Source organism: Aptenodytes patagonicus, chromosome 4 (assembly GCF_965638725.1).
Source record: "Aptenodytes patagonicus chromosome 4, bAptPat1.pri.cur, whole genome shotgun sequence".
Lineage (NCBI taxonomy): Eukaryota > Metazoa > Chordata > Aves > Sphenisciformes > Spheniscidae > Aptenodytes > Aptenodytes patagonicus.
Window position 1 is genome coordinate 41,853,353 of NC_134952.1, and position 144,179 is coordinate 41,997,531.

Sequence of the window (144,179 nt, forward strand, 5' to 3'; positions counted from 1 at the left end):
TCACTGGTAGATGAGATAAAAAGGGACAGCTTTAAGTTTTATTAAAATTCAATGGCCTATTTTAGCACACAACTATGCGGGACTTGCACTTGAATGCTCCGTGAAGTACTGACACCGATTTGATGAAGTAGTATGTTTTGAAACAGAGCAAACTGAGCATAGAGCTTGCCGAGTAATTGACACACTTTGTGGCTCAGCATCAAGACTGGGTTGTCAATGATCCAATAAACCAAATAAGAGAAATTGTTTTCAAGAAAAAAAAAATATCTGTTCTGAAGGCAGTCAGGTAAGTAATTTCCCACACAAAGTTCATATCTGTTCTTTCACCTTCAAAATGCTGAGGAATAATTGAAAATCTTCCAGGATTAAACCCTATTTCTCTCACCCTGACTTTTATACACAATACTGAAGCACAACTCCTTCTGGGCTACTTTTCTATGTAAACAGTTTGCTCTGAAGAATAAAATAATCCTACCTCCACTTCCATATGATTTTTGAACATAAAAATCCACCCCTTTTAAAGCTTTCGCTGGGCAATGCAAGTCACCTCATTTTCCACCATATTCCTGCAGTCCTAACTCCAATTTAATATTTAATTTAAATACTCGAATTATTTTCACTAGCTCACTAATAGTGCCATGTAAGGTATATGATATCTGTCATGCCTGGTGTGTCATGTTTGGCTTGGCTAACAATTTTTAGCCAAGTAAACTCAATGCAGGTTTGTTATCTCTACGTATCTTTGATTGTAAATTCCTCAGGGCAGTGACTGGGACCTCAGCAAGGTACTGAAATCTACTAAACAAACAGCAGTAGTTAACCTGTACAGTAAGTTTCCATGACTTCACTGGTTGCCAAACACTTTTCACTACAATAATTGCCAGTCAACTAGGGAAGTTCCTGAACATTGTATCAGCTTTGGAAGCTGATATAAATTTAAGCAGCATATTGAAACTGTTTGATAACCTAGGTAACATAACACAAATCCTACTGGGCACCAAAACAGTAAACATATTTGCACCAAATCACTGGCTGTTGGGATTAACCAAACATGTTCTTTGTTGGCTCTCTTTCATACACTGGCAAGATATTCTTTCCATCATAACTCAATACACTTATGGAGACATATAACACACAAAACAGCTGTACTGCTAATCAGTAACGTACCTGTGTAAAGCACTAAAAGCCTCAACACTTCCCCGAAACCCGTACAGATTTGGCTGTGCCAACCAGATAAGAATTAGGCCAAAAGGACAAAGATAAACTTGTTAGGCCTCCAAGACTGTAGGATAGGTTTTGTGCGCTGGTACAACATGGCAAGGTAGTCAATACAGATAAACACCATTACATTTTACATGGTGATGATAGATGTTTCCTTCTTACTGAAGCTCCCCTCAATTTTTTCCACTTTCCCATGGCTGCAGTCAAATCAAGTTGTAGGAAGCCTAAGTTTTCACATTCTGGCTTTTCATTACCGCCACACTGACTGTGGAGCAAAACAACTTACAAATGAATTAATGAGATTTTAAAGCACAGCTGAGTATCTGTTACACTGTCAGATTGCATTCTGTAGCAATCATCTGGTTCCCATCCATTCCTCAAAAAAACCCCAAGAAACTTTCTATCACTTCTACTTCAACAACAATTCTACAAACTGAAATCAACAGAAATAATACACTAGAGATTCAATATACTCTTAATGCCCTATTTGGGCAAGGCACACTGACCCTGGTTTGACCTTTATTCTTTTCCAGCTGTGTGTTTGCCTTTTCAGGTACTTGGGAACATGGGTGGGGGGAGCATATTTTAATCAAAGTCAAGAAAATTAATTAACCCACATTTTACACAAAAGATCACTTACCTTAATTGAAAACTCTCAAGCGCTGTGTGCAAAAGCCAGCTGGAGCACATATCAGTGGACAATTTTTATTATACTGATTAGATTATTTATGCTGAATAGAGCGAGATATCACTGGATGCGGTATGCAGAAATTCTTAGATGTCAGAAGAGCTCATTGCTGTAAGGTAACGGCCTTTGTCTCCTTTTTGGGAGAAAGACAAAAATCAGCAAATCCAGTTTAGCTTTGGAAACTTTTCCTATTTATTGATCCCTGACATGTATAGAAGGACACGTATAGAAGAACACGTATAGTTCCACTTCCAAAACACACTCTACAGTCACATATATTCCCTCACTAGTGTTTAATCTCCAGTCTCTTTGCCTCTCCACCTTCCTTGTTTTGAAGTGCTTTCATTATTTCTCTTACAATGATACCATCAGTATAGGCAGAACCAAGTTAATTCCACAAATGTAGTAAAAAACCCAAACAACGTGCATGGAATATTTGTAAATCACAGTTTCTACTATTTAAGAGCATAATTCTGCCTTGCTTCTAAACTGGTAACACGGACAGCAGTTAGTAACAAGGAGAGGATTGAATGCATTATCAGGCCTCTAAGAATTGTATACACACACAGATAAACAGGTATCCAAGGAAAGGACCACAGGTGTATATACATAGAAATTCTGACTATACAATAGTGCACAGAAGTCTGTTTTCAAACATTTGGTGAGTCCAATTCAGACAAAAAGTAGCATTAACTATGGAGTTTGCAAAATTCTATTTTATCCGTCCAATAGCAACATTTTCAAAATACAATATTGCCCATTTTCCTCCTTTGAAAGACATGAAAACACAGTTGCTGACTGCTTATGATTAGTAGAAGTTCCCTCACCATTTTCCAAAGAACTGGGATAATGCAACTACATTTAATTTGCAGCCTTATATTCTCATAATTGTCCTTTTGACTGGAAGAATAATTTCTCTTTTGTGCTCTAAGATACATCAACTTGTTATTAGTATCAAATACACATTGTATTACAGTAATTTATTATTTTGCGATGTAGACAGTGAGCTAGAAAATTTCTTTCAAGTGCCTAAAGATTATATTATCTAAATTTTAATTGGTTATTTCCAAGACTTCAAAATATTCTAAATACAAATGCTTTCAGAGTCCTTCATTTTCCTTTGAATGTTTGCACGAGTTTTGTAGAAATAAAAACACTCAGATCTCACAAACAAACAAGTAGACAAAACTACTGTTCTTTGGCCACAAGAAAACACAGAAAAAAAAAAATCACTTCAAAAGAATAACGAGGATGCAAAGGTTATTTCTTGACCTAAAAATGTACTATTTTATTGAAAAATATATCAATCCAGCAGTCATTCCTCTATATAAAGGGTACCAATATACAGATCTTTATTGCCACAACATGATGCACATCTAAAACATCCATGCAGAAGGAGATAATTCACAGACCCACCTTCAACAAGGCCATGAAACACAGAAATTAGCATATTTTTCTCCCCATTTCCTCTCCTCCCAGTACACATAGGACAAATCCCTTTGTGTCCAGAATGTCCTGTAAGAAACCTGAAACTTTGAGAATGTCAGAGTTTCTCTCAAAAGGGAGTAATTAGACTTCCTCTCCTGAGAAAGAATCAGGGACAGCAGGGGCCGGGGGGGGGGGGGTGGGGTGGTGGTGAAATAAAGTTAATGCAGGATCTGCATTGATATGGCCAATACTTTTTTTGCTTTAAACAAATTAAGAATAGTCTTATGTAATTCTCTGGTATTTGAATTTGCTTACTTTCTCAATGTGGTTCCATAGTGCCTTTTCTTTTCCTGGTAGCTTCAGATAGCCTTTGTGTTTCATGACCTTGCAAAGTTGCATTTGAAGTCCATGTTGCATTACAGACAGACAAACCTCTTCTACATTCAAAGGTGCAAATAATAACTTCTCCACTATTTATACACTTTTTTGAAAGTGAAGATTCACAGTAAGAGGACAATACAGTGTTACATAAAAAGTTTGCAGGTAGATTAATTTTTTATTTAAAAAAACCGGTTATTCCTAATTTTTCCTACTGGACAGACTGAAAAAAAAAAAGTCTGGCAGAACAAACATTAATATCTTATAATATCAAAAAAGGCACATGGGTCTGAAAAATAAAGTCTTTGGATGCCTCTCAGCTCTCTTCAGAACAATACTTGTCTGTATTGTGAAATCCCTTTTTGGGAATTCCTAGATTAAAGAATCTAGCAGATATTCTGTCCAGCTCCTTCTGGAAAGCAGTGCTAACAGCCGTCTCCAGAAAGCCTCCCAGCTATGTTTTCCAGTCCTTTGCAGATGCAGCAGTTGCTCCTGTATAAAACGCGAAGTTCTCAAGGGACATCTGCTGGAGACTCTCTAAAATAGCATGTACAAAAAGCTGTGGTTTTGCCAAAATACAGTTTTGTGATTTTGGTATTCTCCAAGACACACTGCTATAAGAAGTACAGGCTTTCTAGTGTTTCCTAATGAGATTGTACTAGATCTCCATGATTAGGGAGTTTTAAAAATCAGAATATGGATTTGTGGGTGCGCATGAAATTCCACTCCCTGATGGGCCAGACAGCGATCAGTCCTGCTGAATGAAATACACTGTAGCAAAATTCATACTGATACAAACACTTATGAAAGGCACCTTGTTACATTGAGCAGAGGCATTAGTTAAAACCCTCAATTAACTTCTAAGGGAGGGGGGGCACCCACCCCCCAGAAAACTCCAGCCTCATCTGGAAAAAACGTAGGACAATTAAAAGCCAATAATACTTAGGGTAGGGGGCATTTTGTTACTTAACATCAAACCAAAATATTTTTTCCTCATAGAAACTTCTACGCTGTTTTGATGACAAACCTTAGCCCTGATTTTACCTTTGGGCTAAAAGATGCAAACGTTTCTCATCATCTTTGGTGTTCCCTCACCATACGTTATCTAAACGGACACCCCATTGCTCAGAGTGCTTATGGCTTCTAACCACAAAACAAAGGGCAAGAAAGCAGTTATATATATTTTAAATAAATGATACTAAAACCGAGTGGTAATGGAAGTTACTGAAGTTCTGTATCACTCAGGATTTGACTAACTGCAATAATAAAACACTTAGTCAGTAATTATTCTATAGTTATAAATGGCTAGGTTATCACAACGCTGTTTTGTTTTTTGCAGAACAATTTATTTTAGCTCAGAAAAGTTAAAAAATTGCACCTACACTGCCATCTTGTGGAAAGTATCCATTTTGCATCGATTGGACTTCTTTGCTGGATCAAACACCATTTCAAAAGGAAATTTCCTTTTCTTCTAGTATGCTGCTCTTACCTATTAGACATGTAAACATTTTTTTAATAGGAGGACAGTATCAGTTTAACTTGAACTCATTTTCCTACTCTATAACATAAAAAGGATGAGGTAGATCCTGCACCGAACTTGCAGTTTAAAGTGCAACTCAGCTAAAATCAGTAACTGAGAAAAAATCGTACCACGCTGAATGCATCTCAGTGACCAACTTGTTGAATGCTCTCATTTTCCAGAAGCAGCTTTGTAAAATCCCCCTTTCAAACACATCCTCTCCCCTAAAATTTAACCTTTACATGCTCAGCAGCTCCAATAAGGCCCACAGTAACACCTGTACAACATTTCTCGCCCTCAGAGGAGCTGTCACTGAGCAGAATTCATGGCCAGACTGGGACCTGCTAGCTCTGCAGTGAATATGAAGGAAGCACCTGTGTAAGAAGCTCTCCATCACCCTTTACAGGTTAAAACACACTTCCTCCCCACTATAGCCTGTAAGAACCACAACATATGTATTTTTCACTCAGGGCTGAGAAGTAACCATTATTCATTTTCAATTAGTGTTATATCAGGTAGACTCAGTGAAAGGATAAGAACTTGTCTAATTTTCTATTTACCTGAATTTCCTTATATTGAGATTGATAATGTTGAAGAAACCACCCATGAAAGTCAAAAAAGCGAAATACCACAACACGGGGTACAAAGCTTTACAGCAAAACTACAGTTGACATCAAGTCTGAAGTTTTGCAAATGTGCTCTGATACCTCTTTTATGGGCTGTCAGTTTGATATATTTAACAAACATGTCAAGTATTCCACGCTTTCACCTGGACCTACTCTATCTTCACGTTAATCTCCCTAATTCTTCTCCTTTATCCCTCTCTACTACACTTCCACAGGCCACTACGAGTATGAATATATCTTGGTGCACACTACATCCCCCAAATAGCTCTAAGAAAATTCTTTGGCATTCTTGAGGTGATGAAGATTATACAGCATTTTCTTAAGACAGCATTAATTTATTGTCCCCAGCAGGAAGACTACTGAATTCTAAGATCCTGAATGCCACAAAAGAGGCCATTTGGGAATTGTTTGCCCCCAAAACACAAACAAGTCAATCTTTGTCCATCATGTATGGGGCAGAGGAGATTACTGGGCAAAGGGGGGCGGGAGACCAACAGTAGGATGGAACATGTTTTACTTGAGAGAAAACTGCAACAAACAGTGAGACCCTCCTCAATTATGATGAACTACTGAGAAAGAGAGACAACCACTATGCGTACTCCAGACCATAAATGCCAGTTACCGCTGGAAGAGCAAAGAGAAACTAGATGTTGGCAATCCGAGAATTCAAGTATGTAGCATAACAATTAACTGCCATGAAAGAGTATTTTACAAAATGTACTTATAGAGATATTCTCAGAGATAAAGAGACCTTGAAGTCTTAATAAAATTCTGTCCACCTCAGCATGGTAGACTTCAGAATTAGACAGACAGCAACAAATTTTCTGACTGAAAGTAGAACCACAAGCTGTCAAGGCTTTTACAGTCAGAGTTGAACATAAAAATAAAGTTACAATAATCCTTATGACATACAGGACCACATGCCTGGAGAGGGGTTCAATTTCCATACACAAAATGCAGCTATTTTTGATTGCAATCATGCATTTAAAAAACAAAAACAAAACCCCCAAAAAACCCAGGTAATTCTCCATCCGCAAGTGGCTAGTTGGATAGGGAACTTCAATGCATTAATTTCTTTCACAGCTCCTGGGCTAAGCTGGAGTTTGCATTAGCAAGAAGCGCAGTTCTACCAAAAATATGCTGTGTTTTTATCCTGCAAATATAAGATCATCTTCTGCATAGCCTAATAAACCTGCCCGGTTTTGCACGTCTGTTAAAATAGGGAAGTCGACGTGCTTTAAAACAGAGTGAAAAGGTAAAACATCTGCTTCCACAGACAAGTACTATATTAAAGTTTTTAAAAACAGTAAGTACAAAGCTGCTTACATATTTATGATTATAGGAAATAACTCTAAACATTTACTTATGTAAGACGTGAATTAGTCCCTACCCATCCTGGTCTTCTCCCCTCCTGCCTCCTCAGGCTCTTCTTCAAGGACAGCAACAGCACCACCACCACATTCTTGGCCTAATTCAGAAACCCTCATCTCCACCTGCTGCAGTTCCAGTTGCAAGAAACAAGAACAAAATTAATAAGAAAGTTGTATGTAATAGTTTTATTTTTAATAAACAAATATTATTCAATGAATAGTTGTCGTGGTTTAACCTCAGCTGGCAACTAAGCACCACGCAGCCGCTCGCTCACTCCCCCCCGGTGGGATGGGGGAGAGAATCGGAAGGGTAAAAGTGAGAAAACTCATGGGTTGAGATAAAGGCAGTTTAATAGGGAAAGCAAAAGCCACACATGCAAGCAAAGCAAAACAAGGAATTCATTCACTACTTCCCATGGGCAGGCAGGTGTTCAGCCATCTCCAGGAAAGCAGGGCTCCATCACGCGTAACGGTTACTTGGGAAGACAAACGCCATCACTCCAAACGTCCCCCCCTTCCTTCTTCTTCCCCCAGCTTTATATACTGAGCATGACGTCACATGGTATGGAATATCCCTTTGGCCAGTTTCGGTCAGCTGTCCTGGCTGTGCCCCCTCCCAGCTTCTTGTGCACCCCCAGCCTTCTCAGTCAGTAGAGCATGGGAAGCTGAAAAGTCCTTGACTAGTGTAAACACTACCTAGCAACAACTAAAACATCGGTGAGTTATCAACATTGTTCTCACCCTAAATCCAAAACACAGCACTGTACCAGCTACTAGGAAGGAAATTAACTCTATCCCTGCTGAAACCAGGACAGTATCCACCCCTTATTCTATACCATCTACGTCATGCTCAAGTCCCATATTTTCCAGTGCAACCTCATTAACCAACCACCCCGCTTTCCATCCTTTGATATAACACACAGATATCATTCCCTTAGTCTATGGACCACCCTTGTGGAATGTCTGTAAAATGTCCAGAAATGTCCATGAAATATCCATTGAGTTCATTTAGTCCGTGACTTTGGGCTCCATCTGTGATGGTGGTCACTCAGGACAGAAGAGGTGGTGTGTTGCGTGGAGTTACTGGGTACCAAAGCCAGCTCAGGTCAGGTCACTGCTGCACTTGCACTGCTTCTTGTAAGGCTTGTCCTCCACTTGTTCGGGTGGTTCCTGCTATAGTAATTCCTATAACACGCAACTCAAATCATGGGTTACAACAATTTAAAGGTATTTCCATTACAATCTCCACCCCTGGTCCCTTTGGGCCAGGTTATAGGGTTTAACATTGCAATGAACTCCTCCCCTTGCTCCTAGCCTGGCTAGCAACAAGGGGTTTCTGCTATAGTAATTCCTATAACATGCAACTCAAATCATGGGTTACAACAATTTAAAGGTGTTTCCATTACAATCTCCACCCCTGGTCCCTTCAGATTAAACCATAGGGTTTAACATTGCAATAAACTCCTCCCCTTGCCCCTGCTCTGGCTTGGACTTATCCACAGACTGCAGTCCCTTAGGGTAGTACCTGCTCCAAGTGGAGCCTTATCTATGAGCCACAGTCTCTCCAGGGGTACGCCTGCTGCGGCATAGACTTATCCACAGTCACTTTGAGATGCACCTGTTCCAGCACGGCCTTCTCCATGGGCCACAATGTCTTCAGAGATATACCTGCTCCAGCGTGGCCTTACTCGCAGCCACAGTCCCTTCAGAAGTAAACCTGCTGTAGCACAAACGTAACCGCGGCCACAGACGCTTCGAGATGTACCTGCTCTGGCATGGGCTTATCCACGGCCACAGACGCTTTGGGGTGTCCTGCTCCCGCATGGACTCATCCACAGGTCACAGTCCCTTCGACTCGAGTTCACACTGGAGTTCCAGCCTGTCCAGTACAGCAGCACAGAAACAGCAGGGATGCCCTGGCCATCTGCCAGCCCAGGCACATCGCCATTGCGTTATCAAAATGTTCCCAGGCACAGCAGAATACGATGATAAGCAGTACAGCGGTACAGCAAGCAGTGAAAGCAAAAAACAGCCACTAACGAGCATTGGACTCTAATATACAGTAAGGCAAGCAAGCCCCGTGGCAAGCACAGGAGCCTGCCAATTAATAGCTAAACAGCTATAACAGGTATAAATTCGATCTAGCACATTCCAATCAAACCTGTCATTATCTCGAACCCTTCGAGCCCCACGTTGGGCGCCAAAAAGGACTGTCGTGGTTTAACCTCAGCTGGCAACTAAGCACCACGCAGCCGCTCGCTCACTCCCCCCCGGTGGGATGGGGGAGAGAATCGGAAGGGTAAAAGTGAGAAAACTCATGGGTTGAGATAAAGGCAGTTTAATAGGGAAAGCAAAAGCCACACATGCAAGCAAAGCAAAACAAGGAATTCATTCACTACTTCCCATGGGCAGGCAGGTGTTCAGCCATCTCCAGGAAAGCAGGGCTCCATCACGCGTAACGGTTACTTGGGAAGACAAACGCCATCACTCCAAACGTCCCCCCCTTCCTTCTTCTTCCCCCAGCTTTATATACTGAGCATGACGTCACATGGTATGGAATATCCCTTTGGCCAGTTTCGGTCAGCTGTCCTGGCTGTGCCCCCTCCCAGCTTCTTGTGCACCCCCAGCCTTCTCAGTCAGTAGAGCATGGGAAGCTGAAAAGTCCTTGACTAGTGTAAACACTACCTAGCAACAACTAAAACATCGGTGAGTTATCAACATTGTTCTCACCCTAAATCCAAAACACAGCACTGTACCAGCTACTAGGAAGGAAATTAACTCTATCCCTGCTGAAACCAGGACAATAGTACGCCTGATATTCTTCAGCATCTCAAGACCGTGAAGTTATTTTCTCAGAGACCTTTGGGGAATTGTTGTGGTTTAACCCAGCAGGCAGCTAAACACCACACAGCCGTTCACTTACTCCCCCCCCTGCAGTGGGATGGGGGAGAGAATCGGGGGGGGGGGGGGGGGGGGCGGGGGGGGGGGGGAAGTAAAATTTGCGGGTTGAGATAAAGACAGTTTAATAGGACAGAAAAGGAAGGGGGAAAAATAATAATAATAATAATAATAAAAGAATATACAAAATAAGTGATGCACAATGCAATTGCTCACCACCTGCCGACTGATGCCCAGTAGGTTCCTGAGCAGCGGTCACTCCCTCCCCCACCCCCGACCAGCTTTCCCCCAGTTTATGTACTGAGCATGACGGCACATGGTCTAGAATGTCCCTTTGGCCAGTTTGGGTCAGCTGTCCTGGCTGTGCCCCCTCCCAACTTCTCACTGGAAGGGCTTGAGGAGCTGAAAAGTCCTTGACTAGTGTAAGCACTGCTTAGCAACAACTAAAACATCGGTGTGTTATCAACATTGTTCTCATACTAAATCCAAAACACAGCACTGTACCAGCTACTAGGAAGAAAATCAACTCTATCCCAGCCGAAACCAGGACAGGAATGTACTGTTGTCCCAGGTTAGGTTAATAGTCATAACAGTCTGGAATTTTTGGTGCAAGAGAGGAAAGAGAAGGGGAAATAGAGTTTGGGGGAGTTTCAAATGAAGATAGAACAAATCCAGGTAAAAGTGTGAGAAACTCTGAAAACACCTGTTTATTAAATTTCAATAAATGATAACAAACATGAAAATAATTACTTAATAGAAACATTCAATCTTTTCAAACACGTGTACACAAAAATATATACCAACACGTTAACTGTGGCAGATCTAAGACCAAATATACATTCTGTACCTTAATATGCCAGCTATCTCTGTATCTGTCTTGACCAACATATAACATGCTTTAATAGTGTACCTAAATAAGTCTTCAGCAAATCATTTCCACTTCAAACACAGAATTTGGCACAATATCAGCAAGGTTGGCAAAGAGCTAGACACTGCTGTTTCCTGGACATGATACAACATATATTGGATACTTGCCTGTCAAATAACTCTAGCAAGCACATCATGCCTGTATGGACAGACTGGGATACCTCAGGAATTTGCAAAATGTTGTGAGGAGCTAATTTTATTTCTATGATATAAATTAAACAAATATATGTTGTCATATGTGATATTTTCTCATTGCGTTATCACAAAATAAATGACATTTTAAGGCTGTTCCAAAGATTAATGATGAAATTATAAAATATCATGCTAATATTTTTGTCACAGTTCCAGTTTTTAGAAAAATAGGTATCTATCATGGGAGGAAGGACTGGGTTAAAGTGCTCAGAAAACCAAGATCCTCTCGAGTGAAATCTGAGGACAAATAACCAAAATATAAAATGCATTAATTTTAATAAATCTAGAAGGGAACCAACTCAATTCTCAATAAAATTAGACTCGTAATACAGAGATATACATTTAACTATTTGTACCTGGTGACTTATTCGTTGAATTCATTTTCTTTATAAGATATGATTATTTTAGCAGAGCCAAATATGTTTGTGCACATGTGTGTCTGTATTACTGTAGCAATAGATAAACAGATAGATACATAATATATGCACAGAATTAATACTCTTGCCAAACATTTCATATTAGTTCTCAGTACCAACAGACAGATATCTAATCGGAGTAATGGATGTCTGATTTTGTGAAGAGGTATTAACCAGTTTCACATGCTTTAGGGCCATTTGGTCATTTCTTTCAGTGTTGTTGAATACACAGAAATATTTTGGAAGAATTCAGTGTGTTGATGGTAAATATGCTGCAAGGTAATTATCACCTGGCATATCCTGACAGCAGACCAAATATCAACTGTACCTCACCAACTGGGCTGAAAGTAAATTAGAACTATATAATGCTACTGTGAAATGTGTTGCGATGAAAACAACTCAAAGAAAAATAAAACCTGTTCTCAGAATTCAGTTAAACCCAAAGAAATTCTATCTTGCATTTAGCTCAGACGAGTTTGAAGACCTTCAGAATTCATCATATGCTGTAGGTATAAATACATAGTGCTTCTTAATGTATTTGACTGGAAGCATATGCTTGGAATCTTTCAAACCTTAGGGACAGGCATAAACTTAGGTCCAAGCATGAAATATCGGAGGTACTTCACATGCCTAACAAACCGCCAAACCATAGTGCTCTGTTATTTGTTAGGTAAATTCTGCAGATTCTGCAGTTAAAATCACGATACAGCAGAACACCATAAGCATACATTTCCACATGTCTAATTATACGTGAAGTCCCCGACAGCTGCACTTAATCACTTCTCTTGAAAACTGATTCTAAACGAAGACAGGATTTTCCTCCTTACATATCATGAAATTAATTGTTTTCCTGTCTTTTCCAGTACAATAGCTGTTTTTGCTGTTACATCTCCCTGTCTCAGGGAGTATGTATAATTCCACAGAATACTGCAGAAACCATTATATAGGTGTCACACAGGGTGATAGACTAATTTAACACAAATTACCAGCAGTTATTAGGAGAAAGATAATTTGATCTGTAGGTGCGCATACGTTACATGTAAATATGACCGCCTTTCTTAAATGTTAAATTACTTTACCTATTTAACTGCAGATGGAAATACTCCATTCTGTTTAGTGCAATCCAGTATCTCAGCCCTCATTTGCTGATATGAGTAGACTTGCCTCTCGCTTTATAGAATCTATTGGTAAAATTGTTCTATACCTGCTAATGCAAAATATCCTAGATGCTTTGATTTGGAGCTCCCAGGCACTAAAAGGAAATCGGCATCCTGGAAAACTAGAGCAACAGGACAAACGCACCAAAACTGACTCCGTTGTCAATTCTTAATAGTTTTCTAGTTTTCAAATATCAAATTAATGGTGATGTATTGAATAGCAGAAACTATGTTTTCTGGCTTCAACTTAGACTTGTTGACTCTATGTCCGTTTGACTGTAGAGAATTAGAATCAACCAAAGAAATATTTTGAGATGATAGTTTAACTCTCTTGTTGCAATAATACTTTCTACTCACTCAGGTAACATGGTTACCAGGATAACCGAATGAATTGGAATTTATAGAGCAAAGTCATTTCGGCCCTAAATAATGAATCATTTCTAGGACATCTCTAAGGGCTCTGCTGCGCTCCATAAGACTCTCAAGTCTGTCAAATAGCTTGCTTGGCTTTAGAAAATAATGAATATATTTTCAAGGATTGCACTCTTTTGTAGTTGCCTGCAAAAAATTATTTGATGTTAAAAAGTAGGTGAGAAGTTTCATGTTCCTACTTTATATTCTGACAAAGACATTAGAAAATAAAACTGAAATGCTGAAATTATGTGATGAATGCAAGCTGAAGACTAAGCGTCCTTCAAAAATCTTCTTGTTTCTTGCCTTTTTTAGAAGGAAAATAATAATAAAAAAGAAGCTAGAAGTAAAAACAAACAGCACCCTTCAAGGTTTTGACAAAACCACTTCCAATTCAAAGAATGCTTCTCCACCCTCATACTATTTTTTTTTTTTATTCATCATTCATTCATGCAGAGATAATAACAAGGCGGGTTTGCCATGGAAGAAATCTACTCTTAAAAAAATAATTAAAAAAATGAGCGGTTCTATCTAGGTTACTACATTGCCCTTCTTCCAAAGACATATAAGCCAAAAATGAACATCCAAGAATAATGCCACCTGCTATGATAGGTCTTTCTTTTTCCTACTTTTAAAACTACTTCAGGACGTCTTTAATGCTTTCCTTTAATTCAGAACAGAACAGAATTAAGTTGCTGTGCCACAAAGAGCAAACGGTGACAGCTGATTGCAAAGCCATCCCGCAAGACAAGTCCTGACTGCCACGCAGGTGCTCAGCACTGAGGTAGGCTACTCAGAGGCCGGATGAACAAGAGCTTTTGTTATGCAGCCTCAGTGGTCTCAAAACTGCAGCCTGAAACATATGGGTAGCATACCAGCACTGAAAATGGCAGGTCTGCAAATGTGCAGCATCCTCCTGATGGCCATTATTATTCTATAAGCCCAGTTTTCATACATAAAAATCTGAAGATCTATTTTTATTGCCTTAGAGCTGGACATCAGAAATCACTTCAATATTTTAGAGCTATCAACTCCGTATGTCTGAAAAGACCACGGTTCCGTGCTCTGTTCAATAAGGATTTGATACTAGTTCACAATTTCTTTGTATCATTTAAACAACCACCTTTAGGGGATTTTGTGCCCCTTCTCCCCACAGTATACTTGCATAATTTCTCACAGATTCTTGGGAGCCCATAGAAGCTTTATATATGCATATCAAGATGAGAACAACCACTTTCAGGTAAGCAAGAGCGGGATCTATTCTGAAAAGCTATAGACATCAAGACAGCTAAATATTTCTGGGCTGCTTTAGGGCCTTGACTTTGCATTCATTAATACGTGTACCTCAGGGAAATTCCTACTTTCTACATGTTGCTTATATTAGTGGCACAATGGTACAGCCCCCCAATTCCTTCAGTGCTATACTCTTGGACATTGAACAGTTTTTCAGGATGCAGAAATCAGGGACCTTCTTTAAAGGATTTATTTTTAAAGCATTCCACCTAGAAGTCATGATTTTGTTGTGCTCAAGTCCAAAAATATAACTTGAGCCTTCAGATTCTCCTAAATCTGAAATGACTGTGGTGCTTTTCTAAAGAGAAATTGTAGGATTTATTCAGAGAGTCAGTGATTACTCCACAAGATGTTATTGCCACAGACTTAAGTGGTGCAGTGTCAGGCCTTACAAGAGCAGTCATTCCTGTCTTTTCTGTGACTTCTAAATCCAAATTATTTTACTGGCAGTTTTCTCACAAGAGTCTCATTTTGGCACATTACAGAATATTTACAATGTTCAAAGCATTCATTAATGTAGTAATTAGGTATACCCTACAACGTTAATTTATTTAGACACTATTTAAAAGACATAAGATCACAGTATTATGTGCTCAATATATATTTAAACTGTCTATCCAAGACAAAAGTTTTTATAGACTGAAGTAATTATTCTTCTCATATATTATTCTTTATTCTTTCTGCATATGCAAATCTACTTATCGATCTCCTTTTCAGTGCAGCTTGAAACAACACAAAGAGCTGGGAACAGATAAACAAGAACAGACCAAACAGCAATGTTAATTCTGAATCACGATTACCACCCCTGAAACAAGTTCTCCCTGTGCCCCCCACCTTGTTGTTGAATGTGGGTTATAATTCCCACAGGTGGCCAGAAAACCTATCGCACTGAACACCTGCACATCTGTATCCCTGAAAGAAATTACAAACATGCTCACTCTCTCGCTAACGCTCTTCCTTTGAGCCAAGGATATTCCCATGCAATAGCGATACACACATCAAACAAAAAGATTAAATAAAAATAAATAAATAAATCAGTTGAATTAAGGATGGTACAAGAGCTCCGAGACTTTAAAGAAAATCCAACAAACCATTTCCTCAAATAATGGAACTTTTAATTAATATACCCTTAGATACCATTCACTTACTGTGCAATGAATGACCTGCCGTAGACTTCTTTACACATAATAAAAGAAAGAGTTAAACTTGTGAGTATCGGTACTTAAACAACCTTATAAACTTGTGCAAGACTGACATGGCCATAAAAACTCCGTTCGTCGCTAATAAATCACTCCCTTTCTTTATTTTAATAGCACTAGCATAAATCCAAATGATAATAGTTACTGTCTAGATTTCCAGTGATGTAACTGAGGTCAGCACTTGGATCCATATGTTTTAGTGTATGGTTATTGCCATGCATATTTAAAACTTTGGAACCATATAGAACTAATGAGGTTGCAACAAGTTAGGTTCTACTTTTAATTTGTCTGTATGCCCAATACAGAGCACCTGTGCACAAACACAGAAACAGGTCTCTTTATAGCAGAACTAGTCTGAACTTCATATTTAAAGGTATCTATTCAGCAGGGGGAAAGGAAGCGCACAGTATAACAAGAACAGCAGTTTCACAAGCCACCACCAAGCTGACTTTCACCACTGTCCTATTCTGTCTCTGTACAGGCAAGTGATCACTAGGTTGCACGACAAAGAAAGATGTGTGGTTTCAAGAGGTCTCATGGAATAGAAGGTAGCGGACCCTGTAGCTCAGTTCCAGAAAGAAAATGAAACAGTCATAATGAACAAAGATAAATCAATTAAATCAATACTACAAACTACAAAACGCCTTTGAACATGCACCAATGAATTGCAGAAATGCCATTGTTTAATTTAGCTGGGAAAAAAACCTGTGAATATTTGCTGGAGTGCTGCATTTCACTTCATGTGGATAGGGGAAAAGGGACACAGAAAGGGAAGGAGACCAAGGTAGTTTTTCTGTCTCTGGTGGGGAACTGGGGATGCGTTCTCTATGTTGCTGACAGAGACAGTCAGATCACATGTCCTTGAAAAAATTCTAAAAAGATGCTTGTGTCTATAACTTATTTCACTGTCTAGCATCGTACCGGAAAGCACTGTAGGGCATGTAGGCAGAACTTAAAAGGGATTTGTCAATTTAGAATCATAGAACCGTAGAATAGTTTGGGTTGGAAGGGACCTCTAAAGGTCATCTAGTCCAACCCCCTGCCATGGGCAGGGATATCTTCAACTAGATCAGGTTGCTCAGAGCCCCGTCCAACCTCACCTTGAATGTTCCCAGGGATGGGGCATCCACCACCTCTCTGGGCAACCTGTGCCAGTGTTTCACCTCCCTCAGTGTAAAAAATTTCTTCCTTTTATCTAGCCTAAATCTACCCCCCTTTAGTTTAAAGCCATTCCCCCTTGTCCTGTCACAACAGGCCCTGCTAAAAAGTTTTCTGCCATCTTTTTTATAAGCCCCCTTTAAGTACTGATTGGCTGCAAGAAGGTCTCCCCGAAGCCTTCTCCTCTCCAGGCTGAACAACCCCAACTCTCTCAGCCTTTCTTCACAGGAGAGGTGTTCCATCCCCCTGATCATTTTTGTGGCCCTCTTCTGGACCCGCTACAACACATCCATGTCTTTCTTATGCTGAGGGCTCCAGAGCTGGACGCAGGACTCCAGGTGGGGTCTCACCAGAGCAGAGTAGAGGGCCAGAGTCACCTCCCTCGACCTGCTGGCCACACTTCTTTTGATGCAGCCCAGGATACGATTGGCCTTCTGGGCTGCCGAGCACACATTGCTGGCTCATGTCCAGCTTTTCATCCACCAGTACCCCCAAGTCCTTCTCGGCAGGGCTGCTCTCAATCCCTTCATCCCCCAGCCTGGATTGAGACTGGGGGTTGCCCCGACCCAGGTGCAGGACCTTGCACTTGGCCTTGTTAAACCTCATGAGGTTCACACAGGCCCACTTCTTGAGCTTGTCCGGGTCCCTCTGGATGGCATCCCGTCCCTCTGGAGTGTCAACCGCACCACTCAGCTTGGTGTCATCTGCAAACTTGCTGAGGCTGCACTCGATCCCACTGTCTATGTCACTGATGAAGGTATTAAACAGTACCGGTCCCAATACGGACCCCTGCGGGACGCCACTCGTCACCAATCTCCATCTGGACATTGAGCCATTGACCACTACCCTCTGGATATGACCATCTAACCAATTCCTCACCCACCGGACAGTCCACCCATCAAATCCCTTCTTCTCCAGTTTAGAGAGAAGGATGTTGTGGGGGACCGTGTCAAAGGCCTTACAGAGGTCCAGACAGACTACATCTGTAGCCCTTCCCATGTTCACTGATGTCGTCACTCCATCATTGAAGGCCACTAGGTTAGTCAGGCAGGACTTGCCCTTGGTGAAGCCATGCTGGCTGTCTTGAATCACCACCCTGTCCTCCATGTGCCTTAGCATAGCTTCCAGGAGGATCTGTTCCATGATCTTCCCAGGCACAGAGGTGAGACTGACTGGCCTGTAGTTCCCCGGGTCTTCCTTTTTTCCCTTTTTAAAAATGGGGGTTATGTTTCTCCTTTCCCAGTCAGTGGGAACTTCACCGGACTGCCATGACTTCTCAAATAGGATGGATAGTGGCTTAGCAACTTCATCCGCAGTTCCTTCAGGACCCATGGATGGATCTCATCTGGTCCCATGGACTTGTGCACCTTCAGGTGCCTTAGGTGGTCTCGAACCTGATGTTCTCCCACAGTGGGCAGCTCTTCATTCTCCCAGTCCCTGCCTTTGCCTTCTGCGGCTTGGGTGATGAGGCTCGAGCACTTGCCAGTGAAGACCGAGGCAAAAAAGTCATTGAGTACCTCCGCCTTCTCCGTGTCCTGGGTAACCAGGTCTCCCATTTCGTTCCGGAGAGGGCCCACATTTTCCCTCATCTTCCTTTTATCCCTGACGTACCTATAGAAGCTTTTCTTGTTGCCGTTGACGTCCCTGGCCAGATTTAATTCTATCAGGGCTTTAGCTTTGGTTTCAGTTAAGTGTTTTGTTTTAACTTAATAGAATCATGCCGGTGTGCCACTGAGGTGGTCCTTCTACTATGAGTTTACTGTCCAACTACATTATTACTACCAACAAATGGAGATAAAGATCACAATGAAGACTGTAACTGATTTTATTACCTCAAATCACCTGTTAGATTGTAAGCTTGTTTTGATAGCATCTACTTTCTTTTTTGTATCCACAAAGTACATAAGGCAACAAAGCCTGGTCCATTTAATGGGATCTGAGAACACTCCTGGAAGGAAAGGCACGCACATAAAATTATGATTTCTGGAGTCCTTATTTTTGTAAACAAATCAAAACTTCTCCACACCCTGTTTAAAGTCATCTTGCCCACAAGTTTATTTGTACATCTAGAAAAAAATCCGTAAACACAACCCTTGTGTGTGGAATGTGTCAGAAAACAGCGAGCATCAATTGCTTTCAAAAACGTTTTTGAAGAAAGAAAAATACCATTTCTTTTGCTCTCAAGTTTACACATAGGATCATGGTATTTTCAAAAGGTTTTTTATGTCTCAGAGTACCACACGTCAGACTCAAAACACTGCATAAAATATGTTTCCAAATGGCATTTCTGCCTTTCTTCCAAAATGTGTTTGGTTTATATAGGAAAACAAACCAACAAACTCCTAGCCCTTCAGTGCAATCCTCTCTGAGCTGACATGCACCCTTCCACACCAGATTCTCACAAGCTGGAAGGATTCCAGAGAGTCTCCAAGGACAAACTTTAGAAGGAGGCCCTAGTTAAAATATTAGCAGCACATAAATTTGTCTTTTTAATGGCAACCACTTTACATTGTTTAGCACATTTAGCAGGATTTAAAGATGAATCTAATATAGTCACAAACTCTCAGAAAAAGCCTGTGAGGTGGAGGAAAAAACCTGGTGAGAGATGAAATACATAGTCACTGCCAACAGGTCTTGAGCAAGCACTGCATGAGCAGGTGAAAAAAAATCTAGTGACTGTGAAGAGCTTGATGACAGCTCTGGGTCTGCTTCCCTTATTCAACTGTTTCCACTTATATTCACTTCTGCATCTGTTATATATTTAAGGGTGTTTTTATTAGTAGCTTTGGATCCATTGAAGCAGGTGAGCATGTGTTCAAAAGACAACTAAAAAAATGAGAAGTTAAAAAAACATGAAACAGTTCAGAGAAAGGTAGATGAACAAAGCGTGCTCTCTGCAAATAAAGGCATCCACATTTTAATTGGGTATACGACATTTGAATAGAGACAAAATGAATAAAACAGTTTAATTTTAAAGTAAACAAGGGGAAAGTAATTTGATGCAAATAATCTCTCTTGGCAAGGACTGCCCAAGATGGATAACAGCAAATACACACAAATACTGCATGCAAGTATCTATCATACAGTGATCTTCCTTAAGCAGCTTTCCCCCATCTTCCCACCCTTTAAGATATTATTTAAAACTCATTTTATAATCTTACCTGTTTTCCTCTGGTTTTATGTGTTGACAGAGGTCTCAAGTCAGGAAAGCACCTGGTATGCATTTGAGATCCAAGTGCATAGTGGCGGGGAGACGAGTTAATTCCCCACAAAATGCCTTTCCTGAATAGGAATTTTTTGCCCAAGGGTGATGAATTTATGCTTTTGTTTTCAAGCTATTTGGGGGGGGGGGGCGGGGGGGGGGGGGGGGAGGAAGTAACACACAGACTTATCTCCAAAGTACTTCTTATCTTTTGGGTTATATGTAAAAGGTTGGGTTGGTTTGGTTTTTTACATATAACCTTATTTTAATACCTTAATTGTTGGTTAGGACAACATGCAGTCTTATGTTTGGGGCTATATGCAACAGTATTAAAATAAATTATAACAATGAATTTCCTTTCTACTGCTGAGAGTACTTAATGCTGACAGGAACTGTGAAGGACTCCACAGTCCAATAAATTATAATTTCACGTCTAAAAAGTTTAGTGGTGTTGCAGAACTGCTTAAGCACTTGACCAGCTCCTCCCTCAAAGGAATACAAAGGAATCCAAACATCTGTATTAAAGCGTAGTTACATGATACATTGTCTTGTCTTCAGTCAGCAAAGCCAGTTTAAGATGTTCCCATGCCTTTTCTCCCTGACCCCAGCCCCTCTTTCCTTCAAGCTGCTCCCTGAAATGAGCCAATTATAGAAAACTCTTATTAAAAAAAAAAAAAAAAAAATCTTCTTTGGGGCTGTGTTGTTTTACCTACAGTAAGATATTTCTCTCTATTTGGGATCACAGATGAAAACACTTTCCAAATTACAAGTACCCACATAGTATTGGAAGGGAGATATTCTTCTCTTAAAATACACATGGTGATGATGTTTATAAAGTAATCCAGAGGAAATTGCCTGGGCCACAATGACATAAAACTATGAAACTCTGGTCTAGCCATCAGGGAGCTCACAGAGAGACAGATTACATACCCCTTGCTTTTCCCAAGACTGCTTACCTTATAACTGTACATATAACGCAATAAGAAGTGACAAGTTTTGTGAAGCAGGAAAAAAAATGCTCCTTATGTGAACTACTCTACAGGTTGGTGGTTAGGACAATGCCTGAAGGTGAAGACATATATTTGCATTCCCACCACTGAGGAAACTACTATATGTCCTAAGCCATAATACAAAAGGCGAGTCCTGCCACCGATCTTGCAAGCAGATCAGTGCAGTAAGCGGGCTCCGAGGACACCTATCAGATCAAGCCCCAAGAAAATCAGCGTAAATGAGCTGGTTGGTTTTAGATACTGACTGGATGAAATGTTTCTCAGAACTGATTAGGACTGGACACAAATAGATGAACAATTCTGTGGAGCTCTGGACTATCTGAATTTTTATTTTAATGTTTCTTTTTAATTCTGGTGGCCTTTGAGATACAGCTTTGTATGTAGGCATCCTAATTTAAGTTGATGCCAACTTTCTTCAAATTTAGTTTAATAGCTCCTTTGAATCCTCCTGTTATTCTAATTTATAAGGCAACGTCTTTGTTCATATCCCGAGAAGGAGATAAGACACACCTGATGTTACTAAAAAAAAAAAAGTAGATGGATGCTTTCTTAAAAATAATCATCATATGGAAGAGAACATATCATGATTTAATCAGTGAAAACAATTCAGATCTCAAAAGATATATGAATAATGAACACATATGCCAAGAAGAGCAAGGCATCTATAAGCATAGCATTTTGAGAAATGGCAGAAAAATATTTCTCTCTGAAAATGTTTTATAACAGTCTGCAATCCTGCAAATTAGGTCGATGTTCATCATTTTGTCCAAGTTACAGTCATGGTGTGAAATTAAAAGTATAAACCATGATAAGATGATAGAGTATACATACGAAATCAGTTTGCCACTAACTGCATGCTAGCCTCACAAGAAGAGCTGGATTTGTTTTAATTTTTTTGTCATATATTTGGCAAATTTACAGATACCTCTGGAATGTTAAATCAGTCAGATTTAACAAAAACAACCGTTTGCCAACTGTTGGGGGGAGGGGGCAGCTAAAACTTTCAAACTACTGATAGGTATTCAGTCTATGGGGCCAGATCGGGTCTAACCCAAATCAAAACATGCAAAGTATATGCTGTTGGGGACACTGAGTCCACGTTACCAACTGTTTTGCCTTAAGGATCTAGTCTTACAGTGATGCAATGCTTACCAAGATAGACATAGTCTTACAAAAATTGCCTCTCCCCTCATCACAAGACTTCATTTTTGCTGGAACTTACTTTCTGAAACCCACTCACTTTTAATTGCTTGACAATTGCCCTGCCCAGTGCATCTATACTCATCTTACATGTTCCAATTCTAGGCTAAATGACCAGGTAAAAGCCACTATAAAAGACTTGTATTGAGCACAAAATGAATTATCCTACAATCCAGTATTCAATATTTATACAAAATTGAGTATGAAATCATCCATAAGTATTACAATGTAATCTTCAAACGGTGCTACTGTGTGACAGTTGCACATTCAGAAAACAACAACAAAAAAAGGCTTAGTGGGGAAAAAAACCCACTTCTCTGAACTGTCACTAAATAAAGATTTTCAATAGGTTTTGAATCGATGCCCTGAAGGGGGTAAAAATGAGCACTGAGGGTTTTTTAAACATAATAGTACCTGAAGACTTACATATTACAAAAAGTATGTAAAAAAATATTTCTTCAGTGAATAAAATAAGGCTTAAAATATACATCAGTTTTTTAAGCTGGAAAGAGAACTAATGTCACATCAGCTGCAAAAGAGTAAGACCTATTCAAAGTACAAACTACACTAAGTGGAGGAAAGGATAGAGGGAGGGGAGACAACCGAATGTATAAATTAGTCCTGGGGCAGTAGAAAAGGAGAGAGTATGGTTTATTTAGAGACAGATTTGTCAACTTTTGTCAGTTCCCTCCACTACTTGAAGAAATTTGGTCCTCTCCAGAACATATTTAGGGAGGCAGACAAAAATAATGCATCACAATGTCATTATAAAAATAAATGAAAAATTAAATACACCATTTTCATTTATTTTGTAGTAATTTTTAACAGAAAAAGTTTTACCCTCTTCAAGAAAGTTACAGAAAGAACTTTTGCTGACAGTCTTAATAGAATTTGCTTGCCCCTTTTGTGAAACCATAGTCGACCACCTTTTTACGTGCAAAACATTTCACACAGCTGTAGAAATACTGGAAACACTTGTTGCTTTCAAGTTCCTGAAGATATTTTAAACAAGTATACCTCAAAATCCAATTTCATAGAGAAAATAGCTTGGATAGAAGAGATCATCCCAAGACGTATTTGTTTCTTCTTCAGGAAGCAACCCATCTTTCTTAGTTAAAATATCCAAATACATTAATGGACACCTCTAAATGGTGCTGTTATGATTAAATCTTCAACATTCTGCTGCATGGAAAGACTAGCATTATATTCTTAACAGATGTAGTGTTGGGATGGTTTTATACTCTTCAGAGAAATCGCATAGTATGATTTATCACCCTAACTCAAGTGAAACGATACCGAATGGAGTGCTGTCAGTGATGAACGACAATTCCAGCTGATTGAAATTTAGTAAAGAAAGCAAAAGTTGGCATCATTGCACTATTTTAAAGCTTGGAAAAGCAGCCTGGAGTGCTGAAACCTGCCAGAATTTCTATAACTAGTGGCCTTCCACTATCTACTTTAAGCAAGGGAAGTGTAGATTATGGGGCCTGAGGCCACACACAGTGTAATTTTCATCATCTCTGGAGAAGGATTTAAACTTCAGTACAGCTTTATGCAGACACAAATTTTCCAATTGATATAGCATTACCATACAAAAGCACTCAAAGTTAGATGTTTCCAAATCCTTGCAACTTGAAACCTAGATTTCCAACATATTGGGCCTGAATCTCTCTGCTACAAGAAAAAGCTAAGCACAAGGTAACTTTCAATAAGAATGACATATTTCAATTCTTTGAGAAATAAATCAGTTTCCAAGTCTCTGAGTGGTGTGCATAATCTGTGAGGATTTAAAATCTGCACATACTTATTCCAGTGAAATAACTTTCAGGAGGACTTGAGGTCTTTATTTTCGGTACCAGATCAACAGAAAATAAAGAAGCTAGCCTTGTTCACATTACTATAATGTCCCCCAAATGCCTTAAAACTTGACTGATTTTTTTTTTTTTCAAAAGAAGAAAAAAATTTCATTCCTTAAAGATCAAATATTTAAACTTATTGCCCCCCACTTTCTTTTTTTAAACATTTTAACATCAATATTTGGGTTTTTGAAGTTCTAGTCAGCATTGCATTAACTGTTGCACTAACAAGTGTTAATGCAGTTCCTGCCTTTCCTCTAAAGAGCTATAAAAAACACAGCGCTTTCAGAATTTAGGTAAGGATATAAATCTTGGCTCCAGGTGTTTCTGAATCACTTTCCATAATCTGAAATGAAACTAGCCTCGACCAACTCTGAATAAAGTTTGAATGCAGTATAGGTTTGTACTAAGTTAAACTATCTTGAGTATGTAAAATAAAACAAAACTTACTGACATATTTACTTTCTGGAAGGCACGTTAAATGAACTTTAAAACCGGATTTGAAAATCCAGCTGTAAAAGGGGTATGCAAAAGTGATAAATGAGGGCTGAACACCATCCAGATCACATGCTTAGTTGTAAGAACTGCAGTAAGCAAGTAAAAATTCCACCCTGAAGTAACAATTCAGTTTAAATTAGAACTTGCAGTTACTCTTCCAATTTAAGTCAATAGCTATTCTGTGGTTGCCATATATAAGAAAAACATGGCTTAGTAAGAGTGTAAGACAGCTCAGCGTAACAAATATAAACAATGAACTTTTCAAACACCATTCCCAAGTGCAGAGTGCAAAACTTCTTCGCTGCCAACCCTAACACAAATCCTCCCAATCCTGTACCCACTAATCACATTTCTACTTTCAATGAGGTTCTGAATTTCTCCCCTATCACCCCCACACACACTCACTAGAAAAATCCTCCCTCATTATCTTGACTGATTGCTTCGATTAGCAAGCAACTCAGTCACTCACATTATGTTCTATGCTTCAATTTCAGGAAGATAAAGGTTCAGTGATATACTTCAGTTTTACTTAATTAGGAGGAAAATTAACTTAAATGCTCTATGGACACAGTGTTGGGGTAGACTGCCTGAATAATGCTCATGTACTGTTTGTACCAGCCAAGACCTTCCTTGATCACAGATTGCTTTCTCTAGATATTTATAGAGAAATAGATTTATATTTACCTCAGAACGACAGATGGGTAATGCAGATTTCCACTAGAAATGCTGGGAGTTTAAGATTTGGAGCCAGTAAAACATCCACTATTAGGTAACTTGTTGAATCAAAATAGCCCAGTTACTTTTAGAGTGATTATTTTCTGATAATTGTGATTTAGTCTCAATAGGTATTCAACACTTGCTTTAGTAAAACTAATGATTCTTCAAATTTGACTTTTTTTTTTTTTAAGTATTTAAATACAAACACTAGTTTGGGCCTTTTTCCCCTTAAATTATATGAAATACTGTTTATATTTTATCTGCCAATGCACTTTTGTCAGTTACCACTGGTTCTATGTTGCATTTAGCCTATGAAATTCCAAGTCTAGAGTTCAAATAATTTATTCATCCAGTTTTCTTACTGCATTTCAGATTTTTATATCGGTTCAGGTTTTCTAGCTCTACAAAATGGACTGGGGTGCATATGCATACATGAACAGGCAGCAGTGCTTTCTGGAGTTTCCTCTTTCTTCACAATTCTGAAAACTAGTCACCAAGACTGAGACCTGCTGTATGCTTGACACCTGTCATTCACATGATTCAGTCACAGGAGTGTACCACAATGTGAATAATGTCTTCCAAATCTACAGTAAATATGTAAATTATACTCTTGAGAACATAATAAAAATTGTACTAAACGTTAAAGGGAGAAAACATGTTGCAGTACTGCACACCAGTAATTTGGCTGGCTATTACCAGTCTGGTTATTTTTCTGAAGGGAAAAACAGAGGGAAAAAAAAACAGAAAAAAGGATTTTATGGCTTTTTTTTTTGTTTAATTGTACATTAGAATAGGTAACAAAATTACATGAACAAGTTTAACATAGCCAATTTTGGGTCTTCAATCTGTTCTGTATTTGGAAATGGATTTACACACCCTTCAGCAATTATCAGAAGTGGAGCGTTTTCAGGGAGAAAAATATTTTATGTTGAAAAATGACATTTTTTTCCATTGCTCAAAATATAGCTTTATTAACATGTGTGAGGAAGATGACAAAACTTACGTGTTACTAAACTTATTTTGCATCAGCAAAGATGTAACTGCACCATCTACAGGAACAGCCATTCAAAAAAGAAGTTTGCCAGACACGTCACAGTTATGATCTGTTTTCTTTTCTGAATATAAGGGAGACTTGCAGTAGCTCTTACGTCATTAGGAAGCAAGTCAGTAAACACTAGCAAATTTTTAATAACACTCCAGTATAAGAAGAGGTCACTGTTAAAGTAAGGGTTGGAATAGCTCAAGCTACTTCATCAATAGCAGAACATTGCAAAGCCCCTCAGCACACAGAACTACAGTTCACATGTAGTTTAAATCTCATGTAGCTTTCAAGTACGAAAGCCATACAGAAAACCTAATTAAAATTACAGTAAAGGCAAAAGTCCGCATAAAATCCATAGAGGTTTTTAAAACACTTTTAGAGTTTGTTAAAAAAGAACTTCAGTGTACCTCAGGTTTTTACCAGAAGTCATACCACACATGCTAAGAAGGGGCAGGGTAACCTAAAACAATACCTGGAGATAAGAAAAAATGAACGTAGGGTTGGAGGCATTGGAAAACAAACAAAACAAAATCTTTTACCTACACACAGTCAGTCAACAATTCTTAGGGTTGCTTCTCCATCAGGGCCTCAGCACCAAGAAGATGGCCCTGCCGTAGCCAACTCACCTTCAAACATGGAAGAAACATCTTAGTGTGGATACACATTAAAAAGAGATCCCTGAAATGGTCATGTATTACTTAGCATCATACAAGATTTTCCACACCAACTAACCACTCTGCACCCACAAAAAGAAACTTTCTACACCTTCTTGAGGAAGGTGACAGTTTTATCATAGTCCTATGTTTCCTAGGATTTCCAAATCCTAGTTTCATCAGGATTTCTAACTACAAGGTTGAGAAAATAAGGACTCTGGTTGTATATACTCACTTTCCAAAAAAATATCCTGCCTTGTGATACCACGTGAGAGATTCACTCCTTAAGCAACTGGCAATTTAAACTGTTCTCAACAGTTTCTAGATAGTGTTTGAAACACAGAATCAGGGTTCCTTACAGGAAGGCTACAAAAGAGAAAACACAGGGTTTTTGCAATGTAAGAAATCCATAAAAGTCAAATTCGAATAGTAAAATGAACAGTGTAAAAAAAAAAAAATCTTCAGGTTCAGTAGGCATTTATTTTTAAGCTTCTTAACAGTAACACCATTTAAAAGTAGGGAAAAAAAGAGACGACAAAGATCCTGTTTTCTGTGGGATTTGGACTTCCCCCCCGCCAAAGACAACACTAAGCTTCAGGTTATTGCTAGTAGAAGAGTAGTAATTATAAGATGCTGTCATGCACTAGAAACACTTGTTAATGGCCTTCCTTATGCTTTTTCCAAGTAAATAGACTATCCCATCTCTAGTCAACAGCAGCAGTAGAGCAACTCTCTACTAAAGTGACGATTATCCACTATTTTGTTAAAAACAGCCCTTCACCTTCCACCTTTTACCCCATTTGGAAATGTAATGTGAAATCTTAGTTTTTCTTAGTGCTCAACTTTTAGAGCACCCTGAGCTTTGAAAAATCTCTGGAAGCATCTGAGTACCTAAAAAGAAGGTGAATGTAAAGGAAACAAACCCAGCCCTTTGATAAGAGGTTGGAACAGAAAGTACGCACATTAAAGCAAAGCAGAGGAAGAAGCCACAGGGAATATTATGGATAAATAGTGGAATATTTACCATTTTAGAAAAGGGAGGAAGTGGGTTCTACAGGCCAGGGATATGGAAAGCAGATCAGAAGGCTTCTGCTTATCTCAGAAATTATGACATACTTAATTGCTTTACAAGTAAAAACTAGCACAGCAAGTTTGAGCAGTTTTAAAGAAACACATGATACATTCAGATTCAGAGCATTTTAAGAATCTGAAGATGAATAGCAAAGTAGCCTAATGAAGAAAAGTTAAACAGACTGCATAAATTATGTTGGACAGATTACTCTAGAAAATTATATTGTCACAAATGTGGCCTACCTACACATCAAAGAAGTGCTGAAACCTCATGTAAGTAGAAGCAGTTTGGACCAGCTGTCATTCATTATGGGTTTCTAGCTTAGCTGAGGGTTAGACCCTCAAGTCTCTGTTGACAGATGTTTGAGTAATACTTTATTTGGTTGCTTTTGCAAGAAAGGGCTGAAATGATTGCCTTTGCTGACAGGAATCTTAACAGTAACTGGAATTCGCTATGGTACCTGTTTCTCACAGGTCATCTGATGCAATTTTAGCTATATAAGTAAGTAGCTTTGAATCTTCCTCAATTTCGTCAAAGAGACTTCTGAGTAGTAGCCTTAAGGTCTCAGGCAGACAAGTTGTTAAAGCTTAGTACCAGACAGAGGGCCTCAGAAACCCAAAAGAAAGAGGAAAAAACGCATGTCTCTCATACTAAACAGACACCATGGTTAAGTGAGCTGAGTGGTCAGTTTAAAGGTGTTTATCTTTTTAATGGGAGTTTAAATGTAAAATCATTACCTCTGAGTTAGAGTTGTTATTAAGTACCAAGCAATAAGTTATGTTACACCACTAACAGTATGAAATTAAGTTCCCTTTGAAGGGTGCTGCACTCAGTTTAAAGTTGCAGTTTCTGCAATTATGTGAGAGGTAGGCACATTCCTAAGAATCCATCAAGCTTATCTAGATCGTCTTTTTGCACTTTTCCGTGACAAATGTCTGATTTTCTTCACATCATATAAACAGTAGATATGCAATATCCTCAAAGGACTCAAAAGGAGAAGCAGAAGCCTTCTTCAGCATGTTCATTTTAAAGGGATATTTAGATGGTAATTTCTGTTTAATACTATGCTTCCAATATTCTCCATTAAGGATCACAGTACATATAGAGCTAACATGCCAAAAAGAACCCAACGTTTGACCTAAGAAAGGTAGAAAGGAAGTGAAAAGATAAAATTGTTTTGCCTGGATAAATCAGGGGGAAACAGGTAAAGAAATAGAAATATATACAAGGCTGTAATTTGGAAAAGGTTCTGAAGATAATAGACATTCCTGAATTTTCCTTTCAGACAATTCTCTGAAATTTCTAGAGTGACATTTTCTTAAGGGTCAGATAACATACTGATAGGCTCACTGTTTTCCAGTAAAAACTTAGAAAAGCTAGCAGGAAACAAAGTGTAAAAGACAGCAAAAAGCTGAAGCAAACTTACAAGAAGGCTGTTAGGACAAAGATTTAATGTGTCCTATCCTTTTCACAGATTTAGCTGAGCAGCTACCATTAGAAAGTAGAAATATCAAATCCAAATCTATTCATGAGTGTTCTGGAAGAGGTGATTATCTTGTGGTATGATAGTTTTTGCTGATAACATTCAGGTTGTTAAGATGAGAAATGCTGAAAAAAAAAATTTACTGAAAATTCTACCTGAGCAAAAAAAATTGCTGACAAAGTTCAATGCTGACAAACATAAAACAAGATATATGACAACTCTAACTTTGCAGTGATGGGTTCTGAGTCAATTCTCCCTATCCAAAAGCGAGATACTGGATGTACAGATGGGTCTAAGAGGCAAAATAGCCCCTTTTGAAAAATCTCAGAGACGTTACATTTTGCTATGAAGAATTCAGGTCTCAAAAAAAAAAAATATAGAAAACGGAAGATGAGAATATGATTTATTCAGAATCCCAGACTAACACTTACCTCTTTAAATAACACTGGAAATACTCATGCTAGTTTCCTGCTGACCTGTTTATGTTCTGCAAGCACTGTTTTCACACTTGAAGTTTATTGTCTATGTATTTCATCTCTACTGTTTCTCTCCAGTCGTGCAATTTATACAGTCAGGATTTTACTAGCATGCTCAACCACAGCTTCCCTGGGATATTTCCCAGCATTACCTTTTCTGGACCGTCACCTCTCTCATGGTTCACGTTCTGCAAGAGCCTGCAGAAAGTCCACAGCGGTCTCCCTTTTCTGAAAAATATCCTAAGTGATGTAGAATCTCTACCAATACAACAGGATGAGGTAACAAGAGCAGCACTTTTGCTACGGTACTTGACTGATCCTGTTTATTTATTCCCTCTGTTTCTTGTAGACACACTGGAACGCAAAACCCATCACAGTAGTAGCTATCTCTTTCTGAAATGCAAGGCATAAAAAAGTATTGGCAAGAAAAATATTCACATATTCACCTGATACAGTAATAAACACCATTAATAATTTCTTCCTTACCGAAGGAAAGAAAAATGGATTAAGCTTAAGCACAATGTTATTCAAAGGAGATAATGCAAGGGCTTAAAGTAATAGGTATGCTCAAAGCCATATTAGAATAATATGGCTGGAAACTATTTCTGGCATTTCTTAAAGCTCTGGCTTTCGGATTCTTTTTCTTTCAAATAATCACAGAGTAAATTCTCTTCATCCTAAAATATGAGCAGCGCTGACCTTTTTCTTTTTTCATTTTCAACAACAGGAAATAGGAAGATAAAACTAGAAAGGAGAATCTGCTTCTGCTACCAGTACTAAAGCGATGAGCTCTTTCTTCTCTTTTCTCCCAGCTATGCATTCCAGGCATTAAATGCAAGAAGCAATTTCTGAAACACAAAAGCATATCTTCAACTTGTAAAAAAGGAAAACATGAGCAGGCCGGGTATGAGGAAAGTAGAGGAAAGGAGGAGAAAGAGGAGTAAAACTCCCTTTCAGCTACAAAAATAGTTCTAACAACTTACGATAAGGACTATATGACATACCTGTTAATAACAATAATAAAGAGAGCTGGAACTAACTGGGTCTATCCATCATTATGCACAATAGTGTATTCGTCATTGACGTCAGGAAAATCTTTCTTATCAAGGGAGTAGATACACATTTAGAGATGCAAGAAATGCAAAACAGAAATTTCTGTAGAGATTAAGAAAATATTCTTGGGTATCTTCTCTTAAAAGTTAGAAAAAAATTAAACAAATTATAGGGATTATATCTACAACACAGGCTCAGTGTTACAAATAAGGGCCCACAGGAAGAACAAAAACTGAAAATAAAATTGAATTTCTCTTAAAAAGAAAACCCCACAATTTTGAGATATTCTCTGTATTGCAGACAGCTTTATAAATTTAAAATTTAAGAACTTAAGCTTATTATAAAAAGCTGTATAATTTAACATGTTTATCTGAAGTTCATATTTCTAAGCTATTGAGAATTTTTATGCAGAAAAAGGGCTGATGATGTCAGCTTATTGGGAAGTTTTTTAGTCTTTAATCTTTTCCCAAACACAAAGGCCTTGCTGCAAACTCGCACCATTGCTCCATTATTCAAAGCTGTTCTTATCTTCTCTATGACTTACAGAACTGCAGCTAACCTTTTTCCTGATAAGACAATGTTGGCTACCGTTATCTGGAAAAAGCAGCAAATGTCAATCTTTTACAAAAAAAAATGTAGCTTAAAGACTAAGCTGTTTATATTATAGTAGACACATCTGTCTACGTTTGCCAATAAACTACATTGAAATAGAAAACATGCCTCATAATTTATATGCTTTATTTAGACGAACATGCTATAGGTTCTATTTGCAGTAAGAGCCAACTTTTTATTTTGTATAATGACTAACACTGGAGCAACAAAAAAAAAGAATGATCCTCTAGTAAATTATCTGACTTAAAGTTCAGATTTAAAAGCATTATTTTTGCATGAATAGTGGGCTTACTTTACATGGAACAGGGTATTACTCCTTAAATCACTCAAAATACAACTTAAATTTTTAACAGGAAAGCACTGAGCCTATTTTAAAATAGAAATCTTGAGTTCAGGTAAGTTCAAGCTTAGCAAAAACTCGTTAGCTTTAAGGTGTTATGAAAAAACTCAAAGGTAAGCAAGGATTATTCCTTACTTGATTTTACCATTTCTGTTAAAAACTAATATTAAACTAAGCTATGTTTTGAACCTTTTTCTTCATATTTTTAAACATATTTTTCCCTTTAGTTCCCACAGGAAAACACACAAAAAATATGCATAATAGCAATCATTGTGGGATACGTGGGATATTACTACTGCGTAACATGAACTACCGAGAACACCATTTAACTTTAGATCCCAGATTCAGTTAGTGATGTATATACTGCTGTCCAAGTTGTTAAGACTAGAGTTATCAAACTAGCACGGTTATCAGCAAGAGCACAGTTACAGCAACAGAGATTGACATGTCCTGGCCGACAGACTTCCTGGGTCTCGTAGCCTGTGCTGACCTCAACGTTACAGCCCTGGTAACAAGTCAGGACCTGAGCTACTTAATTTACTGATAACTTAGGTATGCTTACATAGGCTACAGTCACAATCTTATTTAAATGGACTTAGAGCGAAAGACCAAAGATTACCTGAGCTAGCTTACTCTGCTGAGTACACCTGGGGTTTAAGTGTCCACATTAAAGCTCGCTCAGGCAGACAACAAAAAACCTCCAATCATCCTTCCCCCCCTCCAAACATTAAATACATAAGCATACAGAAATAAAATACTGTTAGCATACCTGATGGGACTCACACTGTGAGAAAAATGCAGAAGAGACTGCAAACGAAGAAAGAGCTAAATGAGTAATCAGGACAACTTAACTGAGGTGGATGTCTTTAAAGTTAGCTACGTGCTAAAGCGTGCTGCTGAGGGTCAGCACAGGTCTGAAAGGTCTATTACCTAAAGCCCAAAACCCCCCTCTGACATCTTTGCAATTTTAAATAACCCGTCAAATTGTCTCCTCTCATTTACAGGTCTGTGACTTGTACAAGATTCAAGATACCGACTGTCACATTCTGTCCTCACATTGACTAAAGGTCTATGAAGTCATTTGCTGAAGCAGTATTACTGTCCTAGTACTGGGACAGTACGGGTTAAATAACCCGTAGCACTTTAAAAGCCTGCAACAAAATACAGAAACAGACTTACACAGTAGATAAGGTTGGAGTAGAATAAAGTATACAAATATATCTGACAATGAGAAGACACACAACAGGTTTGCCGAGAAGCTGCAGCGGTGTAGTTTGACTATCTGGTAAGCCAACCTGGTCCTGGTCCTGCCGCTTTTCTCGGGGAACTCCTGCCATTCCCGCATAGGTGCTCGGCTGCAATGGAAAAAACCTCCTGAAAGGAGGTTGTAGCGAGGTGAGTGTCGGTCTCTTCTCCCAAGTAACCAGCGATAGGACGAGAGGAAACGGCCTCAAGTTGCGGCAGGGGAGGTTTAGATGGGATGTGAGGAAAAATGTCTTGACTGAAAGAGTGGTTAAACATTGGAACAGGCTGCGCAGGGAAGTGGTGGAGTCCCCATCCCTGGAGGTATTTAAAAGATGAGTAGATGAGGCACTTAGGGACATGGTTTAGTGGGCATGGTGGTGTTGGGTCGACGGTTGGACTCGATGATCTTAGAGGTCTTTTCCAACCTCAATGATTCTATGATTCTATGGTTCCCTGCAGGGTCAAAACACTCGTTTTGAAGACGAAACAGAACTCTGGAACAGTTCTCTTGAGGTGAGAAAAGGCATAGGAGAGTGAGTGAAAGCTTGCAGTCCACCATGGGGAAAGGACTAGGATCTTTAAGCAGTATGCATCTGTTACATCAGTTCAACCATACGGCCACAAGCACCTAAATAAGGAATGGCTGGAACTCCTTTTGCTGTATTTCAGAGGCTTGAAAAGAATTCATTTTGTGTACTAATCACTATTTTAGCAGTGAGCTTCTTACTGTGCCAGTGTTTGGTTTTCCTTAACGATCTGTTTATTTTGCCTTTTTCACCCCGTTACAAAATGAAATAGTTTAGAAAGCATTGGAAGGTATTTAAAGATTAAAGTGACTGAATGTTACTAATTCACTGATCAAAGGAGAGTGTTTTGTGTGCTTTATAGAGCTAGGAACAATGACAGTATTTATTAATTGTTACACTTACGACTACAATGTTTTATTATTATGCAGCCATGGCTGTCTTCTTAAGAGAGGAAAAGAAAAATATAGACATATACCAGAGCACACAACTCCAGCTGGCCAGTAACACCTAAACACACCGCCTCCCCCCAAAAAAAACCCACCACAACAATGCTTTAGTTCTCATTGTATTCAAGGTGACTGTGATATCTCCGATACTAGGTCTGACCTCATATATATCCTAAAACATTACAGCACTCAAAAATCACCACAGCAGGCCTAAAGAAGGTTGGGAAGAGCCTCTCTGAGGAGGTACTATAATAGGAGACGAAGTATCAAAGTATTCACTCACCTCATAAATCATAAAAGAGGCAAGTTAACCTGTGCAGGCAAGCTATTAACAAGAAAGTCCTTAGTAGTGAAGGGATTTTTAGTCCCCAGAAACATCACCCCCCAGGGTGATGTGCAATAAATATCGTAATGCAACAGTATCACAGCCTGCTACTGCCAAAGAGGATACCCACCCCACGCTCACTTCTGGGTACCCCCAACTGCTTACTCCTGCCCTCTCCCTCTGGTGTTGCCTTGCCTTTGTGCCTAGCCAGTTTGGCTGAAATCTGCTTCTCTCTTGCATCTGGTCTCCCCCTACCCCCGCCAGCTGAAGTGACCCAGTTCGCGCTGTTCCGTGTGCACAGCTTCCTGAGAGATAAACCAATTTGTTGAGAGAGACAGACACAGGCTCAGGGCAGAACCTCATGGGAAAGAAGAGGGCTGACGGTTTTGGCTTATCAAAAGTGATGTGCCTCCAACAAGCTTCTGCAATGGTGGTTGTCTGATTAGCTGAGATATGCCCAAACAAGGCTAGAAAGCAAAAATCGACTTCACGCAGCACAGAAGGTAAAATACATGAGATCTTTAACACTCTACCTGCAAGTCAGTGGGGACCCTGACCCTGAACAGCTGTCAGTACGGGTGTCAGCAAAGGAGGAAAAACATACAATAAAGAATTTGTATTAACATTTGCATTAAATTTTATTGAAATATTAGCATAAATTAATACTAGCAATGAACATTGGACAATATATTTTTTTTAGAGAAACAAAAATCCCATTCCATCCCCACCAAGCCCTCAATACACCTCACCAATCGTGCATGCACTGGACACAAATTCCTCCTTGACCTTGCTGGCTATGTTCTAAAGCATGAGATTTTGATCTTTTTGTTTTAACAGAGAGCTAAAAGTGTTCTGATGAAAACATGGAGAATGCAGAGGGGATTACCTAAATCCTGGAAGTGGAACAACAGGGGAAAAAAAGAAAGGAAAAAAAAAAAAAAAAAGGCTTCGAACAGAAACACCAATTCAGATTCCAAGTGCAACCACCTCCCTCCAAAGAGACACAGCCTCATTTTTTTTCCCTCAAGTACGGAACAGAATTGTGTCAAACATTTTCATTTTTACACCATTGCTCACCACTGTCCCAGTTTTAGAGGGGTTCCTGGGTGGAAAGTTTGCTGAACTTCTGAGGAGTCTAGGAGTCTAAACCATCTCCTCTCTTTCCGCACACCTTTGAAGATTAAGTTGTAATCATCATTTTGCCTTGGTCATGAAAAGAGCTATTCCATTGTATTATCAGTACGACCATCACACTATAGTGTATTTTCCCTACTCATTTGAGATGTTTTAATTTCAAATGGTTCTCAATATTAGTATACTTTTAATTAAATGCACCCCCTTTGTATTTCACATTGCTTGATTGTCAGACACATTACATTGTGAACTTAACTTTTTAAGCAGTATTTGAATAAAATATGTCCTTCTGACACCTGCTTTTGGTTCATCCAGAGCCTTTTTCCTGCTTCCCTTGTAATTTCATTTTTGTCTCATCCAGAAGAATCTCCTGCAACCAGGTAAGATCTCCATAATCTGGGCATACAATTTTCAAGGCCATAAACATCTCTACTAGGACTTCAGTTTGCTCTTTACTCAAGACAGCTTCTCTCGTTAAGCAAGAAGTGATTCATGAGGATGATTAACCTAACTCGTTGCTAAGATGAAACTGTACCTGTACAGCAAAGCTCACAAATCTTTCCAGAACACCTACAGATCATTGCAACTTCTTGTAGTTTTAGATCAGTATTAGTTAGTACATATTTATGTCAATCTTTTAAGTTGGGGGCAAGACCATCAGAAAACTCACTAAATCCAAATCCAAAAGTATATCAAAGCCATGCCTGTAACAAAAATACCTTCACTCAAGGCCAAGGTCATGAAATCAACTATGAAATAACTAAAGACATTAATCTCTTTCAGTGCCTTCCCAATCACTAGAACAATTGCTTTTTTTTTTTCATGCTTAAATAACATAACGATTGTATCCCTTCCCTCTGTAGAGCTATGAGGATATTTTATACTGAAGACAATTTATGATCAGTGCATCAACATAGTATTATGCAAGTCAAAGTCAGCTTCAAATGAAAAGTTTTAACAGGTTTTAATATGACATTCAATCACAAAATACTTCAGAGCAATAAATTGTTTGCTGGTACATCTTCGTAAAAATGGCTATATGTAATATAGAGAATACAGAAATGTTCCAACAGTGATGTGTGAAAAATCCTACAGAAAATTTGAGTTACTGGTCTTAAATTGCTATATCACAGCTTAAAAAGGAATTTGGTAAAGTATTCAGGCTAGCAAGCTCCCACCATATCAGCACCTATTTTTCTGTAGTTCACACAAAAGCACAACTACTTTATCCGAAATCATGACAGCTGTCAACTACTTTCATAACTACAAGAAGCTGGAGCTTAAGTTACTACTAATACATAAGCTCAAGTAAGTTCATGAACTCACCCTTTAGTTCCTTCCATAGGTTCCAATGGAATGGTTTCAATTAAGAGAACTCTTACAACCAGACTAAGTTTTTTCCATTAGCTTTTTTCCTAAGTAATTCTTAAAGCGGGCATAAACAATGAACCAAACCACATAATACTCAGGAGGAAAACAAGCGGAATCACTTAATTTTACAGTTGGAGAAAGCAGACATAAAGAAGTTACTATAAATATCTTATGCAGTGATATAGGGATAAAGACTCTGTGTAATCCCAGATCATAAGTCATTATGATAGGAAAGGCACAGCACATTCAACTTGATCACCTATGAAACAAACGAACACGCACTGCTAAAAATAACTGGAGAGTCTTCATATATATTAAAACTCACTTACATTGATAGTAATGAAGTGCTTTGAACTACATTAATTAAATTGTCTATCTTATCACTTTACAGTTAAACTAAGGTTGAGAGGAGGATTTGTTTCACATCTTTATAATACAGTGTGATCACCCATATGAAATATTATTTTAAATGACTTACATGTGCATATATGTTTATAACACAATATGAAAGGTTTCCAAACATATTCCCTGAGGATTGGTTTTGCATTTGCCTGTACATTTCATGGTCATTTTACGTAGCAACAAGGGAGAAAATTTTTTTTATTATTTATTTATTTATTTTAAACACAATGAAAAATATGCCTCTAAATCCACAAAAATTGGCCAGGGGAAAAAAAATCAGAAGCACATGTAATAAATAGAGTTAATTTAACACTTGAAAACTGACCCAATTCCAAAATGTAGATTCCCTTTAATCCTATTTTCCATGTTTTTTCAGACACACATTTGCCCCTTCATTCAGTCAATTCAAACATAAATTAAACAAACATGCAGTAAACAAGTTTTCATGAATACGTACACCGGGACTTTGCATAGGAACTTCTTCACGTCTAGCTCACTATGGGCTCAGAGAACAAATCCTTCAGCAGTACAACACTAACTTGACCCATTCTCTCTCCTGCTGCCTAGTTAGTTGCTGACACCACAGCATGCTGCTCCAACTGGAAGTTCAGACACAAATGTTTGTATGCAGTGTCATAGGCTGGATCACAGAGATGATGTGGATGGGAAAAAAAAAAACACCCCCAAACAATACCCCTCACAATGTATTTTCAGAAGAGTATACTTAAGTCACATCAGTTACAAAATGCAGTTCATAGCATAGTCAGATGGGAATGAGCAGCAGTGGGAGGAAATCCCTTAAGCTGCCAAAAACTTCAGCTTTGTGAAACTATTCTCAGCATTCATGGAAAGTATTCAAGGCGCTCTAACTGCAGTTCTCTTAATCCCAGTTCATATTTCAACATACACTCAATGAGGTGCAGCAGCTCCAGGTAAGATGAGAATAGACATACAATTGTGAAAGTTTATGAAGACCTTGCAGTATGTTTTAGAAATGTAATTGTGCCTTTGATTAAAATACCCTGAGGCATAATATTCTTTAATATCGCTTATGCTAAAAATTAATCATTATTTTGCTTTATGGCATATGAAGCTTCCTTTACCATAACTGGAAAGGTAAAGGGGAGGGGAAAACCAACACACATTGCTGTATTAGAACATCAGTGCTCCACACTACTGCTTATTGTTGTTAACCTATAATTAGAGCAGTCTTCTCCCAGATATTAAGAAAGCCTCACTACTTCAAATCAAGCATCTGCTCTGGATAGAGCCTAAAAAGGATGAGTTTTGTAACCACAGATACAGCATCTTTCTCTCTTAGATAAGGTCACATTGCATAAACAAGGCTACTAAGTTTACTACACCTCATGAAATAAGCTGTAAGATGCTCAAGTGAAGGAATATCACAGTTTTAGTATGAATTCTTTTCCAGTATTTGGAACACTCAAGTCACAAGTGTTTTAACTAGTACCCTTGTATTGATTGCATCATCCTAAGTATCCTACAAAGAACACAATGTAGACCTCTATCGCACGGAAGTCTGCCTAGATACCACAGAAGCAACATACTATTCATTAAACAATTTTTGCAGATTTAACATCTTTCCTGAAGAAGTGTATTTTGCTGTCTGAGGATTATAAATGAACTACTTAGATTTTCACCACATAGAGTTAAAAAAAAATCCTAGAAAGAAACTGAAGAGGAACTACAGGTGGCATAGTGTTTGAAAAGATAACTGTAATGCCAAATAAATAATTTTAAGGTGGAATATATTACAACTGTGACTGTTCGAAATGATGGTTAACTTCCAACGTCAAAACAAGCAGCTGATAGAAAAAGCTGTTTTAACCCCTGTTCGCTGATGATTAGTAAAGAATTTTAAGCATCTCTAATAAAAAGTAACTCCACAAATATTAGAATCATAGAATCATTGAGGTTGGAAAAGACCTCTAAGATCATTGAGTCCAACCGTCGACCCAACACCACCATGCCCACTAAACCATGTCCCTAAGTGCCTCATCTACTCATCTTTTAAATACCTCCAGGGATGGGGACTCCACCACTTCCCTGGGCAGCCTGTTCCAATGTTTAACCACTCTTTCAGTAAAGACTTTTTTCCTCACATCCAATCTAAACCTCCCCTGGTGCAACTTGAGGCCATTTCCTCTCGTCCTATCACTTGTTACTTGGGAGAAGAGACCAACACCCACCTCGCTACAACCTCCTTTCAGGTAGTTGTAGAGAGCGATGAGGTCTCCCCTCAGCCTCCTTTTCTCCAGGCTAAACAGTCCCAGTTCCCTCAGCCGCTCCTCATAAGACTTGTTCTCCAGACCCCTCACCAGCCTCGTTGCCCTTCTCTGGACACGCTCCAGCACCTCGACGTCCTTCTTGTAGTGAGGGGCCCAAAACTGAACACAGTATTCGAGGTGCGGCCTCACCAGGGCCGAGTCCAGGGGCACGATCACTTCCCTACTCCTGCTGGCCACACTATTTCTGATACAGGCCAGGATGCCATTGGCCTTCTTGGCCGCCTGGGCACACTGCCGGCTCATGTTCAGCCGGCTGTCAACCAGCACCCCCAGGTCCTTTTCCGACAGGCAGCTTTCCAGCTACTCTTCCCCAAGCCTGTAGCGCTGCATGGGGTTGTTGTGGCCAAAGTGCAGGACCTGGCACTTGGCCTTGTTGAACCTCATACAGTTGGCCTGGGCCCATCGATCCAGCCTGTCCAGTTCCCTCTGCAGAGCCTTCCTACCCTCGAGCAGATCAACGCTCCCGCCCAACTTGGTGTCATCTGCAAACTTCCTGAGGGTGCACTCAATCCCCTCATCCAGATCATTGATAAAGATATTGAACAAGACCGGCCCCAAAACTGAGCCCTGGGGAACACCGCTCGTGACCGGCCACCAGCTGGATTGAACTCCATTCACCACAACTCTCTGGGCCCGGCCATCCAGCCGGTTTTCTACCCAGCGCAGAGTACACCTGTCTAAGCCGTGAGCCGCCAGCTTCTCTAGGAGAATGCTGTGGGAGACGGTGTCAAAGGCCTTGCTGAAGTCCAGGTAGACCACATCCACAGCCTTTCCCTCATCCACTAGGCGGGTCACCTGGCCATAGAAGGAGATCAGGTTGGTCAAGCAGGACCTGCCTCTCATGAACCCGTGCTGGCTGGGCCTGATCCCCTGGTTGTCCCGCTCATGCCTTGTGAGCGCCCTCAAGATGAACCGCTCCATCATCTTCCCCGGCACCGAGGTCAGGCTGACAGGCCTGTAGTTCCCCGGATCCTCCTTCCGGCCCTTCTTGTAGATGGGCGTCACATTGGCAAGCCTCCAGTCGTCCGGGACCTCCCCCGTTAACCAGGACTGCTGATAGATGGTGGAGAGTGGCTTGGCGAGCACCTCCGCCAGCTCCCTCAGCGCTCTCGGGTGGATCCCATCGGGCCCCATAGACTTGTGAGCATCCAGGTGGCGTAGCAGGTCGTTGACTGCTTCCTCTTGGATTATGGGGGGTTCATCCTGCTCGCCGTCCCTGTCTTCCAGCTCGGGGGGCCGAGTACCCTGAGGATAACTGGTCCGCCTGTTAAAGACTGAGGCATATTAGTAGCTTCTCATACATTTTGATCATCTTTCTTTTCTCTTTCTCCAGAAAAGTTAACCTTTACAAGACAAGAATGCACTTCTCAAACTTCAGTGTGTCCATATCCTTGATTTTAGCTTTTCATTACTATAATAAAATAAAAATAGATACAACAGATCAAACAAAAAAGCCAATGAGCAAGGGAAGTGGGGGGGAGGAACAAAATAGCCATTAGAAAAAAATTTGGGTTTAGTATGAGCTTATAAGCTGGTTGTATTGCAGGCTGTAATAGCAACTTTAGCAACACATAAAATTTGCTGTGAAGCCATATGGGCACCAGACAGCTATCCCCACAACTCAACACATACTCTTGTTTAAGAAATTAAAAAGAATAGCTCATTTGAAAGAACTATCACCTATTTGATCTTCCACAGGGAGAGAAGAAAACTGCCACTCTCATCGGTATAGCTATATTGAAGTCACAACACTACATGCTACCAGCAGCTTAAGATTAAAAAATATATATACACACACACATATACACACACACGTGCAGTACTTTTCACACTGGAATATTTCTTCTGAACTCTATAATAAATATACCACATTAGGAGAAAAAAAGAGCAACAAAATTATTTTTATATTAAAATTCAAACAAGGTGGCTCTACTAATCACTGCTACACTGACAGGGAAGCAAAAAACAAGTAACCTCCCTCCCCAGAGAGTCTAGATTTCAGTTCTGCAAATTCCATGAGAGATTTTCTCCCTAATGGAACTGATTTCAAGACAACAAGTATTCTGTATCAGGCAAATTTAAAAGAAAGTAAAACTTCAAAAACCATTTTCAGTTCAGGTTTCTTCTGCACCACATTTGTTGTTGGACTAGAAACTGAATTGAGCCTGACATGGGATACGAGACTAAACCAGGACAGAAAGACATAAAAGGACTCCAAGAATAAGCATAAGAAAATTGGATATTCTTATAAGGAAATAGGACACACTTAGTAATTAAGGCTTTGAGCTTTGAATACATTTTTGATGGTGAAAAACAATTCCAAGTTAGGCATAAACACCAGGATATAACTGAACTCAGCCCGTCTCATACTTAGGTACAACCAAACTTGAGTGATCTGCAATACAATTTAAGTAGCAGATCTTAAACGTCAAAAGTAACATCATAAAGAATATATTCTAGTGTCATAACTGTAATAATTTTCTTCGTATTTATGACTCAGAGCACTAGAATTCCACAACATTTAGCAGTATATACACAAACTGAAAATATAACTAAAAGAGGTTATCAGACTGCTTTTCAATATTACAGATTTGGGGTGAGAGGATTCTTATTATGTTTTCTATAGCATGTTTTAATTTCAATAAACGAATTATAGTGCATGCTGATGTTAGATAAGGCAGAGTAAAAAGAAAATTCTTAATGGGAATCCTGTAAGTTTTAATAGATTTAGAATCTTGCTAAAAAAAAAAGTTAAAAAGTATATTTTTGTAGAAGCTTCAGTTTCAGCGTTCTACTTTAACGCAATTATGCATCATTATCCCACGTAATGCATAAATACTTTCAGTTACATCAGGTGAAATTATTCTATTGATGTTTAAGGAAATAGAGTTGCCAAAACAATTCTTAACTATAAAATTAATAATATATATTTTTAAACTAATAATTAAATTCAGTAACTTTAGGAAACAGCCATAGTTCAATTAATATTTTATAATCATGGAACATATATCTTGAACAACAGGAATTTTTTCCAAGTCATTGGAGAGCTAGGCATGATAGAAACTATAGTGAGGAATATTCTCTGGATTTATTTAATTCGTGTTTTGGAAGGTATCTAACATTTCCTGTCACTCAGCAAGATCCACCCATGCAACTGTTTGCACATGTAGAATGTCAACTCTTTGACTTGTGACAATGCTCGAAGTAGCACTGCACCAGTAATTATTCAAAAACTGCTGCTATTTTCAGTCATGACGTGTATTTCCCAGCATTGCACTGTTTTGGTGAAGTTTTACTGTGACATATACTGTTACTAGTACTAACTGTTTCCAATCATAGAACTGAATCAAAAAGAATAATAACTCAAACATGTGAAGAGGGTTTGAATGCCCTATGGATATTTCTTTTTCAGAAGATGGTGCTATCTTTCAAAACCAAATTTCATTTAAAAAAAGAAAGCAAGTGTGAGAGGAAGACCTTTAGAAAACCAGCTCCACTGCCCTAACAGTAAAACACCCTTGGCTTCAGTTTGATCAAAGTGAGCCCCTGCTTGGTCCTGAAAACAGGAGAAGCAAAGCCTTTAATTACAAAGGCTGAATCCCATTGCACAGAGAAGAGTACTGCATTTCAGCTTCTGGAAGAAGGAAATAGTTGAACAACTGGATTTTCAATTTTGCAGTACTAAATAGAAATGATATTAAATTGTACACTTAGAGAAAGACCTTTTTCTAACACTTGCTGCATCAATCACAGGCATTCAATGATAAATCCTTTTAACTTGAATCATTTATATTGACTAACACTTCTCATCTTTGCCATAACATTGACAAACAACAGATTCATTGTTCTGGTTCCTGCCACAAACATTATCAAATATCATACAGAATAATTATCTACTTAATATAAAAGCCTCTTCAATTCCAAGGCAAAAAGGAAAATTTAAAGAGAGGTAGTATTTCAAAATATTTGATCGTTACTGGTTTAAAGCAATAGCTCTAACTGTATAGGAATATACTTTTTTCCTCCTTTGGTAATTACTTTGTATAAAGATTTCCACAAGATGGTGCTGTAGTCCTATTTTAGAAAAGATCACCTATTTTCTGTTGAATTTGTCTCACATTTAATAGAAAACCTCATTTCATTTCATTGTTAGGATAATGAACAGTGATTTGCAAAGTCTATTTTTAATTAAGGTGCAAAACATGTTCACATCATCTAACTTTCCAATTTTTTTTTTAATTTTATTTTTTTTTTTTTAAAACAACTGGAAAAGTAAGTTCTATTGCAAAAAGTCCAAAAACCCTCAACTAAAGTTTATATAACATAATGGATCACCGTATGTTCTTCTGTTTGTATGTAAAATAAAGCCAATTTATATTCCATATGGTTACGGAAAAAAATCATAATTATTGTTAAAACATATAAACCACTTTTTACAGCATAATGCCTAACAGCTGGTTTCACCTTTATTTGCAAACGCTGCCAAAAAAATCCACTGGTTTTGTGATATCAAACTCCGAAAATCTTTTTAAGTGAAGTGAGAATTATAGCACAAAGAAACCTTGATGCGATAGGCCACGAATTTACGATGAGCAATAAATACATAAATAAATAAATAAATCTATCTTATCAAATCTCACACATCTTTGGTTTGATTATATAACATTTATGGAAGTCTTACATCTACTTATGTCTCTAAAGAGGAATTTTAATATGGCTTCAAATCATAAAAACGTTGTGTATCTTTGTATACTGGATGGTCTCCATCTGTGCTGCTGGTCTTAGAATGTGTTGGGTAAGAGCACTAAAACACTCAACACATCTCTTGCAGTCAAAGTCTGTGGACTTACTTGCACGTTTTGGTGTTTAGGATCAAACTAACCCTCACTTTGTCAGTGTTAATGGAAGCCATAATGTGTTGGTGCTCTCCAGCTCAGCATGAAAATTTATATTTTAAAAAAACAGCAAAAAAGGTACATATTTAAAATTGTGTATTTAAGTTTTCATTAAGACTTATTCAACAGTACAGATGGTAAGATGGTATGTAAGAAAGCCTCTTGGGTGCAATATGCAAGTCCCAGCTGGAATGTTTCCAGCAGGATGTAAACCACGGTCCTCAAGCCTGCACTTTAAAAAACATATTACTTAGCACACTGCTAACAAATGTCAACACAAAAATACACTGCAATAATGACTTCACTTTACAAAAGCGGGGGGAAGCTATTTGAACAGTTTTTAAAACCAAAAAATTGGGGCTGGGGGGAGGGAAAATCAGTACACAGATGCATTAGAAATTATTTATTCAAAGGAATAAAAGCACTGGTGATCATTACAAATTTGATATATTAAAAATTTAATGCTGTACAAACATACATATTAGTTCCCATATCCGTAAGTCTACAGAGACCAGGTCTGAAGACCTGTGTTTTCAGGTCTTCTCAGAGGTGTTGCTTGAAGTTTTCAACAATTCTGAGGTTTCTTCAATTCTGAAAATAAATTTTGTTTACACACACACACTTACTAAAGTACAGTAAGAAATAACTGACTTGTCTTTAACTTTCCAATGAATCCAAAATACTAACAAGCAGCATGAAACCTTAAGTTTCCTCTCACACCCCCTTTTCCTCTGCAATTGGTTTGTATTTTAAATGCCTACCACGTATCAATAAACCTGAAGTATACATAAAGAAATAAGTAACCCACACAATAAAATTAAATCACAAAAAAGGCTACAACTTTTTTCAGGCCAGGCACTTATAGAATAGAAATCTCTTGCAAAAAAACGTTATACTGCAATGCATTTCTCTTCAAGTGTAATAAAAATATTTCTTACAAAAGAAATTTTCATTACAGATCTCAGGGCTAGTATCAAACACACCTTAATACAGTTCTCACAATGCTTAGCCTGAAATTGGTTTTACTTTTCCTTAAATAATAAACAGAGTTAAGATAGTGTAGTTATTTTTCAGGAAGAAAAGTTGCAAGTACCAGGGAATTCCTTTCAGGAGATAAATAATATTCCTATTCCTTGTCAACCAGATTCTAAACACTTTTTAATACTATTAAGAGTGCTTTCTATTGCTTTTTAGAAACCAAAACAGTGACTCATCCCACAAATAGAGAACTGTAAGTGGATTTATTATCCAGTGGAGCCATAAGGAAATGCCACACCTGATGTAGAGACCTTTGAGGTTTGGAACACATATGTACATTTTCTATATGCCTTAGTCCAGTACAACTCCCTCCTGGGAAATGAATTCCTGCTGCCCTTTCCTATTACTTACATTTTACTTATCCTTTCCATTCTTTGTCTTGTTGTCTCCTGCAATTTAAAAGCAACAAAGTTAGTGAACTCTTCAAAGCTAACAATCTTCAGATGGACTTTCAACCTGAAAAAAATCAGAGAAAAATGTGACTTTAAGCACTGTTTACATATCAAAAGGATTTTTATGAGACAGACCTAGATGTAGTTTTGCATAGTTTCCTTGTTTTTCACTAGTAGTATATACAACTAAAACTAATGCTTACTTGTTCTCTTGACCTCAGAAAGGGAATCAACTAAGCATTTGCCAGTTTTACTTACCTTTGAAACGTCTGTCAGACCATGAGAATTAATGGCCACGGCTTTGGGAGATGGGTCTGTGGATAATAGTGAGCTGTATCCAGACGACTGATGACGATTCTCTGGCATCTCCTCCTTTCTCGCCGTATCTATGGAGAAATACTCATTTTTGTGTCACCTTTGCCTTTTTGCTCTCTTATTGCAAGGTCAGCTATCAAATAGCTTGATTTACAGTATGTAATAACAGAAGAGAATGCATTGTTTAGAAAGGGAAAAAGAAAAGCTACTGGTGAGGGTCCAAAATAGGTTTCTCATTTTCTTAAAACAAGGTAAGTGCAGTATACTATGTATAACACACACAAGACAAAGTCAAAAGAGATTACTAGGAATGCTACCTTTATCCTGATTACAGCGAAATCAACACTTAAGAAAGTCTAATTACTGGGTCAAACATTTAAATGTAATTTCAAATAGTTTACATTATTTTTATGGTAAACTACCTGTTCAAACATGTCTTTAATTTGTAAGTAAGCAGCAGAAATATAAACAAAATCATCACCTTCTTATTTAGCTTAAAATTTGTATCAAGCTCTTGCTGTTTCCCTAGCTCTCCTCCCGCTGGCATAGGTTTAGCATCCATTCAGCAGAAACAGACTTTTCTTTTACATTGGAAAGGCTTTGCTACTCTTTGCAATTTCAGCATACTATTGTCAGGGAAGAGAATTTAATACTTAGAAAAAGAGAAAAAAGTGTTCCCATATCCTCATTTTCAGTAAGGCCACCATCTGTGGATCATACCTTTGGAACATGTTTAGCTACACTATTCTGTATTTAAAGTCATATTAAATTATTTTTAGTCAATTAAAATTAAAAAGCGTTTCTTCTGTACAGCTGTGATTCCTGATGAGCATTACAACCAAAAAGAGCACCAAAGCATTCCGAGTACTGTACATTTCAGATATAAGAGCTAAGACTGGCCACATAACTTTTATGCCTAAAATTTCCTGAATCATATTTTAGAAAAACAGGAATAAGAAATTCAGAAGAATTCCAGAAGTCTGAAAATATGAAAATTCTCTTTTAAAGACCGTCAGCTTGCTTGCTGACTATGAAGTCCTCGAGTGCCAGTAACATACTACTAACTTACAAAAGGAAGTAAACATGTTGCAAGCTTTCTAAGGTCTGTAAAAAGAAGGTCCCATTTCTGAGACTTCAAAATTAAAACAAACTTTGACATAACCAAGAAACTGCCCTCCTAATTCCCATGGAAACTGAATTACTGAGATTCCCTTTTAATTTCAGTGCAACAGCCTAACACTGGACAAAAACACCCAATAAGTGAGAATAGGAAACAGAATATCCTCCTTACTACTAGTGGTAGGAATAACAGCTGCCATAGGGAAAACAGGCCAAATTAATGAAGAGAATGATGCAAGGTAAGGGCTAAAGAGCTATCATTGATGAAGAGAGAAGAATTACTTAGGGCCTGGGGAATGTTTTTAATTTCTTTCCCACTTAAGGCTGTTTCATTTACTTCTTGTATGTTATCACAATTAAGTTGGAAATGGAAGAAAAAGATTTTGTCTTGCTCTTCAAAATAAGAAAATTTAGCAAAAATGCTAGTTGGATAGCTGCTGAGTGCTTCAAAAGGGATGAAGCTATAGAGAATGTTCAGCAGCGATTTGAAAAACCAACACGGATTACAAATGAAAGAGCCCTGATTTGTCCTGAGCCCCATTATAAAAGTAAAAAACAACATAAACGTGACACTATTATAATTATAACAAAACCGTGGCAGCAAATGTAATTTCTTTTGTGCTTATGAATTAAAACATTATGATAACTGCTTTAAAGTGCAGCTAACATTATTGTTTTTCACAGCTTTAGCTATAGCACCTTAATTAAATTTGCATCTTTGAGATTTTTAGTAGTTATTTGTAACTATTAATTACTATGCTATATATTTTCATTAATGCTTTAAAAACTATTTCAGTAAATAAAGCTTCTAAAGAATAAATTACAAACATGAAATGACTAGCAGGTTAATTTCTAATTTGCAGCATGCATTTAAATATAGAGGTCACCAAATTGCAATTGTCTACTCTAAAATTTAAACACTTTTAATTTGTAAGTAAACACATTTTAGTCAAGGTCAGCAAGAAGTGTTTAGCATATGATGTTAATTAAAAAGAAAATCATTAATACTCACCAGGAGAAACTGGAATCCTACTAGAAGTACATTCTTGACTTATATTGCTGAACTCTGTAGATAAGTCTCTCTGAAATACAAGTTTACCACGTTAGCCATTCACCCTGTTTAAATCATCTTTTGACTGAACAAAAGTATATTTAAGTACTAATTATGTATGCATTTACTACACCATTCAGATATGTTGGCACTGCAAAAATGTCTTTACAGGACTAAAAAAAAGCCAAAATTTCCATACACACATTGCATTAAAAAACTAGTTTATTTCATGGGTTTTTTTTTTTAATATCAACATTGCTGTTCGTAAACAGGTCAAAATCAGGTCCAAATATAGTGCATATAACTTAGACCTGTTAGTAGAATGAACAATCAGATTGTTCTTGGCCTGTGCTAACAATTACATCTTGACGTTGGCTGCCATTACCTTAACAAAATAAGTGTACCTTCTAAGGTACAGAAATGCATCTCCTTGGTACTAAAACATTAGCCTATAGATGAACTGAAATTCATTCCACTTACATGCTTAGAACTCAAAAGTCTATTTTAAGCTAGTTTCTCAGGCTCCTAAATGAGAGGGCTCTTTTAAGAAAGGTTCTCAGTTTACCTCAATCTAGCTTAGAAAAGGTTGTTCATAAACAAGGCAACAAAATTAATGTTGTACTAACAATAAATGTTTTTGAGTGCAATTTTCTAATTTCAAAATAAAAAAAAAATCCAACACTCATAAACAACATCTACTTTTTTCACCAATGAGTTATCATTATGATTTGAAATCCCAGCCTTGAATAAAGTATATCACTTCATATACTGGAGTAACTATATCAGTTAACAGGGGAATATTATACCCAAATAAGTGAATGAGGGAGAAATAGTAGGTACTGTGTGGGAAGAAGCTGAAAAAAACCTGTAATAATGGATACCTCTTTAAAAAAAAAAATAATAATCTGCACTGACTACTTCTGCTCAATTCCTTTCATTGAAATGGATTTGGTAGCTTTCAGACTTTCCCAGAGCTAAATGCACAGCTGCTGCTACTTTGGCAGCAGTGCAAGACAGATCTTACAGTGTTCCTGCTACGTTGATTAAATGCCAAAAGTTCCCTGAAAAATGCAAGAGTAAGAAGAAAGGAGCAATTCTGAATTGCTTCTATATCTGTGAAGCACAACTTGGATGGAATTTCATGAAACAAAGAAGCAGCAATTCTCTGGCCCAAAGGATTATTTCTTGGCAGTTTTCAAATGCCTACTGCAAAAAAGTTAGGGTTTTGAAGACTTTTTTTTTTTAAATATAAAACCCAGCTTCTTTTGCTTTGAAAAAAGACAAGCAACAATGCCACACACAGACTAAATTCAAACTTGTTTCTGCAGATGACTTCTTTCAGTAACATGCAGTACAGAAATATAATTATCTTACTGGAAATTTTTGAGTGATACTGATGTTAAGTATTTTCCAAATATTTTCCAAATACTATTCCAAACCTTTGAACAACTGCAATAAACATGTTACTGGAGTAATAATAAACCAAAGTTACAGAAATAAAAGAACAAGCCTAGTCTGAAACACAAGCTTTCCTGTGCTGCTACTGTCATAAATGCAGCAACTGCCATAAATTCTCTTCTCTTGAAGAGAATACACTTGAAACAGGAGCAAAACTGTCTGCGACTGTTCAGCTGAAGGCCTCTTGAGCCTGCTAGCAGAAGAAAACATTATCATTGGTGGTGTTATTTGGACATACGTCCACCGGTAATTAAATTACAATATCCGTAAGACATTGATTTCAAATGGTAAATCACTTGAGCCATTACTGACCTGAAACTGTGTTTAAAAAAAAAGTGATTGAGAATGTCAACCCTTATCATTTGAGCTACAGCCTTTAGAAATAACCTAGTGTTCAGTCTGAACACTTCTCCATTTCAAGACTTCATGTAACAAGCACACTTTCAAGGCACACAGAAAAAAAAAAAAAATGTCTTGTATACAAGTATTAGCGACATTTTCAAATTTGCAGGGCCAGCAACGCACTCCAAGCTCCTGGTTACCAGTAAATTCAACATTTTTACAACTACAAAGAAAAATGCAACACTGATCAACTATTTTCCGCAAGGGTTTTCAACTTCTGGAAAGCATCTAAAGGATACACATAAGACACATGCAAATACACTTTGAAACTAAGCATGTGATCATAAAATTGATGCTACGGTTCACTGCATCTCAAAGTACTTACATGTGCACATATATGAAATTATATAATGTGCATACAAGGACCTTTAAACAGCATGAACAATAATACAGTCTTAATGCAACAAAATACTTGGTTTGCTCTGACAAATATGCCAAATGTAGCCACATCACAACTGTAGCACTTTCACGCATTTAAAAATGCAATGAACATGAAATAGGAAGGCAGGGAGGGGAGGGGCATGCAAAAAGGAGAAAGACCATCAATTAGGCTAGAAATTTCAAAAATTCACAAACTAAGAATAGGATTAAAATACGAATTAACTTTTCCATTAACCTTGTATTTTCCATTGAGCATGCCATCTATTTTTGTCAACATTAGTTATATAGAATGAAGACTTAATCTTCCAAAGGGAATATCTGTATCTGATTAGAGTTTGGAGAATTAAAAAAAAATAGATATTCAACTGTATCAACAACAACATTTGCAGGCCAGTATAAGAAATTAAGAATAATGCAGACCAGAATAAGGAAACCCTTAAATGTGTCACTAGCGTGATGAAATTCTCAATTACAGAAAACATTAAGCTTTCAAAGACAGCATGATTAAGAGTCTTCAAAAGCTTCCTTCTACAAGTTCGTTAGGAAATGAAAACATTTTTAGTCATTACTAATGAAAATAGACTTAGCTACATCTGCAGTTCCTGCAAGGAAACAATTTCTAATGGAGAGCTTTGCTTCACAGAGCATGACAAAACCACAGAATTTAACAGTTAAGAAAAAAATACCACCAACTCCATAAGCAGCACTTCCATTCAGATCATGCCTTTAAAAATAGTGAAAAGCATACATCAGGAGGCAGGAAGAACAGAAACAAGCTGACAGCTTTGTATCTGGGCAATTTCTGTTACAGAAGAAAAACAGAAGTTAACATACCTTTCTGGATTGCAACAACAGTTCTGTTTCAAGAAGCAAAACTCGACTCAACAAGTTATTCCAGTCCTTCTCATCTATGATCACCTTTCCTTTCAGTTTCTCTTCTAAAACATGTAGTTTATCTTCTATCCAATCTAGCTTATGAAGCTTTTCCCGGCAATCAGCAAGCTGACTCTTTAGGAACTCAATCTGACAATTATCTTCTATGACCTGAAAATATGGATAAGAACACATCCTCTAATTTCAAAACGGATATAATTCAACATTTGACCAATGAAATTAAGTGGAATCTTCCTCAAGTTCAGTAACCACATTCTGCTACAGTAGAAAATTATTTTTCTTTCAGAATTGCCATAAGATGCCTATTCATGGAACTCAGCTTTTAAAGAAACTGTTGACAGAACTGGCTCTTGAAAAGACAGTACAATTTAACTGATTCTTTTTCAACTTTTTCAATATATTTATTATATATTAGTTATACTTAAGGAGCATCCAGCTATCTTTTTAAAACCTTTATCCCTTTAGAAAAGCCCAAAATACATGCAGACAGCATCTTAAAATAAAAGTTCTTACTTGTTCACATTTAACTTCCACAACATCATGATCTAGGTACAATTCTTCTTTGTTACCTCCCTGGGCTGGAAGGGGTGGTGGATGAAGGTCATCACTAACTTCATTTCCTGAATGCCGTTCTACTTGAGGCTTCTTTTGAACATGTTAAAAAAAGTCACTGGTGTTATTCATTACAAGAATATTTCAATTCATCAGCCAAGTAACTGACACAAAAGACCTATCATTTTAGTATTTATTTATTTAAATCTGACAATCTTACCCCAACTGGTTGCAAAACACAGAAAGCAACAGCAGGCAGTTTAATTTAAAGTATCATATAGACATGAAAAGACTGCAAAACAAATATGCACACACTTTACCATATGTACTGTGTACCTTGGTTCCCTTCCATAAACAGTAATGAAGGCATTAATGTCCTCTTTTATTGCAAATGTTGTTAGATTTCTAAGTGTGGATTGGGAGGTATGAATTTCACTGTATGTATCAACATATGTATAGACAGTTCCAACATCAAAACCACAACTCAACATTCAGAAAAAAACAAAGTGTTTAACTAGAAAGATTAGAACACTCTCTTTTCCTTGACAACTGTCAGCAAAATAGCCCTACTAGCAACACGTTTCATTTCCTTTGAATGCTTCCCTTAGAGAGAACAAAATATGAGACAAATTTTGCCTTTCTTTCCAGGTGAATCAAGTCTTATGATCACTACCTGCCACATAATAAGTTACCTCATGATTAAGAACTCACAATTACTAGTTTTGTGCAGCATCTTAACACTTACAGATTCCTAGATGTTTTACTGAAGCTGAAACCCTCCTCTTCTAGGGAATTCTTAATACACTCACATATATCCCCATTCAGTTCTATCACTCAACAACCAGAAGTGCCAGATAAGTCATTCCAAGTATTTTCTTTGTGAAATTTTCCTCTACTAAAACAGTATTTTCCTTCTAAATAGAAATCACCAACATTTAATGGGCAGTCACAGTCCTAAAAGTTTTGTACAGTTTTACTTTGCACCCTTTTAGCAGAATGTATTAGGAAAGCTGTCTCCTCCACAGGCCAAGAGTAGCATAACGCATAAGATCAAGTATTACTCTTGTAAAACTGAAGCCAAGAGGAATGTTACATCAAGAAATCTTTGCTGAACAGATTCAGACAAAAGAGCAAAAAGCGTTTTGAAAGCTACGTTGAAAACATTGTAATGTTAGGCCAAAACCACTCCAATCTCCAAACAGGATGTATATTCTTTTTCCAATTGCATCTTCATTCCAACACATCTTCATTTTCATTGCTATCCCTCCATTTGATAGAATTCAAATGGCAAACAACAGTACTAGATCATTACCACCAAGACTTTGAGATCAGCTACTCAGTAAAAGAGAGAAGCAATATCCTCTGTATTTCAGCTATTATTTCAGCCAACCACACTTTGGAAAAAACAAAACAAAACAAACAAAAAACCCCAACAAACCACACAACTGGTCTGATCAAGCATTAAAACCTAAATGAAAGCACATATTCCAGAAAGAGCCTGACTTGTTAAAAATCCTTTAGACATACAACATAAAAACTATTTTCATACCTGTTTGAAATTCAGAGCACTGCCACTAGGATCAGCAAGGACATTATCACAATTTGACAATACTTCATATTTAAAAGATCTGAGTTTTTTCCTTGTTTGGGATTTAACCTTCAAAGTGAAGAGCAGAGAATATTATGCTTCTAACACAGGATTATTTTCGGGGCGGGGGGGGAAAGACAACATGGGGACAGGTTGACACACCCCATTTTCTTCCATCATTAACAGGCAGGAATATTGTATGCACACACACAAACACATTTAAACCTCTGCAGTACAATAATGTCTAAAAAGAAAATTAAATATGACCCAAACTTACAGAGAAAACAGATCTGGAAGTGAATGACATATTCATAAACTCATTAACGCCTATGCGAGGCTGCATCAAAGTTGGTCATAAAGAGAAAAGACAACTTGCACCAGAGTTGAAAGATAAACAAATATGAAAAAAATGTAGTTACGTCCCCAAAAGTGACAAATGAGGTATACAAAAGTCCTGAAGACTGTTATAAACTCAAATGAAACAAAATCCTGTAAAATACGAAGACTGAAAATTCCTTTTATTGAAGCATACACTGATAAAAAAATGCCTTACCAATGTAAAATAAGTATGATTAATGAAAACAATCAGATTTGACATGTATACCACTGAAACACAAATACAAGTGTCATGTTTAAATTAAATGTTACCAGAACATCAACATATCAGACAGTTTTGCTTTGTTTTTAAATCTACCTGCAAAGTCTACCAAGTTACACAAACATTCACTATATTGAGAATTATAAAACAAAATATATCACTTACTGTAAAGACACCAAGTACTAGATTTATCTTCATTCTAATATTTTTTTGTTTATACTACTAAGCATTGGCAGCTTTGTGTCTTTTGTATACCTGGTAGCACTCAAGCATCTTACAATGGGACTTCATACAAATTTTCCCCTTATTTTGACTATCAGCGATGCTGCACCTTCAAATAAACTGGTCTTCAGCTTCTACCTGCAGCATCAAGCATGTCAAAAGAAACTTACCTCATAATAAAGTTACCATTTAATCAGTACCTTATTCGAGTTACTTAATTCCTTATGTTTTTTCACCACACAGTTGATAATGTCACAAACAATCTGCATTTTTCTTTCTGCAAAGCCAAACTGAAGAAACTGCTGTTTTGTTAAAATTGGCTTATATTGAAATTGATCTCGAAGAAGCTGCAACAAAATAAGAGTTTACTTCACTTTCAAAATCACCACACAATTTGTTGTAGAAATGGCATGCTCAGGTTCTTATTTTTCTACAGTCTTTTCTTTCATTCTGCACTTCAGCAGTTAAACCTTTTCTCATTTGGTTATTTATACATACTCAGCTGTTTCTTCTAACTAGACTTTCAACATACCTCTTCCAGAAACGTTTCATTCGCATCACTGTCGTAAAGTTTAACTCACAGTCTTAAGATTCACAAAATAAATGATTGTAGACACTAACGTTAAAAAAGTTAAACAAAAACTTTCCAAACTGAATGCACAATAAAAAATCGTATTAACCTCAGCAAATGCATCAGAGGGCTAAGTAAGGCTCCCACAGCCCCTCTATAAAGGAGTCTCTGTCCTCCTCAAATGGAAAACTAGCCTGAATAAGCTATCATTAATATATCAAGCCACCTTTTATAAAAATGCGCTTATGGATATTTTTAAGGATAGTTCAAAATTATTTTCATTCAGTTAAGAATTTGATTTGATTTCAATTTATAAACTATTAAGAACTGGACTTTGTATATTAATTTTGCATGGTGTTTTAAAATAAGTGTATTTCTTAACTGTGTTTTCATTACAATTATTGAAGTTTGCTGTGATTTTTTGCTGATTTTGATTTATTCTAAGGTCACTTCTATAAAACCTATTGTGTCATAAATTTTTCAGTATTCTTACAACTAACATAAGACACAATAATATTACTGATTCTGTGGTTGTCTCAAAATTGAGATTTGGCTAACAACATCCAGCCTTATTTTCATGAAAATCTAAACAAAGACTTGCCACACAGTGACTTACTACTCATCTTAAATCTTAACAGAATTACAATTCACATTCATTGCCAAAAGTTTTCACTTTCTAGTAAAACTCATACTAGATGTTGAATTTTTATGAGGCCAAACCCAAAACTGTGTCTCTTCTGCAAAGAACATGAAGACAGATACCTTATAAATAGCTTCAATAAAACGCAAGTCACTCTTTGCTGTGAGCTCCACGTCGCACTTTACCAAAAGTTCTGCTATGTAAGTTGAAAAAGATGTAAAAGAATAGCTGATGATAGGTAAAAATGCAGCTGGATCACCCTTTACTAACCTATTGAAAAACAAAAGTATTTTAACACAGCAGAAGATTAAAAAAAGCCTTTCATTACATGAATTCAAACATTTAACTTGAAAGGTGTTTTAATATAGCCAGCATGTTATATCCAAGTATGTCCTTCATTTTAAGGTTTTTTTCCAGGCATATCTCATTCAGCAGTCTTTACTGTTATCTGTAAAATGCTCAAAACATTTTTGTGACCCTCATATAATTTTAACATTATCAGGTCTAAAGCCCACCAGCATTTCCATCTCAACATTCAACACCTTCCCCCCCCCCCCAATCTTTACAGGATGAAACTTCCTGAAGAAAGTTTTGCTAGCACTTACAAAAAAAAAATTATAAAGGTGAGAGATTAATCAAAGAAAAGAGAAAAACAGCAGAAGCAATAAGAGCAAGATAGTGATACTTCAGGTTTATTCTAAGGATTGCTCAGAACAGCAAGACTGCATCCTTTTATCTTCCAGTTCACATGTATCAAACCCCAACTTTCCACAGACATATGCTCTGCTTACTCATCACTGCGTGCAATGCTAATATTTACACATATCTTGTTTACACATCTTGCTGTCATCATGTATTAGCATAAGTTTATTCACACCACCACTTACACTGTATAATCCACATCTCTTGGATAATTTAACAAGCGAAGTCCTTGTTCTATTTTTCTTAAACTTCCTTTGAGGTCTCCTGTTGCCATTATTTCAAATGTTATTCTTCTTTCAGATTATGAAATAAATGTAATATAGTACATTCTCCTCCTTAAAAAAAAAAAAAAAAAGTGGTGTACACAAAAATTACAAAATGCAATAGAATTATCACTGAAATTCAAAGGTTTTTGCTCATCTTTTCTAGACACTACTATTTCCAAAGTGTTACAATACAGCACAGAGCTAGGGCTTGATAACAATTAATATCAGTCATAATCTTCATTCGTTCTAAATGGGATCAAGTACTAATCCTCAATCCAATCAACTACCAAAGATCTTTATCTTTAAAGATATCTGAAAGCATGTTAAGAAGCATATTAGTTCTTCTCCAACACAAGACTTTAGAAGCACAGACTGGATGATAGCTCAGCTCTTAAGTCACAAATGAAAACAAATGGCCTGCATCTTAGCACTCTGGATAGACTGATAGAACTTGAGAAAGTCTATTAGCAAACTGTTAAGTGTTTTTTGAATGGTTTAGAGAAAAATCAAGGCAAAAAAAAGGAGAAATTTAGTTAAAAGTACAGAAAGTTGACACTTCTCACAAAGAGTTGTCCTTCCTCACATCCTTGAGATCTGCTTGTGAACAGCTTAATCCTCTACAGTACCTTTCCCAAAAGCCTCAGTAAAAGTAATGATTCCAGCTATGAAGCCTTAAAACAGAAATTTACTGTTCAATTTTCTGCTAAAACCTGGGAGATAATTGCCTGCCACTGTCTTCACTGAATTTCTTTTCTTCCCAGAAAACAAATACTTTGAAGCCTACCAATCCAAGCAGTGAAGAGGCATTGCCTGACAGCCTATACATGAAGACATATTCTTAAGATACAGAATTTTATATCATTTCTCTTGCTGGCACATGAGATTCAGACAAAAAAAAACAAACGCTCCAAAGAGATTATGTCTAGCCTTGTCAGAAATCAACTCCGATGGGTACTCCAGTTTGCAGCTTTGTTATTTGGTCCTACTCATTAAAGCAATGAGACTTTTTGAAAGGAACTTCTTGACCACACACCTCACTTACAGTAAAAAAAAAATATGGATATACACACACACACATATATATACAGTTAAAGCTTGCACTCACAATGGTCTAGGTTTGGGTTTTTTTTCCTTCTTGCGCCTCTATGGTGTTTAAATCAGCAATCTTCAAGAAGATGAAGATCTTTACATGCGTTCTGCTCTTGTTAAACTATTTTTTCCTATTTAATTATTAGGTTCTTCCTCTTTAATCGTTAGGCTCTGGGTTATTAGTCATACTAAATATAAGTACACAACTATCATTGTTAAAGGCTAGGGACAATTTAACCTCAAGTATTTGGAAACTGAAGCAGCTATTCTTCCTGCATTACCTTACAAAGTGATCCACCCTATGGTTTATGCCAATTTAACCAGATCTCAAGACAAGTCTCAAAGAGTCTGACATAAAACTGAAGCTCTAATCTGCAATGCAAATACTCATAGAAGACACACTCACAGGAATTCATCTAATCATATAGGCTGTTTCCCAAAAGTATCAACAATCCTTTCTACACCAGACCTCTGGATGCAAAACCTGGCAACTGCTGTCACTACAAACTGAATAGCTCAAGAGATCATAAAAATAACAGAGTTAAGTTAGTAGAAAATACTTTAACATCTTGGGAAGGTGAACACTGTAAAAACTGGCACACAGCTTTTGTCTCTAGGAATTCACGACAGAACAGTTACAATACATTGGCTATTCAGAATAAAATCAGGTATAACAAAGTTTTAAGAGATGATAACCTAGAACTGCAAGCAGTTTAAAGAACAACTCTCAAAATTGCATATGGTATTCAAAGAACTAATGACTGTAGGACAAAAAAAAAAACACCAAAAAAACCCCATGCAAGTTACCACATCTTAACACTGTAAACACTGTATTTGAAATGTCTAACAAAAAAACCTTTTGATTTCTTCAAATTGTATTTATACTCTTCCGTTACAAGGGGCGGGGAGCAGGGAGGGAATCACACCATTAGGCAGAGATGCAAAAACGTCAAGGACAAATATTGCACTTCGCTATCGTGCCAGCTGTAATAGACACACTTCAAGCACACGGGATACTTGCAAACGAGTGAACCGCTCAAGGAGCTGCGCGTCGCGGGCCGGTTGCCTTGGGAGCCATCGAAACACCGCCAGAAAAAAAAAGCGTGGCCCTGCCTTGAGCAAGGCCGGCTGCGGTCCCGGGGCCGCGCCAGCGCGCTGAGGCGAACTCGCAAGAGCGGGACCGGGGCCGGCTCTCCACCCGCCCTTCCTCGCCCCTAGACCAGCCGGGGAACCGGGCCTCCCCGGCTCCGCCCCGGGGCTCGCCGTCCCTGAGGAGAGGGAGGGCGCCGGGCTCGGAGCCGTCCCGCGCCGCCGGCCCCTAAGGGGGGACGAACCGCTGCCCCGAGAGAGATCCTGACGCTCACCCGCGCCAACCGCCGCCGCGGGCACCCCCTCCCGCCGGGCCGCCTGCCCCGGCACGGCGGGTGCCTCGCTGTCTCCCCTCAGGAGCCCGCCGGCCCGCAGTGACCCCCAACCGGCGGCGGGCACAGACTGAATCTGCCGCCGCGAGACGCAGCGGCCGCTTCCGCTTCCCGCGCGTCCCTCAGCGGTGACGTCACTTCCAGCAACAACAGCAAACGTCAAACCTGCCAGGCAGGAGACGGGGCGGCGGCAGCCTCCCTGCGTGCCGGAGGGGCCTCCCTGGCTCCCACCGCCTCTCCCCGCCGCCGGAGGCTGCTCAGCCCCTTCCTGCCCGGCGAGGCTCACGCACCGAGTCGGGCCGGGCTCGTCGCGGCGGCGGTTAGGACCCGAGCTCGCACAGGTACGGGCCCCCGTCGGTTCCCTCAGCGGGGCGGGCGGGTGCGGACGGACGGGCGGCGCATCCAATCAAGAGCCGGGGCCGTTGGGGCGGCCCAATGGCGCGCGGGGGCGGCACCCGCGGGGCCAGGCCCGCCGGTGTCCGCCGAGCGGGGGTCGGCCGTGCCCCGGCCTGCCCCGGCCGAGATCCCGGCTCCCCTTTGCGGCGTCACTCGGTGAGGCGCCGGGGAGGTGGCGAGCAGGGCGGCTGCGGAGCTCCTCGGGACGCGGGGCGGCGGGAGGGGGCCTCCCCGGGGCGCTCCCGTCAGCTGGGGCGGCCTTGGGCGTGAGGGACTGACTGGCTGTGCCTCTGGAACCGCCAGCGTAATTGCCTGGAGTCAGGTTTGAAAGGCCGTCACGTTAGTGGGATCGCCAGGTCTCGGTTACGAATGCAGCTGCGATGAACGAAGCTTCAGCTTCGATAACATCGAAGGAAGGAGCATTTTCCTGTTAGGGGGGTTGTGGTCGTGAAGCGGCAGCTGTAGGGCTCGGTTACCATAAGGTGGAGGGGGTTTATATCGAGAGTGGGTGTTGTGTTTTATTTGATAAAGCAGAAGCCAGTACCAATACAGCATTAATCTAGCTTACGTTTAGCTTTTAGTATCCTATCATGCTCTTCAATGCTGCAGAATTTATTATGCAGTAACAAAGTAACATGCAGAAGACACGATTAAAATTGAAATCAGACTCTGATAGATATCAGACAGAGCCAAAGAAGATCAGCGCTTTATAAACAAGCCTGATGTTATTTTTACTGTGATAGTAATTACAGCCGAGCTATCAAGAGGTTTCAATTACTAGATAAAGTTACATAATTGGAAGTTTGGAAACATACATTTGAGTGGCCTATTGAATCTGGAGATTGAAAACGTATGTTCAAAATAATTTAATAATATAATTCTGGACACCATTACTTAAAGAGCTTTAGAATAACAATGAGTTTACTCATCTTGTTTGACGAGTGAGTTCTCAAAGCATTCATCCGGGATTACTACAAAGCTGAAAGTAATTGCGTGATGGGGAAAATAAGATGTGATCTAACGAACAGTATATAAGCTGCTGAATAGCTACATACATATTAAAGCTTGTGGATTTCTGGCAGCTAGTTCTAGAATGGTTTAAATTGTGTATCATTTTGTTTCTTCTCTGAAATTTCTTCAGTTGGTACTTAAAATAGCAAATATATATTTTCTTATCATTTTTTACATTACAAAAGACTTTTTAAATTATTTCTGCAGTGATAGCTTATGTATAAGTATGTGAGTACATTATAAGAAGGCTAGTTTCTTCAATGACATAGTATTTTTTTTTCTGTCTTGGAGCCACTTGTAGCGTTAAATAATTTCGAAGTGATTATGTTGTTGGTGATGTATAGCAGTTAGCTTTCGTGTGGGGAGAAAAACCCTGTGAGCGCCAACAAGCACTGTTGATATTCTTGTTAGCTCAGTATTCCTCAATAGAATGTATTTTGTGAACGGGAACTTCTAGCTGAATATTGCAATAAAGATATTAAACTAGCAGCTAAAATTTGGATATTTGATTTAGGGCTAAGTAGGAAAACTTGGTCCTCTGTGACCACTACCAAATTCTTTACAAGCAGTGCATATAGAACATAAAGATAATCTGACTTTGAAGAGGTTTGAAAGTTATTATAAAATTGCCAGATGCTTACCCGATAGCATAAAGTTCACTTGATAATTGACTGGGCACAGCCTTTCTGTGAACTGTTTCTGATAATGCTGCTGGTCTTTCTCATCTTTCTGGTGTATTATGATTATAAAACTTGTCACAATATGATTCCTAATGATCTTCAGAGCCTTCAATTTCCCGTTACTCCTTTTTTTTTTTCTTTTATTTAAACTATGCCCAAATAATTAGTATTTTCAGAAGATTTTTAACAGTTGGGAATTAACAAATGTGTATAGAAATGTGGCTTTGTTATAATGGTATAAACTAATGTCAGAAAAGATGGCAAAAATACTAGCAAAATAAATTCCTTAATTTGTCCTACAAAAAGTTACCTCAACAAACAGATTTCTGCCTTTTTCAGAACTTTCCTTTCTCTCTACTTGACATACGCAGTTTACATAGAATAGGTTCTCACTTCATCTTTTGTAAAACGTAAGATTTAATATTGCAGTGTTTTTTCTTGCTGATTTCTATTGCTTTAGTGGTTAAGGACTTGAAATCATGATGAGGAATTACAAGCCCTCACTCCTGGTTCTCTCTGTCCCTAAAACTAGTATTTTGCTGTTTGGCTATTTTATCATTTTGTTTAGAGTCAATGCTATATTTTCAGGCAGACTTTATTTTTGTGTTTACATGAAGAGCTACACTGAGAAAGTGTGCAGATTATATTTGAGTTACATCTACATTGTATGTATACATTTACCTCCTTCAAAACCCTACATTTTTTACATAATTGAATTGAAAGATCATTATTATTCAGTCATTCAGTCATCTGGTATCTTCTGAGAGTGAATACAGCCTCTAAATTTGGCATCAGCATATTTGAAAGTGTAATGCCTTCTTGGGAGTGTTCAATTTACTCACAGGGCTAAGGTCAAGAATTGGTTGAAGCCTCCCAAGATATTTAGAGATACCTGTTTACTAAGTACTGTACTTAATTACTTAAGAAGCTCATATACAGTGCCTAGCAAAATGGGAACTTTATCTTAATTGAATCCTCTAGCACGGTGATAGTAGCCCTTTTTGAAATGTTGTGTTTGCTCAGAAATATTCCTTATCTGCTCTTTTCATCCCTTGGGAAAGTCTCCCCTCCTCCTTCTAGCCCTTGGCTGTTACTGCCTACCCACACAAACTGTTTTTTAGCTTGATTCTTCACTGCACATCACTGTATGCCCTGCCTGCTCAGCAGGGACAATAGCAGCAGCTGGAGTTGGAGCTGCAGGTGACTTGATGGGTTTATGCTTGTAGTCCCAAATGCCAATTCTGGCACACCTACCACTGATTCATTTAATAGCTCTTGATTTTATTGTAACAGCACCTGGTGATCCTCCATCGGGATGAAGGTTAGTAACTTCCTTCTCCTTGGAGAGGTTTAGTTGCTCCAAAACAGAAAAAGGTGGCGCTGAGCAACTGCAGCTCTGGGAATGTCTCTTTAAAAAAAAAGTTGCTACCTCTTATTTTAATCTAGCTAGGCAATGAAACATAAAGCCAGAGTTCTTCATCTTGTGAAGAAATATATTTTATTTACAGCTAGAAGTTTCATAAATTAATTGCAAGCACCAGCATGAATTGCCAAGGCCCACTTTCATCGGACCACTCATCCTTGTGTTGCCACTTTTTAAATGGCAGATTGTTGTATAGCTTCCTCTCGTGAAGCGACTTTACCGGTAGCCCTGAGGACTTTTAAAAATTTTATGCTGGTCTCAAGAAAATGAGAATACCTTCTTTATGTGTACATTCTTGTAGCCAATTGTATATCCTATTTATGGTGTGACTCAGTAAGCTTTTTTTGTTAAACTTGCCTGATAATTTATAGCAGTTGATCATGGTTTAACCTGCCTCTGTATGATAAAAAAATTAAGCCAAATGTATAATTGTACAAGAAATGAGAATAAAAATAATGATGAATTTGTGTAAAATGTTGCATATTACTAAATTGAATATAATACATGTGACTACAGTTTCTTCACAACTGTGGCCTTATCTAGAAATGAATTCTTGAACTTCCCCTGAATGGATTCTTATGTAGATAACTGCTTCACCAGCCAGCTGAACCTGTCTTTTGTCAACTTCCATTTTGGTTATGCCTTTTTTCTGTAATTTCTCTAATTTCTCCATTTTTTTTCCCCATAATTACTCATCGCAGCCGTGGCTTGTTTCTTTCTGCTTATGTAGAACAGTTTCTATTCATGTCCAGCCTTTAACAGTTTTAAAGCCCCATTTTAAATTCCCTGTGCTAATAGAATATAAATAATTTCAAATACACGTGAGATCAGACCAGACCAGGCCATAAGTGTTTTTCTTGAAAGTCACCATCGGGAACCTGCAGATTCCTAGTATGATCACTTCAGTGATCTATCATCATAGCAAAGGTTGAAAAATAAGATAGATCACCATACGTACACTACTTGTGATGGGATTAAGACAACACTCCCATACTGAATTAGTATGATTTATCATACTTTAATTTTCCCTTTTGGTAAATACAGGTCGTTACTGAAATTTGAGTTGTGGCATGCAGAAATCTTGATGACTGACTAACAGTCAGGATCTGTTCTTTTTATTACCATCTGCAGCAAGTTTGACAAACAATGACAAACACAGTGATAAGTGAGATATAGAAGCCTTATCATGAAGTTTTTAATGCTACTGTGCAAGAAAGCTTGAAAAGATATTTTGGGTGCTCAGAAACAAGAAACTGAATCCTTAATGCATTATCATTGAAGTCGTTAAGCTTTGTCTTAATGTCAGTCACAGCCTACTTTTGTGTGCTGCCCACTACTCAGGACGTTTTTGTTTCTCCTTATGTTTTATAGCACTTCATTGACTCTAAATAAGCTATTTTTATTAAATTTTAAAGGAAGTCTGAAGATAATAATTCCAAATGTTCTGATGGTTAAGGCTTCTTAACTTGCATAGGACATAGATAATGTTTGGTACTGTTTGCAGAAGCTTATTGTTAATTTTGTAACTCTTCAAGCATAGAAATTTTTGAAAAAAATCTTCTAGTTTTTTATGGGTTTTGTTTTCAGTATTTATTCAGTTGCTCCACTGGAGACAGATTACATTGTCAGCATAACTTTGACAAAACTCACTTTTTTTGCTGTTCAGATTAGTCCTAGAATTTTATTTTTCCAGTGTGTGCTGAGTCTGTCTTACAAATATTTATAAACAGCTGTCAACATGTAATTTGGATTTTATGTCCAGCAGGCTCGCAGATGGGTCAGGGACTCTGGAGAGTTGCTAGGAACCAGCAACTGCAACACCAAGGATACAGTGGACAAGGCTATCTTACCAGAGAACATGGTAGGAGGATAGCTACTAACAGTGTTTCCAATACAAGCCATCGCAAACAAGCCCAAGGAGGCATTGACATCTACCACCTGTTGAAGGCAAGAAAATCTAAAGAACAAGAAGGATTCATTAACCTGGAAATGCTGCCACCAGAGCTTAGTTTTACCATTTTGTCGTACCTGAATGCAACTGATCTCTGTCTAGCTTCATGTGTCTGGCAGGATCTTGCTAATGATGAGCTTCTCTGGCAAGGGTAAGCAAAAAAAAAAAACATATCACCTGGATACAGTAAAAATAATTATTAGATTTTAAATTTGTCTCAATATGTGCTTTTTGTCATTCTAACCTTAGCAAAAGTTTCCTAAGTTAAATGGGATTTGACATAGGGGAAACATGAATATAGTTTAAAAATGTGTTATTCTGGATTTCTCATTACTATCAGGTATTAGTACAAGTGTACATGTGTATTACTACACACCTGTTTTTTGATATATCATGCGGAAAAAAACAAGGACTTGTCTTCACTTTTGTATTAGCTCAAAGCACTTCTCAAATGTTTGTATTATTACTTCTCTGAGCTTCAAACAAGTATCTAGCCTGAGCAAACAAACCTGTTCAGCTGAAGCTCCAGGTAGAAAGGGATGAGAACTCATCTACTATACTTGTCTTAGAGCGACTTAAGTGTATGTTTTTTGGAAGATGGTGATGGAAGGGGGAATGAAAAGGGCGGTTCTGCAAATGTGTCAAGTGGAATTTCTGCAGTCTAACAGTTGAAACACATTTATATAACATATGCAGAGTTTGTATGTCCAGGAAATAAATAAAGGAACATTCTATCAAATAAAATAGTATAAGATCAAAATTTAATTACAAATATTTTCTTTGATATTTGGTGTTTTACAACACTAGGAAAGACTCATGAAATCATACTTATCTCTAGAGTAGATGGTCAGCAGAACTTGTATCTTCTTTCACAACATATTCTTACCTCTTAACGTAACGGACAGTAAATAGTATTACTGTAATAGCTGGGTTGTTGTTCAGGTCCTGTTTCTTTTCCTTTCATTGTGCTCTACATCTCTTCCTTCCTCATCTATTTCTTTGCCCCTCTGCATTTGAATTAAGCAGCTTCCCTTCCTATCATGCTTTATGAACTCAGCAATAGGATAATGCAATTATAACTTAGTCACAATTGTTCTGCTGTTGGAGACAGATGTCTTGGCAGGAAACAGGAATTCTAGTGAAGATCCTGCTAAGCTTCTAAGTTTATGTGTATCAAATAGCTTGGCAGTTGAGTAAGTATGCTTTGTATTGTACTTGGTTCTTGGTATCAAAAAAACACTAAATACAAATAAATTCCCTGGACCAATGCTTGAAGATACTAGAGCTTCTTAATTGTATGCAGTACATATTCTTAACGTGGGGGGTGGGGGGGTGGAAATACATATTTTCCTCAGAGTTCATCCTGGGAAGTGGCTCAGTCATTTTTAGTGAAATCTTCCTAAATAATACTGAGTTCAAAGTATACACTTTGGTAGTGAAAATGTGTCCTGATTTAGCAAATTAATATAAATCTCAAATTGCATAATCCCTGTAGACATCTTAGTCTTCAATATTCCACCTGTATTGGATGTGTTTGAGTTTAGGTTTTGGCAAGTCCTGTGGCTGCAGGTCCAAACTCAGTCCAAATAAGACTCAGGTTCCTGAACTGAAAACAAAGTCTCTCCCATGTCCTCAGTGGCTACCTGCTGGGACCTAAGCATTGTGCCTAATTATTTACAAAACAGATGCGTTGTAGCAAAACTACCAGTACAATAAGGAATCTAGATAACAATCGGAGTGCCTAGAAAGTGAAAGTTCAAGGGAATTTCAGATGGTGGCATCAAGGAGACTGAGATGAGGGACAGAAACTGATGAAACTGAGATATGGAGTCAGCATGGGATAGAAGGGAAAGAAACTGAGAAGTGATGGAAGATATAGAGGGATGGGGCTGGATCAAATAATTAGCAGCGGTCAAGACTGGAAGAAGGACAGTCAGGTGGAAAAGGACAGATGGGGAAAGCAGTGAGTTAATGGCATAATTTTGTGCAGATGTGGTGTCCCACTCACTGCACAACTGGGCACAAGAAAAGAAACAATTTTTTAAACTGTCATACTGCTGCAGGAGAACAACTTGTCACAGTTATCCAGTGTTCAGATACTAGGTGTGCCAGAGGTCTCAGCTGTGTGGATGTCATTATGATGCCACCTACTGGGATATGTTTTGAGATTGCACTCAAACACACCAAAACCTGTGTGAGAAGAAAAGAACAATCATATAAATGCAGACTTTAGCAACACACATGCAAAAGGCTTAATAACTAAGTGTTAGAAGCAACCTATTTCTGACTTTTCCTATAGTTTGAGTATTTGGCTTTGCAGTGTTGATTACATTTTGCTTCTGTAAAATACATGAAATACAGAAAAGAATTTTGATAATAGACTAATTCTGTTTTCATAGGTTGTGCAAATCCACTTGGGGTCACTGTTCTATATACAATAAGAATCCGCCTCTAGGATTTTCTTTTAGAAAATTGTATATGCAGCTAGATGAGGGCAGTCTCACCTTTAATGCCAACCCTGATGAGGTAAGTGAACTGTTGCTGACAGTAATAAACAGTTAAAATAATTGTTGTTGTTTTATAATTATAGCCGTATTAAAAGCCAAGTTTTAATAGGTGTTTGTTTTACTGTAGGAATGGTTAATACTAAGTTACAGCCCTATCCTGATCTTTTTTTGCATATGGTACCTGTGCATGTCATTTACATGGCTTGCCTCTTAAGTGCTCCGTACAGCGGTCTGACCTATGGATGCCAGAAATTCATAACCACTTATTGACTTAGGAATGAGGCAGAGATCCTAACTGAAGAGGCAATGGTGAATTTAAAAAGGATACTGATACGGTCACATAAATTAAAATGCTAAAATGCTTCAGCAGAGTATGAGTTTGATTCCCCCTTCAGTCAAAGCAGGATGAGGTATAAAGTAACACCAATTACTTCTATGACAATTGTGGTTTCTTGTAAGGGATTTAAAAATATTTCCACTATTGAGGAGAAAATCTTGAAATATTATGAAAAAGATGTACCACTGAACTATCCTAAAGAGAGTTTCATTTGATTTCTGTGGATGTTTGTTATGCATGAACATAATCTTTCTTTATAATATATAACAGTATATATTTATTTTTAAAAAATACCCCATGTCAAACTCAAAGGTTTCCATTTATTAATTCGTGTAACTAACTGGAAAAGTCAGTTTCTGCTTTCACTCTGTCAGCTTTCAAAGAAGAAAAGAGTTTGAGAGTAGACAGCTTTTGCCTGGGAGATACGCAATTAATGCCCAAGTGACAGAGAGAGTCTTTTGTGTACAAAACCAGACTCCTGCTTCATGTTTCCTAGGAAAAGAAGGTACACAGTACTGAACAAAAAGTAGTATTAACTTCCTGGATATATTTATACATACACAAGGAAGTGGTAATTGAATAAATCCAAAGTAGGAAAAGGATTAAGAGACATGAAAAGTTATACTTCTAGGATCCAATAGTTCATTCTGCTGATATGATACAGAAAACATGAACTTGTGACCACGGGGTGAAATAAATAAAGCAGTCGTATGAATCATTACAATAATGTGATTTTGTTTAAATTCTTACTTTATCTCATATTCTGCTTGATAAAGAAACCCACTACATTCATTAGTCACAAATTACAGTATTTTGTAATTTCTCTGGTAGAGCTCTGCCTTGAACTGTGATACGCAGTGCTGAGATGTCTTATCAGCACCTTGCCACTTGAGTGATTAGCATTGATTTTCAGCAGGATTTTAGTGAATTTAGTAATAAATTTAAAGCTTTTCAAATGAAATGCAATATTTTGGTAACTTAAATGTGTTTTCAAAAATATATTAAGTTTTAATTGGTAACAGCTTTGTCCACCCAGTTCTTTCAATTTGTTTTAACATAATTTTTCACTTGCTATCTTAGTTTATAATATGCTGTTACATTCCAACCTAAATTTCGTAGGTTTAAAGCCTTTGGAGCCTTCACAAAAGGCACTGAATAAAGAATTTGTTATTTTTAAAGGAAATTAAGATCTGCAAATCAGAGCTACCTTATAGTATACCTAAATTAGGTATGACATTTATTATGCTACACTTACTTCTTTTGGGTTCATTATGGCTATATTGTACAGAAGTAGTACAAACAGTCTGCTTCAGGCCTAGTGAGAGACGAGAACTTCAGGATATCCCCTAAGGGCTTCTGTTCCTCTCTCCCTGTGGAGCACCATAGCCTGGTAGGAATCATTCAGGGCCTGAGTTCCAGGAGAATTCACAAATACTATTGCTTTTATTGTTTACGACTGTGATATTGGCAGAATTATTATTATAAGGACACTGTGACTGGAATATATGATATGACATTCCACTATTACAAATTGCGTCTCCGAATTTCCTGCCAAACTCTGCTTTACATTTGATAACAGACCTGATCAAATTACTATAAAAATAGGAATACTTACAGCCACAGGAGCAAGATTCTCCAAAGGACACCGCCCATGTCATGAAAATGGGTAACCAGGCTCCACAGCAACAGCTCCAGAGCTAGCGGTGGCTCACGGGGTAGGGAAGAGCATCTACACACTTTGTGGTAGGATCCTCTGGTTAGCCATTGTTGTGTGCATGGTGTTGTGATATCTGCTGTAATTTAATGTATTGATTGTGTGCATGAGCTTGCATAATTCATAGCAGGTGCTCACATTCTGCTGAAAGGATGTGCCTAATCACATTACATGTAATCTGAAAAAAAAAAAAAACCACCTCCAGTGCATGTTTGGTTTCTCATTATTTCTTTTGTTTGTTGTTTTGGGTTGGTTTTTTTTTTCATATGGCAGCACCATCGTAGCCGAGATGTTGGAACTTGTTTTTTGTTTCTTTGGGCAGAGGGGGTGGTTTAGTGTTAATATTAACACTTGAATATGAATATTATGTTGTTTAATCTGCCTACATGGTCTCTGCTGTATTTTATTCTAAAGAGTGTATGGTGTATGTAAAAAGTTTCTCATGCAGTGCTCATTTCATATCTCATATGCTTATGACTCTCAATTTGTAAGCAAACAGAAGTTATTTCCCAGTGTTTTGTATACTGTTTCTAACTTCCTACAAAATATTTTGTCAAGTTTGTTACATGGAGCTATGCTATGTAGTTAAAATTGGAACTGAAGGTAGAAAAGAGAATCCTTTGGTCAGGAAAGAAGATCTAATTTTTGTTTCATTCTTAATGATAATGATTCTAACTGATTCTGTTTAATGGCATTTATTTTTATGGATCTATTGGAATCTGGACTGTACCGAAACTCTCAGACTTTAATGAGGTCAGGATTTCCTTTATGTAGCATAATAACAATAAAGTACAGTAAGACAGTGCTTATACTAAGCCTGGCTTTCCACTCTTCTGATTGTCTCATTCATTACCAGCTGCCCTTAGTTTTTGCCAGGCAGGTCAGTTTTCTGACCTTTTCTTGATTATAAATGAATTGTTAGCCACTTGCATAAAGCTACCTTACCTGACTTTTAATTATAGGTAGTCTAGATGATGGAATATTTGCTGTGCTGTATATTTCTAACCAAATTTTTTGAAAAGTTATCCTATTTCATAGTGATCTACTAAGCAAGCCAATTTTGAGATGCATTGATTTATCTGTCCTAAGAATATTAAAAGTATGTGTATGTTGTAGAGGGAAGAAGTTCTTTTGTGTGATTTATGTAAAAAGTTGGAATGGACCAGACAGCTGAAACCTTTTGAAAACTCTACATTAAAGTCAGAGAACTTTAATCTTGTAAATTATTATTTATGGATTCTGTGTAACATGAAAAATATTTCTACGTTCTACTTGTGATTTCTGCCATCATAAGTATGTATCATCACTGAGACTGTATTTTAAGGACATACAGTGAAAGAGACACTGTTTGAAATGTATGTTCTATATTGTGTCCACATTTGTCACCAAATGACTTGATTCGTAACTTAGGAAAAGAATCTTAAACATTTCTGGTAGAAAATAGAACATCAGTACTGTGCACTTTGTTCCAGAAGGTGCACCATGAAATATATTGAGATACTGCATTTCCCTAGAAAAATGGGAATAATAATAATACCATACATGTCTAATTATTATTTACTAATAATGTTAATGTTACCTAAAAGCCCCAATTAGAAATTGAGGCCGAACTATGCCAGATACTGTATATACAGAATAAAATGACAGTCACTGCCCCCAAAGAATTTATCCAAATAATTAAGCTAGTATTTAAAATTGAACTCCTATATTTCCTCAGCTTTTATTTAAGAATGTTTTAATTTGGTTGGTGATCAAAATTGTCTAGTCTGTACAGACTAGAAAGAAATCAGGATTTTACGTTGATACTTATGTAATCCTACCAAAATGTAAAAGCATATAACTCACAGGATTATAAATGACCTAAAAATGTTAATATGCTACTAGTGATTTCCTTAGTCACCTTTTAAAACTATTTAAGCTAAACAAATAGAGCACGTGTACAACCATTTATGTGAAATTTGAAATCTCAAATATTAAGTGAAATTTGTCTTTATTGACAAATGTATTTGTCATATATTTTCCTGCACTACTTTTACATGCACATTAGGTAAAAAGCTTCATTGTCTCCCAACTCTGACTTTGCAAACAATTCCATTTAAATATTAAAAAGAGAAATCATGTATATATGTAGAAAAATACTGATTCCAAAATTTCCATGCCATTAACTTAGAATACGCCTGGTTTGTTTTGTATTCGTATCTAACTACAAAGGTTTTAATGTTGACTGCTGTACTGAAATGTTCTGAAAGTACTCTTAGCAGAGAAGAAAATCAATGCAGAAGTGAAACCAATACTGAAAAAGTAAACTTTTCGAATTTAGATATCCTGTATGGATATAAATGAATGGAAAGGCTCTTGGGAACAGATAGAAAGGAGTGTCAGTGCTGTAATAGAATAGGTTGGTAAAACAAGCATCGTGTGACTGGAAAAAAAGGAGCAACTGTAAAAAATAACATATTGAAATACAACAAATGGCTCTTGTTGTTACTATTAGTCTATAGTTATGATTGTTATTTGCATATATAATTTAAATCGACACTTTCATACATTAAGTTTTTATCCAGAGCTGTCTGAAATTCAGTGGTAACATTCTTGCCGCAAAGGCAAGGTATCCGTAAGGCATCTTTCCTAATTCTCTAATGCTAAGAACATTATAGTGACAAGCAGGCTCCTCGTATAAGTTAGGCAGACGCAGAGCTACTGGAAATCTTGGCTGTTGTACTGTTCGCCTAACTACTCTTCCACTAAATCAGAATTAGAAGAACATACCGCGTGTGCTCATCCTGCAGTGTTTCCTAAGTGTTAAAAAGACCTCTTCAGACCTGGTAGATAGTGGCACAGATCTGCCTACCTGACTTGAGTCAAATGTTTCCTAAGAGAATCACCAGATGACTGATAAATAATCTTAGCATAGATTTTAATTGTGTGTAGAACTACTTATTTCAGCTAGTATACCTGCCACAAGTGACCATTTTAGCTACCAAAAGTGATTTATTTGAAGTGTGGGTTCTGAGAGGAATTCCAGACAGTGTTTACAGTGTTACAAAAAGCAGATTCGATGACATGCCGTAAATCTTGTAAATAAATTTCATTTGCTGTGAGCCAAAATTCAAGAACTTTAAAGAGAAATCAGGTTTCTATTGTTGCAAAGTATTTGTGGTTGCTTAGGAAGAAATAAAAAGCAACTAAAAATGATGGCACGTTCTGAAGTATATTTTATTTATACCCTGTTTATTTGTGAAGGAGATGAGGACAATGAATAACGAGACTGCATTCACAGAGAAAGATATTCTCAAGCATTTGGGGGGGGGGGGGGAGGGAGAGGGAATTAGAGACAGGGAATAAAAATGCTGTGCAAAGACTTGGTAGCCTATCAAGTGAAGATCCTACATTGAGTTGAAATCTAGTGCATGAAAGAAATCACTTACGGCATTTACTGTCACAGAGAAACCAGCCCATTGTCTGTCTTAAAGGTGTTATTTTCATCCTTCCTCATCTATGACGTGCCAGGTATTTTCTGGATATGTTGCAGAAGTGTTTGTTAAATAATCGCAGCAGGAATACTACTGAGACTTCCTCGCCAGGCTTCAGTTTGTATTACCTTAAGCAAATACTTATTACTGAAGCAAATGCATAAGTCTCATTAAGTCAGGACATATGTAAAGGAGATGTTCTGCTGCTAGTCTTGTATAAATTGCCAAAATACTTGAGGAATTAATATGCAGTTGATGTTCATTTTGATCTCCCATTTTTAGTTTCCTATCTAGCTCTAATTCAAGAAAGTACTTAACCTTACGTTGTCCATCCATACTATGGGCAAACTTAAATATGATCTAATTTGGATTTAAATGCAAGCTTATAGTGCAATACATGTTTCATTACAGTCCTAAGTATTATTCTTAAAATCGGGGCCTAAAATTGCTAGGGTTTTTTTTTGTCTTACCTGTATAAAACCTTTATATTTTTATTTATTTTATAAAACATTCCTTTAACAAAAAAAAAAGTATGCTGATTAACTGCTATTTTCTGTAAATATATAAGCAAAAATTACGGACTGGTAAAAACGGCTAGATAACATTACAGGTGTTTGTTGGCTTTTCACTTGTATTACCAATATCTTAAGCATGTATTCTAATTTCTTTTTTGCTTGATATAACTGAGACTTTGCTTTACTAATCCACTTCATAAAACAACTTTCCAAACCTGCACTCAGTCCTTTATTTCTTTTTTAAGCAAAATTGAAGAGCACTGGGAAGTTAGTTTATACACTGAATGACAGGTTGCCCCTACATCTTTATAGATGTAATGTAAACTAAAAGGGTAGACTTGCAAAATATTGTGAAGTCTGATATCAGAAGATTTATGAAAAAAGATTTCAGAAGTATTTTAAAGGTGATTTAGGTTTTGGCCTTGGTACATTATCCTATGCAGAAATGCACTGTCCTACACATTTTATGCTATTTCAACATTATAATATCGTCAAGAGATACTGTACTTAAGTATTGTAATACTTCTTAAGAATTGTAACACTTCTTTGTAACATGCTCAGAACCACTCCCAGCCCCTGCCAAATTGAATTGAAACTAGTTGGTTAGTTATTCTCAGGTTTAGATTTTTGTTGTTGAAAAATGTGAACATTTCTAAAATCCATTAGGTTGGTTTTGATTTCTGAGATCATAAGGAAAATAGTTTTATGCTTTGGGATATTTCAGTGAACAGAAAGAATCCAAAATATCACTGAAATATTTTAAAATGAAATTTGGCATGTGTATTCTATGAGAAATGCGTGCTTGGCAAAGTGTGGAAAATTCTGGAAATCATAATATGAATATAAAATATACACAATCGTTCTACCTTTTTAAACTTTTCTTTTTTATGTTAGGTACAGTGTTCTTATTTATGTGTATGCATATTTATATATGTTGATATTTACCTATGCTTTGAAATCAGCGTGCTTGTGTTTATTTACATTGTTACACATTTAAACAAATGCATATAATGCATCTATTTGAATGTGATACATCGTATACATGTGAGAACATTAATGTTTTAATGAAAGATATTAAAGACTAAACACATTATGGCTAAGATTTTTATTTACAAAAGTTACAAAATTAAAAGTTATGGTCCCCACAGCATTTTAAATACAATTACAAAAGTATGAAAACCAAAATAGTAGTCTACACTGTAAAGAAATTATTAAAGAACCATCATGCTCATTATGGGGTTCATAATTTTAAATTTCCTACTGTAAGTATGTGTAAAATCTCAACCATAACCATAAATTGTTTCTTTGCGTTTGATTTATAATTTTAGAGTGTATTGTGCATGTTGAAATGTGATTTAGAGGAAGAGGAATCATTCTGAAAAACAAACCAACTAATTAGTAGGATTATGTTCCTACATTGCCAAGTACAATACTTGTTCCTAAACACATTATGAAGATTAAACATATTTAAACATACATGTATTTTATCTCAGGGAGTCAACTACTTTATGTCCAAGGGCATACTAGACGATTCGCCGAAAGAAATAGCTAAGTTTATCTTTTGCACACGAACACTAAATTGGAAGAAGCTGAGAATCTACCTTGATGAAAGGTAATTTGAATTTCTCGAGACATTTCCTATTCATTTTCACTGTACCAGCACCATTCAACAATATTTTGCTTGTATTGATGTGATCTTGAAGATGTAAAAATGCAAGAAAATGCAGCTAAGTAATGCTGCTGCTAAACCTGAACAGTTATTCAGTTATTCATGTGACTGTAATGCTTTATAAGAACCCCTGAAAATACCACCTATAACTAGTAAATCTCGCAACCTGTGCTTTTTCTGCGTTTTTGCATTTCTGGGCGTAAATTGTTCTGTGAAGGTATAGTGAGCGTTTAAACTGCACAGGATAATCTTTGTGCTGTACAACATCCAGATTTTATAGATATTTTGCTGCTTTTTTTGACTTGAGGTTTCTTTTTTTCCTATCTAGTATGGGTGTTCATCAGAAAAAGCAGTTACCACTTTACCAATTGATGATGGCTTTTTAACTAACGTTGAATCATCTAACCGTTATTTGGTTGTCTGATATTTCTCAAATGGAAGTCACACCCACCTCCTAGGATGCAATAGAGCATCGTCTTGCAGACAGAATGAGCTGCGGTAGGGAACACTCTCCCTGCGGTAGCATGCTCTTCTACCTCCACAATGCTTTCTCTTGCCCTCCAGGATACCTTCAGGTTGGGGTAGTATCAGGAAAGAGGAGCACCAACACGTTCAAGCGAAGTTGAAAGAGGAGGAGAATAATAACTGGACCTAAATAGGAAGAGCAGAGGGACAGCAGCACTTCTAGCAGGAATCCTCTCCTGCTTCTCATCCTCCTCAGCCTGTACCGCTAAAGGAATAAAAGGAGTCATTCTGTAGTGTTATCACCACTGACAGTCCTGTGCTGTAAAACTTAGATTATCAATTTTTTTGGCAACAGAAAAAATACAAAACCATTTAACAGCTGAGATTGCAAGTTAATATTAGCAACGCCTACTGCCATTCATCTTCCCTTCGTAAACAGAGTGTAATCAGGCACTAAAAATAAAAACTAGGTTTCTAAATGTTGAAACTCCCCTCTTAGTACTGAAATGTTTAATAGAAAGGTTAAACATATGAGAATATTCTTTGGTTCACTTCAAATTTGCTTCCAAATTTCCTTCAGATGTCTTTGCACATCTGTTCATGTAGGCTAGTCTGAAACCTTTAGATGTTTCTGTGTTCAGTGGAACACGCTTGAGAGCATCGCACCCTGATGGACTTAGACTTTAAAGGGGTTTTGTGAGCAAATTTTATCCAACGTAAGCCTGGTTTTAACAAGATACTCCTGTAACAACTTCTACTTAGGCACCAAAATGTGTGACGCACATGAATCTAGTCCCTTTACTGTCTTTTTTAATGGCTTTGTCAGACAGTTTAAAGGAGGTGAAGCCTCTATGTAGACTATGATTGAATATGCATCTAAAGAAACTTAGAATTCTGATTAATGTATCTTTTTATAGTATTTGGCTACTATTGTAAGTGTCTGAAGAACATGTGTTTATATTATCTTTGTGCTGTTAGTGATAATTTTCTTTGTCTTTCAGCAAAAAACAAAGCTCATAAACTATTCTAAAGCTTTCATTTTTATTTTTAAAACCTACACTTTCATATTTAAACAATTAAAAGAAACTTCTCTAATTATGTGGGATTTTATTCTACCAGGCGAGATGTTTTGGATGACCTTGTGACGCTGCACAACTTCAGAAATCAGTTCTTGCCAAATGCACTGAGAGAGTTCTTCAGACACATTCATGCTCCTGAGGAGCGTGGGGAGTACCTTGAGACTCTCATAACAAAGTTCTCTCACAGATTCTGTGCTTGTAACCCTGATTTGATGAGAGAGCTTGGCCTTAGCCCTGGTAAGCAAAAAAAAAAAGAGCTTTGATTCAGTGGATCAGTCTTTATATTTCTGGATGGTGCTACTGCTTATGATAGTTTTAAAATCGGCACCTAAACAAGTATGTCTGAAAATACAAACATGGCTTGGGAGGGTTCAGTACAGAGGCAGCATCCCACTCGGGTTGAAAAAAACCAAAAATAACATACAGATTCTTTTCTTAGACCCAGCTGATGTGGGTTTTATTTTCACGTTATCTTTCCTTCACTTTTGTCTGTGCTTAAGCTCTGTACTATCTCTAAGTTCTCTCTTGCAAAGACTTATACACTTAACATTTTACCTCGTGGATAGTCCCACAGAAATGAGAGGGAATTTTGGGCCTCACTCAAGTTAACAAGCATTTCTAATTGGCTGGGGGGGAGCCAGTTTTCAGCAGTGGGACTGCTTACATATTTAAAGATAAGCTTTAGCAGGATGTTGGCCTTAGTTTACAAAAACTTCAAGAATCTGTTTAAATGAATGTGCATAAAGCCCTTAGTGACTTTTGGATAATGTAGAAATATTAAGAGATTTGTAAATGCTCATTTGGCAATGTGCTGACATTATTACTTTGAAAATTGCTATATTAAATTTTATTTCACTGGGATACCCTTTCGAGTTGTTATATATGTGTATATCTATATATAATTATAAGCCCAGATGATGAAGACCGTAAGGTTCTTGGACAGGGAACAATATTTTTAATGATCACAGTTTCCTTTTTAAATTTTTTTTATTTATTCTCTCTCGTCTAGATGCAGTTTATGTACTGTGTTACTCTTTGATTCTACTTTCCATTGATCTAACAAGCCCTCACGTGAAGAACAAAATGTCAAAGAGGGAATTCATCCGAAATACACGACGAGCTGCACAGAATATTAGTGAAGATTTTGTAGGGCACCTTTATGACAACATCTACCTTATTGGCCATGTGGCTGCCTAAAAGCACAATTTGCTAGCACTTAAAATTTGTAATTTTCAAAAACTACGTCAATTCAAGAAATTAATTATTTTGTAGAGATGGGGGTTATTTTAGTGCTGGTCATTCTAACCTCTGTATGCAATCAAAGTTTGTGTGTGTAAGTGTGCGTATGTGTAAACTACCTTTTCTATTTACCATGGGAACGGAAGGATTTGGAGATTTGTTTTTCGTAATTTTTTTAGTTTTGCACAAAACAATGCCATTAGCCTGACACAGCCATTTATGAATGTTAAACTGACATTGCAGTCTAAGCTGACAAAAGTGGTGAATTTGTGCATTAGATCTGCTTGAAACTTTAATAAGTTCATTCTTTTTAGAATACCATGTAATGTGTATATATTTAACTAAAGAGATTTATAATCATAATTATTTTATTGTAAAATATTTTAACTAAAATTTCTCCTTTTATCTCTTAAAATAGTGTTGTACTTCTTTCTTTTGCGTTTTTTTACAATGCTGGCTACCTCAGATACATAAGTTAGAGAAACATTGGTCTGAATACTACAATAACGTTTATTCTAGGAGATGACAGAACACTTGTAAAATATCTAAGCTGATATTTAATACTATCTTGACTAACTTGAATTAGCATATTGCCAATCTGCTGTTCACTCAATTTTAAAGAAGATTACAACCTCTATTTTAGATGAACCTGGCTGTCATACAGGGCTAGCCTAGGGAAACCGTGCGGTTTATATAGAGAGAGCTAACCTATATTGCAGACACTAGTTACTGGGGACATACGACAACTACAGTCATCTATTCAGCACGGTAAGCAAGGAGAAATCTCAACAGGGAAAGTGGTAGGGGCAGCTAACGTGTTGCTGCTTTCAACTGTTTCCCTCGGTCTAGAAGTGTCAATGATGGAAATGCCTAGGCAAATATGTACCAGATGACTCATTGCTAAAGCTATTAAAAACTGACTGTGCAAGATTAGAGCAGTGACTGTGCAGGATTGGAGAGCCGTTTCAGACTCAGATACTGAATTACTCTTTCTAAATCTGTCATGTAGCTAGATTTTAAATAGTTCTAGATTTATGAAAACACTTCAAAAATGGTTTCAGTCAGGTTGTGTCTTACGTTTTCTGAAGCATGTAGAATATTAGCAGTGCAGCTGCCGTGCATGTGCAGGAATGGAATGAGGATTTGCCTGGTTTTTGTTCAGATAACTCGTAGAGCAGTGCTTTTCTTAAATTGACGTAACGTAGTTGAAATCAGAGCTGTTCCTGATTATGTTTGTTTACATAACATTCAGCGATCACTAGCATCTGGATTCATCATGGTAACGAGTAGATTTATCCTTTTTCCCTACCACACCGTGAGGTGAGGTAGGAAGATACTCTTGGTTCTGTTTTACAGATTAATCTGATTTTTTAGGTAGGAAGCCTATGGCAGAACCAGGAATTGCATGCAGGTCATGCTCCTCATAGGCACGCGCTTTGCCCACACTGCTGCTTTCCGTTTGGCACTTAGGGGGTGTTACGTTTGTCTTAGGAGAAGAGTGATGACAATGACAGTCCACATAAGGGCTACATAAATGACAGGGAGAAAAAAAATGTAGCTACTGCTGCTATTTCAAGTGTTTAGTACATTTGGTTTATAGCTCTGTTCCACATGCAAAAACGCACCCAGAAAAAGTTGTATTTTTTTTATTACGTTACCTTTAATCAAGTGTAAATGCCATTTGTATTTGTGTAGCATACGCAGGCAAAGCCAGGAGCCAGCAGTATTGCAGCTATCTTCCAGACGGTTTTACAATATCACTCCCCTCTCTCAGGATAACTTCTCATCACTTCACCCGGTGTCATTTCATACATTTCAGAAAGCCCAAGGATGCATTCCACAGTGGTCAATTAATCACAAATACAAATAAAGAGTATACAGTACATTGGGGAGCTTCGTTTAAGGCACAGGTATCTGGTCCTGTAAAAAAAAAAAAAGTTGGAAAACTTTTAACATAATCTGTAAAACCAACAATAAAGGGTAAGTGTCTCTGTGCTCCTTAAAGTGATCTTACGTGAAGACTGCAGAATATGGCTTTCTAGAAAACGCTCCTCAGAAGTTATACACTTAAAAAGAAGAATTCAGTGAATTTTGAAATTACAACTGATCTTACCAGGAAATGTTTTCTTCTCAAACCGCAAATGCAGAGCGAGGCCTAATTCTCTTCTGACTGGTGTTTATGTTGACATTAGCGATACTGGTTTTGATTTTGCACTGATACGAGAGTACGAATCGTTAATCTGCATTTCTCTTAATTTCCAGTTACCCTCAGTTCCCATCCTCAAACAGATACAGAATGCCTCCAGGCAGGCAGAATGTGGTTTTTCTGGAATAGATGAGTACATCTATTAACAAGGTTTAGAAAGCTTCAAGGCCAGCGTAACAGCCAAGAAGATAAATTAGAAACAGGATGATATTGTTAAAGTTTCCATAAGACACAAGTCCAGGGGAAAAGGAAAAAAAAAAAACCAAAAACCTAATCGCATACAGATAACAGCATCTGATCTTGACAATAGGATTTTGAACAATGTTAGGTGGTTAGTGCCCAACTCATGCTGTACATTATGTTACTAACTCACGAGTGGAGCGGAAAACAGCAAACACAACGTGCCAAGTGTGAATTCCCTTAGAGGTAACTGAGAAGCAAAAAATGACAATAGACATTTCTTCTGTCCTTTTTTCTTTTGAAGTTTGAGTCTTTCTCCAGAGTGGCAGAGAAGTAATTTTTTGCATATTAAGAATCTAGAGTTTTCATGAAGTTAGGCAATTTTCTGTCTTAAAAGAAAAAAAAATCTTAAGCAGGCGTAACAATACTCTTATAAAGTGAGAAAGATAAAGTTTGAATTCTCTTAGTCATCCTCCAAAAGCCCTCTAAAAACTAAGTTTTGGGCAGTGTCTTCTTCAATGCACTATTAGTGTCTCCACCTACATTTTAAAATAGTGGTAGATACTTCATTGGTCCAGGTGTCACTAAACGATGTGATGTGGAAACAGCTACTTGATCAAGCACTTCAGAAGACGTAGGTAGAGGATCCCAAGCCCAATTACATGAGCGTGATCGTACTCATAACTGCAAAGTGATTCCTGAGCTACTGTGATTCCAGCACTGCCTGTCCTTTGAACTTCGGCCATGTGATGTTGCCTTCACGCTAACTGTACGCAGCACTGAAGGAAGAAATGAGCCTGCAGCCCATCCCCCTGCAAACGCTGGTTATTCTGGTCCTAAAAGACACCGAAGCTTGTGTTCTGAATGGCCATTTCTGAAATTTTGCTAACTTTAGTATACACAGATGTGACAGAAGGACAACTGCTCTTTGTTCCTGTAGGGGAAGTAAATGTACCTGTGTCCGTGTGAAGTGTCACATAATACAGCTCATTTTTGCCTGTATTATATGCGGAGGCTCTCATTGCATTTATTCAAGGAATATGGCGTATATTACCTATTCACATGGTTTAGTTACAGACAGTGTCTGATATTCTACATTTTCTCAAAACTCTATTTCTGTCTTGAATACTTTCCATTCATGCTCTAAACAACAGATTTATACAGCTTTGGCTTTTGAAAATAAATCAAAGCTGCTTCAACATACAAAAGCCCAAACAATTGTAAGTTAGAGACACGTTTGTCAATTTTGAAGTGGGCAAGAAATTCGCATTCAGGAAAAAAAAATTCAATTTGTTCTCTTCAACCTTTCCCTCCCACCCCCCACGCTGGAAAAAGAAAAATAATAAACAGTTTCAAAACACAGATTTAGGAAAATAAACTGTCTAGCTGGGCAAATAACTGTGACTATTTCCTCTTCAGTATACTGCAGTTTATTAATGTCCTTACATAAACAAATTTATCAACAGGAATTGCTCTTTTTTGAAGCGGTAGTAGTTTTGTTCTCTGTGCAAGGTTGTCTTTGTGCAATCTGATATTTTTTATAGTTCTGTTTTTAGAAAACAAGTATTACATTATTTTCAGTACTTAAGCAAAACTGAGGTATACCTACTTGATCATGTTAAAATGTCAAAATAACAATATTAAGTATTTAGAAAAGTCAGATTTACTTGCTTTATATTGGATTGGGATTTTTTTTCTTTTCACATATTTCATGTAAGTATCAAAACTAATAAACATTAAGGCTGATGACTTGTTCTCTGCCATTGTAAAAATCTACCACTCTAATCTCAAAAGCACTATTAAAATGGACAAAGGACAGACTTAAAGGATTTCCTGTGTCTCCCATAGGCACATTATGGTTTCATTTTGCCTTAAAGAGAAATATTATACAAACTTTTATAATCTACATATAATAGTGATTTTAGTAAGATAAAATTTTATGTGATCTTGTAATATTCTTTATCAGATGTTAAAAGTCAAGACTTACCATATGATGTGTGTAATTAAATCATAACCAGATAGCTAGGATTAGTTACAGAAATTAATGTGTATGTAAAAAGCTTCAGAGAGATCACATTGCTCCTTCATCACTTCAGTGCGTTTGCTGACAATGATGTTAGTAAATTTGCAGTTTTCCTTTCACAAAACAAGCTTAGAGAAGAGATGGATTAGAAAATACTTACACAGAATACTTCCATTCCCTGTGTGAAATTTTCCTGCATTAAAAAGGAACTTTCTGTATTTGCTTCATAATTTAAAAAAAGCAAAAAACTACAATTTGTTGGCAGAATGAAAAGGCTCAAATTTTCAGATATGTGGTTCACTCATAGCATCATACAGAAAACGAGCAAAAAGCACTTTTCAGTTTTCTAGCAATACAACAAATGCATTATTTTCTAAGCTTAAAAATACTACTTACTGAGTATGTGTACATGACAGAAATCAAGCGTATTTATGTGAAAGCAACATGGTCAGGAGACCAGTTCTTTTCAGAGAGAGTATTCATTTGTAAAAGCTAGCTTTCTTCTTGGCAGTGTTGGAGAGGAATGTTGGATTTAATTTAAAATGATTAATGAGATTTTGTCAGACTCCCTGCCTTTACCACCGCTGCAGTTTGTCAGCACAACAACCTGGGAAACCCGGACGCCACTCTGTCGCCCAAAACAGCTTTCCAGGAAAAAATAAACCTGAGTAACTAGTGCCAGGTACATGTCAATGGTATTGTCTTTCAGCTGTTGAAAGTTTAACTCTAAGTTGGGACATTTACACATTCTGGGGAAGTGAACCTCATTCATTATTTCAATAGTCTGGTTTTGACAGTGGATACCAGTATAAACTTAGTTTTTCAGAGCAGGCATAGCCTTTATTATTAACTTTATGGAAAATCCTATAATCCATGCAGATGAGAGAGTCTTTAAAAGGGGGAAAAAAAAAAAATCAAAGCTTGTTCAGGTAAGTTTTTCTGGAGAAAGACCATCTATGCAACCTGCCTCATTTTTGGCTGTGTTCCGTTAGGAGGATCTCATCCTCTGAGCCCTACGCACGCAAATAGGCTGCCGAGTGGCAAGGAATGCTCTGCTGGACTCGAGGCAGACGCATCTGTGTGCACACGTATGCTAATAGCCAAAACCTACAAGTTCGCAATACTTTTCATATGTAACCATAACATAAGAAAATGAGCAATTCTTTTGAAATGTAGGGTAGATAATGAAAATGATTTACGATTTGTCTTTTTCACTTTCCTTGTGGAAATTTATTCTGTTGGGCTACAGCTTGAGCATTGTGTTCTCCTTACACATGAAATACACAAAAACTGAAAAGAAGACGTTAATTTCAAAAGCAGCCTTCCCCTTCCAGAAAACGTATGTCTGCCTGTGCTGCACCAGTCTTTCTGCAGTCACATCACCCTGTATCAACAAACTGACGTTTCATTCACTCCTGTGGACGCCTTTGTACATCAATTCTATCCACTAACTCAGCAGGCCAAAGATCCTGTGAGGCTTCACAGAGATGTAGATGGTGAAAAAGACTTAGTACAGCTCTGCTACACCAGGCAGAACATACTCCTTATGGGGCACGATGCCGCAGATACTCTTTGCGTGACTTTTATCTTAGCTATTTCTTACGTCTTAAAAAAAGGATTTTCACAACTGCTGTTTCCCTGTCTTCATATCCAGAATTCAGACTAATTGTCATAATTACATGAAACGCAATTGAATTGAAATATATTTTTATAACGGGAGAACTTCTTGAGCTTACTTGCCTTCTGCGGCATTAATCAGCTGCATGACAAAACAAGCAAGGAAATCACAGAACTGCTTTAGAAGTGCTAGAGAAGTGCATCCCTCGGTGTGCTGCTTAGTGACAATCAAGATCCTGCATTTTTTCACATTAAATTTAACTTCTTATTTCTATATTCCACTTAGGAAGTTATATCAATAAATGTATTTGTTACTGTTCCATGCTGTCTGAAGTCTGACGGTACCATTCCTGATTTGTACTAGCAAAAGCTAGTTTTGTTGGGCTTTTTTTTCCCCTGGCATAGAAGCAAAATTTACAGTAGATACACAACATTCATCTATCACAGTAAAAATAGGATAAACAGTGCTTGAACCTTTTTTCCCTATACATAAGGTTTAGATATGTAATAAAATACAGAAGTCACATGATTACTAATCAGCTTTTGTTAAAACTTTTTTTCAGCTTTTTAAAAATAAACGTATTAATCCATTATTTCCTTTTCTTGGTATGAAGTGTTCACAATGTACATTGTGCTGCATAACATATGCTGAAAATCACAGCACTTAAAGGCCGAATTTGAAGATTTAAATGGTACGTAGATAGACATTGTGCTGACTTCCTATATAAAGTAGATTTTATTTAAAATCATAAAGACCCTGAAACATATTGAGAATTCTTTTAAATGAGTAATGCTTAGTAACATTAAGTTAAATTGTTAGACATCAATCAAGATTTATGGTCTGGGTCTAAAGACACAAATTAGTAAAAGGGGAGGAAAGCCAAAGGAAGAAATTTTCTGTGATAAGACTTTTCATTAAAAGTTTCATTAGAACTAAAATTTTGTTAGTTTTAATGCAGATCAAGACAGAAGTTTTGAAGAGGTGAGATTAGTGTTTTCTGGAAGAGGATACCTGGTCCCAGCCGTATTCATACCTCATCCTCCCTCTTTCCTGCGGTAACATAACAGCCTTCCTGCCCTTCCAACAAGTCCGCTCCTCTCCACAGCTGTCTGCAGTGAGGCTGAGCAGAGTATTCCTTTGCAGCCTACTCTTCTCTTCCCCCCAAATTAGTAAATGGACTGTGTGTAATCTTGTTATTTTTAAAATATAAAGTCTTCTCTGTAATTTCTTAACACTGGTTAAATAACAGAAACAAAAGAAATTAGCAGTTAAGATGTAGTCTCGGTGAGTGTTGATATTTTTTAAGTACAGACAGTTGTTCTATTATACAAAAGAAATGGAAAAGGAAGCCCATGTTGCCAATCACACAGCTTTATGTCAATAATTTCAGTCTCATAATTATTCCAAAATCATCCTCAAATTAATTCCACAAATGCTGATTAACAATCTTTAGTCTATTTTAGAAGTTGTTCACTACATACTTGAACTAAGCAGAATTTTACATAGAATATGAGGTAACACTTGGAGAGGTTTATCTGCATTATCCTTACAACACACTTAACGAGATACACCCTAGTAAAATTCTGGCCCCACCACTGTCAAAAGCAAATCAGTAACTCACAGGAGTAGAGTCAGGATGTCATTACGGTTTGGAAGAAGCAAAAGCTTAGAAGTATCTTTAATGCCTCACCTTCTGACAGACCCATGGCCTCAGCACACCTTTTAAGCCGATAAATGTCACTGTGTTATCGATTGTGACATAGCAGTATTCTCAAGTCTTTTTGGGTAACCTATTCTCACTAAAGAAGAGAAACAAAAGCAGGTTGACTCTCTGGAGGCTTTGTGCTTACTACAAGTAGTGTAAGTAATACTGTTACTTAATACAAGTAATGCTTTAGTCAAAAAGCATTTAACCGCAGAGAAAAGAGAAATAGTAAAATGCAATGCCCATGATGCATAGGAGATCTGTGAAATAAATAGCAGAGTCCCATCTGTACAGGCATAGCAGAATATTGGTCTAAAAGAAAAGGCGTCTCAGTTTCAGTAAATATAATCTAATTTTCTCAAGTGGTGACTGAAGTGCCCCTTTTGGTTTCACCCCCTTTGTAGCCAATTCTCAGGGTACAGGTGTAGCACATAATCCAGCAAAGGAGAATTTGTGTGTTCATAGGCTGATGAGTAGTAATCTGTCTGCTCTGGCTGGCACTTCTCACAAACAGCCTTTGGTGAGTCAGTATCATTGTCTTTAGAAGTAAGATCCTCCAGAAAGAGATTTGTCATTTGCCATATCACAAAGTTTAGAAGGTATGCTCAAAGGATGAAGAAAGCCAGATTGGTTGGGTGGGCAGGTGGGGATTTTATACTGTCAGGTGTGTGTGTATTGTGTACTTCTCTCCCCCTTTCCTCCTTTTTCACTTTCTTCATTTCCAAACAAGCTTGTTTATATCATTCTTAACAATCATTTATCTTTCGGGGGGGGGGGGGGGGGGAGACTGTGAATCTTTGAGGGTAAAAAAAAAAATGTGTGTGCTTTCACAGTTTTTCCATAACATTAAAATATTATTCCTGTGGTTGCCAAGAATTTCTGTGAATAAAGATTGTGAACTTCATGTGAGCCCAAACTGATCCACTGATACCTGAGAGCAGAAGAGTCACCTTACAGTTACCACCCCTGAAGGTTAGAACATGGAATTGGTGTTACCGTGCTTACAAAAATATCACTGACATCAAAGTTATTAAATATTTACAGAATCTTCACCTACTGTTTTAATTATTGTTATTTAGTTCATGTACTATTTTAACTGGAAATTGTCAATTAATACTTTTATCCCTCATTGTGCCAGTCTTATCTACCACAGATCAAGACAAGTTTCTGTGAAAGGACTCCATAATACATTGCTATGGAAAATAATACATCAGGTTCACAAGACGAACGCTTTGATGAAGCTCTCACACGGTGATAAGTATAAACCGTTATACAAAAATGAAAATGGCCTTTAAGCAAGTGAGTGATCCAATCCATTTTAAACACAAGTCCTTACAAGGGGGGGGTCTTAGATGTAAGCAGATGAATAACCCAATCCCTATTCTGCTGACGATACACATCTTTAAACATGTGCTTTTAGGTTTCTGAGAAGCCAATGAAACCAACTTTCCATACTATTTATGTCTGTAAGACCCGGCCAGCTTGGAAGGGCAGCACCACAAACCAGTCCCCTGACATGAGTAGTATTTGGCTCAGGCTCCTTATATGATTTGTTTTAACAGATGACAACCATAGAGTGAAAGTGAGCTTAATATCAAGTTTATTCTTGATAGGAAAACTTGCACAACAAATGCAGTAATTGCAACAAAAGAAAAATATGCTTGACAATGGCTCCATAGAGGCAATGCAGTCACAAGGTCTTTCCTGAGCAAAACAGTCTGGTCCCCAATTTTACAAGCTTGTTTGGCAGGTTTCACCAGTTGGGAAAAGCTCCCCTTGATATTCTCCGCCAAAGCACAGCTTCTGCTCGCTGAGCATCATTCCCCCACCAGGCCAAAGCAGCCCAGGGCTTCCCTTGATGCTCACTATCCAGAAAAAGGGGATACAGTTTCGGATCATGGTAACATAAGAACAACCACCCACCATTCCTGCAGCACCAGCCACTTCTCTGTTTCAGTGAAACTCTTAATTTACACCAGCTCAGAATCTGCCCTTCTCTTTTAAGTCCTGAAACTTGATTTTCTCCTACCTTGATCCTATTCTGTCTGCATTACTGGGATGCTTCAGATCTGTTGTGCTCTTCGTGCTATGGATTCCTTGTTCACACATGTCCTTCTGCAAGCAAAAGACTTGGTGTCAGAGAGGGCACAAACTCTATGCTGTGCAGAGCTCTTATTATCAAAAGATCATAAAAAAAAAAAAATACAGTGCGTTTGCAAGGACCTATCCCTGGATACAAATATGTTTCAAATTAAAGTAAGACTAGAAATGACTGCAAGATAAAGAATACTTTGCTGACTAGAAAATCTGGTAAACTCATGTCTTTTCCAGATATATCTATTGCATCGTATTTTAAAATGACCAGGTTTCATGTTTTTCAGCCACGTAATCTTGAATTTGTGTCCCTGACTGTAAGGGTAATAGGATTTTTTTTTAAGTCTTCAACTTGCTTAGACACTTTTTTTCTTTCTCTTTTCTAACATTTCCCTTGCTGGTATTAAAACATACAATGTAACATAACTTCCTAACAATACCTCCTACTTTTTCACTGTGATTTCCTGACTTTGTCGGGATCTTTCTAGTTTCTCCTAGAAAGGCTTATAGAAAGAAAAAAAAAAAGTGTAAATACTACCAATTTGACAGGGTTTATATGTATATATTTATGCCTTGTATATATCCTAGGCTCCTGGTCTGCTTGCTTGCCAGTATGATTGATTGGCTGCGCCCCGAAAGATGTTTATAAAAACCGGCAGGTCCCGCATTTGTACAGATCTGCAAACACGCAAAGAAAACCAAGCGCCCGGTGATCTCGCTGTCGGCTCTACTCCTGCAGCCTCAGATGGCAGTATTATTACGGCGGCGGTTATAACTAATACCGCCGATGAGCTGCCCTTCTTCTTCTTCTTCTTCTTCTTCCTCTTCTTCCTCCTCCTCCTCCTCCTCCTCCCTGGGCTTCAGCGGAGCCCCTGCCAGCCGAAGGGATTTGCGCGGTCGCCGGCCGCGGATCGCGGCAAAGCGAAGCGGCCGTCGGGGATTGCGAGGGCGACCCCAGAAAATGAATCAGCTTGCCCTTGCTCAGGCTCCGAGGAGGCGGTGGATGGCGGCGGGGGGCGGGGAGCGGGGTCTCGGTTTTTTCCTCCCCTGTTTCAGGAGGGTCCCCTGACACCACAGGGTGACCACCGGGTCACTTTACAGCCGCGCCACTTGGAGCAAAAATAAAATAATAAAATAAAAAATAAGCTGCCCACAGATTAGGGAGTCTTACTCCAATGCTTTATTTATTTTAAAGCCCCCATCCCCGCCGAGCCGAGCCGAGCCGAGCTCCGCCCCGCCGGGCTCCACCTGCCAGGGCGCAGGGCCGGGAGGATCCCCCTGCCCTAACCCCCCCCCTCCCGGGGGTCTTTTCCATGTGGATCCCATTATCATCATTTGCTCCTAGTATAAGGGGGATTAAAGCGATTAGAATGAAAATAATTAAATGATCTTTCAATTTATCCTTTCGTGCTGGTTGCAAGTGGAAAGGGAGAGAGGACTCTGCCTAGGGTAACCGAGGTAGGGTTTGTGGTTTCTTTTTGAAGGGGTTTATCCTTAAAGGAAAGGAAGAAAAGGGAGGGGGGGGGGGGGGGGGGGAACCCTCGCAACTGTCAACTGTTTTCCAAACACTAGATAAATGCTGGCCAGACCTTTGTCGTAACGTGACCCTACTGTTTTCAGAGGTGTTTTCCAACCTGTAATCGTTTGGTAAGTCTCAGCGTTGAATAATGAAAGCAAAATAAAAACCAAAAATGCTCGGATGCTCTGGGGTTTTGTTGTTGTTTTGGAGGTGGGAAGGTGGAGAAATTGTTTTGGGGGTTGGCTGGTTTGGGGTTTTTTTCCTGCGACAAGCAAAATCCCTGTACTTCACCATTTGGAATAAAGCCATAATCCTGACGAAAGGATTTAAAACATTTAAAAATAGCAGACGGATTTTAATCTGATGAAGGGACAACCGTTTCTTCAGCCTCTTTTCTTTTCAAGGAAAGTGCTCTGAACAAGTGACAAAACTGCTTGTATATACACGCACACACTGACACTATAGCTACGTGTTCATTTATGTATCTTTATGATCCCGTTCCTCAATCTTTACTGTTTTCCTTTGCACGGATAAAATTAAGAGTTTAGGAGGAAAGGTAAAAATTCAGAGGTTAACCAGTCGCAAGCGCCTTCGCTTCGCTTCTTTTTCTTTTTTTTTTTTTTTTTTTTAAAGTAACGTTAACGTTAAAGAGCGCATTACCATGCAGGGGCCCACCCGGGTAGATTTTCAACGGGAAAAGAAGGGAGCCTTCCCAAAGCGAGGGGAAGCTGCGCTTACTGACGCCGCATCCTCTTTTCCCCGCAGTGACCCCCAGCGGCTCCCAGCCCTGCGATTGGAGCGGGCCGGGAGGCGGTGGGAAGGCTGGGAAGGCAGGGCAGGAGGCTGCCGGCAGCGCTGCCTCCCAGCGAAACCCCCCCCCTGCCTCTGCCTCTGCCTCTGCCCGGAGGCGCGAAGCCGCTGGAACCGGCCTGTGAATTTGAAATGGGCAGAGGCGGCGACGTCACCCACCCCCTTCCCGACCGAGTAACACCGAACTAAATCCCAATCTTACAAACCCTGAAGGGTCCGGTGCTGGTGGAGGAGGAAGATGAGCCGGAGACGTTCAGAAAATGCGAAGTTTACAGCTGTAATGCCTCTGCTACCTGAAGGCACAGCGCCAGAGCGGGTAATTCCTTTTACTAATTACTTCGTTTGACAACAAGCAGATCAAAAAGAAAACCTTGTAGGAAGAACTTCAGGATCTGCAGGGGAGAATAACATTTTCTCTGCTCCCGCGAAAATCCTAACAAAAATACCGTGGACGCTCTGCTCTGAGCGGCGCCTGCCCACAGGCAGCACTTCGGTTCGGTTCGGTTTAAAAGGTTCTTCTAAAGCTGAGAAGTTGCCCTGCGGGGTGTGGGGTTTTTTACAATAGTAGATCTTTCAGGGTGAAGTTCCTTAAGTACAGAAGTTTCTTTGATTCAGCGAGGAGGGAAAATCCCGTTTGCTGTCAGAAGTTAATTTTCAGCTACTAGAGAAGTTGCTGACTTTAACTATTTTTCTTTCCTCTATAAAAGTTGTTGGCCTGCTTTCATAGCTACCGAAAAGTTTATCCGGCAAATCGAAGCCTAAATCCCGGCGTTCGTTTGGCAGTAACTCCTTTAGTAAATACTTGTTATTACCGCCCCGTGCCCTTTGCCCGGCGGGTCTGTCCGCAAGCCAGGCCGTGTGATTTCTACCCGCTGAAGTGGTCGTTAATGCCAAACCTGCGGGTGCGAGTCGCTTCCCAATTACCAATAAAACCTTTACTGCGGCTCGACCGAAAGCGCCTTTCGAGAGCGCGCGTTCAGGCGGGCGGTGCCCGAGCGCTGTTTTGTCTCCTGCCGCCTTTCCTGATCTCGTTACCGGCCGCTCCCGTTTTACTGCTTATGGACGATAAAAGCCCCCGCTCGGGCCGCGGGGCGCCCGCCCCGCCGCGCCGCCCGGGGCCGGGCTCTCCTCCGGGCTGGGCGCGGGGCGGCCGCGGGAGGGTGCGGAGCGGGCGGCCGCTCCACGCAGTTTTTATTTTTCCCCGTTTCAATGCAAAATAGGCAAACCCTCGGCTTTACTCCCGCCTCCCCCAGCCCCTCCATTTCTTCACGGGAGAAACGCGAGGAGCTTCCGAGGAGGAGAAGTGCCTTCTCCCGTGGCACCGCCTACAGCGGCCGGGAGCAAAGAAACCCCGAGGCCGGGCAGCCCTCCCGCCCGCCAGCAGCTCCGCCGGCGCTCGGCGGCCGCGGGCGAAGCTGCGCGGAGGGAGTACGGGAGGCGGAGGGGCCGCCGGGGAGAGGAGGCAGCGTCTGCTGGACGAAGAACTTCACGTCTCGGCTGTTTCCCCCGCCGGCGCGGAGCCGGCGGTGTCCGTCTCCCAGCGTGGGGACGGACGGCTGCCGGGGGACAGGGCAGCGACGCTCCCCGGGATGCCAAAGCCGCCTCGCCCCCGGTAGGTCCGTGCTATTCAGAAAACGCCGAGAGGAGGGAAAAAGAGAAGAAAAAAACCCAAACAAACAAAAAAACCAACCAGTCAAACCAGAACAGAAAACCCAAACCACCGCCAACAGAAAAACCCTACAGCGGCCAAATCAGATTTACCTTTCGCGGCCGGGAGAGATGCCATTACTCTCCCTTCTGGCGGGATGGGCTCTCCTCTGCGATCCCCCGTCTCCTCCGGTAGCCGCTCCCTCCGTCACCTAGAATGACACACGATCGCGTGTAACACGCGGCAGCTCCCACACGCACACGCTCTCCCACGGCTTGGGCTCGGCGCCTCGCTGCCGTGCCCGGGGCGGCCCCCCACCCTCCGCCATATAAGGCGCTCCGGGAAAGCCCCGGAGGACCCGCCGGTGCCAAGCATTGTCCCCGCCACTCCGGGTCACCCCACCCCGCCTCAGCCCCTTAAGCACGGGGAAATCCTCCTTCTCCAACAATACTCTGGTGGGTTTGGTTTTGGTTTTGGTTTTTTTTTTTCCTGAGGGAATGTACCGAGGCTGGGCTCGGCGTGGCCCCCCCCCGACGCGCTGGGGAGAAGCAGCCCACCCAACCTGGGCTCCTCGGGCACCCCCCAGAGCCGGGGAGAGCCCCAGCCCTGCCGAGGCGGGGGTTAGGAGCGCGGCCGGAGCCCTCATCTGCCCCGACAGCTCATTAAGACCCGCTCCGCCACCCGCGCGCTGCGGCGGAGCGGCGGGGCGGCGGAGAGCCCCCTGCTTATTTTAGGAGTCAGGCCGGACGGAGTCCTCCCTGACACGGACATTTGATTTAAAACTGCCTCCGGAGAAATACAAATAAATAGCTTCTTCGGGAGGAGAGAAAAAAAAAAAAAAAACCAACAACCCCAAAGCTGACAGGAGCTACAAACACTAAATACGTGTAGGGACGGGAGAAAGAGCAAAAGTAAATAAATCTCGGTTACCTAATTGAACGGCAGAAGCGAGCCCTTTATGTACACAGCGCTTCAGGGAGAGGAAAGCCAGAGCCCGGGGGACGCGAGGGGAGCGGCGGGGCGCTCAGAGGCTCCCCTGGCCCCCGCCGTCGGCGGGAGATTTACCTTCGCCTTTAGCTCCAGCCCAGCCGTCTCCCCCGGCCGAAGAAGGGGGGGGGGAGGGAAGAAAAAAAAAAAGAGTATCAGGAGGAGTCCAGTAACAAGGGAGAAAGGATGAGAGGCACAGAAAGCTTCCCCAGCTGCGGGGAGCCGGGGGTTATTTATTTGAAAGGGTAAAGAGGGACGCGGCGGCGGTGCGGAGACGTGAGAGCGGGCCGCTCCTAAAACACGAGCGGGAAGCGTGCAATGAAGCTAAAAACGTGCAAATAAAAGCCGATGAAAGGAAATATCACTTTTTTTTTTCTTTTTTTTTTTTTTTTTCAGCTGCAAATAGCCTGTGCTGCTCGAGGAGTGCAGCGGGTCTAACGAAAGAACCCAGCCTTCCAGCTGGGTAAAAAGAGCAGCGAGATCTGCTTTGACAGGGTTTTTTGGTTTTGTTTTTAAACTAAATGCTTTGGCAAGTTTATTCGCATTCATGTTTCTCTGCATAGAAGCCAAAGGATCAAACGGGGTTCCCGAATTCAGCTATATCTTAATTATTTGGGGCAAACTTCGAAGCCTTCTAATTCTGAGCCAGTATGATAAGGGACTGAAAACGAATCTCAAGAGAGGGCTGTTTGGTGTCTGACATATGCCCACAAGTTTTTCGCCCTGTATTTATAATCATGCCCAATAATTGCCCAAACGTAGAGGATGACACATACAACCAAACCCTTTCACTGGAACTGTGAAGTTGTCCACACCACGGTTGTCTGAAGAATTAGCCTCTTGCTCTTCAGCTTGAGAGGGTGCATAATATCAAAGGACACTCTGGACACACGCTTTCAGACTGCAGATCAATCTTATTCCTTCCTGTAATCCCTTGTACACGCACAGTAATTAATAACAACTGCAATTAACAGCTTCAATTTAATGTCTAATTGTATTTTCCACATGAAAATATACTGCTGATCTGCAGTTTGCAGATTTCAGTGCTACCACCATACGCACCAACAACTCTCAAACATTTCTATTCTCAAACGTGACCTCCCGAGTACCCCTTTCCGGGGTATCAAGCGGAGTTTTTCCCCACCAGTCCCAAACCAGTCTGCAACAATTCAGCCTCTTCACAAGTCAGCCTCTCCCTGGACACTGATTACAGCATCACTTTCATAAAAAACAGCAGGCTGGTGACCCCAAAGACAGTGCAATCAATTCCATTCAGCTGTTTCAGTTAAGAAAAAAATCAGTCTGTTAACAGACCTGTCCTAAAACTGAATTAATGTGCACATATACATGTTTCTAGCAAATATTAGTACTTCTTCTGATACCTCTCCTGTAAACATCTGTATATTGTGGACGCAGTCAGAAGTGTCTTTACAACTGGTATATAATATTCTTGATATGCAGGTGCATATCTGGGTTTACCAGGATCGGCGAGGTTGAAAAGGGCCTGTTTAGTGTCATCAGCACTATCCAGTGTCGTGCAAACACTCCTAATTAGATGGTGCAATTGCAGAAGAGCAATGCCCTCTCACCTTACTCCAGGTCATCGCAACTGTGATTGCAGAAGGTCTTAAGAAAAATAGCTATGTCACCTTCATCTACTGTCATCATTTCTTACTATCTCAATTTTCCAACCACCAGAAAGAGTGTTTTGAAAATGCAGTTTTCATGTAGAAATACAAAGCTGATCAGAAAAAAAGTAAAGCTAATTTATTTTTTTAAAAGTTGCAACCACTCATGAGGTGTGGAAGTGAAAACATTTAAGGTGACTGCTTCAAAAATTTAAAAAAAAATCTTCTTACTCAAGTGCTCAAATTCCCACTTTTAAAATGAAAGTGTACGTTTCATTTACAAGTTTGCTTCTAAGGTTTACTTATGGAAATGTTATTGGATTATTTGCTACACAGGCAACTATGGACTTATTAAAAGGAAATTTAGCTCCAAGAGATCCCATCGGTGACTTCCAGTCCTCCTAACGGAGCACAGCGGCTGTTGTTCAGTAGTCAGCAGCATTAATCAGGAGTCTACGTCCTGCAGTTTAAAACAGGGAACGGGTAAGGTAAACAGCTATAAATCCTTATGTCTTAGAGAGAAATCCTGCATTAGTCTATCGTATGAGAGGGTAAAAAAGGAGGTGAAGAGAGCCTTTTCTGGCTCTGTTATCAATATGGAAAGTTTCCATACTGGTCCTAGTCCCAGGTGAGAGAGTGGCTGAAGCACTGGCTGGTGTGGGGGAGAATTAGCTCTTTAGGCAACTGAAACTGGCAGGGTCAGCAGTTTGCTCGCAGCAGAAATGTGATGCCTCAGGAACACGTCAAGAGAGAAACGACTACTTGTAGGCAATTACAGTGTTGGTCTGGCTATTCAAAATACTTAGGTTCCCTTCCTATTTTTCTGAGAGTCCAGTCAGACGGACCTTGAGTCCCCCCAAGTGGTCTCAGGTGTTGCTTACTGCTTTGTGCAGTGCAATGGCAAATCTGGGCACAGGACACTGCGGGAGGTTTCCCAAAGGCTCATGCAGGGACAGGGGTGTTTTTTGCTGCCTAAGACCCTTTACTGATGCATTTCTGAGAGAAACCTGCTGCACTGATCTGACCTGCTCCCTCACCTTCTGGGGTGGCACCGTTGTGATTTCTCCTCTTGAATCTGCTCTACTGAAATATAGAGAGAAAGGGGGGTGGAAATTTTAGAATAAGGATGAAAGCCATTTTCATGGCTGGACACTCATGTATCAGATTCCTACATTCCCGCTTTTACATACTTTGGAAATATGTTTTGTGGGTGTTGGCATGAGATGGATGGTGAGCTGTTACCAAAAGGAGAGTATAAGTAGCCAGGGCTCCTGAAGAACTGTCCTGGTACTAGACCAAGAAGAGCTGGGAGGATGGCGCAGAGTGATGTGAGCTGGTTTGTACAGTCAGCATACGTATCCAGAAGCTGCGTGTCTCCATTCACCTGACCCAACAATCCTGCCAAACAGCTCATGAGCCCTGTGGTGGAAGTAGCATATCTTATTATTCAGGCAATGCTTATTAGTTTGGCTGTCTTGCAAATTGTGGTTAGCCTGCTTTTAGAAAGTCACTATGTGCCTGCCAAGAATAGAAAGAGAAGGAGTAATACACATACAAAATTGTACAATTGTATGCTGAGCTTTATTTATATTCTTCCCTGAAGATCAGCTCAGTATACACAAATTTAGGAATATATCTTTGATGGTGAGATCACATTTGGACAAACCAGGGCACAGCTGAAATGGAGTCACTTTAAAGAACTGGGTTTCTTTTTGCGTGTATGTTGTGGGGTTTTTTTTAAGAAAATAGCATGTGTACTGCCTTACTGCCGAAAACTAGATACTTCATTGTTACAAATTCATGAACACCACTAAAATTATATTTTATAATATATAAATTATATATAATATAATATATATAATATAAATAATATATTATATATATATAGGAGAGATATCTAAAAAATATATATATAATATATAAAATCTATATTCTCAAGAGCCTCAGGTTTCAGCTCTATTTCACTTAAAAATGACTGATATGAGATACATACACCCTTTTAAAGAAGTGTCTATGTGCCAAAGCCCTGCCTTGAACTGGACTTACTGTTCAGGGCTCTCTATCCTGTTAGAGAATCCAAAACTCAGCCATGGTTCAAAGTATTCAAATATTTTAGCTACCCTGAAGTTGACTATTCTTTTTCCTGGGATAGCCTGACCTTGCCATTTCACCCTTACTACCAGAGGACCCCGGCATGGAAGTGAGGACAAGAAAGAACTGCTGAACTTTTCCTGCAATGAAATATCAGAGTACACTGTATTATTTGAGATGCTCTAGAACACATACTGTAGATAAAGTAGCATTTCTCTCATCTTCCTGAAGTCAGAAAACCTCTTGATTTGATACAATACTCACTACCTAGATACCCAAGAGCTGAACCCTAGGATGATTATGTAAGAATTTGCAAAAACACTAAATTTTGAGTCACTTGTTTATGGCTACTGAAACCTGCCTATGGGAACAAAAACTAAAAGCCACAACTATGAATTAAGCACAATAAAAGATTAGGATTTATGAATCACAGTTCTGGACTCAGATATTTAATTCTCCTTTCAATTTGTGTCCGTATTACTTCAATTCCATAACTGAGTATTTTTTGATTCTAAAGTTTCCTGTGTACCTTGAATTTGACTCTGAATAACCACAACTAAACCCTGAGCCCACCCGGGACTGAGAAAGTACAAATTTCTCCGCAGAAATTCCCTGAGGTGCCTTATCCAAAAGACATCTTCTGGTAATTGCTGGATCAAGTTCCTTATCAACAGCAATTGTATTTACTCTAAATAAGAAGAACAGCACATGGTTGTGCTATTGTTGCTCAGCTTAGTCAGACACCCAGGAAATGGAAGATAGAGACTCAGTGCCTTTTAAAACTGTAAGGACTCAAATAACAGGGTTTTTTTTTAGGAGAAAACGCAATTTGTGTATTTAAAATAAATTTAAGGTAAGGAGTAGAAGTCATGGAGTTACCTTGCCTCTCCATGGAGTATTTTGGCTTATGAATCATAAAAAATGGAGCAATTGTGTCCATCCCTAGGCGAGGCAAGTGGAAATAGGTGGGGTTAAAGACACAGCCCTGCCCTCCATGTTTCCACTGGCCAGTGGGTGGTTTTTGATCACCTACCTGCATCCCCGCGCTGGACCGCAAGTGCAGGATCCCACTGCACACCCTTGCTCTCTGCTCCAAGGGGCAGGCACCAAAATTTCTTAGCCGAACCGAGACCAAAGCGAATAGCTGCTTGTTACCAGCCACAATCTTGCCGAGAAACCCGGAGGCAGCTATTACGTGTTGCAGCATGTGAATTGAAAAAAACAGAGCATTACAAAGCTGGGCTGTGTACGCCGGAGGAGGATTGAGGCGCCCCGTGAGCGGCGTGGAGCTGAGCGAAGGCTCAGGCAGCACCGACAGCAGCTGGAGAAACAATCGCGGCCCTACTTTTGGAAAGACAAGGCAGAGTGCCAGATGGCAGCCGACCAGAAAAGCCGAGGTCTAAACAAAAGCCCTGAAAAAAAAGAAGAAAAAAAAAAAAAGCCCAAACCCTAAAGAGGGAACCAGTCTTTTGGGGCAACACAGATTTCATTGAGAGGTGTTTAAAAAAAAGTAAGATGTCTATGCTGTCTTGCTTTTCCAAAGGGCACATTTTCTCAGATACCTGCACCAAAAATACCGCAAAGTGTTACCTTGCTTATTCGTAAGTCAGAAAGCCAGTAAGGAAAAAAAAAAAAAGCTTTCTTCAAGGGGAGTTTGGTGTGCTGTTTAGCCTGCTCTGTCATTTTTCTTGTCTCTCTTCATAATCCCTATGTAACCCAGAAACGGCCAGTAAAAAAGAGAGACCCTCTGCTTGTTTAATTACTTCCTGAAAATTTGACAACTACTACTTCGGTCTCATTGGATAATCTACTTTTAAATTACCTAGTCTTTCAAAGACAGCATAATTATTTGAGTACACTTACTTCCCTAGCTATACATCATGCCTATCAAAATTAAATGCTTCCAACATACCATTGCAGCGTTTTAACATTTCACTTCTGTAATACATTTAACAGTAAATTGATCCTATGCTTCCTTTTTAACAAATTTTCATACCTTTAGCAGTAAAGCACAGTTAGAAGCTGGATTTTTTTTTTCTCTGATGAGGGAATAAAGTTATTTAAAGAATGTTAAAGAGATTTATAAAATGCAAAGCTTGGTGGCAATGTTTGTGACGTTTAAAAATTATTTCCTTTATTTCTGCTGAAAAAAAAGACTATTTCATTAATACAACTAATTTCTGAACAAAATATGTAAACAGACGTAACTTCATGAGTTTACAGTTTAGCTCTACATATAACCAGAATAATAAATGTTATCTCAAAGGAATTAATGTGATTTTCCTCTGAAATTTTGTGAAGATTTTTTTAAAACAATAAAACAATTTACAGAAATGAAGAATAAACAATTTAGCGTACTCATTTAGCAGACTATTTCACTGACATTTTAACTGGTGAATATGTCAATTTTTAGAAATATTATTTTTCTGTGATCCATACGATTATTTCTGCTTCATCATCAGAAAGCCAAAAATGGTCTTAACAACACGTGTTGACTAATCATCAAAATACGCACTAAGCACGTATTCAGGGCGCAGTCACTGCAACGGGTGTGTGTGTATTTTTCAAAGCTGAAAGACTACCCCACACAGTACTAGGATTTCTCCTGTAAAGGCATGGGAAGCTAAAAGCAGTCACGAACACAGACCTCTCTCCCAGACATTAGCATCGCTTTTGAGCATTCATCTCTCAGGATATGCTGAATTTGAGTTGGTTGTTTTTTGTTTGGGTTTTTTTGTAGTGAGACATGTCAATAAGCCACATTTTCAAAAGAGAGAGGTTTTATTTGCAGGAATGCATGCAGACTCTCATGGTGGATCCTGTTGGTATATGCACCACATGTGCGTGTATGCATGGAAGCCAGAAAACTGTCTACAGCACATGTGCAGGTCAATCCAACATGAGCAAAACCAAAAGCAAAGGAGGTGAAGAAACAGCACGTAAAAAAAAAGGAAAAAGAAAGAACCCCCCCTTGGTTTTAAATCATCACAAAGACTGCAATATCCTGTTATCTATTGTAGGAACATCATATACAAAATAAAGAAACAAATGTTGCCCTTCTGTGAAGGGAGATAATAAAAGATTGATTCATTAAAAAGAAAAAAAACTGAGGAGATAAGAAGTATGTTGTTTTAAGCTATACACAAGAAAAGCACAGGCTGACATAACTTTTAAGCAGCCCAAATTTCTTCATATTGGCTGTTCCTGTTGTCTTATGGGGCAAACAGTATAGACACGAGATGAAAGACAAGTAAAAGCCGTTGGATGTCTGGTTGCCACAAACCTCTTTCTAAACCACGCTATTGACTTGGTGGAGGAGAGCTTTGTATGTTGATCTTCATTTATTTTTTCCTACTACAGACCTAAAAAGGACAGAAATAAGAGACTAAAAGTCACCAACTGAGTATGTTTTTAGAGAGTCGATAAAAAATGCATTTCACCCTAAAGAGAGAATACTACTCACCAAGGATTAGTGTTGATTTAAAATATCTATCTAGAATGCCTCTTTAATTCTGTCATTATGACTATCTAATGGCAATTAGGTAGATGTTAGGAAGGCAAAAGTGCCAAGTTATAACATTAAGTGATGACAAAATAGCGACACCACTTCAGACACCAACATTTTTTCATTTAATGTCAAAGAATTAAAACCAGTTGCCTACCTGTTTCTAAAATTCTGATTCCTGATTTCATTGATTTACCAAATCAAGTTTCATCCTCTCTCATACCCTAAACACACTTACATGTGCAGGAAATATTTAAAATGGCAAATCTTATTAGAACTTATGAAACTTTTGCAGAAATAACATATAAAATCATAAATAGTATGCATAAATAAATCCTACCCCTCCCCCTACTACAGGATCAAGGCAAACCAACGTGTGCAAAGTGAAATCTGATACACAAGAAGATATTTAGACACAATCTACAGAACGCACAAGAATAAGCTTGAGTCCGGGGATATTTGCAAGCTCGGGAAAGAGTGACGTTAATCAACTACGCATACGTTCAGAAATTTCACAGGTTAAGGCTGCTGAACAAAAGCATCAGAGGTATATGCCTACAGTTGGACTCTGAGGATCTTATTTAGCCCCCTAATGAAGTCTGGCCAACAATTCCCACTAATGCTAGGGGGAAGTGTCCTGCACTTCTGAAAATTGCGATACTTCTCAAGCTGCTTAAATCATGTGTTTGATTAGGCAGAAGGCTTATTAAAGGGAAGGAATAACGCTCCATATCCTGACATCTGCATACACACTTTCAGCGTACTTGGTCTGCTGCCGTGCACAGTTGGTGCTATTTTTTCTGTGGGTAGCACAGTAACAGTTTTTACTCTTACACAGTATTCAACGGCACGCACAGCTTCTCTCAGTTTCCGAGCTTTTTATTTTATCAGTGGCTTAGAGACAGTGCATGTGTAGAGTAACTTAAATTATTAGGGGAAAAAAAACCCCAAACATGATAGTTTATCTGATAGTTAGTTGATTTCACTTCATCATCATCAGATTTGGAAAATAAAGACATCTCAAATTTCTGTAAAAAATTAAATCTAAATGCTTTTATTCAGAAGAGTATTCCATAATAGTTTTTACTGAGTATCCCATGCTTGCTTAATGTTTAAGGTCAGAATAGTCACAACAGAATTAAATCACTGGTCTGAACTGAGTCATGCTCATACAGTGATTTATAAAAACGGATTAGATCTTAAAAATCAATCATTCTAAATGAAAGAATTCCAGGTGACATCCCACCTGGAATTAATATCTAATTAAGTACAACAATCTCAAAAGGGAAAAAAATAACTTCTTCAGTAACCTATGCATGTGTATCTTGTATTTCCAACTTTTCTTAAATTGTATAGAAACTGTTATATAGTAGCTGCCAGTCAAGTTCTATATTTTTGTTTCAGTCTCAGTTATCAAATTCACGTTACACTTGAATTGCCATATAAAATAATAATACACCACTCCTAAACATCTGATCCATCTTAAAAAGCTTGTACTAAAATCAATTTTCAAATAGAAGTTTGACCCAGAAGTTCTCAAAAATACCTGAAAAAGAAGTTGTTCTGATAGTAGTTTACAAAATTAATAAATAAATTTTAAAAAAAAATAAAAATCAAGATTTACTTTCTCTTTCCTGGTTTTGTATGCTCCTGATTTGTTCTTGAATTGCTAGAATGTTATTTCCTATCCTCTCCTTAAACCTCATTCCTCTAACGGGGCATTGCAGGCCTGCTACACAGCCGTGTTCCCGACATACCAATAGTTTTTTCAGTTTGAAATTTGTCCTTGTTACATGCATACTCCTCGGGGCAGGGCCCGGGGGAAATCCTCACTTCAGGGAAACCTGCTTCCCAGTTGAGCATGATGGAGCCAGCATTTTGTGAAGCAAGTACTTTTGTAAGAGATATAATGTTCCTGTAGAGGTAGAGTGCCATGAAAGTAGAAACAACTCAGCTACTGTAGTCGGAAAAGTGTTGCCTTATTCTTAGAAAAATAAAATAAAATAACTTGGTAAGTAAATGTAATAAGGTCTTTCTAATAACGGGTGATTTTGTGACAACCTGCAATAAAAAAACCCACTGGGCCAGCGATTCCTCTTAAGAGATTTCTTTTTACTTTTTTTTTTTTTTTACTTTGAAGAAGGGTAAGAATTATTTCTTTACACAACTGAGTGCAGATTAAAATTAACACTGTACATTTCAATTATTATCAATTCATCAGGGAATCAAGAGAGTTGGTATCTTTTTAATTAAAATATTTTTATCAGATAACCTAAGCCTCTAAGGCCATATATTTGATTTTAATTAAAAAAAATTCTGGTTGTGATCATTGTTCAGAATTAATATACCAAATAAAATATGGGAAGAAAGGAGGTAAGGGGAGGTTATATAGTGTTACCTGATAAAAGGAGACAGTAATATTTAAAATGAGGTAAGTGTTACACCGATTTATGATGTATTTTATCTTCTAGAGAAACCCTAGTTTATCGTAGTGTCGTTCAGTTTGAAACGTCAGCTGTATATCTTTCTGCTTTTGAATGTAACTCTAGGTTGAAAGGAAAAGGTTTGCAGTGATGTGATGTATAAGCAGATCAAAAGCTTGGCATTTTTTCTGGGATAATTCACTTTTATATTGAAACATTTTTGTTGTCATACATAAATGTTATAAATATAAATATCTTGAAAGAATATTAATTAATAACACTTAACATGCCTCTCATCTTCATGGTGCTGTACAAACATCTATTAATCAGAAAGGATGAAAATGTTCCTTTTGGTTTAGTCCCCACTCAAATTATCCTGTAAACATCCTCATCCATAACATACTAGCACCAGGATTGGTATTTTTTTCTTTGTTTTGAAAACAGACCAAAATATCTTCATTCGTAGTCTGCTTTCCTTTGTATCCATAACATATTTGTATCAGGAGTCTTGCCAGTATAAAAGTGATTTACTTTGTAAGAAAACAGAAAAGCTTGCGTGGTGGCCTTATAAACATAGTGCCCAAGTAGCACCATACTGATAATGGATTTATTCTCAGTATATGCTCCCATAAATTGTAAAACAGACTCTGTCTCTGTTGCGTATGTGTTTACAAGCGGCATAACCTTCCTAGCTGTTCTTGTGCTCAAAAAAAAAAAAAAAATCTCCAGAACGAAAATAAAAAGCTCCCAGTACCAATACCAAAACAGCAGGGTGAAGCAAATCAGCCGCTAAATCACACCTAATCTAATCACTCAAAAGCAATCTACCAGCCAAGGGCCAAACTAACCTGTGTGTTACAGCTAGCGCACACAGCGTGGCAAGCGGAGGTGGCGCTTTGCTTCAGCTGCATACTGTGCACGAGATGAAAATGCTCTGGCTTTTAAGGACAGTATTGAATGCTGTATTTATTTATTTATTTTAAACTAAAATTATAAGCCAGCCAGGATCCAAGAGTTGCTATGGCTGAAGGAGGAAAGATGGCACCAATCTGCATGTCAGCAGGATTTCTTTTCTTTCAAGGTAGCCGTTCCTACCTCCCGCTGATTTCCAAATACCACAGCAGCAACGAAATGTCACTTCTCGGTGATAGCTCTCTAAATATGCTGTTGGTTCCCAGCTCCTAGGATTATACCAGTGGACTTATACCTAAGATTTACCATTCAAAAATCACACCAAAATCGTGAATTCCTGATCCCAAAGCCTGAGGGCGTTTATCCATCCCATTTCTGTATGTGCATCCATATAGCCAATGCAGAATATATTTCTAATTTTGATTTCATAGATCTAGTCGTATATACACACTTCTAAAAATTTAATGAAGGAAAAAACATTATGGTCTTCATTTGTACTCTCAGTGGGTTATTTTGCTCTGTGTAAGCTAAGCCAAGCCAGTCCCCCTGAGCACCATTGTTTATTTCCATTTACAGCAATTTGTAGGATAATGTATAGTTGTAGTCTGAGGATTATAGTTGCCTGACACAATTGTCAGCATACTTTTTAAAAAAGTGCCGGCCTGAAGTCCCATGACCTTCCACTTTTCATCTTTAGAAAACAACTTTCAGTCTAGGTTACAGTAGATTTATTCATTATACCGTTCATTTTTTATATCTCGTAGCTTGTTCCCAGAGTAAATGGGATAACAGCTATTGTAATCTATAAACCATTAACATATTTGCCTCATGAGAATTCAGTGTCTGGGCTGTATACTTTAGTGTCAACATCTCGGATGTAAGTAGAAGAAAAGAAATCACAGCTAAACCAGAAGGATTAATTTTTATTATTATTACTTTTTTTTTTTAAAAAAAAAAAAAAGCCAACTTTTTCCAATTAAGGAAAAGAAGAAACTTGCATAAATCTTCCAGGGACCTCAGCTCACAATTTAAGCTCATTATGGCGGATAAGGAATTAATGGCTGTTGAGCACTCATATGTGTTCTGGGGATTTAAATGAGCATAATTCAGACATGTACAACAGCAGGATTTCATTTATGCATATGCAGTCACTTAGCTTCTCATCACATCAACCTGTTGGATCCATTGAGCCCTTTCCAAATCAGGCGAATGCAAAAGGAGAGTCTCCTATTGAGTTGGGGTGCCTTGGCTTTGGCCCACTGAAGCAAGCAGCTCTTGAAGATATTTTCAGACCTTGTCTTGGCCAGATTCTTAGACACATCAAGAGTTTGGAACAAATTTAAAAGTGCCACTTTGGGCTTTAATTTTTGGCTGTTAGTCTTCCACTAAATGGCTCTCAGATTATAATCTGAATCATTTATGCACACACCCAGACAGATGTACATACATGGAGGCACACAAAGATGTGGAGCATGAAGTCTTATTTAGGAAATTAAGTGTATGCTTTTCTGACTCCTTACAGGATTCTGAAAAGGAAAAAAAAAAATACTTTCTTTCAGGTCTTCTCTGGACAAGAAAGATTCTTGAAAGACCCAAACCAGAGCAGTGACCTAGTTCATTACTGAACAGACAATGAAACAGAAGCGTGTAGGTATCCCTTGATTCTTCCTTCAGTACTCCCTGTCAGAGAAGCATCTGTTTGTCTGCTGTTTGCTAAGTTTCCATCAAGTCAGGAAATACATAGAACTTTACAATATTTGATGTTACACTGGCAACAAGTTACAGTTTATTAAAAATATTAAGAAGAGAAAGCAATTATAAAATAAGCATTTGTACAGGAGCCCAATTACTATAGCTTTCCCTTTCTTTTCCTCTTTCAGAGCGAAACCTTATGCTTTTCTGAAACACTGGGCTACCCTGACTTAAAAAAAAAAAAAAAAAAAAAAAAAGAAAAATATATAATCAGGGTCTCACTTTTCCCTTGTTCGCTCTCTCAGCAAGCTGACTCTGGAGTTTTGGCTGCTGAGGTATATGGAGAGGAAGTTTGCAGACAAACCCCTCTTTTGCCAACATTAGTAGGGTGGAAGGCAAACATGCAGGCCAAATTCCTCCTTCATAATTGGTCAGGGTCTACAAATTATAAGGCACTCCAACATGCACAGAACGGTCAAAAGACACCGTGGATCACCAGAGAACAGAAGAATTTACCCCTGCACAATTCTGAAAGAGTTTTGATCTCACTCTTTTGCATTTTGCCATAGCATGCTCTTTCTCTCATTGGTTTTTAGTATTCATTTATTCATACCACCCCCAAACCAAACAAAGCACAAACCCCAGACTTTTAGCACTATGGTAGCTGTTGTCAGCCCCAACACTTTATCACCCGTGTTTTACAAAAGGTGAACCCAGAGCACAGGGAGACTGCCATTTACCATGGTCAAATGAACAAGTAGGAGACCTAAAAATAAAACTTCTTGTCAAGACTCCTATAACCAGCTGCCAAGGCTCTAGGTACATATCTATATTTTTCCAGTCACATACTGTGTCCTCAGAATCTGAGGGCAGAAAAGAGCCGCCTTCATTTAAATCCATTTTGATTCCAAGAAAGAGAAACTTTGACTTGTTTGCTATGCTTCACTTGACATACTGCCTCCAGGGCAATGTTCAAAATGACCTTACATAACAGTTTACATTCATAATCTATCACTGCAGAGGGAAATCAAAACAACAGACTCTTTCCCGCTTCATTCTGAAGGGCTGCTCTTGTTCTATGTTGTGTCCTCAGGAAAGAAACAGTGATGAAGTCAGATTAGAACTACAAAAAACATGAAACACCCCCCCAAAAAAACCCCAACCCTGGCAATGTGCATTTGCAAATTAGTTGCAAGAATCAAGTGGCTTAAAAATGAATAAAACAACTTTTCTTCAAAGCTCAAAGGCCTTTTTAATGCCTGGTTAGCAGGTGACAAAGCCTGCTGAAATATCTCAAGTATCACATTTAGAACAGATTAAATATTAATATATGCACCCATTATGCCCTTTTACATGTAAAAGTTACTTTTTTTTCAGTGAAGACTGCATTTAATACAGATTTCTTTTCCCTTCCAACTTCTTTCTGCACCTATCAATATAATATTCCAAGATCTTGCAAAATATCATTATTACTTACCAGAACAGGAGAAATCACACCCTCTCTTAACTTGAAGCTGATAATGAAAACCTCCCTCATTCTACTTCTCAGTCAAAAAAAAAAAAAAAAAAACCCCAAACCAAAAACCCAACCCACTCTTACACACCTCACAAAGTGAGTGAATAAACAAATATGACACAGCAGGTTTAGCGATAAGAAGCCAATGAATTGATAAAAACCTTGAATTCTGAAGTATTCTTACTATCACCAGATCTAAAACAGTTTTGCTAAACAGCTCCCCTTCTTTGGTAAGAGAAACAAGGGTGGAAGTTTTACAATAGCCTTCAGTGCTTCTTGATAAATAGCAAAAAAACTCAGTGGAAATGTTCAACTTCTTTATGATTAAAAAACAAACCTTTAATGTAGTTTTTGTTTACTGTGTCATAAGTGCAGCGTTGGAAGTTGTTGCCAAAGAATCATTGGAACAGGCATCACTAAAGCAGTGTCAGCCAGCCAGCTCTTTGAAAATGATTCAGTTCCTCTAGTCTTATGACTAAAATAATACCCAGTGGCTCCAGCTCGAAGCCTGGTTAATACATCTGTCCAGAACACATAATTACTCGGTCATAACATTCCCCCGGCCACCAGCCAACAAACCAATCAGCATTTCTTCCTAACTCACTAGAATTTTTGCTGCGTCAAACTGTTTGATCTCTAGGTAGTAAAAATGCAAAAAATGGAAGGACACTGCACTGGAAGGTTTTAATTTAACATAGTTTCTCATGGAAATTAAATCTGAAAAGAAACATGTTTTTGTTGACATTGCTGAAGTTGAGATTTTCATTCTGCTTCGGGAATAATATTAACGTATCTATCTTGCAGCTTTCTTCTTATCCCTTCACCAGCTAAGATTCTGCAACATAATCTCACTTTCATTAATTGCTTTCACAAGGAAACTTGTGTTTATGAGAAAGTGAAATGATACCAGCAAATTTAAAAGGCCGTTATGTGTGTAACTACCAAGGAATATGCTGTGTACACTGTGCGTGGAAATGAAACTGAAAGAGATGAAACACAGTCTGGATTTATACAGATACTACTATCCACAGTCCTCTAAGCTTTATTTGAAAGAGTATATGTTTAATTTTCTGAAGTTAAATTTTGAAAACTCTGATCCAGATCCTGAGGCACTCGAATCAATAAAAGCTCTATATTGACTTCACTAGGACACAGGATCAAGAGAACCGTAGCGTTATACTTACTTCCCATACCATGTGCCAAAACCACAGCCAGGAAAGCACTCCATGTACATTTCAGAGTAATTCAAATCTTTTCTCTATACAGATACGGTATTTCTAAAATGACAAAAAAAATTGCCAAAATTTCTATAGTGAAGAACTTAGGCAACACCCTCAAACGTGCAACCTCAAAGAACCCAAGTCATTTCCAAGCTCATAATATATTTATTGCTCAATCGCTGTAGTTTTACACAGTATCCTTTTTCACAGTGTCTATAGACCACCAAATACTTTTAGCTCATGGCCGATATTTAGAATTTAAAGGCACTACAGGAATACAAATAAAGAACAAGGCACCTCCCCTGTCCACACTGAATATTAGTCATTCATTCTGGTGAATAGGAAACAAACAGTTTCCCTAATTTCCTTTACAAGAGCCAAACCAGATACAGGTACATTGCCTATGTCTAGGCTAGTGCATGGGTGAGGACAGTAAGGCGCCGCTGTTCTTCCTAAATGGAAGACTGGAAGGAAGAGGGTGTATCTCTCATCTGGATTCTGCGTATAGGTTTTCTCTCCATAGGAAAAAAGACATGGAAGGAGGAGGGATTGGGAGGATCCCTCTTTCAAATGGAGCTAGGATGTGGTTGGAGTTGACTTTCAGAGAAACTCAGAAGCTTTCCTGATTTAGGTTTTGCTGTTTATTCCTTATGAGTATGAAATCTCTCAGATTTAGCACCTACCCTGTGCAAAACTGGAATTTAAGGGATCCAAACAGCATATTCTGAATTTTTGGCCTACCACAATACAGGGATAGTTAAATATTTCAAAGGTCTATAGATTTGCTCTACGAGTGTTAATAATAGTATCATACATTTCAACATCGACAAAGATTTTATGCATTTAGGTGTTAGAGAATCTGTGACAGAACTGCAAAATGCTTCATGCAATATAACCACAAAGGATGCCAAGGAATGATGGGGGGGTTATCATGTATACCAGCTTCTGCTTGAAACCACCCTTACTTTCCTGAATCTAAACATTCAAACTATTATACTTAAAAGCAAAGCTAACACTTCACAACACTTTGAGCAAAATGGGAAAACATTGTATAACTTGTCTCCCCCAGAGGATACTTAACAAATATTAAGGCTGATGGATTAAGTTTGGAAATGCCAGAATAATGTTGCCTGAATTAATGCAACCTACCTACATCAGTTGCCTCTGTGCAAATGCACTTTTATCTAGCTTTAATTCTATGATCCATCATTAGCTTTTCAACAGGACTCCTGTCTTATTTGGTGAAAGCATAATACTGAATTTTTAATGTCTTCTGCATTCATTGTATGCTTAAGTATTACACAGCAGCATGTTATCCAAGCCCTGCTTTGAATACAAAGCTATGAACTTCATGGTTTTATACCCACTTCCACCTTTCCCCCTGACACCCAGTTTAATGGAGTGCTTTGCAGATTTATTGTCACACCACCTTACTATTAAGACCTGTGAGACTACTAGTATTTTTATCCTCATAGAGAAACCAAAAATTCAGATCAGGAGCAGTCATGAATTTGTGAGACCATCTTAACATACATTGTACTGTGAAAAATCGGACTTTAACTACATAGATTCTGAAAAGCAGCACTGAACGATTTCAGTGGTAGTCATGAAGGCTCAGTACCCCTGGAAAGCTGGCCACAGGTCTTTCAAATTAGTTAACATAAGAAATTATGAATACAAAGCAAATATCTGAATAAGACCACTAGCATTTACATACTTTGCTGTCCCCCCTCATCTACAGGAGTGAAAAAAACCAAAAAGGGGGATCTCAAGGCAGCATTCACTATGAGCGTATTTTTTTCCTGTCCCCCTGTTGTTTCATCTCTTTCCAGTACCTGTGATAACTAAGGCACAATTCCTACAGACAGTCACCTTAGCTACAACAGCCTCATCCACCTTGGAGTAGGGCCACAGTGAAGCACTACCGTGCAGCACAGAACTAGCTCTCTGGCTTCAGCTGTCACCACCCTCCCCTCTCACAGTTTCTTTTCTTTCAGAGCACATCGAAAGAAAAAGGAAGAAGCATATCCTCCCTACCCCTCCTCCTTTAAAAAAAAAATAATTAAGACATATTTTATCTTTAGGGAAGCAAAACCAAGTGCCCAGTCTCTGGACTTGGTCAAACTAGCTCTGGGGATACTGTGATTAATTTGAAGGATCCTACATGCTTTAGGGCAAAGGAACCTGAACACCAAGTTTCTTATTTGGAAATGTCTGCAAGTTTCCATGAAGGTATTCTCATGGCTGGGAGTTTAGCTTAAAAATCTGTCCCTCACAGTAATATAGTCACATGACATTTTATCTTTGGTATAAAGTGCAGAAAGGCTGTATAGTTGTAGAGCTCAGCTTTAGGAGACTGTACGTGAGTAACAGTGGGCTTACTGCCGTTGTCGTGCTCTCTCTGGTTGCTTAACTTCGCACGTATAATCTCAGACATTATTTTGGATAAAGGAATTTGTAAACAAGACAGAGTAAACAATAACTAAATCTTGTTTGCTGGCCCATACCTGAGTTACATACAGCTACCTGCACCCCCAGAAACAGTTCAAATAAAAGTACGGGAGACATTTAAGTAGCGGCCCTACCCATCAACCAAATTCATTTTGTGCAACTAGTGGTGTATGTTCCAGAAAACCAAAGATGTCTTTTCTTGGGGCAGGACAAATTAGCTTTTGCTATTTTGCTATCCTACAGACTTAGGACACTTTCTAACTGGAGCTCATTACCTCAAATCATCTGCAGTTCTTCAGTTTTAAAATAACACATAAAACCCCACTCAGACTCCTTGTTACAACAGCAAATGTTGTTTGTATCTTGTGTTTTAATAATTTAACTTACAAGGATGGGAATCATCTGATCAGATTTAAACACTCGTTATATGTTCACAGGTACATCCACAACAAAAGTTGTCTAGGTTATCTTTTATAGTTAATGACAGAAATGGTCATTGTAGGGCATGATTTCAAAGATCTATTTCTCTATTAACTAAAAAAGTAAGTTACAGACTATGTGCTCAGAGAAAAGGATCTCAAGTGAAATAATTGCTCTACAGTGTCTGCAGTTACTTTCACCAGCTAATCAGCAATGGACATACTCATATTGAATCTGAAGGCAACACCAGCTCCTGGGTTTGTAACAGAAACAACAAAAATAGATTAATAAACACATTGAAACAGATTGACTAAATTCTTTTGCTGTTCAAACCTCATGCCTGGATTTTCTCACTAAGTCAGCCACTGTCCATGTTCATTTTCAATTACTCTGCATGAAGAATTGTGTTTATAGTTATAGCAAGCCAGAACTTCATAGCATGATGTGGACAACGTATTCACTGGACTATTATACCAGGTATTTAAGTAGAGCATTCTCAGTAGAAGAGCAAATATTGCAACTCATTTAAGCCCCAGAGCAAGAACTATTTCAAAAGCACACTTTCAGCCTGCAGCAAGAGCTGCATGTAAATAAGGCTGTATTTTATCAGGATCATGGGAACAGGTAGCTGCTGTATAAGCAACAGCAGTATTTCTCAGCCAATTAATACATAAGCTGAAACTATCAACTTGTTACCACCTTCAAATGCACATAAAGCTGTGAAGCCTATTCATAGAAAGACCACAGTGACATCCGAAGAGAAACATTAAAACATTGGGCACTTGAGCAGAAGTGTCCATTAATTTGGTTTAATTTTGAAATCAAAGAGCAGCCTGGAACTGACCAGAGAGGATTACGATGAAGTTCGTTCCCAGGCTGGTTCTGCACAGGGGCACATCTGGAGAAAGGCTGCTGTGCACACTTGGTTCCGAATAGCTAGGTGGGGTTTTTTTTGTTTTGCTGGGTTTCTTTGTTCCTTCTTTTGAATCACACGTTAGATTCTGTTGAAAATTAAATGCTTTCCTCACAATCCGGGAGGAGGTTTTTGGTTTCGTTCCTTTTTAAAATAAACTTCAAGTGACCCAATTTGAATTCTTAGGATCTGTATGAAAAGAATATTATACGAACAGATATGACACATTAAAAGCTAAAATAAATAGAAAGAATGATCTCTCCACCCCCTTTCCCTCTGTTTCTTACATTTGCAGGAGCTGCAGCATTACATGTTCTTATGTTCTTCCTCCTTTCTAGGGAGCCAGTACACATGCCAGCGTTCCCCCTTCCCTGCTCTCCTCTCCCAAAGACCCGTATTTCAAATCCAAAGAGCATATTCCCACAATCACTTCTCCACATGTCCTCTGTCCCATAGCTTTTCCAGGCCTTATTCTTCTTTGCTTTGCTAGCACTAGGAAAATACATACTTGGGAGTTCTCAATAAAATGTTATTAAAATATATATATGAATTGGAAAAAAAATTCTGAAAAAGACCATCATGTACCACTTCAGCATGTCATGTAAAGAAGGGGAAAGGCTAAGAAGTTGTCCTAATTGATTCCAAAAGTAAGGTTAGTACAGAAATGAAAGAAAGCATTAAGTTACAGCCAATGGGTTTATATACTTAAGATTTTATGTACCACCTTGACAGTCCTTCTTCTAATTCTCATATTTGTCCCCTAAATGTGCCTTGGCCACAATCATTTACATAGATGATGGCCAGATACTAATTTTTTCCTGAAATCATCGTCGTTCCTCTCTCAGTATCATAAAATTCCAATAAAGCCCACCTTGCCAAAACACTACCTAACCACAGGCAACGAGGTATCTGTTACCCTCTCCACCAGCAGTGGGGAGAGGCACCTAGAATCCAAATTCCCCTCTGGAGATGCCTTTTGGTTGTGAGCCTCAAAGTCAACATAACTAAGGTTAAGCTAAGGTAACATTATCTCAGCTAAGGTTACTTTAACTTTGGGACTTCGTTTCCATCCCTACAGGGAGGTGGGGTGCATCCAGGCCAAGGCCTCACAGAATGCTTCATCAGGGCACGACAGCCACCGCAATCTCTGACACGTGGCGTGCTCTTTCCTCTGCTGCCACTCTTTCCAAAGGCAATATTTATCCTTCCACTCAGAAATGAAAATGAAAGCTAGTGTGTGACAGAATGTACAGTATGATGCAAAGCACTTCATGTCATAGCAAAAACAGCCTACAGACAGCATGCCAGTGATGATATCATTCATAGACAACAGTTAATTTGGAAACTGGAAGGGAGAAGTTAATATCTCTAGTGTTATGTGATTTTGTACTGAAAGGCCCTTGCATAAATGCACACATGCACAGGAATGGAATTAAAAGCACTTAGTTTTGGGACTGAACATTAGAAAGTGTACAGTTGGGAACAACTTTGCATTGGTCAGTAGATGAGATAATTGGCTTTATTCTTTAACTTGTTATTGAACATATATTAACATTTCCTGATTTTTGCAAACTTAAGCAGCAAGCTGGCTACTAACAGAGGGCTTTTTTTCTCCCTGAATGTGCGTCTTTTCCGAACCATTTATCATGGTTTGCACTGGTAAAAAAGAAAATCTTAAATTACTATTAAATACACCTTTGACTGATTCCAGGCTACAAAGTAATGAGCAACCATGTATTCTGGATGAACTCTAAAGAGTTTCTTACAGTCATATATTCATCCATTCACCAAGACAATCCACTGGACTTCAGGGAGTGTGTGTGTGTATATATATATATATATATTGCACTCTGTATACATAGATGCTGTATATATTACTGTTTCCTTAAAATAACAAGCAGAGTCATGAAAAAAATATAAATAATAAAGATGAAAGACATAACTGATTAGTTTGGAAATTAAACATAAATTGAGGTGGAAGAAATTCTCATTATTTACTTAGGGCCTGATCCAAAGCTCTTTAAAGTCAGTGGAAAGAACATCAGCTGCACGAGGATTTAAATTGTGACACTGCAGTTGGATGCTTTGGAAAATTGTCTGGGAAAGCAGTACAAAAAAAGCCTACTTAGAAGCGGGGAGGGAAGGGGTTTCCTGGATTGTCTTACACCATCTTTACCTGTGGGACAGTCTTGATCTCAGCTTACAAGGACAGGCATTGCTTTATCACAGCTGTGCAAGAATGAAGCTTGCTAAAATTTCATGGCACTGGATCAAGTGTAAGAAAGGGCTAGAGTAGGAAATAAAATAACTTGGGTAATATTTACACGAACACTGTAACCAGGGGAGGACACCTGAAAGCAGCTATGTCTGTGAGCTCTGCTTGAGGCAGAGGCGCTGTCTCAGCCCATTCTGCAGCTCAGGCCAGTGATCCACGTACTGCAGGTTTGGGAGGACCGCTGGTACACCACGTGCTTTCTCCAGGCCCACGCTGCTGAAATCCGTGCAGAGCAAAGAAATTAGCAATCCAAAGAAAAACCACTTCTCAGGATTTCCAGCGTTCTGTCTGGTATTGTCTAATATTTCCACTGAAACTAAACAGTGTATCCAAAGTATAGGATGAGACCTTTGAGATGGTAAGGTTTTTCCTCCCTGTACAATGAAATTTGTTTTTCTGTCTTTTTGCTCTTATGTTTGTCCTTTGTGAGTTTTGAATTAAAGGATTCACTCTACTAGCGAGTCCATCCATTATTCTGACTGGATATTAAGTTATCATTAAATTTAGCACACCGCAAGACTGAAGTCCAAATACCACCTCTTGATAGCACCTATGTGGCACCTACACAGAACCCTCCTATAGATATTTTAATATATTGGAGGACATATAGTTTTCCCTTTGAGATCCAGAAGAGGCAAAATATGAGTTGAAAGGGTGTAACACACTTGAACGTAAGTCTCTGAGAATGCACAAAATAATAGGATGGGTACAGCTTTTCATATACGTTTTCCTATTCCACATCCCTAACAGTGTGAAAGTCAGTACAGAATACTCCTAACAAAATGTCCCTCAAAGCTTTCTTCTCATTCACTGTTATATTATTTGCTCCATGACTATTGCAGGCCATAGTTACGCTGCCTGCAATCAGACTAAAGCAATTTACAGTTTAGTGAGACTTTGTATAGCAGGTAGCCTCGGTCCTATGTTTCCATCAACAGAAAGTATGATAAAAATGGTAGTTGAGGGACCATTCATTAAAAAAGTCTGGTTCTGTGTAATTGATAGAGAATCACAGAATTAAATCATTAATAAAATTTAATTTCTTGTATAAAATTATGATACTGAACTTTTCCTGCCCTGTTTTGATTGTAAGTCATCTGAGGAAAGAATAAAAGAAGGAATTTAGTGTTTGCTTGTAAAATCACTGGAAACAGAAACCTGAGCCAGCTGAAGTCTTACAGTAAAAAAATTTCCTCGCCACCACATTGCTACTGTTTAATTGTTTATTACTTTGAAAATGTAGTCCCAATAGTAATGTTAAAATCTGGTTCTAGGCCAACCAAGGCACACAAGGTAGAGCTGGAAAAGATCCAGTTAGTTTACAGCATCACATTTTGCAGTGTCAAAGCAGCCAGTGTTTACTTTAGATACAAAGACATCATAATATCTTGTTTAAATTAAATGCTGAAAATATAAACAGACTGAGATAATTCTTTTTTTTATGTTTAGACTCATCGTAGTGGAAACAGCTTGCAATATATGGATAAAACTAAACAGATACAGTGATATTATTCTGGGAAACCTAACTCTTACCTTCAAGAGCCTGTGTCTGCCCTGGCAAGCCAGTTGAGAAGTTCAGCTGCTTAAACTTCAGTAACCAAATTTAAAGAAAATCTTCCAAGAAAATAAGTCAGCAATGCAAAGCAGGTGTGGGGAAACTTCAGCTTTCACATAAAGAGCAATTTTCACAGGAAACGTAAGCTGTTTTACTGCCAATTCTATTTATGGCATCTTCAAGTTTCGCCCCCCTCCATTTGTGCTAGAAGTACCCAGAGTAGTATTTGGATGCCCAAATCAACTCCATGACTTTTTAGAATGTTGTGAAGGAGTCTCCTAGGAGACAGCTGTGACATTTCTCTCAGCTCTTTATCTCATAAGTTTAGTTACACACAGAGATGATGTTCACTGCTTCTGGTAACAATTTCTTCCCCAAAACGCTGATATTACTACCTCCACCATTTCCACTACAGTGCATCAGAACATGGTGGCTTGTACGATATATTCAGAAAGCAACTGATTCTTTGAACATCCATTTTGCTCCCAAGTTGAACAATGTGTTAAGGAGTTCTTCACGCAGCATCATGTTCTGCAGCGTTCAACATATATTCTGTCACACGTTCCTTAGTCCTTTTCACTGAGCTATGGCTTCAGTTATTCTCAAGGAGCTGCTCTATCCAGCTCCTCACTCTTCCCCTCCTCCCTAGAATAAATCTCAACACAACACCAAAATAAACCCACAATCACTCCACAGTGTTATTGCCCTTTCCCCTGAACCATTATCACACAGCTGATACATTGGCTGGTGCATTTCTTGGGAGGGGGCAGTGTCATCCCCCAAAGGCGACCATGAGTCCGCATGAGAAGTTGGGCCAGAGAAACTCACCCGAACTCCAAGAGCAATGCACAAAAAGCAGCATGCCCAAGACTGCAAAAAGCCACTCTCTGCCCTGCAGCAGGGATCACCACTTGCATCTCACCCAACGCCACGTGGGTCTGTAGCAAGCAAAGTCTCCTATGTACTCTCTGTTTCTCTAACAAGTTATTACACAGCCCTATCAAAAACAGTGGGTCTATTACTGTTTTATGTCTTAAATTTACTAGTGTACCTCTTTTCTCTACTTTGTTAGCCTGTCTCCTAGCTTGCGAAGGGAAAGAGAGTATATTCTTTTGTATGAAGGCTAGCACATTTTTATAATAATTACTAAATTACAAGACAATGTTACACATATTTTTAGGCTAGATTATATTTTATGAAAAAACTTCAATCTTTTCTTAATGGCATTACTAGGAACATGGCAGTACATGAAATGGAATGTAAATACCTGCAATTTTTTTAACCATATTGTTTTTAACCATACCATTCTGAATGATCTCAAACTGCTTTCCAAATTGATGTATGGATAACATGGCTTAGCTGCTAAAGCCACAGAAGAAACTGCTATACCACAAAATGGATTAGCACAGCTTTTTTTCCTGGCAGAGTGTGTTTGTTATGAACTCTCCAATAAAATATTGTATTTCACAATACCAGGCTTTAAAGAACACATTAGCAAAGACTCAGTCTCTGTCTTCCAGCCAAAAAGCCCTCCAAACCATTTAGGAGGGGGTATTGTATTTTTCCTTGGTTACCCCAAATACAATATTCAAAGAGAGTATTATTCAGAAGCTATCAAGTAGGAATAAATGTGTCTGTCTTCAAGTCCCAAAAGATTGTGATGGCATTAAGAGAAATTTAGCATTTCAAATTGCTCCGTCACAATCAATTCTTGTAAACATGTAGTTAGCATTATAAGGAGTAGATATGTGAGACTATATAAAGAAACCACTCATAATAGAACACAGAAAAGAACGGACAGAAGGATTCTTCACAGCGACCACTGGCTTTACAGAACACCAAGTTTAAGATTCAGGAATGAAGAAGGAGGGCAAAAGAATCACAGTATATGGCTTATCAAATATTGCAACATCTGCTGAGTGCAGGGTATTGTCACTTCAAGCAAAAATCCTTTAATTTTTATTTGGCTTGATAGAGAAGCTACCTTTGCAGAGATGCACCCTCATTTTTATCTGTGCTTCAAACACATGGGCTAAAGATCACGGTCAGTACTGTTGCTGCACAGACTCCGGTAAAGCTGCCACAGAAGGTTGCACAGACTGATTAATGAACACCTCCCACGGCTGCCTTTGGCTGTCCCAAATGTCTTCTGTCCTGCTGCACGTGACGATATTTATATCTGTGCTACAGGGGACCAAGGAGTCGCCCACTTCTGGTACAGAGTCCTGACATTCTTGTTTTCTTTCCTACCTTGCATATGCATAGAGGTGGAAGGGTGATTTGGCCTGCAATTATAGGGTTTTATAGCTTGCTTTCAGCACACCAGCAAATAATTCAAAGTTAAAAACCCATACAATTATTTCAGCTGTTTTTATAATAATCTTATTTCCTGGTTGACAGGTACTAGAAAAAAAAAATAATCAGATTTCATACTACAGCAGTGTCATGCAGAGTGCTCCATATCAGAATACAACCCTGTAAAGAGCAAAGACCAAAATTAACAACTTTCTTTGGATTTAAAGTGGAAAGCCACCATGCTTTATACACCCCAAGAAAGCAAAGCATTGAAACAGAGTGCTTACCTTCAAGCATGTAACGTTGCAGGTGAGGTGACATGCTCAAAGTTCAGAGCATGCTCCTGCACTTAGCTGGGTCAAGCCTGTGAATTTGCTACTTATACGGTAACAGCCACAAAAGACACTTTGGAATTGTGCTGAATTTTATTTTATTTATTTATTTATACAAAGTTCCCCGTGTTTTCCTGTTGTTCTTATTTGGAAGATACACTGTGTTGTTTATCTGTGTGTAGCATGAATCAAAGATGCTGAACAGAAGCTGAAATGGCAGAACTGAGTACTGAGACATGAAAAATACATTCTAATACTTAGTGCTGCAAGATTTTGTTCAGTCCAGTTTGATCCACAAACCAACAAATGTCATGAGTTTAGGAAGCCATTGGTGTAATTCAAGTAATTGAAGTTACTCATGAGCTTCAGGGCAATTGCGGTCTAAGGACAAATAGAATTTTCTGACACTGCATCTCTTGTGTAGGAGTTACATTTAACACCCTCACTCCCCTTAGGATGCACTGTGACTTTGAAAACAGAGGAAAGTACATTTATTGATGTCACTGTAAATAACCTTGCCTATTTCCTTCACTGTTGTTTAATGATGAATCATATTTTGATATTAAATTTAAGCATTCTCTGCAAGGGAAGAAAAGCAGAGTAGAGCAGAATCAGTAGAAAGTGCCAAGCTGGAGGAAAACAATTTGAAATTATCTTTCTAGCTTAACTCAGAAAATCAGAAACATAACTCATGTCTGGATTTCCTTAACACTATTAAGCAAAGATAAAAAAAATCCAAACAAAACCACGGAATATTAGAGACAGACTTTTCAAGATGCTTCCAAAGATGCATTCACTAAGCTTGTACACACACTTCTTGCCCAAAAGCTCTCATGTTCACACAGATCATGACAGTGCGTGCTCCGCACATAGCAGGAGCTAATTTTTCATTTTAATCAGCTAATGACAAGCTAGAGCTCCGAAATGGCAAGTTGGTGTCTCCCCCCCCCCCCCCCCCCAATAGAAAACACGTCATAGAACCAGGAGTAAGCTACTGAATATTGTAATTGGTGCTTTTTCACTTTTAATTAATAAAATTAATATATATACATTGTGCCTTGTCTGGCCATGTCTCACAGAAGAAAAAAAGACCAGAGGGAAATGCTGGCCAGGGAAGTCAATTAGACTTTTCCAGCCTCATTAAAGTCAGGTGCAGTTCACCCCTAGTCTTAATGCAGAAGAAGTGGTGTTCTGGCATAAGTATGCCGTGCAGGACAACAGAGAAACAGGATATCAAGAAAGATAAAAAGAAATTAAATCCTGAATATGCTGTTTTATAAAAGAACTCATCATGTAATTTATAAGTTTTCTTCATAAATTTAGAGTTTAATTTCAGAATTTGCTATGTAAATTAGAATTACGGTTGAAGAGCTGTGAAGAAAGGAGTCACCTTGAAATTGCATGAGGGAACAGACACAAGATTTGCTCCATCTACTTGCTTGTTTGGGGTCTCAGTTATTTTTCAGTAAATACGTAGTTTGGACAATTGATCAAATAATTCTTTTTTTTCCTGTAAATAGAAATTTATCTCCAGTTAAGGCACTCCCTGCCTTTTTTTTGGTCCTCCTTTTAAATCCTTTTTAGTCCCCAAGATTAGGACTGGTTTTAGTCCAACATTATGAGAATGCTTTCATGTTACTTATATTTGTATGCAATAATTACGAAAAGATTTTCTTAACCCTTACCCACTGATCCCTAAGAAACCTTAAGAGCAGCTTTTCCATGAGAGAGTCCAGTCGGCTGTACTTGCAGACCACTTTCTAATGTTTTTTAACCTTGTGTCATTTGGACTTCCCTCTCCAAACAGATACATTTCAGTAAGTGGCTCATTAGCATTACATAGGAGAAGAATCCTTATTTTTTTTCCTTTTAAAACCACCGTATCCTTAGCTATCTATCTCTGGTGTTTGTACTGATATTACAGCCACTTCAGTAAATTGAAGCTCTTCCACAGATCTCTACTCCAAATCAGCGCCAGCCTCAATTCTTTGGCCGAGGCAAATGCCAGACGTTGTTTATACAGTGGTAATCAACATGGTAAATTTAGAATATACCAGAATAAATTATGATAAATTTGCTGCCTCAGGATAAAGATAACATACGGGTAGAGTCAGTGGTTATCTCTTAAAAAAAGGGGAAATTGATGAACAGACATTTTTTTTCCTTTCAGGCTATCATAATAAATGTTTTTTTCCCCTCTGGGATCTGTAGAAAAAGAAGATGGGACATGTGGATCTCATGAACTCTGATGCTAAATACAGCTACAACTTTTGAAAGACTGTCTTCCCTATATTTCAAGTTGAACTCCATGTTCGTTCCTTAGCATTAAGAGTTGTTTTCTTTCTTTTTTTTCCCTGCCATTTCTCCAGAGGTCAGGAAATGAACTGTGTGCCATCAGAGAGCAAAGCAGTACAGTACCCAAGGGGCCTGATAGCACTGGTGCCTTTTTTTTTCCCCACCTCAGCAGCATGACTTGATGTTCCCAGAGGGGGTTTCAGAATCATCCACTAGTGGAAAGTAAGTGGTGGTGTTCATTTTGGGGGGTTTTTGATGTTTGTTTGGGTTTTTTTTCCATTTGTTTGTTGTTTGGGGTTTTTTTTTAACTAAGACTATTTATTTAAAAAAAAAAAACCAACCTTTTCCTCGAGCCTGGGATTGCCTTCTCACACTTAGTGCCTGAAAGCTTTTTTTTAGGAAAGTTAATTTACCTGGTGAATGGGTTTCCAGAAAAAAATCCACTCCAAAAGCAAACTATCTTCAGAGTAGACTGACATTTCTCTCTCTCTGTCAAATACTTGTACTGGGCCCAAAATTTTGGGGAGGAAAAACACATGCTTGTGCCCAGTATGCAACTTCGGCGAATCTTCTGGGGAATGAAGACAATTAGGATCTAACTAAATCCTAATCTACCTGCGAAGCGTGGCAATCCTCCGTAATAGACATTACCTGTCTGTATCGGGACATTTTTGTATGTAAAACACTGCAGCTAGAATCCACACACAGTGAGTGTGCAGTCAGTCCTTTGTTAAACTAGCAGGCAGAATTGCGTTTCTTCAGTTTCATTTTCCACGTCTGCCCTTCAACTTCACCAAACTTTAAGTATGTGTTTAAGTCCAACAGGCTTTAATAGGATTTAAACACATGCTGTGCCTCACTGAGGAGAAGAGGGATTACTCATGTGCCTACTCACTTAAATTATGTGCTTTGCTGAATGGGAGACTATGTGCTACTACATTAGTACTGAGAGAAGATGTGAAGGTAGAAGCCTGAAAATACTTTTTTGTCCTCTGTCCGGGTCACGGCAAGGACGATGAGCAGGCAACACATCTTCATCTTCCTCTTGACACATTGTTAGAGCAGGGGATATCCCACGCAGAGCAGATACATCCAGGCCAGGGAGGTACCTGTCTACCCGGGCACTCGCAGATGTGCTAAACCCAAATGAGCTGCAATAAGACTGTGCCGCCCAGAGCTACCTGGGAGATAAACTGCACACTGCCAGCTGGTAACACAGACATCTCAGAAGATGCTGTAGTATTGATTTTACACCTCCAGAATGATAGCAGAGAAGCAAAATTCCAGCATCGTGTCTAGTTCTGTTAAATAAAATTATCTTTCCCATTCTCCAAAATATCCTAAGCCATTAAGAAAATCTTTGCGGGACCCAGTATGGTACTGGCTACAGCACCAGGGGGTTTCTGGTGAGGACCTGAACAGGACCCAGTCATCTTGTTATGCAGAGAGGCACAACTCCTGAACTCGCCTCAGTTCATCCCAGAGGGCTGCTGTGGTGAGCATCTATATCCCTGGCAACCCAGAGGCTCAGAAAAACCCATCATTAATCACCGAGCCCATTGGAGAGCAACTAGAAGCACTTACTTCTCTGTACCTTGACCGTTTCAATCTTTTCCCACATGCCTCATTCTCTTTTTTTGCTCACTCACTGCAGCCATACAAACAACATAACATTTCAGAAAGATATTTACAATCTCAGGCATCCAAGTGACCAGCATTTCCCTGTGACCTTCTCACCCTATCAATTAGCCGTCGAGTTTTTTCTATGTTACGTCCTTACAGAAATTTTTCTTCGGCTTCTGTAGCTTAAACACACCCAGTCCAATGCTCGCACTGGGAAAGTTTACATTTGGCTGGAGTGTGACTGCGCTGTGGGAGCAGTATACCAGCTACCCGGCACAAGTGCCTAACCCTGTAAACCACAGCTTAACCTGGCAGCACAGAGCACTCGGGAAACTTAACACATTACTGAGCTGTAAACATGACTTCAAATTTCCATTAACTCCTATCTTTAACCAGGCAAATTATGCAGTTGGCTACTACCACTCCTAAAATTAACGTATTTGTACTTTTCATCGTATTGAAACACAACAGATGAGTTTAAACATATAACCTGATAGGGGTTTTTTTCTTGTGTTATTTGAGAAAAAAACCTTGCATTTGGAAGCTGTGTTTCCCCTTTAAAAAAAAAAAAAAAAAAACAAAAACCCAGAGTTTAAATTCACTCAGCAAAAAACCACAATATGCGATCTGGAAGATGGTATAAATAAACCACTTAAAGCGTGCTTCAAAGATGGTTATTGCATTAGCATAGGCAGGGCATTCAGCTGAAAGATACCTCTAGAGAGAATAAAAGAAGTAAAATAAATATCTAATTTTGAATTTATTTGCTTACTAAAGCCTATAGGAATGATGAACTTTGCATTATTTCTTGAAGTGTTTCAAGGGGACACTGAAAATTTGCCCTGTGGACTGGAAGTTCGGACAAAATTTTTCTGATTCAAATGTTTGTGTATATATACATATGCATATATACACACATACCTAGGTAGATAGATGGATCGTATTTAAGTAAGAAATCTGGAATTGCAAGCTACTGCTGGTTTTTACTGGCTCTACTTTCCATCAGGAATCTCTGGATATACTGCTCTTCCCAGGAACACCAGCTTAGCTCCTGTCCTGCAGTTGTCAAGCAAGCATGGATGCGGGATTGGCAGATAGCCTTGATATACTTGCCGTAGTGTACTGTCTCTTCTGTCAGCTGCGTTCATTTTTCAGGGTGCAATCATTGTAATTGCTCATTCTGCAATTAGAAGTTTCAGTGCAAATAAGCCACACTCCGTTTGAAGAATGACCATTCACATTGGTTTCCTGTTTTATTTTACTGCTTGAAACGTGGCAGCGACTCAAAGTCTAAACCTGGTATGGGGCCTCCTCATCCTAACTTTTCACAACCTCTTGTGAAAAGACAGACCGAACCTCCAAGAACTTGCAGTCCTTCAGAGTGATTTGCAGAGACAAAAGCCAGGTAAGTGATTTGCTCTTCCTAAATACTCTCCATAAATAAGCACAAGACAGGCAACAGAAGTGCTACTGTGAAGCATGTTATTTTATAGGTGGAAAACTGAGGCAGAAGCGTACTTAAAAAGTACCTCTTAAAGTATTTTAATAACTTTGAAAATCTGAGCCTAAGTGAACTAGCCAAGGTTACACAGGAAGGCTTTGACCGAATGGGAAAATTAATGCATGTCTCCGAGTCCCATGTCAGGCTCGTAGCAGTCCTCCTTTGCCCAGCCAATTTGTGCATTAAAAATATTCAGAAAAGCCTCTGATTGCAGGAAGTCTAAGCTTCAGATGGGCAGTTCTTGTGACTCTGAAAAGACATACCAAGTCTAGGGGAGTCATTCACCAGGAAGGAGAGAGTTAACTCCATACACCCACAGTAAAGATAGAATATATATCAAAGCTTTCACACTATTTTCCATTCTGTAGTTCACTCCATACTTTAAAAATGTATTTAAACTGAGTGACCATGTATGCAAAGGAAAACTTTACAAGCAGATAAGTCTTCTAGAGCTGAATGTCTGCCAAGACAAAACTGTGTGGTTTATTTTAAAAGGAGGAGTGGTTGTCACTCAGAACACACCATTTCTGTTTAAGCAGTGGAGGCAAAATTGATGCTTACAATTTTTACTTGTCATTAAAATAGAACTTTCGAGAAATAAAATCCCATTTTTTAGCTTATACCGAAACAAAAAAAGTGATAGCAATTTATATAGAGGAAAGTTTTTAATTCAAAAGGAAGGCTATTTTGAAAAACTGTTTCATGGAGAAATGAAACTCTGATACAAGGAGCTCTTACATGCAGGTGTTACGTATTACGATCTATATTACGGTACTGTACTATCCACATGAGACCAGGTACAAAGAAAAACTTCTGGACTTTATTCAAGTTTGTGGGCTTGATTCTAATTTTATTTACAACAAGTCTTACCTCCATAGACATGAGTACCTCCACTGGCTTCAGTGAACCCTCAGGCTTTATGTTGGCTAAGTAAGAGGTATTGAGACTCTCACTCATTTCTATTTCAACTCTCCAGGTGTGAGTGTGCAAGGGCAAAAGCTCAGAAAATTCTTTTATATTTACCATTATCAAGAAAGAGTCACGAGAACTGAAGACCTCATATTTCTTGTGATTTATCTCAACATACCTTGTCAAGACCAACATGAACTTCTCACTCTTTGTAAGAGTAGAAGCAGGTTTTGCTCCAGGGGTAAAAATGGATCAATTCAACAGAAATCAGAGAGAATTACAGAAGATTAAAACTCAGGCAAGACAGAATCACATCAAATCCATATCATCTGTTTCGAACAACAACAAAAGCACATTTGTATAGCTTCTCCTTTTCTAAGTAGTGTTTACTACTAAGAACTACTCATTACTAAGTTATTGTATGGGTCTTAATTTATGTCAGCTGGGGGAGATCTTAGTTATTAAAAGAATTTGTTTTAGTCCATATACTGAAGAAACTTAACTTCATGCCTTTCTTCTTTATATGTCTAAAAATTAAATCATTTGTATCACTCCCTCACTTGTCAGTAAACAAACTCATTTGCTCCAGACAACTGAAAATCTTTCGAGAACTCAAGCTAGTGCACAGGAAAAGGGGGGGGGGAGGGGGGCGGTAGCCACTAGGTGGCAATAGAAACCCCTCAAATAAACTACTATTACACACACTATTTATGCTATTCAATAGCTATCAATTTCAACTAAGAAAGTGTTGAATCAAAAGGAAGCAAACAAAATTTCTTATTGGTCATTAACCCCCCTAAATTTTCAGTACAATTTTCTGTAACATTAATAGGAAACAACTGATTTAGCATTGTATTAAGTTAATTTCTCTTACTTATCTTCATATTTTCTCCCAAGATCATTATTTAACATGTCATGCAGTAGAGAAATTATTTTCAATTATTATTTCAGCATTATTGGAAAGTATTGTGATACTTTCTCTTGTGCTTAATAAATTTAACACTCTGCCATCACTACAGAAGTCAGATGGCTGAAATTATTACTTTTCTGAGTTTGGAAAGCATTAACAGACTTAAAACAAACTACTACTGACTTAGCTTCTGATTACGTTATGCATTTTGTTCTCAAGTTCTAAAATCTCGGTGACTCTTACAGGGGACTTAAGAAGAAAAATCAGATCTTACGTTACATATCCAAAAATATCTTAAATTAAGAGCTCATTGTTTCAAATTTAGCACAAGTGTTTCTATGCTGGAGAGTTCCTTGTCTGTATATGTGCAACTCAGCACTACGCTACAAATTTCACACGGCTCATTTTCACAGCTTGTGAGTTAGCAAAAGTAAAAATCACAACCTAACGCACATACACATTGTAACAGAGTTAAGATTGTAGAGTTCAGATCGCATGAAGATATGAGTGCATAAATTTGGTATTTCCATTTTCAAACCCTAGATTTTTCAACTTCAACATCTCTTTAATGTTGGTCTTATATATAACGGCCAAGGTTTGTTTTTGTGTGGACACCAAAACCTCCTGCAGTGAATTCCTCCGTGCCATTTTCATCATGGTTCAACGACTGAACGCTGAGACTTTTACCCCAAAGCACCAGGACTGCACGGGCAGGACCAAGTGCTGCTTTCAGTTTGGTAATGGCAACCAGTGCTCCTGATCTGGCCTACTTTTTTTCTCCCTGTTTCAAGAGGTGTGGGGGGGAAGTCTGCATAGGTAATGCCACAAGAGAGTCCAGGAGGAAAAGAAATTCAGAGGAGGCTGGTCTGATTTCTCCCCCTGCACAACACCTTCTTTCCCAGCTCTCACTCGTTCCCTTCTGCTCTGCCTCCCTCTGCTTCGCAGCAATGCGATCTTGGGGTTACGTTACCACGTTACCGTCCCCAGATGCCAGCTTTTCTCCAGGGGATTGCCAGATGGGGAAGGGAAAGAGTAATAAAACTAAAACTGAACTTGAATTAAATTCTAAAGGAAAAGAGCAGAGAAATACCTGTTCTTTAGGTACTCTACTGCTGGGGGGTTTCTTAAATAAATCTGAACAGAGACAGCAAATTATCACCAAAAAATAAATGTACAGCGGAAAAACTCAGATAGCCTGCCAGGAGATAGTCTCATAATTTGTTAGAGAACAAGTCCATCAGAATACAAACCCGAATACAAATTCAGACACCAATTGTGCCAAAATTTCCCACATTAATTTTCTCTAAAAGGGGGCAAAGGAGAATAAGTTATCAACTTTTGAAAAAATTGAGTCCAAATCTGGATTTTGAAAGCTCAACCTGTTTTCTGTTTACAATGTCACGTACTTGCCATAGAAATATATCTTTTTCATTAACATTTTTGCCTACAGCTTTGAAATACCGAGAAGCAATATTAAACTCATAATAAAATAGAAATGTAGTCACAGGCATGCACACAAACACTGACTGACATCTGCAGACTTTCCCTCAAAAATGTGACTGAAAATACATTTGGAGAAAATCTGGTTTAAAATTTGAAACCATTATTTTCCTGTCTGCAAGTGGTATAGAGTCATACTTTTCATTCTTCACCAGAACAACTAATTCTAGCAAAGATCTGGAGGTGACATAATTGCACAAGTCATAAATCTACTTTACTTAAAAAAAAACAAAAAAAATGTAAAAGGATGCAGTAAACACAGGTATACAATTTTAATCCCAAATATTTAAATAAAATCTGAAGTGTTCAGGATGTAACTTGTTTTTCTTGTGTTTCTCTACAGTCAGCATTAATAAAACACAGCAAGAAGATATTTAAGATATTATTCTTGCCATTGCTCTTTTGTCTAGTCTCCCTGGTTGCTCAGGCCTTGTGGCTATGGAAATATACAGCATCTACAGATGCTGGTACTAACCAAGGCAAAAAAAGATTCAGCAAGGTTACGATACAAGTGATGAATATAATAAGAATTAAATTGAATTTAAGAGATGTTGCTTTACTGCTAGGTTATTGGGAGAAAGAGTAGCAAAAACTCACAAGATATAAGGATGCAGGTGAAACGAATATTTTCTCAGACTTGCATCAATCAGTTTAAAAATACACATATTTGACAAGTAGACAACAAGCCACACAGGGAGCTCTTATAAACAAGGCTCATTTAAGTCTTCAAGCAGGCTTGTAAATTCGCTTAAAGTGTCACGTATAAACAGGCTTTGTTTAGCCCATGCACCTCTCCTCTGTCTGGGAGCACACAGTAACAGGCCCTAAGGAAAGGAAGCTTTTGGTTGTTAACCTGAGGTAAGCTAACATATTGTTAAAAATCTGTTATAATTATGCCAGGTTCACACAACTCAGAGAAAGAAGAGGAGCAAGATAATGCTGACCTTTTGTACTATCATTTCTTTTCAAAATGCCTCTTTATGGAGCCTATTGTCCCATTTGCTTCATTCACTTTGTTCTCTACCAGAGCTCTTGGAGAAATAGGAGTAAAGGGAAACAAATTCAAGTTGTTCTTCACGTCTTATATTTAACTACTGCCCCAGGAGGATCTCATTCTTCCTCAGAGCTGGCAGCTAGAGGCAGTGGCAGGAAACAGAGCAAGAAACAGAGAAGCAGAAAGAACAGCTGTTCTCTAGCTACCATGCAAAGATGCTCCACCTGTGTAGCAATTGGAGTGATCTAAAGTGGGGAACCACCTTCCCTCTGCAGGTAGGGATAGTGACCAAGTACATAGAGAGTCCCTGCTAAATGAGGAGTTTCTATCACAGGAAAAGTCTGAAGTGTTTGCAGATCCAGCACATCTTCAGCATCTGATGCTTTCAATTTTTAGCCAGGTTATGGCATTTGCTGCTAGTCCAAAGGGTGAGGAGCTTTATAATTTGTGGGAGACTTCTGTGTATGTCTCCTCTCTGAAGCAGAAAAACTAAGAAAACTTTTCGCTAAAGGAAAATAGTCCACAGTAGGTAGGGTAGAGAGGTATCCTGGTTTCGGCTGGGATAGAGTTAATTTTCTTCCTAGTAGCTGGTACCGTGCTGTGTTTTGGATTTAGGATGAGAATAATGTTGATGATACGCTGATGTTTTAGCTGTTGCTAAGCAGTGCTTACACTAGCCAAGGACTTTTCAGCTTCCCATGCTCTACCGACTGAGAAGGCTGGAGGTGCACAAGAAGCTGGGAGGGGGCACAGCCAGGACAGCTGACCCCAACTGGCCAAAGGGACATTCCGTACCATGTGACGTCATGCTCAGTACATAAACCGGGGGGAGTTGGCTGGGGGGCGGCAACCGCTGCTTGGGAACAGGCTGGGCATTGGTTGGTGAGCAATTGCATTGTACATCACTTGTTTTGTGTATTCTTTTATCATTATTATTATTTTCCTTTTCTGTCCTATTAAATTTTCTTTATCTCAACCCATGAATTTTACCTTTTTTTCCCAATTCTCTCCCCCATCCCACTCGGGGGGGGAGTGAGTGAACAGCTGTGTGGTGTTTAGCTGCCTGCCGGGTTAAACCACAAGAGGGATACCAAAATCTGCACTCTGACCAACTCAACAGAGGATGAAGGGCTCTGCTCTGTTGGAAGAGCAGAGCTCCAGTCTCTAGGTTTTGACTCCTCAAGCTGAGGCAGCTTCAGAGATGACCGCCTCACCCACCCACTTTTCTGCTTGAAAGCAAACCTTCCTCAGAGCAGAGTCCACCTGCTCAGCTGCTGCAACTCACAGCCCACCATGTTAACTAAAACTAAAACCAAGCTGATAACCAGCCCCAGCACACACCTTCGGAGCTTGGCTGGTGCCACTCTGGATTTCACATGACCCCCTAGTGTGCACTTCTCTTCCCGATGGAAAAACTCAAATTCTGAGACATCTCTGGTGTTAAGAGGGTTTAAAAGGTTTTAGTTTCTTTCCATTAGTCTGACAGATGTCACAAAGTGGAGTTGTATTCTGGAAGGAGGGGGGGTACAGGTGGTTTGCACCCAACTCCCACAGAGCATTTTACTTACACCAAAGGATGTCTAGCTGCGGCCCTCTAACCACACAGGCTTTTGTATCTCTTGAAGTTATTTTGGGAATAATATCCTGGCTGCTGTTAAAAGGGTTTGTTGTTCTCCTCTTTATGTTCAGTATAAAACAAAATACACTTCACATTTTATTCTGTTTATTTAACAGTTTATTAATTTGTTAAATTAAAAGTGTTTTCTCACCCAGAAAACATTTGGAGCATTTCTCCAGATATCTGTCCAATCTTTTATTCTGTTCTTCAGGGCTGGCCCAAATAAAACATATGTTTTTTCTTGAATGAAATGACCTTTAGTTCTCACTCTTCTACTCAAATACATTTCTTTTCTGCTTTGACTTGTGTGAAAAGTAATGGAATGACAGCTTCCAAAAAATTATACGAAACTGGTTGTAAAGAAAGACTATTTTCAGCTAAAGAGCTTGAGTGCATTCCTTACATTAAGTCAACCCCAACTAATACAATTCTTTAAATAGATGAAATTAAAGGGCACAGTCACAAGAGAGTTGGTGGGTTTCTGTTTATGTTGGAGTGAGCAGGACTTGGGAATTTATAAAAGTTCAGGTAAGACAAAAAGATTGTTTACATGTGGAGGAAAAGAGACATTTAGAAATGGTTCATGATCAGTTTTAGGTAACTTCTTTAGCCATGCATTGTGGGAGAGAAAAAAACCCACATATACAACATTCTTATAATTTACTTTCCACAACACATCCATTAGGAATGCTTCCACATGATGGTCTTTCCTGAAGCGCGTTTTTAAAGAAAATTTTACAGGGAGAAAAAGTTAAAATACACCCTCCTTTAATACAGGTACTTTCCTTTGACCAGCTTTTCGTACTTCTGACTGGTTTTGGTCTGATTTCCCTTCACATACCAGTTTTGCATTTTGCACCCTCACAGTCTTTGGTGCAGTCACGCTTGATTTACACCACTTAAGACCAAAGGTGGCTCCATGGGTAAAATCCACACCACGTGGAAGCCGGTGGCAAAGCTTCCATTGACTCCGATGGTGCTAAGATTTCATTCATTCCTGTTTAAACAAAGGCTGTCCCCCGCACCAGCTATCCCTCACACTTGGGAGAAGCTCTCATGCCGAATCAGTGATTTCACAATTGTTTCACAACCTAAAATAGGTGGAAATATTTAAAAAGTGCAGGGAAGGAAGATAAATTATTTAAAGATATACCAAGTAAGTATGGGCTGAACTTTAGAAAGGTAACATTTATAGGCTGGCTGTATGGAAAAACATCCTGACTGTACATTAATCAATCCTGAATAGGGATATTAAACAAGGCCAACATTTTCAGACTCAGATGCCTAAAGTTCAGATCTAAATCCACAGTTAGGAATTCAGTTTTAACTACTTGGCTTGAAAAATGTGGTTCTAATCCAAATTTATCTGTTTATATTTTCTTGTGGACTTCACAAACTAAGGAAAACTACTGATCTGACCGAACACCTTATCTGGTTTCAAAATTAATGCTGCAGGAGAACTCTTGTCATTTAACAACAGAGCTTTCTTAGACAATTGAACAACCGCTACCAATTCTCCGAAAAACAACACACATGCACCAGAACTCAGGAATGTAGATGACTGCCGGGAAAATACTGCAGGGAAGATGGAATAAAGGAGAACTGTATCCTCCTTAAAATTTTACTTTTAATCTTTGCTATATAAAGAAACATAGAACTTGAAAACATTGTGGGGCTTCTCTGGAATTACATGTCCTCATTCTTGAGAATAAATACTATTTTAGATCTCCTTTTAAAAACATGTATTAAACATATTGCCATACTACAACATATTAAAGAGATTTCCCATTTTAATAATAAATATAACTCATATTAGTTTTAAAGTTGCAAGATGTTAACATCAGATGGGAAACAGTTTAAAAGACAAGTGCTAAAAATAACCTTTAAAATATAGTGTACATTGATGTTTCAAAGATGAGTGAAAGTTACACTTGGCAAGGGTGTTGGATCCTTTCATACACTGGATATGTTTAGCTTTGGTATTTTCTTAACAAATGGTTACTATTGGGCCCTATGTCCCTGGAGGAAAGACATCATCCTGCAGTGACATGTTTCTATACAAACATACTCAAACCGAGGTCATCACTCACCTTTCCTAAACCCTCAGCAACACAGGCCAACGACTTAATTTACAGAGAGAAGTTGTACGAAGCGTGGGACTAGCAGATCCCAGGGTCCAGTCAAGGTCTGCCACTGAATTAAGGGAACAGATGGAGTGGCTCAAGCTAGAAGAGAATTTTTTTTTTCCTACTTCATCCATATATTTTCACATGAATCCCTAACTCATGCTTAACCCTTTCTCATCTAGGGAGGCATGTAAACTGAAAGACATGAACACCGACTCACTTTGCTGTACTACTTCTACACAAGACCTGATATACCCTCTAAGCTAGTACGCAGATACACCGATGAATTCAACCAACTCCGCTGCGGTTCAAGTCTCTGACCTTCCCTTTATAATTTTCAGAATAGCTTCCTATGAACAAACCTGCGGGCTCAGATTCTCTTCATCAGGTCTGTAAAGGAGCAACAAGATCCAAACGAGGTACAGTTTAGGCATGATTTCAATTCCTCCTTTTCTTCTTTGTATCTGACAGGTACACATTTGAGTTCCCAAGCTTTGTGATACTGTATGTTGGCAGCCATTGGCCACTGCTTGAAAGTGGAACTATCAATCTGAATTCTTTTAAGGTTACCAATTTTTCAAAATTATAGTTACTGACAAAGCAAGCCCATAAATATATAAACTACTAAAAACATATTTCTTATGTCCCAGTATAACTATCACAAATGTCTCTTCCCACAAAAAAGAAATTACACCACTCAGTAATTAAAAATGCACACATTTTAAGTGTTTTGTTTTTCTTAAATTGAGTTTTACTTTTCCCTTTAATACTAGATAAAACTAAAAATCAAAGTTACAATTTGTCAGTTCAATAAGGGTCAGTTATCTGGCTGGGTCTGTGAGTTTTATATACTGACACTGAAAGATGGCAGACACCCAGCGATCTCAGCAGGTTCATTAGATATAATAGAAACGAACTCAGATTTACACTTTGGGTTTTTTGCTTGATCTTGGCATCCAGCATGTCATAGCTCCTCTGAAGAGGATGATATTCTTTGCTCAGTGAATATCAGTGATATACAAATCCTCTTTTCATCTTCTGTCAAGAGAATGAAATCTTTCACAGCACGAAACAGAATTCTGGAAAACACAGAATTTTGTCAATAAACAGGTAAAGATATCGGCCAGTTGTTACCTTATTGCATATCTGCCCCTCTGCAGGAAGGTCTGGTGGTACAAACTTAACAGTGTCTGATTGCACAGAAAAGGAGGGGTTACCATCTCTTTCTTATATTCCCATAACATCTGCTACTGGTCACCGTTACAGACTGGGGCTTTGATCTAATCCAGTATGGCTATTCCTATGTCCTATAACTGCTTTCATAAATTAAAGCCATAGCCTTTCCCCTTGCCATTACTCTTGGTCATGCTGTTTAGCATTTTTATATAACCTAAGATATAGTTATCTTAGAAATATAATTTGCTGGTGTACATTATTGGAAATTAATTTTTGAATCTTTAGTCAGCTTGATGTACTTTAAAAGGGGACACAGTTCTTCAGTCATATCAAATTATTAATTGTCTTAAATTACTTTGTAGAATTACTTAGTAGTGAAAATTTGTTCAGAAATCAGAACCGGGTCTATTCACGGCACATTATGAAAGATCGGTAATTTGCATTGGCAATGGTCAGAGAGCTCCATCTTAATTTTCTCAGTACTGCACATTAGTAAGGAGTTATTTACCTCTCAGGAACTGTACTTCTTTGAAATGTGTTATCCACATGTAGTCCATTCTTGGACTGTGCGTGCTCCCTGTGCCTGAAGCTAGCCACGAGCACACGCACAATAAAAATGGACTCCATGTGGACAATTACTCAATGAAGAGAAGAAAGTTATTTAGGTTGCAAAGTCAAGGAGCGAAAAATTAGGAAATGCCAAATTTACTGTTGTAGGTGCAATGGTGACCTCAGTGGAGAAGTGCATTATTTACTGTCACAGTGCAAGAAGTCTAATTCCCTTTCCCAAGTAAAAGAACAACCTCTATCTTCTAAACGTCTTCTTGCCAAGTGCTGAAAATACATGCAGCTCAGACAGTGCCAGAAGTAGCATTCTGAAATTACTATTGCAAAGTCAAAGGAAGTAGCTTGTATCCTGTGGGGGGAGGGGGATAAAACCCCTGGAGTAACTTTCTCTCCCTCTCTCTTTAATTTATGTTGCCTTGATTTGCATTCTGTTGTTTTTCAAAAGCATACGATTCATTTTATATGCTTTTTCCTTCCCTGCATCCTGCTTGCTAGCTAGATCATCTGGTACATTCTCAGCCACCGAGAAATAGGTTCTCTGGGAGGACACGGAACGGGCCTCCCTTTACTCAGACTTCTGCACTGCTCTAGCGAGTGAAGCCTTTTTCTGACTAGGATACAGTTTTTCCACACGTGGTGTAGTTTCTTCTGCTCGGTAGTACCAGGATTTTGTCCTCTCAATCGTTAATCCTTTTTTGTCAAAAATCTACCCAGTTTTTACTCCATTTATATCCTGATCTCCCTTTGCTTAGCTGTTTCCCAGTACTGTTTGCTAGCTAAAATTAATCTAGTCATCTTTTCTTCTCCCTTTGTTCCCATGCCTGGCAGTAGCCTTTTGAAGTCTAATATTCTTTATGACCGCACCTACATAAAGTTAAGTTGCGTTTCTCATTTACTCCCTATCCACACACACACCACGTGATAAACACAGTGTGAAAACTGAAGTCAGTGGTAGTATCTGCCTTGCTACACTGGGTTCCACTTTTCTGGCAAGCTGGCTCACCTTGTATTATCTTTATCACAAAATAGCATAGTCATATATATATAAAATAGAGAGAAATATTAGTCAGTCAGACTTCTGTTAGAGTAGAATAGTCTGAATTTTGTCATAAGGGCATCAAGAACAGACATTCTTCATTTTGAAATGAGTATTTAAAGAGAGATTAAATGGTTAAGGCAACATTGTGATTTATCATAAAAGCATAAAAACTCTGAATTTTCATTTTTAGTAATTTATTTTCTTGGATTTAGGAAAGGGTCCTAATAATAGTGGGTATTTTTAGATATGAAAAATGTCCTCTTAATAGGTGTGCACGATTGTCATTCTGTGTAGACACAACAGTCCTAACGTTGTATGTGTACTCTTTGTGTAACTGGTGACACCCATAGGCATGTCAATTCACATGCACAGGTCTGTGCTTTATGCTCACAGTTAAGGTAGCCGCATGAAAATGCTAGGCATGCTGTGGCATCTGTACTTGAACCAAGGATATGTGAGGAAAGCTTGAGCTCAAGACGGGCTGTTAGATCACCCCGTCTAGTTACTTCACTCTTATTTCAGAAGGCACTACATTTCAGTCAGGTCCTTCTGAATGGAGTACAATTTGAATTAAAGCAGCTAGTGCTTGGTTAAGATACAACCCCCAGAAGGTTGGCTGGTTTGGCTTAAAGACAGCAAGAGAGGGAACAAGTGCAGAGGGGGCCAATTCATTTGATAGATTTTTCTACTGGCCCCTCTTAGAAGCCGGACCTCATTTTTTATTTGAATTTGTCTCACTTCGACTTCTCTTAAACTCATTTTGTATTTCTCTAATACGTACAGGATTACAAACACTGTTTTCTCTCCATGAAGAAACTAGTGTCATACAATCAAGTTGCTTGTTAATCTTCTTGCTTTTTTGGAAAAATAATACAGATTGAACATTCTAAGTTTCTCATTGTGGGACATATTCTTTGCAATATTTTTATATGGCCATTTTAATTTTCCAATATCTTTTTAAAAAGTGAGCAATAGGTCTCATTACAGTCTTCCATTATCAATATTCTCTCTACACATACAAAAATTGAGTAGCTCATTTCATCACAAAGTTGTACTGGGAATGATGTTCATTTTGACTCCAGAATCTTTTTCTGGAACCACTGCTTTCCAATACATACTGTCCTATTCTGGAAATACGCCTTGTTTCTAGACTTTTCTTTTAAATCGTGTGCATGTCGGTGTGTTTGTATTGTGTAAGAAACCCAGCTTGTAGAAAGGTGCTTAGCAACTATGTAAAAATATCTCCAGTATGGATCTAGAGGAGGGATTCTCTCCCCCGCCCCCCCCCCCCCCCCCCCCCCCCCGTGTAATTTAGGGCCTTTAGGGCCTTTACTTAACTATTTAACAACTATCTGACTATCAGCTTTTAATTGCGTAATAAAAGGCTTTTGTTGTCACCTTGTGAGACTGTCAGTGGATGAAATAGGGCAACTCTAAGGTTAAAAAAAAAGGAAGAAGAAAGCAGAAGATCTAGAAGATCTTATGCTACTTACTACGACTATTGCGGTTCACAGACAACTCACCAGAATGCACAGCTAAGATTAACAGACACTTGATTTTTTTAACTTATCGTATTTCCTGAGTGCTCTTGGGGATTGCCAAACAACTGAAGAAGGATCCAGTCCTGGGACAACATTGTGTGTTCTCAGCTAGTATCGGGATCTAGCTAACGAAGGGAGCAATGTTTTTCCTAGTTATGTCTTTAAAGTACATTTATCGTGCAGCTTATACTCTGGCAGAAAAACCATTCCTAATCTGTTTTAAAACAAATAGATTGTGTACAGCTGTCCCTATATCCAAGGCAAAATGATGATTTAATGTTGATTAAGAGAGAAGGCCTTTGAAGTGAGCGAGGCAGGAGCCCGTAGTATGTCTTTAGTGATCATTATCAGTCTTTCCCTGAAGGGTGACTTGGTGCCAAAAGCGCTTTCCCCAAACTGGCTGAGGTGGATTCAGGAGCAAATGCTTTGTAAATTTAAAAAGACCTTCTCATTCGCAAGCCTCTGATGTCTTATTCCTTTAGCTGTATTAATGTCTGAGAATAAGCAGATGCAGCCTTTTTCGCTGGTTAACTACAAAAAGGGGCAAGGTCCACTGCTACACGGCACTGTGGGCATTATTTATTCATCACAAGAAGAGCAACTGAGCATGTATCCTGCAGTAAAATCAAAGAAAAGTTGCTGGGTTTGTTTGTTTTCCTTTTTCGTATGAGCAGCTGCTTTAACAAAAGAAAATGCATTTGGATTTACCTTTTTATAACTAAACACTTTTGTGAATCATTATATAAAAATATAGAAAAAGCAATCAAGTTCTCTCTCTCACTTGTTTGTCTCACAGTTACATGCCAAACACCAGGCACGATACATGCGTGCATATGTGGACCTACACATAAACATTGTATATGAGGTACACATAGGCACACATGCTTACATTGCCGTCTGAAGTGGAATGAGCAGCAAGTCATTCGTATTTGCATCTGTCTATCCATCTGTCTACGATTTGGTTAAAAAAATTCACAGTACCAGTGACAGATAAGAGCAATCCTGTGTTGTTTCACACTAACAGTTGTAAAGAATGTAATTCTCATATATCTGAAGGGTTGATGGCAACAGAAAGGAGGCACTAGGGAAACTGTGTTTCCTTGTTTGACAATTGCGATTTACATTCATTTCGGAAAATGCCGATTTTGCCTCACAAAAACAAAACCAAAACCATCAATAATTTTCCTGGTAAACCTCTTTTCATCTCAAGTCACAGGAGTCTGCAGTTTTACAAACCCAAAAATCCATGGTTACCTGTTTATTTCTTAGCATTCTATAAGTAGTCACCACATATGCTCTCCCTGAACAGTGCTTACCATCAAAGACTTCGTAGCTACTGTTTATAGCACCCCCATTACTAACATTCTTTCTCAAATACCATAGTACTAGGCAAAAGCAAAAATATAATGATTTTCAGCATACAGTGCTCTTCTGTAAGTATAACCAAGACACTTTTGTTTCCACTGCTGAGAAAGGATGCTTTGCTATTGACTTCAGGGGGAGGGTGGGGAAGGAAACTGATCCTTTCATGGAGAAGGGTTTTGTATAATTGTCTGTAATTTAAAAATTATGTAAATGTTGTACTGTGAGAGCTGCCAGATTGACAATTCTGGGAATTTAAGTAGAGAGCAATAGCGTGGGTTTCTCAACATTGCTCCATTATTGTGTTGCAAATCATGCCAGGAGGGAGATATGTCTTAAATATACATAACCAAGTGCAGAAGAGCACTTCTAGACCCACATTGTAAAATTTTAATTCTTCCTCAACCTCCTCCCTCCCAAATAACCAAAACCAGACAACTTTTTGGCTAAAATGTTTTGTTTAGGGGTATTTTCATGAAAAGTTGAAATCATAAACCACTTTTCCGTCAAAAAAGAATTTTTATATGAAGTTTTCAGCTAGCCATACAAACTTCAATCCTTTTCTTCCTACAAACATAAAAATTAATCTTGCTCTATTTTTTTTTCTTTTTAATTTGGTTGATTTTTTGGCTTTAGTTCCTATTCTGTAACAAAAAATATCAAAACATGGAAAAATGTGCATGTTAATATGATTTTCACATTGCTTTTCAAAACAGATATTCTGTTAAGGTCTGACTATCTCACAGCTAGGTAGAGTGAGGCATGGATAATACCATACAGCATCAAAACCTACTTTGTGACAATCTTCTGTGGAACCCACAATTGTGAATTTGACAGCTAAAGATTTCAGTGGGAGCAGAATTGCAGTGAAAGGTCAGATCATTCTCCAAGCCTACTTAATCCTTGACCTTGCTAAAACTGATGAAGGTAGCAATTAATCCTAATTATAGAGTTTGGTTTTGTGCATTATACAATATAAAATTTATTTAATGAAGTTTGTCTCATAAATTATGCCTAGATTTAGTTGCTGACTGATTAGCCAGCGTCTCTAGCAGGGTGTCATTATTAGATTTGGTAAAGGGAATTATCTGTTTTAAATATTTATCCTTCTGGTTATGGAATGACAGTCTATAAGCATGTCATTCAGAAGGTTTTTTTCCTGAATCTTGTCTCACCAAAATATCAGGACCTTTTTAACAATTCAGTGAAAATGTTGGGTTTGACATTTTCCATCACTTGCATGTTTCTGTTTTGTTCCAGAGGGCAATAAAAATGAATGACCTGCAGGTTTGGGTTTTGTTTCTTTTCAAAGAAAATGTGACACACTGCAAAACATCCACAATTTTGGGAAAATAATTTCAAAAGATGTAAGAACCCAGAACAGCTTAGTTTTTCTACTTTATAGCTTGCTAGTAATTAAAGAAATTTTGAAAAGTTATGAAGTTACAGGTTCAGCATCAAGGATAGGTAAGTATCATACAGGTCTAAGATATAATTGGTGAAACTTAACAGAAAGACCTCAGACAAAAATGTTTCAAGACATAAAAATGGGAAATCTGCAAACCCTACGCAGTTCTGCCAAAAGACCTGATCCTGCAAAAGCTGCATTTGCTGTTTACTGCCTTGATCACTTCTCTAGCAGTTGTGGGCCTACTTATCATAGCAGTATACAAAATTAGTAGATGTTTAGTGGATTGGATCCTTAGTGTCCATTTTTCTAAACCTATGTTCAGACTCCCTGTGTAAGTTCATATATAATTAATTGATTTTAGTCTATTATTTTGTCTTCATGTCTGTGGCTGAGGAGCGTCTCACTCTCAATTTTCAAATTTCTTGGCTTGCTTAAAAAAATCCTTTGCCCACTGTCACAATTGTTTAGTATTTCAATTCTCTAAGTAAGTTTTGGGCTAAAAATTAGTCCCATATTAACCCTACATGGTATGCAAATTAAAAATATTTATTTACAGGGTAGTTCCTCACAACAGTAAGAATAGTATAATCACACACAGTCAGAACCTATTCATCTTATTTAAATACAGCTGAAAAAGGAAAATTTGTTCATGCTTGAACTAAGAAAGAACTGGCAATTTTGGTGTTTAAGGAAAATATCTGAACAGATCATTGTAAATTGCATGGACAGCATCTCCGTGCTTTAAGCCTTCTGTCACCGTACTGTCCACTCTGAATGTTAACTTGAGTTGATCCTAATTTTTGAAATCCAAAAAATGTTAGTGTTTTTCCATCCACAAGCAAAAAAGATGTCCATGTTCTTCTGAGATAATGTGGTTTCAAGATCCCAAGAATAGCCAACGTTTGAAGGAATAAGGCTAATTAGATCAATTTATGGAAAAAATGCATGATCCATTCTTTAATAAACCATTGGCCAATACAATAAGGCTGACAACAGGGTCCCTCATAACCAGAGAATTGACTAATTCTGAATTAATTAAGAATTAGCAGAGTGTGGAAAACTCCGTGACTTTCACCAGACACTTCAGTTTCTTCCAGAGAAGAATGACACTGTGGATAATGGGCATGAATTTAAACTGCAAAAATAGACATTATTATGAATCCTAAATAATTAGAATGAATGTGGGAGCACCATCAACAAAAAACCCAAAAGCTGACATGACTGTACTGTGCATGCAGAACTACATAGTGCAAGCAGGAATTAAATGCCAAAGGATTGTATGAGCCTCCTGAGAGAGGTGGAACATAGAATTTCACGAAAAATGGTCCTTCTTGTCCCATTCTTTGTTTAAGTCATCTTTATCTCCATTGATAAAGATGGAGATGATATTTTTCTCGCTTTTGCTATTTGTAGTGTCCTGAGGATATACCTTATTCACAGAATTTTAGTGGCAATTTTGCTGCTGAGTAGAAAACTGCCTAAAATATCTTTAGATACTATGCTATTAACGTCTTTCACTATATCTGTGGGATTCAGAATAATAATAAATGTGGAAACATAGGCTGAAGTATATTGGTTACGAATCAGTTAAAGAAAATGAGCCAAAAATAACATCTGCACCAGCAAATCTGCACTGCTTAGCATACGGTTTTAATTTAAAAATATTTACTCCTAAATTTTGAGAGCTGTGAGAGGTTTTAGATGTGTGCTTCTCATTAAAAAGATGCTGGCAGATAGTGTAGGCCAAATATTGGCTCTGGAGAAAGAAAGGTTTAGAAAAGACCTAATATTAGGCCACATTGAGCCATTGATTTTTTTAGGCAGAAGTCTTCACTGAGTCCTAACAGAATTCACTTTAACAATTTCATGTTAATAATTTAAACTCTCACTTGACTTTTTGTCAGATGAATGTTTAACTATGGTATTAGCTGGTACCTGGACATCATATAGTAATTAGCTAGAGGTAAACCAGTTTAGTTCTTTTGAAAAGGTTTTAACAAAAATCAGTTGTTAAATGTTAAAAATATGTCATTTAAATGCAGTGTTAAATATTTGAGGTTTTAGTTACTAATACTGGTATATAAGAATGACTCTTAATTTGCTTGACTGTGCCCACTCTTTCTAGAGGGGGACTTATTTCTAGAGGTCCCAAATGTTAGAAGCAACACAGTTCACTCTGAAGTGAAGGGGAACGGAGCAATAAGACTGCATTGTCCACACCAGAGGTATGGGAGGGACATCATGTGTGAATGTGCAGCTGCACAGCTATTTGCATCTGTTAGTCCAAACCCACAAACAGGAGTCTTTGTTTTAGGTTACAAGAATCAGCTTTGAAAGTGTCGCCTGTGCTGTCGATGTCTCGACAAGAATCCATCTAATCACCATCTGTTGCACCTCTTTCTATATCGAAGGATTTGGACCCTTAAAATTCATACGTGTATTTTCACAGTGGCCTCAGTCACTTCATGACGGTAATGAAAGTCACTGGGGACACTGTTCGGTCTTCCAAGAGATTCAGCTCAGCAGCCGAGCCTGAAATATCTCTTATTAGATTTTCCCTTAATTTAAATGGTTATGTTAAAACCACGTTTAGTTTAAAGATTCCTTTAAAATACCTAACATTTGCGTGCTGGGTTGTAGCCTGCCTGAATCACTATCCTTTTACTTTAAAATGACTTCTTAATTAAAAAAGAAAATACAAGAGAAGTAAAAACAAATTGACAATGCTATAAAAAGATTTTTATGTGATTGGGTAAATTTAAATATTTCTGCAATTAAACATTCCTAGCTTTTTGATGATTTTCTTTTCTTTTTGTTGTATTTAATTTTTCTATAAACTGTTTGGATAAAAATTATTTTTAATTGTCCAGTGATAAAAGCTGTCCAGCAACAGAAAAGTCCACATCTGCTTCAATGGCAGACATATAAAACCTGTGTGACAAACACGATCATTAAACAATCTGATTTTCTTGTTGGGAGGGTTTAATGCTGTTGGGTGTAGTATTAAAATGTAGAATTTGATAGTGCGTCTTAAAATTTTAATGATGTGTTCATGAATATAAAACATGCTTCCACCAGTGACTTTATGACTTCTCCTCTGCATAATTAGTGGTATCTGTTTTATGAGCTTACTGTTGTTGCCTTGATCCCATGAAAATGTGAAACCACTGTAATAATTTACACCATTCCAGAGCTTTAAAGATACAAGCTGGGATTTCTTCCCTTTTCTCCTTCCATATTCCCTTGCTTTTAATACCAAAAGAGAACTTTAAGTGGCCTTTGTGAAAGCTTGGCAAGGAAAAAATTCAAGGACAATATTTAATTTTAAAAACTTGTCCATAACACTGTATTTGTTGCCTCAGCTTAAATCTACCTTGTTAGCTTCTGTTAGAGGATGAGACAATCTTCCTACCACAAAGCTGGTAAATTTAAATGAATGCATTTGTTGAGGAAGATTGTTAAAAAAGTAAAAGAATCTGCATTTCTAGTGTGCAAAATAAAACGTGACTAACTTCCAGTGAGAAAAATAATTATCCAGATGATAATGATTCTATGATCACAATCGGCTAACTTCTGAACTATCATTTATTGTACAGTCTTCCCCCATTCTTCCTCCTCCAGACTTCAGCAAGCACTGGACCCACATAAATAAAACGTCATGTGATTCATGAGAGGGAACATGGCATTTTGCTTAGAAACTTAGACTGAATATTAGGCAAGAAGGACAGCAGTTTATTCTTTGGTTTCACAACTGTGAGTCAAGGCTGGTGCCGGTTAAAACAATGGTGAGTTATTGTGGCGTTTAACAGGGATGACTAATTAATCTTCCTCCACTCAAAGAAGACAGTGTGAGGGTGTGAGCAATATTTGCAGACACATAGTCCAAATGAACACACATGCTCCTGGAGGTTACTCAAAAGCAGAAAAGATGTCGTTGCCTATGCTTTCTGCAAGGGCCAGCCACAGCCTGATTCTGAGTTCTTTCCTTTCAGAATTTAAACAAAATAAAAAAGAATTGATCACCATGGAGCAAAGATAAGGACTTTCAACTTTCAGCCCAAAAGGCAGAGTTTATAGGAAGTTATGTAAATGCCATTCACAAAAAAAGTAAAAATGAATGCTGAAAATAGACAAAGCCTCTAGTGATGATTTGGTAACACTTATTGACTATAGCACTTGAAACGAGCTGAGTTTCTCATCAGTTGAACAGTATCATTTTGCTATTCATCTAGGGAGAGACACATAAATAAAAAAATGTGCTCAGTGGAAATTACCCTTTCTGTGAAACTTGTGTAAAGCATGACAAAAATTATTTTTATTTTCTGTCAATTGAATTTCCTTCTAAAGAACACTGTTTTGGTTGCTTATATCATGGGGAGGTTATAATCTTTTTCTGAGGGTTATAAATGGAGATACATCGTTGTCACAGGTGCTGTCATAGGAGTAGCACTTCCTGTGACACTTTCTATATTCTCTACAGTCATTCCTTTGATCAAGATACAGTACATCCAGTGCCTGAAAAGAAATATCATCCAGCCAGAAAACCTGGCCAGGACAAGGATTTGGGCACAAGGGATCTGGGTTACCACGCTCATGAGGCAATGTAGCATGATAAGCAAATGCAGTCAAAATAATCCACCACTTCAAAATCATGTTCATTTGAAATTGTTCATCAAAAAAACCCCAAAAAACAACCCACAAAACCTGATGTTCCAAATTTCATTACGATTTGGGATGAAAATAAATATCAGTGTATCAGAATACCCTAAGGGACCAAAGCTTCACTGTTCGCTCAGTTCTAATGCAAAGAAGGATTTAGGTCCTGTTTATCTCAGCTTTTCCCATTTGATAAACATCAAGCAGTCCTAGCTGAAAGATCCTTGCTTCTCACTGCCTTTCAAAGTGTCTGCCACAGAAGGTCTTATCTCACCCTGCTTTTGCTCCCTGCAGCACAGTTGGGTAGGTGGAACTCTGATTTAAATCATCCCCTTTGCTATGGGGCTAACCAGTTAAAGAGTTAAATTAATCTTGGTATTTGGCTCTCAAAAACAGTTCCAGTTTTGTACTCCCTATTTGAATTTTACTGGATTTTCTTCTGAAGAACATTTCTTTGTTGCTTACTTCAGTGGGAGGTTATCTCTTCCCTTTGAAGGTTATATTGTGATTGGCAGAGGGTCAGGAAACTTCAGTCACATTGGCTTGTTACGGAAATACTTTGAAAAATAAATGTGAAAGACAAATGCTAAGTAAAGAGACTCTTTAATCAGCAACAGTTCCATAAGACTTCAGACCCAGTGAGGTATCCACGAATGTTTTGTTTACACAGTTTATTAATATAGACATTTGGAGGCAACGGGAGATTTTCTGTTGACTTTGATAGTCAAGCTTAAGATGTATGTGAGGTTCACACTCTGTTGGCAGGATGTTCACAAAACAACAGTCTAAAAAACAAATACGCTATATGGCCACTGTCAAGATTGCATGTAGATTAGCAGAATTTTGTTATTAGACAGTGCTGTTGGATACTCCTAAGCTTTGTCTCGCATCCACTCAACTTGCTAAAAGTAGCACTCTATTACTATATGCCAGCATCAACAAGATTAACACAGTACGGTTTGAAATATGTTCGCACAATACAGAAGGGCTAGGATTTCTAATATTCTAATACATTCTAAAATATTA

At 38.4% G+C, this 144,179-nt stretch overlaps 2 protein-coding genes and 1 long non-coding RNA gene across 11 annotated transcripts; 1 reads left to right on the plus strand and 2 right to left on the minus strand.

The window, feature by feature from the left end:
* Positions 1–45,137: 45,137 nt before the first annotated feature.
* On the minus strand, positions 45,138–59,635 carry CEP44 (centrosomal protein 44). Of its 5 annotated transcripts, none has more exons than XM_076336506.1 (11): positions 59,614–59,635; positions 56,858–57,007; positions 56,093–56,240; positions 54,960–55,106; positions 53,901–54,008; positions 52,313–52,444; positions 51,740–51,949; positions 48,626–48,695; positions 46,438–46,565; positions 46,139–46,176; positions 45,138–45,340 (listed from the first exon to the last, which is right to left on the minus strand). In XM_076336506.1, exons 2-11 carry the CDS (start codon positions 56,944–56,946, stop codon positions 45,283–45,285), a joined length of 1,128 nt encoding a protein of 375 aa, XP_076192621.1. In that variant the 5' UTR covers positions 56,947–57,007; positions 59,614–59,635; the 3' UTR covers positions 45,138–45,282. The 5 variants fall into 5 exon arrangements, with proteins under 5 accessions (XP_076192621.1, XP_076192623.1, XP_076192619.1 ...); XM_076336508.1 differs by lacking the exon at positions 59,614–59,635 and adding an exon at positions 59,392–59,556 and having other exon boundaries at positions 56,093–56,235; XM_076336504.1 differs by lacking the exon at positions 59,614–59,635 and adding an exon at positions 59,392–59,556.
* FBXO8 (F-box protein 8) lies at positions 59,621–78,381 on the plus strand. 4 transcript variants are annotated; one of them, XM_076336509.1, is made up of 6 exons: positions 59,621–59,789; positions 64,721–65,060; positions 67,309–67,435; positions 74,949–75,067; positions 76,709–76,905; positions 77,678–78,381. In XM_076336509.1, the coding sequence occupies exons 2-6, from the start codon at positions 64,732–64,734 to the stop codon at positions 77,863–77,865; spliced, it is 960 nt and encodes a 319-aa protein (XP_076192624.1). In that variant the 5' UTR covers positions 59,621–59,789; positions 64,721–64,731; the 3' UTR covers positions 77,866–78,381. The 4 variants fall into 4 exon arrangements, with proteins under 4 accessions (XP_076192624.1, XP_076192625.1, XP_076192626.1 ...); XM_076336510.1 differs by having other exon boundaries at positions 59,622–59,789; positions 64,724–65,060; XM_076336511.1 differs by lacking the exon at positions 59,621–59,789 and adding an exon at positions 59,938–60,000.
* Positions 75,061–92,760, minus strand: LOC143159521 (uncharacterized). Of its 2 annotated transcripts, XR_012995177.1 has the most exons (7): positions 92,641–92,760; positions 91,824–91,921; positions 87,669–87,754; positions 85,625–85,724; positions 80,021–80,233; positions 79,566–79,827; positions 75,061–75,854 (listed from the first exon to the last, which is right to left on the minus strand). It is a non-coding gene; the product is annotated as an uncharacterized LOC143159521 (long non-coding RNA). The 2 variants fall into 2 exon arrangements; XR_012995176.1 differs by lacking the exon at positions 75,061–75,854 and having other exon boundaries at positions 79,538–79,827.
* Between the last annotated feature and the right edge of the window lie 51,419 nt (positions 92,761–144,179).

Coding starts and splice junctions, on each gene's coding strand:
- CEP44 (XM_076336506.1), bottom strand. CDS start 56,946: ATGGCAACAGGAGACCTCAAAGGAAGTTTAAGAAAAATAGAACAAGGA. Junction 48,696..51,739: donor TGTTGTTGCAATCCAGAAAG/GTATGTTAACTT, acceptor CTTGTATTTCAG/AGAGACTTATCTACAGAGTT. Junction 46,177..46,437: donor GTCTGACAGACGTTTCAAAG/GTAAGTAAAACT, acceptor TTTAAATTGCAG/GAGACAACAAGACAAAGAAT.
- FBXO8 (XM_076336509.1), top strand. CDS start 64,732: ATGGGTCAGGGACTCTGGAGAGTTGCTAGGAACCAGCAACTGCAACAC. Junction 67,436..74,948: donor TTAATGCCAACCCTGATGAG/GTAAGTGAACTG, acceptor ATTTTATCTCAG/GGAGTCAACTACTTTATGTC. Junction 76,906..77,677: donor AGAGCTTGGCCTTAGCCCTG/GTAAGCAAAAAA, acceptor TCTCTCGTCTAG/ATGCAGTTTATGTACTGTGT.